The following is a 123,486-nucleotide window of genomic DNA, read 5'->3' on the forward strand; positions in this document are numbered from 1 at the left end:
CTCCATTTGGATGAGTAGCGGGGGAAGGGAATTCATTCGGCTGGACGTTTGGAAATGTTTCCCAAACAGAATTCTCAGTCTTGTGTAAAGGTTTTTCATACATGTAAAGGTCTTTCAAGCCACTAGAGGTATTATTTAGTTCAGAGTTGCCTGGAATTAGGCATGTTAGTTCTGCATGTTTTTAACTTGCTCTTTAAAATGAGGCTGGAGAAGAAGAAAAATGCATCATTGCCATTGTCTCTGAGAGCCTTAAAATGGACTCCGGTTAAGTGTAGCAGCTTGGGGATGGACATGGCAGCAGGGAATGGTCTAAGATTCCACTCTTCTGCTGGTTAAATTGGGCCTGGAACCACCACAGAAATTCCATCCACTGCTTTGAGAACAACAGTCCCCAGCCCAGGCTTTCTACCAGGCAGTGGACTGCTGCCTTTCCTTGTTGAGCCAACTTCTCAAACTTGGCTGGCTTCCCAGATGAGAAGCCAAGATTTCTGCTGATGGTCCACAGCCAAGTTCACTTACAATCCTCTAACCGAAGACTTGTCCATTTGAGTCCTTTCAGGGCTCAGTGAATGGGAAGGGGGTAGTGCATTGTGGGGATGATTTTGGTGTTAGATTATACTTAGCTCCACCCTTCTAGTGCAGGCGTGAGTGAAACCAAGTCCAACTTGATTCTAGCCATTTGAGATTTGCAGGGCTCTCCCAGAAAGAAAACAGACAATTAGAATTTTATTTGTATCAACAAGAGGGATTGTGGGTAACTGGTGTCACTGCTTGTGTGCACAGCTCTTAAGCTGGGAGGAGGGCCAGGAATCAGGGTGATTTAGTAGACAGGAGTATCTTGGGCTGCTGCTGGATACCAAAGCTGGGCGATTATTTTGCACGTAAATAAACCATCCTAGGGAGTGTGTAGCAAACACAGGAGAGACAGATATGTGCCAAATGCCATCTCTCAGCCCTCTAAGTCTTTAGTCTAAGACCCAGCCAACTTACCTATGTATCAACAGATGACTAGAGGGAATGGTAAGTTAGAAAAGGACTAGGTACTTAAACACGTTTAATTCTTTCAGGCTCTTCGTACTGCTGATAGAAGGAACCTGCACTTTTCCTGCTCTAATGCTGTATGATACCTTCCTCTAGCCTCAGGTTATCTGATCATTCCCTCAGTTTCCCTGTAAATTCCACATATCCCTGGAGTTCGGCAGACACACATTTTTACAGAGAATCCAGGCATAAGATTAGGAGAGCTTTAGAAGTGTTCCAGGCATCTGCCCTGAAAATGAGTGCTATGCCATGGAGAATCATGGCTGTGATGGGAACCATGTTTCCAGTTCAGCAGAGCTACAGGTGAGGTGTTGTGCTCGAGAGACCAGGAAGTGACTAAAATTACCACAGCTGCTCACAGCCTCTTCCTCTGTAATGACTCAGACTCTTAGGATTAGATACTAGAATTTCAAGTCCTTTCATTCCTATAACTCTTGTCTCTATAGACTTTTGTCCGAACATCTTGTCTAGTATAAAGATTCATTTGAGGCATTCTTGTGCTAAGCCAAGTTATTTACTCCTGTAAAAATTCCTGGTGCTGTGTCTGGGTAGATTAAAGCTACCTGAACTTCCTCTGTACAGACTTCCTCTTTAGGTTAGCCCAGTGCAACCTTGTGTATTGGGGGTAAATTCTCAGAGTATAGTATTTCCCATAATTCCCGGAGTGCAGATGTGAAGTTCGTGCTTTAGGTTAAGTGAGCGTTTGTGCTTCATTGGAGGGACCGCCCCTTTAATGGGGACCTGCCAAAGCTCTCTTGCAGTGTTCTCCAGCACTGTCACTTCCACCCGAAGCCAGTGTATTTTGCCACTGATTACTTGGCATCTCTGTCCCTCTCCAGCTGATTGTTCTTTGTGATTCTAAGCAGGACTGGATAAGGAGTTTGGTCTTTGGGGATTTAGATACCGCCAAATAAGCATGATGCGCCACAGGTGCCTGAGGAGGTGTATTGAGAATATGTGAGTGTCAGAGGTTTACTGTCTGAGGACCGCCTTTCTGGCAGCCTGTGTGAGGGAAGCCCTTGGCTGAATATCACCTTAGATGCACTTTAAAAAGTAGGAGCTCAGAATGCAGTTGGCGTCTATATCAGCTCTGTCATAATGATCGCAGATTCATGCATCTGGGTTTTCTAGAGGTTTTAGTTTCTATTGTATGATTTGGCAAGAAGGTCTTAAAACTAGTACCTCTTAGCGAGCTGGAGACCAGAGCAGACTCATGGTGATGGATGGTTTCACATGGAAAGAAACAGTGCACCAGTGACCTAACTCCTTTCCTGGGTACCCACCGTGGGGAATCTCTTACAGTGGGGGTGATCACATCTTATGAAGGGGCCCACTGGCAGCTTTTCCCTGGTCACCTCCCAGCCATGGACTGGCGGCTGTTGTGTCACATAAGTAAGTTGTGGGAGAAAACTGATGCTGCAGGAGAGCCACACCTTGTCCCCATGAATAACTTTTATTTTACTTATGCATGAACTGGATGCATCGAGCTACTTTGGATGTTCCTGTCGAAAGCCTTGCTCACCCCTTTCTCCCCCTTTAGCAGAGCCTAATTCTGGAGACTCCTAACTGCCCACTTCGACAAATCCTTCCCAGTCCAGTCACCTGGGACAGCGCTGACAGCATATACTTCCAGGCTGTACCCATTCACCTGTACCAAGCAGAAGGACTGACATCACTAATGTGCTCTTTCTCCCATTCTTCCAGGCTGACAAACGGGCTCATCATAATGCACTGGAACGAAAACGTAGGGACCACATCAAAGACAGCTTTCACAGTTTGCGGGACTCGGTCCCATCACTCCAAGGAGAGAAGGTGAGTTTATTGAGAAAGCTGATTAGCTTAGCCACCACTAACTTGGAACTCACTGTGGGGCTTAGCAGGGCATTCACCTTTCTGGAAAGAAATGGAGTCAGCGATATTTGGGTGACACGGTTTCCTTAATCTTTGATTCTTCAGAGAGTCATCACACATCTTACCTACTGTAGTTCATCCTTAGCAAACGATGTCAGATGTAATGGTGCTGCTTGTTAAGACATCAGTAGGAGCTCTCTTTTAAAATTAGTATTATGTATAATAAATTACTCATTCAAGAAATTATAACTATAGAGTGTAATATAGAGAGTAGCATATAGTAGTTTGGGATAATGCTAAGGATTCCAGAGGTCAGTGATTCTCTGGACCTCCGTGAGAATTCATTTTATATGGTTCGAAGTGAGTACTTATTTTAAATGAAACTTCCCAGGAATGTATGTGAACCAATCTGGACGCCAGTGATCTCCTAGTCCAACAGTTATTATTTCAAAGGCATATAAAGAGCATTTTTAATGTGGGACTTGAGTAAAGAGACGTGTTCATACGAAATGGAAGAAAAAATAACTACTCTTCTTCCACCATCCCCCTACCCCACTGGTGGCCTTCCAGAAACTGTTTTCCCTGGAGAGGTAGGCACCAGCTGTTTCTACATTTGCAAAACAAAGTCCGAAGCTTTGAGTAAAAAGTCTGTGGGTTAGGGTCACTCCTTGGAATTTGGAGAAAATATGTGTTTGCACAGTTTGTTCCATCCTTGACACACAATATAACTGGCTGCTCTCTGCAGCTATTCAGTGTATAAGTGGCAAACTTGGAAGAAGACCTGTGTGTTTTTGGTTTTTGGTTCAATAATGCAGTGTTAAAGAAGCAACCGAAAAAAAAAGCAACCGTTTTAAGAAAAATTTTTGCTTTCAGGTGGGCTTTGAATGGCTTTCCAGATTTAGCTCTGTGGTAGGAGTCCTGGTTTTGTTTGGTTATCCAGAATTAAACTTGGGACCATTATGGTTTCATTTTATTTATACTGCCAGTCTGGTAAGCCACTTGCTTTATATGTTATCTAAGGTGTGGCTGTGTGGCTATAAAGGATGGGGTAGGTCTGACCTTTATGCGAAACATAAAATAGGCCATGTAAATGCCTAGCATTGCAAAACCAGAATTTGCCCTAGGTTAGGCCTACTTAGTGTGCACTTGGCTTAATGGCCTTGGACCAACGTGCTTACCTGGAATAACAACATTCCTGGATACAACACTGTTAAGCACCACAGGAAATCTTTATGATGGGGGGAGAGGCTCACACTTTAGTCAGAGTACACATGTACAAAGGATTATCTCTTGTGTTTGTCTGAACTATTGACAGTAGGTGCTTATTCATACGCCATGGTATCAATTAAAATGGCTTTGGTGAAGTAAATGGACAAGAGCTACCTTTTTCTAAGTCTCACATCTAATCAGGAGTGGCGCCGGGGCAGCGTATCCCAAGAAACGGCCTGTGGATCACCCCCATCAGAATCACTACTGAATCTGTCTTTCTGGAGGCAGGCCTAGAGATATGTATTTATAACCTGCAGTCAGGTGATTCTTAGGCTTTCTTAAGTTCAAGAACACTTTGAGAGAGGTCAGTCTTAAGAGCTCAACTATACCTTTTTCTTTATCCAGTCTATTTTACATTGTCATAGCATTCTTCCTTAAGTCCTTAAAATCACATTACCCTAAATCCTGTTGTCTCCTTTCTTCAAGGAAGATGACAGTTTGAATTTGGTAACCTTACAAACCAAACAGTTGTCATTCTTTGTGGCCTATTCGTTTGTTCACTTACTCCATTCAGCAGATACTTACTGGGGGTCTGCTACATACCAGTCATTGTCCTAGATATTAGGAATACGGCAGTGAACAAAGTAGACAAAAGCAGAAGCTCTTAGTGTGGTGAGGAAAAGATAGAAAATGAACTAATAATTATATATATATAGTATGTCAGATAAGTGCTATGGAGAAAAACAGGGAAGGAAGGGTTGCAGTTTTCATTAGGGCAGACAAAAAAACACACTGGCAAGGCAACATCTGAGCAAAGACTTGAAGGAAGTGAAGGAAAGAACCATGCATCTATCTGGTGATTAGCATTCCAGGCCAGGGAAGGCGAGTGGAATAGTCCAGGGGCAGGAACCTGGGAACATTCCTGGGCCTGTCAAGGAGACAGAGGCCAGAGTGGCTGTAGCAGAGTGAGTGAAGGGACCATAGCATGAGATGAGGTCAGAGAAGTCGCACGACTAGGGGAAAGGAGTGGTCGAGGGGCCAGGTTTCTTCTAGCTGATCAAAGCCCCAGTGGAAGTTAACCAGGTGCCTTTCTGATTTCAGAATGCTTTTGTGTGTTCCAGTGCAAATGTTCATGTTGAGCGTGAATAAAGGAAGTAAGTGGCTGTTAGCTCTGGTTGAACCCCAACCCCTTCCCACTAAGTTCCACAATCTTCATTATTTTCCTTCCCTGCCAACACTGTTTCACAGATGCTGCAGTGAGTCTAACAGAATACTTTGGTCTCTCAGACTTCCTAGTTCTCCCTAAATGTTGCAGTTCTTTTTAAAGTGGTATTTGAACCAAAGGGAATTGAGTAATTCTTGATTTGGATTGCAGTAATTAAGGTTCTGACATTATGTAAATAATCATGAAATGATCATTTTGCCCTGTGAGTTTTGGGTGTGCTTAGATCAGTTTCTTGAAGCAAAGGCCCCCAGTCTCCTTTGACTTGTTCACCTTTATGTTCCAGGTGACTTCTCACTTAGTATTTGGATTATCTGTCCTATGTGTTCTAATAAGCCTTTTGTTTTTTAAAGAGAAACTAATACTGATTGAATTGGATCCTAACCAAGAATGGGGGGTACTTGTACTAAAACAACAACAACAAAAAAAAAACCCTTTAAACGTGAGACTCAAACTCTATTTATCCTTTGTTCCCTATATTTCTACTATAAAATGGTCACCTTTTGCTTAAGTAAAAAATTCAGTATTAACTAATATCTGTATTGCAATGTAAAATGAAATCTGCACACCAGTTCTCTGAGGTGAGTACTACACTATTATAATTGGACAATTACTACTGCTAGGGCTCCTGCCATCCTTAATGTATCAGAGATGAGGAAACAGGCTCAAGATCAGTCTATAGCTGGACAGGGACTAGAACTCAGGACTGCTGGTTGCCAAGTTCAATCTTTCTACCACACCATAGGGGTAAACAATTTAAGGATATTTTAAAGAAATCTTGCTTCAATTCTTATATCTTGTCTTTATATTGGGAGCTTCCCCTGGATAGGGTCAGTAATCTTGGCAGTATGTCATACTAGGGTTGCTACTAAAATATTGTCCCCTGAAGTAGCATATGTAGACAACACCAAAGTGCAGAGTTAAGGGTCACTGAAAGTTTATAAATTTGTCTGAGTCCACGTAGCTGTTCTGAGAAATAGATCATTATAGTTGGCAGTCCAGCTGGGTTTTGCCATAGGTCACATTGTTCACAAGTAGTCTCTTGAACTCTTGTTGCCTGAGCCTTTTGTTTCCCATAGTTTTTCCGCTGGACGTGGAGCCCACAGGAAAGATGGTCAACCAGAGTAAGGGCAGGAACGTCTGTGGTCCCACTTTTCAAAGGAAGACATTAGTGTTCTTGAACAGAATTATTCCTTGTTTTGAGGGTCCTTGGTTGGGTGCTAGGGAGTGTTGCCCAGTGGCTTGCTGGCACTGAGCTCATGCTGTTATGTGGGGGGCAAACGTGGTGGCGAGCCCATCAGTCTGCCTTTGCGTGGGGCTGGAATTCTGTGCCCACCCCCGGTGAGTTAGCCCCAGCACCTGCACCAGAGTGACTGTATCCAATCACAATGTCTCCTTAGCATGGCTGACTTTAGTGAAAGAAGGTTCTGTTTCAGTCGTGCCATATGTAGCTGAACAGTGGTGTATAGTAATTTTTCATCTTCTAGGTCTCTTCCTAAATGCTTATTTATCATACTTAATTGCTCTCTCAGGCAGTTGTGCTCTGAATTTCTCCTTTCTTGATAGAGCTATGTTATGTTAAAAAGAGATTATAACCTAAGATGAAAATAAAGAAGAAAAGTGTTTCTTCTAGTCAGCAAGTAAGAGTTCTTATAGTCAGTGAGTCAGTCCCTTTGTTTTAGGTGAGACTATGAAGGCACTGCCTCTGCCGGCTGCTGTCACAGACTCCGGCTCGTGGTAGGTTCCCAGAAAGGAGCTGAGGAGTGAGAGTGCCAGAGGAAACGGTGGGCTTGCTCAGCTCTGACGAAAACCGCCACAGCCCACATGGTTGTGCTCACGTTTTTATATGTGAGCACCGCAGAGATTTAAGAGGTTTAATGCATGGTGTCTACTCTTGAGGATCTTGCTCTCTTTTTGGGGGAGAGGATTATACCTAACAATTAACAATAATAAGATAACATGCTGAGCATCAAGTAAGAGGTTAAAACACTGAGCTAATTTGTTTCATCTTCGTTAAAGCCCAGTGTCCTTAACAGGTAGATGTTGAAACCAAATAGCCCCTTATACCAGGGGACATAGTAGTTCTTACTGCTGAAGGTCAGTCTCCCTGTTAAACTCACTCAGCACTGTGACCCGGGCTTATCCCAGGTGTAACTGTATACATATTTGTGTGGTTACTTGATGACTGTCTACCCGTCTCCCATACTACACTGTAGTAAGTACTGAAGGCAGGGAGAATATCTTTGGTCATATTTCTTCCCTTGGTGCCTGGCACACAGTAGGGAGCAGAGCGAATGTTTATTGACTGAAGGAAGGAAGCCCTCTCTCCACCTGGCCTTGTTACACTGGGAGGAGCTCACTCTAGTGGACACCCTTTAAGGCAGGCAGTTCATTCAGCAGCAGTGTTTCTGCATCATATCTGGGCTGCTAAAGGGGTTGTCTTTTAAATGAAATGTAAACTACAGCCCTACCCATTTCACCTTATTATTCAACAGGGTTATTACCTGGCCAGACTCCAACTTGGGCAGTTCTTTTATTCTTAAATTTTCTACATCTTAAGTTGTTGTCCATAGTTGTCCAGGTCTCCCTTAAGCTCCAGGCTCAGCAACTGTAAATGTACTGATTCATTGAATTCTTTGTTTAACTGTATTTTTGCACTGCCAGAGCCTCCAAGGGCTTTTCAGTGCCCATCAAGGTAAGGACTGGCATTCCATGTTCTCTGAATAAGGTACCCAACTTGTCCTCCTGCTTTTTCTGCTCCTTCCCTTACTGTGAAGCAGTGTACACCCTCCTCTGTTTCCCCAGGAATGTCATCTTCAGGTTTATCTTAGTTCTTTCCTTCCACCAAGGTCTCAACTCCAGCTTCACCACCCAGATGACATTGGGGTTTCACAATGAAGAGACCCACTTACAAGGGCTCCCCAGCTCCCCATGTTTCCTGCCCATGTGCCTTCCTGTGTTTCTCCCCAATGAGGCCTCCCCTGCCAGTCAGTCTCCACCTGCCCATTTTCAAGGGCTGTATCAAATGCCTCAGCACCCTGAGAACACTGGATTATCACTCTCCCTGACACCCCACTGGCCCTTTATGGGGCCTCTCCTGTGTCTTCCTTTTTTCTGTGACAGTTCTTATCACCTAACTGAAGGGTGCACTCCTTGAGGGCAGAAGCTTTGTCCATCCTTCTGGAAGTCTCTGCACTACAGAGTAGGGGAGGGCTCACTCCCATAGAGAGATTTGAAAGAAGAGGAATTGGTTACTGGGCCTTCCCTCCAGCATTTCTCTTTTCTTTCCCCTCTAACAAAATTGCAGAAACTTTGGAAAAATGGGAAGAAGAAAAACAGTACTTCCATTCCTCTAACACAACTACAACCTTTCCTTTATTCTAAGACAAGTGCTGTCCAGTGGAATTTTAATGTGAGCCACAAATAGCAGGTAAAATTAATTTTAATGATATATTTTATTTAACCTAATATACAGAAGTAAGTATGACTTCCATATATAATCAGTATAGTAAAAATTACTAGTGGGATATTTTATATTATTTTCTTGCGCTGTTTTGATAATCCAGTGTGTGTTTTATACTTACAGCACATCTCAATTCAGACTAGTTACATTTCTTTTTTTTAATTAATTTTTATTGGAGTATAGTTGCTTCACAATGTTGTGTTAGCTTCTACCACACAGCAAAACAAATCAGCCATACACATACATATATCCCCTCCCTTTTGGATTTCCCACCCATTTAGGATACCACAGTGCATTACAGACTAGTCACATTTCAGTACTTATTAGCCACCTGTGGCTGGTGGCTATTGTGCTGGACAGTGCGGTTCAAAGATGCACTCTCCCCACCCCACACCCCATTTTAACATGACTGAAATTGGGTGCCATCTTAAAGTGGATGTTAAACAAAGCTCGCCCCTTTTTTTTCCCTCCCCCGGCAAAGGCTGCTCTTAAATCCATGTGTTTACTGATGGAGTCTAGGAGACAAAAGAATAATGGTGTTATCTATCTGTGTATCCCCTCTGGTCTCTTCATACACATGCTTTTCATGGGTAAAGGCTATAGTTTGATGCTTTCACATAACGTGCCCTTTCCCCAAGTGATAGAGTGTTCATATTTAGCCATTAGGCGTGTTTCTTTTAACCATTCAGGTTACCTCCAGTCTTTTAACTTTATAAATAATGTAGTGATGACATCTTGGTGCATGTAGCTGTTTCTATAAAACAGATTCCCAGAAGTTGGATTGCTGGGTCTAGTGGTAAGAACATCTGATTTTTTGCTGTATGTTGCCAAAATGCTTTCCAGGAGGATTGTTTTCATGTCTTCTTTCTTTTCTTTCTTTCTCAAGCAAATTCTAAAGATTAGTCTTTTGGTATTGCTTTGAGAGTAGCAATTTTACCACCACTGGAATTTTTTTTGGAGGGGGTGACTAATAGGCAAAAGGTAGTAATTAATTTTGTATTTTGTTTATTGCCTGTGAGATTATATCCTTTTCCGCATGTTTATTTACTAGTTGTATTTCTTCTTTGAGGAAACCCTGTGCTCCCGTCCCTTGTGGTCAGAGTTTGATGGGGAAATGTCACACCTTCATTTCAGACTACCAAGGGCTCAAGATAAAAGAATACAGAGTTTGAAACATGATTTGTGTTGACCCTTAAACAAATGTCTGGCTCCCAGCTTTAATCCCTTAATGGGGCATGATAGCTTTGCCTTCCCCTAGTAATCAAGAAAATGGTCCTTTGGGCTTGGAAGGGCCAGGAGCAAGAAGCCTTTGAGGGGCCACATGGCTGTGCTGGCTCTGAGCCCACAGCCTTCCAGCCTCCCTTGTTGGCATTGATGGTGGTTCCATTTTGGAATGAACTACTTTAATACAGACCCGAATTTATTGTGCTTTGATATTTGTTTCCAGAACATGGCTTATTCAACTGAAAATGTACACCAGCTTTGCCATAGGCCTCCCTTTACCTTACTATGCATAGAATTTTGTGCAGGTTTCAGAAAATAATGGTTTTATTTTCTTTAAAATAACAAAACATGTCAACTGGTGAGTCAGGCAGTAGTTCTTTTTTCATTCCCCAGGATGTGGCGTTTTGGTTCTTGGCAGAACCAGGGCAGCCTGGTAGGATCTGATTTTGACAGGAGGAAAAAATGATAAATACAGCAAAGATGACTGTTTCTCAGGTCAGCATTAGGACCCTAGGGAAGAGCAACGGTGTTCCTAATGTTAACAAGCCAGTATGACTCTTCTTTTCCTCACCTCTCCCCACCTGCTTTCTAAACAACTTGGATTTTTGTCTAAACAAAGATTTACAGCTCCGGAAATGTGTGGGACTCTTGCCCTATATGAAAAATTTTGAGAACCACTACCTTAAATGGGATTTAATGACCTTGGATGTCATCCTAAGTGTCAGTGTTAACTACTTCAAGAATCATTTGGGGCCTTTAGGTGCTAATTAGAATCAGATTCTTGGGTTTGGGGCCTTGCGTGAAATAGGTAGTTGATGCTTGCTGCAGCACACCAGGTGAGTACACTCTGTTCCCAAACAGAGTTCTGTTCAAGTGGGTGCCTCTGGAGGCTGGGGTGGCCCTTTCCTCCATCTCCTTGCTGCTCTGGGCAGGGATGCAAACAGGCCAGCAACTGCGTATGCGCAGGAGAGGTGGCACAGGAACCGCTGGGTCCCTCTGCCACGCTGGGTCTTCTCCGCTGTCCATTTCGGGTTTCCCCTTCTTAGGTAATGAAGCCAGAGCAGTGCGGGGGGCCAGCGTTTCCCCTGGCCCAGGCCGAGGTTCAGTCAGTTCTTTCAAGCTAACTTGCATCTTCTGGCTTTTCTTCTGTATTTGCTTCTTCTCTGCTAGGGGTCACTTTGAGTTTCACCTGCCTTTAAAAGAAAAAGAAAAACAGTCTTCCTTCAATGCTGCTGTTACTACACGCTACTTTTTTTCAATTTCTTATTTTTTCAGCCTCATTCTTAAAACCAGTCTTCATCTTTGCTTCACCTTCAACTCACTCCTGCACCCATTACCTGTGTGAAGATGATTTACCTAAAATCACTCCTTCAAGGAAATCACCCTCAACAGGCTCTTCATTGACATCCTTATAGACAAATTGGGTGACTTTCATAGGCCTTTTCTTCCTGCTCAGACTCTCCAAATTCCATTGATCTTCTTCATTAGTTCCACAGCCGCCTCTCTGGTCCCAAAATAGGGTGTCCTGGAGGCCTGGGTTCAAATCTTGACTCACTGTTACCCACTGGTTATGTAATATCAGGCAAGTTACAGCTCTGTGCCTCAGTTTCCTCATTTATAAAATAGGGGAAATAACACATCAGAATATTGTATGAGGGTGCCTGGCATTTAGTAAGTACTCAGCTGCTGCCATTATCATCATCATTTGTATCGCTGTGTGCAGCCGTGGCTCTGGAACGCGATTGGGCAAGGGCGTCCAATGTCCTTTTGCGTGGCTCCCAGAGGGAAAGAGAAGCCTGACTACCGCTGTGCGATAAACTACTACCCAGAAGGCCCAATGCCTTTTCAGTGCCCTTGGCCATGGGCCATCCTGTGTCCAAACCATTAAAGAGATATGTTTCTGCTTAGAAAGGCAGAATGAGAATTGGTACCTTCTAATTGTAAAAACTAGCAGGAAAGAAATTATTCAGGTCCTTACTGGGTACCCAAAGGCAACAGTCAGTCTGTGGACATGTTGACCTACCAAGTGTCATCTGCTCAGGGACACTCACACGAAGATTGCTGACTTAGCCAACTGGGCACGGTTTAGAAAACAGAAACCAAAAGCCCAGGGCCACTCCATAGTCCAGGCTATAAAGCCCAGGGTTCTTGCTGGCTTTATGTCTGCTGTTCACAGTATAAACTCATAAAGGAAAGGGCCTGCCCACACCTTAACCCTGTGGCAGGTCACATGATCTTGCATGGTTTGTAAAACTGGAAGAGGGGATTTTAGTTGAGTCTAGCATTTTCTACCTTCAACCTTTTGCTTTCTCTTCCCTGGACTAGATGCACATGTAAATTTGGGGGAATTCTGTATTTCATACTTTAAATTTTTTCTTGTGGGACTTCTTGTTGAGTACCCTGGAGGGGGCAAAATAAAGTTAATTGAACCATGCTTTTGGACTTAGTAAGTGAGGGTCAGGGATACCCCAAGTGGCCTAGGTGCTTCTACTTAGGCACGGGGGTGTGTGGAGGAAGGGCGGTGCTTATTAGCTTTCTGGGGGCCTCGTGCTGGGTTTATTCCAATCTAGCCTTCTATGGAGACCTCTTGATCCCAAGACACTGTTTTCTGAGCATCTATGAATTTTATCTTTATCCAAAAACTGCCTTGAGGTGGAAAAACTTCCATCTCTCGTGGCATCTTTCTCTTTGGTTTGTTGTGCTGTGCTTACTTCTCCCTTTTCACTTCGTGGTTTCACGTATAAATATGTGAAGAAGAAACTGGAAGCGCTCAGGCTGCTACTCAGTGTGGTCATTTGTTAAAAATTATCTCTGAACATTTGCAAGCGCCACCAGGGAAGTCCGCAAGTGCTCTCTTGTTCAGAGATTTTGCTTTTTTCCCTTGTGCCAGATGCAAATGAGGAGTTAAATAAGGGTTAATGTTGCTTTCTGGGAACAACAGTTAGTTGAAAAAATAGACAAATATAAAGAGAGACTGGGATGTAAATATGCATAACAATTAGATCAGTGATGGAGTGCATAGAATTTAGAAGGCTAGGTGGGATCTGAGAGAACTTCTTATCAGATAAGGAGTAGCCACCGAGAGAAATACTGTGTCTGCAGTCACAGAGCCCATTAAAGACAGGACCTAGGAGGTACCCGTCTCCTGGATTCCTAAACTCTTCTCCCCACTCTGCCACCTATCCCACAATACTTGTTTTTAATCCCATCTCTAGTGTCCAGAGAGGCAGGGTATTTTAATTAGTCCCTTCTAAATATGTGCCCACCTTTTTTTTTTTTTTTTTTTTTCATTTTATCACTTAGTAATTAACCCTAATAAGTCCCCTTTGGCAGAAATGGGAAACAGCTTCTGAAGCGACCTTGTAGCCAGAGTTGCAAGCCCCCGTTGGTAGGTGCTCTCATTCATTTCTACATAAGCTGACTTACTCCACTAAAGAAATAGGCCTGGTCCTGTCCCCACTCTCATGCCCTTGCTTGTGCTATTCTCCCTGCCCAGAGCAACCTTTCCCACAGATTCCACCTCAGTCTAACCCAGGGTTCACTGGTTCAGATAGGAGCCTGTGTGTGCAGAGCCGAGGCTAATGCTTGGCACTCAGAAGGTGATCACCCCAGCCAGAAGCCATCTTTCCCATGGCCTTTCTAATCTGTACTACTCAAGTTACACTTGTTGGTACTGCCCTGTGATTTGTCTGTATATAAATACATTTATCTCCTCAACTAGATAGTAAGTTAGCTTCTGGGCAAAAGAAGCCATGACTAATACATTTTGTTTCCCCACAGTGTCTGCTCCGTGCCTTGCATGTAATTAGCACCAGACAAAAACGGTTGAATATGAACAATTTCCCTTTGAGGAGGTTGCCTTAAGGATGCTATAAGAGGAAAGCCTGGAAACTCTAGTACTTGTGAGAACTGGTGAATAAACCCAGGCCTTCCAAACCTCTCTGATACCCAGCCCTGCTGAAGTCTATGAGTTGAGATTGTCAGAATATACTACAGGTGGATTTAGTTTCGCTCGCCTGAGTGTGGCTGTTTTCTTTGCCACTTAAGAAGCTTTGCTGCAGTTCAGGTGCCTGAGGTGCCTCACCACCATACTTCGGCTACTAGACTACCCTGCCTTGAGCTTCAGTTCTTTTGGCTTTGTACCATTCCACCAGTTCAGCTTGTTGGCTGCCTGGCCATGAGTAACTCTGGCCATGTTTGCAACCTGGAGGGAATCTTCCAGGTACTTTTGACCTCCAGGGGCCGAGTAACCTGACATCCATTTTATTAGCTCATTAACTTGTTCCTCTGACAGGGCAGTGCCTAGGCTACCCACAGCCATGTTAAAGGTGTCGTGGCTTCCTGAAATGGCCCAATCTCACGCCCTTCCTGTGTTGACATCAAGCTCTGACAGCTTTCACAAAATTCTCTTTAGCCAGTTAGGCTGAAATCATGACAAAGCAGCATGGCTCAGTTGGAACTAGTTAACAACGGTCTGAAAGCTTGTCTGAAATCTAGGACCTTGATGAACAACATTGTACCCATTCCCATCCTGAGCCACCTCCAGCTGAGATCTTGATCTTGTCTTTCTGGACCAGCTGCCTGTAGCCAGGCCCTAGCAGAGAGTGAATGGCCCAAGGTCTCAGTTAAGTAGCATTTTAATGTTTTCAGAATAGCCTGGCTGAAGACATGAAAGCAACCTAAAGAACCAGAGCGGGTGGGCAGGGTACAAGTTCAGGAGTGAGTTGGACCTGCGTTTGAATCCAGGCTCTACACTCTTTTATTTTGAATAAACCAGTAAACTTCTCTGAGCCTTGGGTTCCTGGTGGAGCTACCTCTCTCAGAGAGAGCCAGTGAGGTAAGCTATGTAAAGCAGCTGGTGCCTTGACTGGTATGAACAAGATTCCCGATAGCACTTACGCTGTTTCCTCAGCCTTGTGCCCCCTGACCCTCCTGCTTCCATTCCCTCATGCCGTCTTTGCTGAAAGGCATGGTTTCTTCACTGCGTGGACTAGGTCTTTATTTTGTCCCCTTTGCTTTTTCTCATATTGCAACAGGCATCCCGGGCCCAAATCCTAGACAAAGCCACAGAGTATATCCAGTATATGCGAAGGAAAAACCACACACACCAGCAAGATATTGATGACCTCAAGCGGCAGAATGCTCTTCTGGAGCAGCAAGGTGAGCAGCAGAGCTTGTGGGGCATCTGGCCCTGCTGTGCTCCAGCCAGGTCAGGGCTTCGCACCCAGGCCTGCTGAGTCAGAACCAGTTACGGAGTGTGTGCTCCTAAGCAGCTGTGGCCCTGCTTCTTGGGCCTGAGTAGTCGAGTGTAGAGCCATCCTGAGGAAGGCCCTGAGCCCTCGGTGAGGGAACAGTGGAGTATAGGGGTTAGACACTGGAGACTTTTTTCTGACCTGCTCTCTCTCCCCTTCTTGGGGCTCAGGTGCTCTGCTTGTCGTAGGGGTCACACCTGGCATCAGGTGTCTCAAAAGAGCTGTGAGGTCCTTGAATTGGAGTGTGCTGTGTAAGCGCCACAGAGACTCCAGGTGTTCAGGGACAGTGAGCGCTCCCCGTTGTCAACGGTAGTCCAATCAGGGCAGCCTATGGGCCAGGCCCATGCTGTTCTCCAATGCTCACATCCGCCTTTTCCTACAACCACAGGGGAAAGCGAGAGCTGATCAAGTTCTTTGTTCCTGGGGAATTCACTTCTCTTCCTCCCTCATGGAAGATGCAAGTAAAAGGAAATGCAAGTAACCACCTGGGTTAGAACACCTCAAATAAACTAAACTAAAATAAATGGGCTGACCTTCCAGGCTCAAGATGAGCTGAAACGAGGGCTGGGCAGTGGGAGGCGGCAGCGGGTTGGTCACCGGGCCGAGCAGCCTGCATGTAGGGGCCGTGTGTCGGAAAGCCCAGGTATTCTGTGTGTATTGGTGACTTGCTTCCAAGTGTCCAGCTTGTCTTTCCAAGTGGATCTTGTACATGAGAGCTAAGCCAAAACTTTTCTTTGGCTGATACATCTTCTGTCATCCTTTCCTGTTGATGTGTGGCCTTCACACCCTTGTGGAGCCTGGCGTTGCCAGGCCAGCTTCGCTGTTACTGCACCGCTGGGTCCCACAGGGAGCTCGTGCTCCTGTCTCTGTACTGGGCTTCCACAGCAGGACAGTGACATCACAAGCCTTCTCTTTAGGGTTGGGTGGCATTGCAGAGTGGCTGGCCGCATCCACTGAGCGCTCAGCTCTGGCTGGGAAAGGCAGAGGGAAACGAAGTGTGCAGGTGGAACAGCCACCAGAAGGGAGTTACTTATGAGCCACCCTGAGCCTCGGGGGCCAGCAAGCCCTTCGGAAGAACAGGCTGGACCCTGACCTGAGACTCGGTTACTCCCCAAGTCTCCAGAAGGCTATAACCCGCTCGCTTGGTTGCCTTTCAGTCCGTGCACTGGAGAAGGCGAGGTCGAGTGCCCAACTGCAGACCAACTACCCCTCCTCAGACAACAGCCTCTACACCAACGCCAAGGGCAGCACCATCTCTGCCTTCGATGGGGGCTCAGACTCCAGCTCGGAGTCGGAGCCCGAAGAGCCCCAAAGCAGGAAGAAGCTCCGGATGGAGGCCAGCTAAGCTCCACGGGGCAGGCCAGCAATAAAAACTGTCTGTCTCCTCCATCGTCTTACCCTCTTTTCAGTTCATCTTTAAAACCCTCAGAACCATTTAAGAGACTCTTTTTTTCTTTTTTTTTTTTTTTTTTAATTTTATTTTTACGTAGAAGCTCTTGGACAACAGCTCTCGTTCTCCTTCCCCATTTCCACTATTTTTTTTTTTTTAACGTTTCCCTTCAGGGATTCCCTGTCCCCACCAGGAATATTCAAACCAAAACACCCCAACTTGGCAGCTTTTTCTGTGGAGGACAGACGGCCGGCCAGACCTCTGAGCACATGGTGTCCTGACCACCCACCAGCTCCTCCAGCCCTGCCGGGCTCATGTGCCCCGGGGACTCCTGCCCCTCCCAGGCCTCTCCTCCCGGGCCACCCTCACCTCTGTTTGATAGACTTTGTGAATCTGTGGACTGCTCTACTTTAAGAAGATGACCAGTTTGGAATAATCAGAATTATTCCCCCTTCTTTTTAAGGATTTTTTTTTTTTTCCCCTAAAAGGCTATTTATCGCTCCTGTTGAAAGACCAGAGATCCTTGAAGAAGTTTGTGGTATAAAAGGAAGTGGGGACAGATTTGCAGCGCAGAGTCTTTGGCCTGTTTCACTCCTGCTTCTCTCAGCCAGCCTTAGGGAGGGCCGCGTGACACTCGTGTGGTTTGTTGGGGGACAGCAGCAGTGAGGCGGTAGCCACCAGGGGGTGGGAGGGGGTGGGACGAGGAGGGAGGGTAGGGTGGGGTAGAGGTTTTGTATTGAGGGCCAGTGATGATGTTTTGATATTTATTTCCTGCTACTGAAATTTGAATCTGAGTGAATTGTCCCTATTTCTGATGATGTCAGTATTGCAAAACGACAGATTCATAAAGTAATGATCAAATCTTCCTTTCTTTCCGTGTGTATTTCTAAGAAATAGAGCCAACTGATTTTCTATGTAAATACCAAGAGCGGTTCACCTCATACTAAACCCACACCCCAGTGCAGACCCCTCCCCACCCTCGTCCCTCTCCCCTTCCAGCTGTCCTGGAACCTGTCCCCATTATGTGATCCAGCCCTGGTTCTGGCTGCGGTCCGCAGATCCCAGTGAAGGGTTTTGTGTGTTTAGGCCTCATTTCTTTGTCTTTTTCCTACTCTGTTCCTGGCATTTGCTGATTTCTAGTGTATACTCTGTAGTCTCAGTCCGTGTTTGATTCCATTCCATGGAGATAAAAAGTATGTTGTACATACTGCTGAAGAATTGTCTTGCAAGTTAAGGCTTCCCCTTTACTATAAGACTATAAATAAAAACTTATTTTATCCTTCTTGGTGGTGGTGTCTTCTTGCCCCGGCAGAGGCCAAGATATCTTGGTAGAGGGAAGCACCCCCTGGAGGCCGCTGGGCCTGTGTGGGAGCCTGAGAGAGGAGCCTACAGGCTGGGAGTGACCGTAAGACAGAGTGGTTCCCTTTGTGCTCTAAGGGCTCAGTGCAGCCTGGGCAGGGGAAGGTAGCTAACCCGTTGGTGGTGACTTCGCTCATTGGATAGAAGCTTTTAAGGCTCCAACAGGGATGGAGTTACCCAGGGCAACATTTCTGGATCCAGTTCCTGCTAAATAAATGACCCTTGGGGAATTGGTAGCCCAGAGCTGTGAGTTTGGGTTTCTCCTGGTAACGAAACGTCCAGTCCAGGGGTGGCTGGTATGCTCTAGGACTTTTCAGTTTCTAGAGAGTTCCGACATGGTAATAGGAGGCAGCAGTGCTGCCACGGGCTGGAAGTCAAGGAGGCTTCAACAGCATCCAGTTAGCTCTACTTGGGCTAGGGACCAACACCGGCCTGAACTCATTTGACCTTGAAAGAAAGGATTTATGGCCAGAAAACAGCTCAGCTTTGGTTTTCCTGTCTGGCTGACAGGAAATACTGCTGTTCCTAGTCCAAGGGAGGGAGAGAAGTCAAGTCAGTTCTTTGATTTGTCACTCTTTAGAGTGGTGGTGCTGGGGCTTCTGTCAATTGGATGTCAAATCCATGGTATCTCGTTTTGGTTAATGGGAGTTGACAGGTGGTGGTGGATCATGTTTCCATAAGAGGCATTTTTTAAAATATTTTATTGAAGTATAATTGACTTACAATGTGTTAATTTCTGCTGTACAGCAAGGTGACTCAGTTTTATATATATTTATATATATATATATATATTCTTTTTCGTATTTATAAGAGGCATTTTGTAGCGTGATCAACCCCCAAGGAAAACAAGGATGCTGGGAGAGAGCAGCATCCCATTTATTGAAGTTATTCTTTTTAAGATGGAAAGAGACACGAATAAGGGGGAAAAAATGGGAATGAGAGGTCAGGTGATTTCCTAAGCCTTCGAAGTTAGTATGATTTCCTCCCCTTTCATTGCGCTTTACTACATCCCTTCGTATATCTGGACTTATTTGTAGATTCCATATTACACACAGGTGGCTTGGTCAGGCTGGGCATCAGAACCAAGCTGCAGCTGCGGCCGTGTTGGTCAGGAGGTGGAGTGTGAAGCAAACAGTCGAGCCAGCCCTGGGGTAGGGGACGTCCCCGAGAGCCAGTCCCTGGCTCCAGGATATTGGCTGGACAAGGGGTTGAGTTTTAGCCTTCTCAAAATTTCAATAAACCAGTTGGAAGAAAAGGGCCACAACAGGATAGCCGATTCACCTGGGAAAATCCAAACCACCTGACTGACAAGTGGTGGAGAGGAGGCGGTGCCACTGGGAGCAGCTGCCTGGAAAGGAGAACCAGGTAAGAGCAGCCGGGCTGGAGGTTGTGCTTGCTGAAGGGGACAGATGAAAGCCACAGCTGAGTTCCTTCCGGTTCGCGTGTCTAGGAAGCCAGTGTATGTCCTCCATGTCACCAAAGTTGGACCACGGTTCACTCAGTGAGGTTATTCTTGGTCGCTGGTTCTCGGCACTGCGCTCTGGACTGCCCTGGTGAGTTGCTTGGTCCTGTGAAAAGCCACCTCTTTCTCTTGCAGAGGTGAGCTTGATATTTTCTTTCCTTTACAGTTGCCCCAAGGTCAAGGGTATTAATGGCCCAGTTTTTTAAATTCTTGATACGCTAATCCCATCTGTAGAGTAGCTACCACTTCAGCAAAGAACTACCTCAGCTTATCAACTCGGAAAGGTTTAAAAAACAAGACTAGAGTAGATGAGAGCCCTGAACTAGGACTGAAGAGAGCCACATTCGATTTCTAATAATAGAGCGTAGTGGATTATGCTTGGGCTCTGAAGTCAGGTTGCCTGAGTTCAAAATTCTGGCTCTGTCAGTAGCTGGTAATCTCGGGCGAGTTGCTTCTCTCAGCCTCAGTGTCCTCGTCTATAAAATGAGGATAATAGTAGCTTTAACCACATGATGTGTCTGTGAAGACTAAAGGAAATAATGCTTCTAATGCACTTGACCTCAGGACGAAGGGAGCACTCAGGTGCCGACTGTCGTCATCTACGTAGAGCATGTGACCAGGGCTGAATCTGCAAGACGGAAAAATCCGGCTCCTGCGGCCGTCTCCAGACTGCGTGAGGGTGGACTTCCGGGTATCTCACAAATGCTTCCCACCCCTGAGGTGTGCCCTCCCTGTACAAGGCAGAGTGAATAAAGAGATAGCAGGGGACCCCAGAACTGGAGTGACACACGCCAGGGTTCAAAACCGGAGAATGCACCTTAGATCTGTCGTCAGCCGGAGAGAGACTGTGTCATCCCCTCCCTCTGCTACTCAGTGGCATCTCTAAACTTCGGGCACTTGGTGCTCTGCCTGGCAGAATTGTTCAGAAGCCCCCATGGTGTTGTTACTTAAAGTGGATCCTTGGCCATGCCCTGGGGGTGCTTGTTAAAAGGATTCCTGGGCTCCAGCTCTGACCTGCAGCATACCTCGGCCCACCAGCCAGAGTTGGGCTGTTTAACAAGCTCTCCCAGGTGGTTCTCATGCACTCAGGTTTGACTCCCAACAGCAAAGTAACCCAGGGAACAAAAGGAAACTCTTGGGGAAAGTGAGTCACAGCTGAATTAGCCAGGTGGGTCTGAGACCGGGCTCTTTAAGGCTGCACTCGGGGAAAGGGGGCGGAGAGGGGCTTGTTAAACAGTCCTATTAATAGGACTGCCTTGATGGTGTTTCCCTTCTCCCCGTGGGTTTCCAACACTAGTGAGGGCTGCCCTGCCACCTGTTTTTGAAGCCCTAAGCAAGGGTGATATCATGGGGCAGCACCCATTTTTATGCCACACACTGGCTGTCCTCTGTCACCAGGCAGGTTTATGAGCCAGCCAGAGCAAGGCTATCTCTCAGGCCTGTTTGCCAGGCTCTGTTCTGGACAGCCTGCGGGAACATGAAACTAGAGCTTTTCTTTGCTCAAAACAGTTTCTCTAGCCTGAGGATGAAACCCAGGTAGGGAAGAGGAGTTAACCAGCCTCTACATTTGGATGCACAGCGGAAAAACCATGGTAGGAACTAGGACCCTTCTGAAGCACTGCTGAATCATGAACGGGCAAAGACAGTGTCCTTCACTTGTGGGGTTCGATAGTTTGGGGTTTACTAAGGCACGGGCTCAATTAATACATCCCCACACTTGCCGTGAGAAGGGGATAAACAAAAATATTTTCTAGTTCATTTCTCAGGTAGAGAATCCAATTGGCCAAATAATCATTCCCGGACTGGGTTTGAGAAGCAGGCTTAGCTGTACGCAGGACTGATGGCATCAGGCCCCTGCTCGAGTTCTGGAGGCTCTCCCAGCAGACATCATTACCCAGCTGGTAAGTGTTGTCCTTGCGCCGTTAGGGTCAAGGGGGGGACAGGGAGCCCGAAAGCTTCAGAACCAGTGCCTGGGTGGTTTAGGTCACAGGCTCTGAGCCCACCTATCTGGACTGGCTCTGGGTGACACTGCTGTGGTTTCCTGAGGCATGAGGACAGCAGTAGCACAAGGTGCCATTGTGAGGTGTGAAGGCATAAGTTGGAAAGCCTGGCACTTTGGAAGGACTCACATGTTAACAATTCTTAGGTCTATCCGCCGGCATGGGTCCTGGCCACGCAAACGTTTGAGTTTTGTTGAAATATGGAGTGAATAAACCCTATCCTCAGTGTGTTCAAATCCTCACAAGAAGGGGTAGTAAATATATGTTGAATACCAAAGGGTGTGGTAACAAACAGGCTTTGCTTGGCTTCTGAAGGGATTCCAGCAAGACGTAATCTGTTACCATCTGAAAATATCTCAACTTAGGAAATGGAATACATGGAGTCATCAACGGCTCGGAGGTGGCAGGGACAGATCTGGGGCTAAAGGACAGTGGCCAGTGGCTTTGGACCAAAAGGCCACAGCAAGGCCAGCCAGCTGAGAGGAGGAATGCCACATCCGTAGCAGGCTAGTGGGAGACTTCAGGTACAGGAACTCTGGTTCAAATGACTTGACTGTTTCCCAACCAGGTAGTGAATCCAGGGCCCACTCCTTTGCAGAGAGCTGCCGTGAACGGTTTGGCAGGCCTTTCCATCTGGGAGCTCCCATGAGGCCAGGTGTGGTCTTCGTGCTTGCTACTGCACCCCAAGCACAGTGCCTGGCCTGTCACAGGCACCACACACAGACACACGCGTGTGTGTATGTTCATCTCTGAGCACTGTTAGGTCAGTCCTGAGGTTGCCTCTGCGTGAGTTCAATCCATGGGTATTTGACCGGCACGTATTCTCAGCCCAGCCCTGTCCAGGCACTGGGGGGATTCAGGGCGCCTGATGAAGCCTAGGCCCTGCCGCCAAGAAGCTTAGAGGAGTTGGAGACCAGATTCATGCACGTGGCACGAGTGTGCATGTCCAGGCTACAACGCCAGAGGAGTTCAGAGGCTGGGGCCCTTGACGAGAGAGGGCTGGCAGGTGGGAGGGGCAGGGAACAGGCCCAGGTCATTGCTTCTCAAGCTCTTGCTGCACTCTTCTTCCTACCCGAGCAGAACCAGCCCCGGGCTCCCGGTGCAGCCGGAAGAGAAGCTGGGTGGAGGCTATGGGTGAAAGGAAGGTGGGCCAGAGCCTCCCCCCTGCACGGGCTGGCTAGCCATTCACATCCCACCACGTAGACTGGCCACCGTGGGATCCAGGCCCAAGGCAGCCACTGCTCTCGAGACGGAGGGGAGGGACTCGAGGGGTGGAGCCCAGTGAAGCATTCACCTTCCTTGGGAGCATGGTGTAGGTCTCCAGGGTACCCATGTCATCATCCCCTCATCATCCCCCTCACAGAGGGGCCACTGCAGGGCACTCACCACACTCCTGCCAGGCACTGGTCAGCACGCCTGGGCAGCAGAGTCCCTGCAGCCCCAGGGTGCACCCCGCCTTCCCCTTGAGAGAGCTGTGCCACTGAGTCTGCTCTGACTCTGGTAGCTGAAGTCCCAGGCTCCTGTCACCTGCTTTGTCTCATTGGCCCAGGCCATCACAGGTACAGCAGATGGCAACATGAAGTCCCACATCCAAGAGAACAAAAATGTTGGGCTTCCCTGGTGGCGCAGTGGTTGAGAGTCCGCCTGCCAATGCAGGGGACACGGGTTTGTGCCCCGGTCCGGGAAGATCCCACATGCCGCAGAGCGGCTGGGCCCGTGAGCCATGGCCGCTGAGCCTGTGCGTCCAGAGCCTGTGCTCCGCAACGGGAGAGGCCACAACAGTGAGAGGCCTGCGTACCGCAAAAAAAAAAAAAAAGAGAGAGAACAAAAATGCAATACCTTTTATTATGGAAAGAATTTAATGTGACCAAAGGTTGTGAGAGTAGAATACTAAACCCTAATGTAGGGACTTCCCTGGTGGCGCAGTGGTTCAGAATCCGCCTGCCAATGCAGGGGACACGGGTTCGAGCCCTGGTCCGGGGAGATCCCACACGCCACGGAGCAACTAAGCCCATGCACCACAACTACTGAGCCTGCGCTCTAAAGCCCGTGGGCCACAACTACTGAGCCCACGTGCCACAACTACTGAAGCCCATGCACCTCGAGCCCATGTTCCGCAACAAGCCACTGCAATGAGAAGCCTGTGCACCACAACAAAAGAGTAGCCCCCCGCTCGCCGCAACTAGAGAAAGCCCACACTCAGCAACGAAGACCCAACATTGCTGCCCAAAAAAAAACCCTAATGTACCCATTACCCCATGTCAATGATTACCAACATGCAATACTTCTTGAAAGAAAAGGGATAGAAAATGCATTATTATTAAATGTAAGAAAGTGTGGGTATAGCAAAGGGACACGGAGCCAACTGAAAGAGCTCCTGATGGCCAAAGCTGGAACAATCTGAGCAGTAAAATAAACATAGTATTGGAACACTGATACATAACCCAAGTATAAAATAAATATTCATGAGTGCATACTGATATAAATGATTGAATAAATGGAGCATAGACAAACCTCCCAAACAAAAGAATTCCAAATAATTTATGTAGCTACTCTACCCTCAAGGATGTGGGGCATAACTCCCCATCCCTTAAGTGTGGGCTGTGCACACGGACTTCCTTCTAAAGGGAACAGCAGGGGAAGGGGAAGAAAGAGGAACCTTATGGTGGGAAAACCTGACAAGCCTCAGCCAGGTGGCCAGGGTTAACAGCATTAGTGATGAGTCATGTTGATAGCATGTACCATTGATAGGATGTGATCAGAGGGCCCGTGACCTCTGTGGTGTTCCTCCCCCCAAACTCAGTCTAATCAGGAAAAATGGACACAAATCCCAGTTGGTGGACATTCTGCAAAATACTTAACGAGTCCTCAAAACTGTCAAGGTCATTCAAAGCAAGGAAAGTCTAAGGATGTCACAGCCAAGAGCAGCCTAAGGAGACATAATGACTATATGTAATGAGGTATCTTGGATGGGATCCTGGGGCAGAGAAAGGACGTCAGGTAAAAACTAAGGATTCTGAACAAAGTATGGACTTTAGTTAATATATCAATATTGGCCAGTAGTTAGAATGAATGTATCATATTTATATGAGATGCTAACAAGAAGGGGAACTGACTCAGGGGTATATGGGAACTCAGCGAAAGCTTGTTTTTTAAAATGCATTATTGTCGTCGTTATTTTTCCACATCTGTGTTTCTGCAGGGGGCAGAGAAAGCTTCCCATCAAGTTGGGCTGGTGACGAGCACTCTGCCCGCCTGCCTGGCTTTCTTCTTGGATGTGCCGGAGAAGTAGGAGGGAGGAACATCAGCCGCCTGGCCCCGTCCTCTGAACCTCCTGCACCAGCTGGTAAAAAGCAGAGGCAAGGAGGTTGTTGCGAGGAAGTGAAAGAGGATGTCCAGGAACCAGTCAGGCATGCCGGGCTGGAGTGGAGACGGCTGGCTGTGGTCAGCTCCCGGGAAGACTGCCTCCCCGGCGCCTCGCTTGTGACTCACGCAGCATCACGCTCTGCACGGGGGCGTTGCTCTATGCCAGGGACCTGACAGACAGTGGGCAGCGGGTTAGAAGGGTGAGGTGAGCCTGCACCTGCTGTTCGCTGTCACCATCCTTGTCCTGGTGGCAGATGGGAGCAGGCATTCAGGGCCTCGGTCGTCCACCCCTGGAGCTAACTCGTGCATGTTCAGCTACTGCTCCCCACCCCCGAGGCCGCCCATTTCAGAGACCTGGGGTGGTGGAAGCACGTGGGCTTTGGAGGCAGCAGATCTGGGTTCAGGTTCGGACTTCACTACTTGATAGCTAGGAAACCTTGGGTGAGTCACTTAAGCTCTCTGACCTGTTTCTCCAGTTGTAAAATGCAGACACACACCTGCCTCACCCACCTCATGAGGTTGAGTCAAGGATCAAATGAGGAGAGACCGTGACCAGGAGGCTCTCTCAGGGGTTGTTTGGATGGAGGTGACAAGGACGATCAGCATTCTTCAGGCAGCAGGTAAGGAGTCCATGGCTCTGGGGCTCATCCGGAATAGAGTTTTCTATGTATCAGGATGCTTTGGGTTGCAAGAAATAGTAAATCCAACTCAAACTGGCTTACACAGCTGAAAAATGCAGGGGCAGATCCAGGCTGCAGGCGTCACGTGACAGGGTTCTGGCCGTGTTTCTCGGTGTCTCAGGGAGTCTGTGTGGACTGGCTTCCTTCTAGGTAGGAAAATGGTGGTTGGAGTCCCAGGCCACACATTCCACCATCCCTAATAGGAGAGAACTGCTTTTCCCCTGTCATCAAATGTCCAGGGCTTCTCTCTCTTTGGTCTATTTTAGGCCACATCCTTGGCTCTGAATCAATCACTGAGGCTAGGACAAACCATGCTGATTGGCTTAGGCCTGGGTTATTATTAAACCTGAACAAATTACTCAAGCAGAGAGATGGATTAAAATGACTGGTTTAGGCCAATCAGGGCCCAGCCTGGAGATAGGAGGGGGGACACACCCACACAAGCCTTTTGGCTGCCACAGCTGGGGAGGGGAGGAATGGATGCCACAGTGTCCACGACAGGTTTCTAGAATCCACCATTGGAGAGAACGTGGTGATTTTGCCTCTCTAGCATCCATCTCCCCCTTTTGACTACAACCCTAATTTGCACTGGGGCTTCATTCCTTCCCCATTTTTGGACTATGTGCTTCCGATGGAGCCCATTTCCCACTCATGGATGAAGCATTTGATCAGTCAGTGCACTGTAATCTCCTGGCCACAGGATTGCGTCTCAGAAAGGCACTTGGCGTGATCAGAGTCAGTGAAACGCAATGATACTCACTGGGAAGAAAGCACCAGCTGCTCTTGTCTGCTCAACTTGACCCTGAGGGATGTAAGGTCTGGAGCTATTGCTACTGCCATTGTAGAACCACATGGAGGGAGCCTGAGACTGCAGCCGATACAGAAAGCTGGAAAGAAAGCCACCGAAGCCACTCAGAAAGCCAAGCTAATTCCTGGACGATTCAGTTTATGAATCAACACATCTCCTCTTTGCTTTAAGCCTGTTCGGGTCAGGTTTTCTGTCAGTTGCAACAATTCCTTAAATCATACAGTTCTCCTTCCCGTTCAAGGGCAGTGAATGCCCTGAGCGGTGCATGTGGGTGGCTAAAATGTTTGGGCCAAACTTTACCAAGTACATTTTGTCATTTAACACTAATATTATGTACCTGGAAAGCATCCCAGCCATGAAAAGATGCAGAAGAATGCTAAATGAATATGGATGGGATTTAGTCTAGATCAGGGTAGGCAAACTACAGCCCATGGACCAAATCTGGCCCACCGTGTTTTCATAAAGTTTTATTGGAGCATAGCCATGCTTTGTCTGCAGCTGTTTTGTACTACAGTGGTAAAGCAGAGTTGAGTAGTTGCTTGCAAAGCCTAAAATATTTAGTAATTTGGCCCTTTACAGAGAAAGTTTGCTGCCCTCTGGTGCAAATCGTGGAAGAACAAAATCTTAGCAAAATACTTCCTCAAAATGAATACCTGCGTCCCCAAATGAAAGCAACACTGAACAGCCCTCCATCATAGACCTCCGTATCCTTGTATTAACATCAAGCCCTATTATCAGCGTTAGGAGAGCAGACTTTCATTGTACCGAACTTATTCCAGACGGTGAACGAGACATCCTATGTCTTTGTTAAGATTTGGTCTCTGCAGTGGCTGTATCTTAGTAGCCCTGGCCACAGAGGGTCTAGGAAGCCTGCAGGCCTAAGAACAGTCATTTCCCACCCCAGCCATTACCCTTTCCTCTGACTTGGGACGCTGAAGCTACTGGCTATTTCCTGCACGTAGCCCAGTGACCCTCTTCCATAAGGAGGTGGGATCAATGTAAACATGGTGGGAAGAAGAGACAAGTTCTTTTGCTTTCATAATGGAATGTCAGCATTGTTATCTGTACATCTCTGACTTCTGATGCCAATGGATTCCACTTCTACCAACAACGTAGTGCACTCAAGAAGCTCCATGTTTAGTTCCCGGCTATCAAGCTCCTGCCAGAAGCACAGCATAATTAATAGCAGTGAAATAGCCAGGGTCACGTAAGCAGCCACCCTGCCGGGGGTTTCTAAACTCCATCCCTCTGCTAAGTTAAATCACCAGGAGGCAACATACCAAAATACAAGGCTAGTCCTCCATGGTAGGACATCGTGGAAGTGTTATTTAATATTACGGCCTCTGCTTTTGTGTGAGGTCTTCCTGAGGAGTGGCTTCATCAAGGACACTCCTGCATTGTCACAACACAGTGGCCAGAATCTAACTAGTGGCTTCTAACTCAGAAACGATACCACGAACAGAGGGCAGTTTAGGAATATTGTTGACTGGTATTTTTATCTCAGGCAAGTCCACGCTGGCTTATCCACGAGGTCCCCCTTCTGCTCACCATAGGGTCTGGAAGGCTTCCCAACTTACACAGCATTCAAGGTGGGTCTAAGATAGTTCCAAGGGGGACGTTGGGGCCCATCTGGATATAGAGATCTGTAGTCGGCTTGTATTTCTTTATTGATAGGGGAAATATTTATTTGGGGCAACCTACCTTGAATGCTATGTAAGTGCCTCCGACTTAAGGATCCACATGATAAATCTGAGAATCTACCTGCAGGACCCACTTTGAATGCTCTTTAAGTTGGGAAACCCTCCAGACCCGAATGGGAGCAGAGAGAAGTCTCATGGATATGCCAGTGTAAACTCCCCTACCCTTTGGGGCCCACCTCAAATCCTCCCTCCTTGGTATAAAGCCAGTTCAGACTGAAGCAATCCCTTCTGTCTCTTAACCACACCAATTATCACTGCAATTAATCTCGTAATACCTTGAGGCTAGTGGTGGCAGAGGGTCTGGCTTTTTGTTGTAGCGATGGGAAGGGTGCATTTCAGTATGTTGCTTTGTCGCCTGAACTTTTGTTATCCCAGCAAAAAACAGCATGGGGGCAGGAATTACATTCCACGCTCCACCTCTGAGGGTACCCTCTCCTTTCAGGGGCAGGCCACAGAGCACCCGCCTTCTTGGCTTCTCCCTGGGAGAGGGTCTCTGCCCAGATGAGGAACGCCAGGTGACACAGGATTCCAACCCGTCCCTGTGACAGCCGCCCAGCCCCACCTGCTGCTGAGTGCCTGCGTGAGGGCTCTGGAGCGCAGTCCCTGCTCGTAGCCAGGTGGAGGAGACAGACTCCCAGACCCTGAAACCGTGTGTGGAGTGCTGGGACAAACTGAAGTACTCCGGCGCGCTTTCCCCCTCCTTGTCCTCGACTGGAGAAGGGGTGAGGGAGGAAGGCGAGTCAGACCTCTTCGTAACTACCGACTTGCCCGGCCTGCAGTCGCACGCGGGAGGAGACTGGCGACCCACGAGCAAGCTGCAGAACTCCGAACGCTGGGCACTCGGAAGGAATTCTCTTGGTACCAGTCACAAATGACAGACATCATAGAAAAGGTTATTCTTTTACTATTTCAAGGAGGTAATACACAGCCCAATACACCAAAGCGCTAGGGAATTGGAGGCAGCAGATGGCCAGAGTTTTTGCGAAGAGCCTTATGCCGCATCTCCAGGCCCCATCTGCCCACGGCCCATGGCTGCTTGTGGAAAGGCCAGACCGGCGACTTGGAGCCTGCTGTGACCATAGCAGTGGACAAGTGAGCCAACTCCTCAAGACCCCACTGACTGAGAAAGGGTTCTTCTGTGAGGGCAGCAGAGGCCCTGCCAGGCTAAACAGCAGGCAGCGCTCAGCCCTGCCCCGGCCAGGTTTACGTGGCTACTGCCTCAGCAGCACCCCGCTTATCTAGCGCTTGGCTTTATTTCTCTGAGCCTGGAGTGCGCAGGATGTGAATAAATCCTGAGTCAGAAATTACGGTGAAAGTCTTTCTTAGTAGTGTTAATAATTGAGGTGAGAAAAGACAACACCGTCTTTGAGGAGGGTGGGCTGGGAGTCGGTGGAAGACAGATGGAAACAGACTGGCCACAGGCTGAAGGTGCCGCCTTGCGGTCCTCAGAGGGCCTTTTCAGGGCACCTGGGGGGGTGGGCTGAGTGGGGTGGGGTGGGGCGGCGCTCTGGGGCTGCTTCCTCTGGCACAGAGTTGAACTAGAGGTTCATTTTCCACTCATAATTGGCTTTCCGGGTCTAAGTCACCACAAGTGGGGCTGAAGCAAATCCTGCCCATGCACCTGCCCAACCCGGCCTTGGAGATGTGTGGTCAGTGCCCAGTGTGGCCAGGGAGGGACTCACACCTCCCGAGACCTTTCTCCTCCCACCCCAGCTCCTTCCCCTTACAAGTAACCAGGCTGGGAGGTGAGCGCCTCGGGCACCTCTGAGTGAAGTGCCACCATGTTTTCTTCCTGGAGAATTCATTTTGGTGGGACCCAAAGCCCCTGCCTAGGCATGGAGCAGACTTATTTCCACCCACGGAGGCCACCTTCCTGGTGACTTAACGGTGGCACAAAGAGGAATCGCAGCAGCAACTCCAGATGCCGCAACACTCATAAACATCATTCACTTCGATGCGACGGTCGCACTGGAGAGCTGCACTGTTTTCCAACCAACCCTGGCCAGGCCAGAGCGGGTTCAGATGCCTCGTGGCTGAAGATTTTTGGTTGGACAGGAGTGGAAAGAATTTTTTAAAAACCACACCACTGTGTTCTCTAAACACAGAGCCATCAGTTTTGTTGTGTTTAACAAGAAAGGACAGAGAACCAAGCTTCACAGCGGCCAAGGCTTGTGCAGCATGGAATGCAGTTATGTATCGAAATGTATAAACCTTGGTCTGACTGGGGAGGTGGGTGAACACAGAGCTGCGGGACACCATGTCCTCTAGTCAGTGGCAGGCTCTGCTGTTGCCTCATCCTGCTGCTCCTCGAAGCCTGGAACTGGCTTTTGCAGAAAGTGCATGGTGGCCTGGATCACCTTATCTGGTCCAATATTGTACACAGGGTGAGTGGGCTGCTGCAGAGAGAAGAACAGATGCCAATTAATCACCCCAGTGGTCCCTGGAAATGTGCACAGCCTCTGCCCATTAAATGCACTTGTAAAAATGTAACATAAGGAATCATCAGAGATGCACTAGGATCTCACAAGGCCCTAATGTTCAACAACAGGGTATTGGTAAAAACATGTTACAGTATGTGGGACACAAAGGAACATTATAGGGCCACTAAAAAACATGCTTTCAAATATTTTATGATATTGGCAAATACTTACATTAAGGTGAGGAAAACAGTATGCGTGATATTATTCCAAACTTACTTTTTAAAGTGTTGATAGATGTGATTTATATAAATAGGCAAAAAATGGACATATGCCAAAACAGGAACCATGACATGACTGTTTTAAATTTTCTTATTTATACTTTTATATATATTCCAATTATTAAAACAATGAACATGCATCTATATTTATAATCAAGAAAATGTTACACTTAAGTAAAGGTGTCAGGCCATATATAAATATAAATTATTTTATATTATCCCACTGCACCACAGAAACCCAAAATAAACTTTGGTCTCAGACAGGGCACAATCCTAGGCCAGTATTCAGGACTCTTCCACCCTAGGACAATGAAGAAGGGGACATAATTGCAAGAGATTTAAAAAATTTTAAGAAAATACTATGAGCAACTTCATGCGAAAACATAAAAATTCAGATAAACTGAATAGTTTTATAGAACAATACAAATTTTCAAAATTGCTCAAGAAGAAATTCTTTAAAACCTATATGAATAAGTTAAATCAATAACAATTGTTTTTTGTGCTACCACCATTCCCCCCAAAAAATACCAGGCCTACATGGTTTCTCAAGCAAGTGTTAGCTTACAAGATAATCTCTAACTTATACAAACTTTTCCAAAGAAAAAGTAGAGTAGGAAGACATCTGTCTAATTTTATGAGGTTATATTATCCTGAAACACAAACTGGAAAAGAATACAATAAAACAAAATTTTCGATCAGTCTTTCTCATGAACACACATGCAAAAAATCCTAAATAAAAATACGAGCCAAAAATACCAGCAGAGTGAATCCAGCAGGTGTTAGAATAGCACATACACCCCCCCACACTCTGTTATCACCAAGCAGGGCTTATCCCGTAACGTCAAGGTCACATCAGAATATGTATTAACAAAACACAACATCAGATTAAAGGAGAAAAGCCAGATGAGGAAAAAGCAGTCAGTAAAATTTAACAATAGATTATGACTGAAATAAAACAAAAAAACAACCCAGTAGACCAGGAACAGAGGGGAACATCCTTAACCTGATATGAAATGTTTACCAGAACCTCACAGTGAGCATCCTCCTTAATGATGGAATTATAGAAACCTTCCCATTACAATCAGAACACTTTCTATTACCACCTCCAGTCAACACTCCTTGGGGGTTTTAGCCAACATTACAAGGCAAGAAAAGAAAGAAAATTCTTGGGTTTCCCTGGTGGCGCAGTGGTTGAGAGTCTGCCTGCCGATGCAGGGGACACGGGTTCGTGCCCGGTCCGGGAAGATCCCACATGCCGCGGAGCGGCTGGGCCCGTGATCCATGGCCGCTGAGCCTGCGCGTCCGGAGCCTGTGCTCCGCAACGGGAGAGGCCACAACAGTGAGAGGCCTGCATACCGCAAAAAACAAACAAACAAAAAAACATCTGAAAACATACAAAACAACTCTCTATATAGTTCATGGATACATACCGCAAAAAAAAAAAAAAGAAAAAAGAAGGAAAGAAAATTCTTAAGAATCAGGAAGGAAAAAGCAAAACTCCTTACTTGAAGATGACATTACATTCTAAATAAGAAATCCAAGAGATTCTATAGACAAACTTTTACAACTATCAAGAGAATTCAGAGGGAATTCCCTGGCGGTCCAGTGGTTAGGACTCCACACTTCCACTGCAGGGGGCCGGGTTCAATCCCTGGTCAGGGAACTAAGATCCCACAAGCTATGTGGAGCAGCCAAAAAAAAAAAAAGAATTCAGCAAGGCTGCTGGGTGCAAAGTTAAACTATAATTATCAATAGCATTTCTATACATTAGTAACAACAAATTACAAAATAAAATGGAAAAAAATATTCCAGTCACAATAGACACAAAAACTATAAATTTCTTAGACATAAGTCTAACAGACGATGTCCTAGTCCTTTATGGAGAAAATGATAAAAGACCATTAAAAGGAATGTAAAAATTCTGAAGAATTGTGTTTATAAATGGGAAGCCTGAATGTTAAAGTCAGTTCCCTCCCATTAACCTTACATTCAATGTAATTCTAATAAAAATTCCACTAGTTTTTTTTGTGTGTGTTACTTGATAAGCTGATCCTAAAATGCACAGGAAATCCTAAAATGCAGAAGGCAAAGAATATCCAAAGCAGTTTTGAAGAAAAAGAATGAGGTGGGTAGGTGAGACTTACTTACCTGCATTTAAGATTTGCTTAAGACAGCAAAGATAACAGACCAATGGAACAGTGTGTCCAGAAACAGTCACCTCATATACAGAAACTTGAGTATGTGACACATGTGATACACATCAATAGGAAAGGTTGTAAACGTCAATAAATGGTGCTGGTCAATTGGTTAACCAAAATGGGAAAAAGATAAAATTATATCCCACCTTCACTATAGACGGAAATCAATTCCAAGAGAATTAAAAAATTACATGGGATAAGCAAAACTTTAAATTGTTTAGAAGAAAATATATTTATGACCTCAGGGTAGGAAAAGATTTCTTAAGGGTAGGAAAAGATTTAAGTAATGCAACCCCCCCCCCAAAAAAAACCCTCAAAAACAAAGGCAAATAAAATTATTCACTTTAGAATTAAAATCTTCTATTCAACAAAAACACTAAAAACAAAGTGAAAAGACAAGTCACAAACTGGAAGAGATTCACCACACACACACCACTGACAAAGGATTAGTATCAAGAACACACAAAGAACTCCTACTACATAAGAAAAGAGCAAACAAAATTACAAATCAATACGAAACTGAGCAAAGCTCCTGAGCCAGGAGCTGGCTGGCAATTCACAGAAGACATAACACAAATGGCCAACAAACGTTTGAAAAGATGCTCAGCCTCACCAGTAATCAGGGAAATGCAGAACAAAACTGAGACACCATTTCACATCTGTCAAGTTGGCAAAAAGGAAAAGTCTGACTATGGAGCAACTCATCTTGGTGCCATGTGAGCGTTAAATAACCCAAGCACATAGGGGCGAGGTTCAGGGCCATCTGGTGAGGATGAAGGTGTATCTCTCTCAGAAACTGTAACTCGAGAATGTTCACTGCAACACCTTGTGTAATAGCACAATCTGAAACCATCTCAGTGTTAACCAACAGGAGACTAGAAAATTAAACTGGGGTACACTTAGGCAAGGGAATACCGTACAGGAGTGAAGATGACACTTAGACAAGGGGATACTGTACAGGAGTGAAGACGACACTTAGGCAAGGGGATACCGCACGGGAGTGAAGATGACACTTAGACAAGGGGATGCCGTACAGGAGTGAAGATGACACTTAGACAAGGGGATGCCGTACAGGAGTGAAGATGACACTTAGACAAGGGGATGCCGTACAGGAGTGAAGATGACACTTAGGCAAGGGGATGCCGTACAGGAGTGAAGATGACACTTAGGCAAGGGGATACCGTACAGGAGTGAAGATGACACTTAGGCAAGGGGATGCCGTACAGGAGTGAAGATGACACTTAGACAAGGGGATGCCGTACAGGAGTGAAGATGACACTTAGGCAAGGGGATACTGTACAGGAGTGAAGATGACACTTAGACAAGGGGATGCCGTACAGGAGTGAAGATGAATAAACTAGAGCAACACATATGAAGACGACTAAGCCTCAAAAGGGTAATGGTCGGTGAGAAAGTGATGCAGAATAAATGGTGGGGTAGATACTGTTATAAAACATTTGAGGGCTTCCCTGGTGGCGCAGTGGTTGAGAGTCTGCTTGCCGATGCAGGGGACACGGGTTCGTGCCCCGGTCCGGGAAGATCCCACATGCCGCGGAGCAGCTGGGCCCGTGAGCCATGGCCGCTGAGCCTGCGCATCCGGAGCCTGTGCTCCGCAACGGGAGAGGCCACAACAGTGAGAGGCCCGCGTACCGCAAAAAGCAAACAAACAAAAAAAACATCTGAAAACATACAAAACAACTCTCTATATAGTTCGTGGATACATACCTATGTAGTAATAGCACAAAAATATTTGCAGGCATGATAAATGTCATTTAGGATGGGGTTACGCTGAGGAAGGAGGGAGGGAAAAGAACGGAAGAGGGTTGCATAGGAGGCAAATACTTGGAACAGCTGAAGGGTTGTTACTTGGATTTTCTCAATTACTAGTGAGGCTGAGCATCTTTTCATCCACCTACTGGCCACTTGTGTTTCTTCTCTTGGAATATTTCATGACAATCTGCACAGGCCCCATCATCTGACAGCCGCAGACAATCTCAGCCGGAGTTGAGTCTCAGGATCGTGACTAGGCTCACAAGCATCTCCTGCGGCCAGGCTGGCCTGGGACTGGATGCAGTGGTGAACAGCTCGCCCGCACGGGGCTGACAGTTTTTGAGGGAAGCAGATAAAACCCAGTTAAACACACACATGACAAATCGTGCTGGTGCTATGAAGGGCACAAACCAGGCCCTGGCAGAGTGTTTTGGGTCATCTCATATACAGAAGGTGGTCTGAGAGGGCTTCTCCGGAGGGATGGCCGCAAGCTGAGAGCTCCAGAAGACAGTCAGCCACATGGGGAGGGCTGCTGGCTACAGATGCAGAAACTCGCTACATCTGAGCCAGCTTCCTGGGAGATGGGAACTAATGACAAGTGGTCTGGGTCCTAGGCTGTGGGACAAAGGCACAAACCCTCTGTCACAGGTTGGACCCTCGCCTGGAACCTCGAGTTTGCCAGCCAGACGCTCATGAACAGAGAACGAGCTGCAGACAGAGGGTGGGGACGGGGAGTTCACCAGCCTGTCCATGTCCTCATGCAGCCGGTTCTGCAGGCCAAGAGTGGGTGCTCTGCTCTCCTGCCAGCCCCATCCTGGGGGCCCCGTGGAGAAGCAGTGGTAAGCCCCCCATCCCACCTTACCAGGGCGTTTTCAGGCACACCCAGGACCACATCGTGCAACATGGCTCCACTGCCGAAGTGCTGGGCTATGGACAGGCCGCTCAGGCAGTAGCAGGTGTGGTAGAAGTCCCGGGACCTGGAAGGATGGGGCGACTCTTAGCAGGTGTCCTCTGCTCCCCACCGGCCCCAGCACAGCCTCTGACAAGGCCACCGCACAGACGAAGAGGCCCGGGGAGCACTCACGCATCCCATCCCACCCTCCACGAACCTCGAAGCCTGGCTTCCCCCAGCAGCATTTTTCAGAGCCCCATCCTTCCGCCCTGCTTGATAGCAGGAACTGTAACCTTACAGTCAGTCCTGTCAGCTGTCTTCCGGAAAGGGCTCTCCAGGGTAGTGCTGGCTAAATTAATATAGTTAAAAAAAAAAAATCCCACAAAATTTCTAGGAATGGGCCAAATTCTTCCTGATAAATTGCTGGGGACTGGCCTTCAGCTGGACCAGGATGCAGAGGTAGCAGGGTGTGTGTGTGCTGGGGGAGTGGGGAGTGAGCAGCAAAGGCAACAGGACTTGACTGGTTTCCCTTTTGGCACCTAAAGGTATTGAATCTACTCGGTAATAGTCGCCTTGATTATAATCTCTGTTTATGACACTCAGGAGTTTTAAAATCCTGTATCCTCTTCTATTTAAATCAGTTTGGTTAAATAAGAGGAGGGGCTTCCCTGGTGGCGCAGTGGTTAAGAATCTGCCTGCCAATGCAGGGGACATGGGTTTGAGCCCTGGTCCAGGAAGATCCTATATGCCGCGGAGCAACTAAGCCTGCGCGCCACATCTACTGAGCCTGTGCTCTAGAGCCTGTGAGCCACAACTACTGAGCCTGTGCTCTAGAGCCCACGAGCCACAACTACTGAGCCTGTGCTCTAGAGCCTGCGAGCCACAACTACTGAGCCTGCATGCCACAAGTACTGAGCCTGTGCTCTAGAGCCCACGAGCCACAAGCACTGAGCCTGTGCTCTAGAGCCCACGAGCCACAACTACTGAGCCTGCGTGACACAACTACTGAGCCTGTGCTCTAGAGCCCACGAGCCACAACTACTGAGCCTGTGTGCCGCAACTACCGAGCCTGTGCTCTAGAGCCCGTGAGCCACAGCTACTGAGCCCGTGAGCCACAACTACTGAGCCTGTACTCTAGAGCCCGTGAGCCACAACTACTGAAGCCCACGCACCTAGAGCCTGTGCTCCGCAACAAGAGACGCCACCACACCACAACGAAGAGTAGCCCCCTCTCCACAATTAGAGAAAGCCTGCGCTCAGCAACGAAGATCTAACGCAGCCAAAGATAAATAAATAAAATAAATAAATTTATAAAAAAATAAATAAAAATAAAAAAGAGGAAAGAAAAACTACCAACACAGCAATCTGTTTACCTAACTGGCGAGGGGGTGCAAGTAAGCTGGGTAAAAAGGAGAGCACTGGAGGGGCCAGGATGGATGGATGGCACTGGATGGGGGTGCTCCCAGCTGGGCTGCTTCCTCCCATGCCACACGTGCACTAAACAGCAACAAGGAAAGGCCCACCCCGTCTGGCTCTGAGTAGGCCTGAGGTGCTCACCCCTCTCTCCCCGCCCCGTCCCTCCCTCCCCAGAGGCAAGGCACTCACTTGCCAGGTTTATCCAGAAGCCCCCCGGTGGGGCACTGGCAGCACATAAGAATGTACTCCTGCAGGGCCTGCTGATGAAACATCCAGCGGCTCATGCTGAGGGCAGGGTCACCTAGAGAAGACAAAGGATCAGTGTGGGCTGGAGCCTAGGAGAAGTCCAGCAAAGGATCGATGACTTCTTTGTATTTTAGGATCCATTAGGAACTGTCAGGGTTTCCCTCTAGTCTCCTTGGACTAATCTTGAAAACTACATTCTTGGGACACTCGATTTCTTCACCCAAGTCCCGAGACACGTCCCTTCTCCTGAACCTTGAAGAGTCAAAGAGCAGCAGGTCAGAGCAGCACTTGGCTTTACTTGAAGTGTCCCCTTACCCTGGATGACCACCCTAAACCACATCCCTTGCAGGCACGGACAAACTGTTTAGCTCAGCTTACCAGACTGCCCTCTGCTACTGCTCCTGACCTGGTTCACAATTCCTTTCCCTGGGCTTCTTAAGACATTTCCTCCAGTGCATCTCTGAAACTTGTTACCCAGACTCTAATTAGCCAAGAGAACTCTAATGGGGTGATAACGTCTGTTTCTTCTACTGATACTTGTCTTAGCCTGGACTCAGTCTATCTCTAAAGGGACTTCTCCAACTAGCGTTTTGGCTCAAAAAATTTCCCTAAGAAGCATTCTAATAGCCACCCTCCTGCATCATATAATATGATAGCCCAAGCAGAAATGGACAATTCTGGTGATAATATTAAAGTACTGCCAATCAGCAGTCAGAGACTCCTGTGGACCAGTCGGTTATCAAGGGTGGAGGAGGGACAAATAATCAATAGATAGATGTGCACGGAAACATTTATGTGGGAATACACACATAGAATGTGCATTAAGTCTCTGGTTAATTTTATACTTTGATACCTGGGCTACAAAGGTAGCAAACAATCTGTAAATGACAACCGAAAGCTAATTTTTGTGTTTCTATGCATTTTTCTATACAGGTATGATAATTTTGTATCTTACGTTTTTCATTTAACTCTACAGGCATACATTTTTCTGTTCGGCTACATAATCTTCATAACCATCATTCTAAAGAGCCATACAGCATTTCATTAAGTGGACACATAAGGTAATAGCATCAATATAGGCTCTGGATCCAAACTCTCATATATATGAGCAGAGAATCTTCTGTGGGAAAAATTCATCAAAGTTTATAGCAAATGTGGTATATAAAGAGAATATGTAGGCAAAAGAGTTAATTTTGGAATATTTATATACATAGAATACTATAGAAAATAATCATTTTTAATTTCTTAAGTGAGAGATGGGAGGAGAGATGGGTGCAGTTGGAAAGCGATCGCCGTCTCCTGGGTTGAGCACTGGATGAGGTGCACGGTCAGCTGATGTTTGGGGGCCACGTGCAAAAACCACTCATCTTCAACACCCGAGTCCCGCCCTGCCCCTGAGATGCTCACACTAGAAGAGGCACATGGGAACTGAGCCCAAGGAAGGAGGAGCACTTTCAGGTCCCCCCTCTCATGCTCAGCCTGGCACACAGGCTTACTGAAGGAAGTGCTCACACAATTTTAATTACTTTCCTCTTTGCTCTTTCTCCACCTGTGAGCACAGTCGACTCTGTAGGAGATACATACATATATGATGGGACTTCACTCTATCTTGCTTCCAAGGTTGTTTCCAGTTCCTTGCAATCATAAAAAATGCCGCAATAAACATCTTTGTGAATCTTCTCTATGTCTAGGATTATTTTCTTCAAGTAGATTCACAGGAGTGGAATGATTCAGTTAAAGGGAATAAACATTTTTAAGGCTTTTAATAGATACTGATAAACTGCTTTAAGACTTTATATAGCTACCAGCAAAATTTAAGATTTTCCTGTACTACTTCTAGCACTGGTTACTTTGAAAAAAAAGTTCTCAGCAATTAAAATGTTAAAAAGAAACAGTACCTGATCATTTGTTTTGCTGTGCATGCCTTTAGTTACTAATTAGGGTGAACTGTTCCCGTAACTTTCGCTTACTAGTTCTATTTCCTTTTGAGAGTGTCTGTCCTTTTGTCTTCTGAGATCCAAGAGTCAATTTTATTAATCTAGCTTTTTACTATATTTACTCTTTATCTGTATCATATGGTATACCTATTTCTCCCTTTTGGCTCTACTTTTTTGGTTATATGGGGGTTTTTTTAATTGCATAAATATAGTTTACACATATGCTGTAATCACAGTGTTGATTTTTTCCTTTGTGATTTCTTCTTTTAAGAAGCACATTTAGTGGGTACAGGGGTTTGGGCGGGCGGTGATGAAAACTCTAAAATTGATTATCGTGATGGTTGCACAACTCTGAATACACTAAAAACTACTAACTGCACACTTTAAATGGGTAAATTGTTCAGTATGTGAATTACATCTCAACAAAGCTGTTATTTTTAAAAGCATATTTACCAAACTTTAGGGTAACTGCAGGTAACTTTAGGGTAACTGCATTAAACATCTGTACAAAATATACCTTTACTTCATATCCTATAAGAAATAAAAGACTGTTACCTTAAGGTAAATGATAACTTATGGCTAGAACTGGAATCTGAAAAGAAAATGCTATGTTTATTGTTAAAAAGATTACAGAGTGTTTCAGTTACCCCCTACATTATTGAAGTCTAAAGGCTCAAAGTTCATAAACTCGACAAGGAACTTCCTGAGATCTTGAATTTGCACATCAACACACATAATTACGGTGAGATGAAGGGAGATATGATTACAGGCTGATAACTGTGCACTGGAGTCGGCCTTTTAAATCCTTTACATCTCTCCCTTAAAATACAGATCCCCATTATAATGTCATTTTGCATTTCAAAGGTTCCTTTTATCTGAGAAATCAAAAGTTTTTCAAACAGTAACTGACAGATACAGCCACATGTAGCTCAATTTCACAGGTGGACAAATAAAGCCTGGGGTGCATCCCAAAGAACATGGCAGCAACTAGTAACTATCAATCCAAACAGAAACTCACAGGCCTGCTGCTATCCTACTGCTCCACAAAAACAAACTGACTCACTAATTTAGTCAGCATTTGATATTTTAAAGATATTAATAGCAATTTGTTCTTGTACTCAAATACTGTCTTCTATACGTAAGGCAGCCACCGCATGGACTACGGAAGAGATAGGGATTGGCCTGGGTTCACGTGCTACAGTGTGCCGGTCCCATGTCATCTTATCAGTATGATCATCATCATCACCTTTTAAAAATGTATTTGTTCACTTACTAAAATAAAAGTAGTAACACACATGATAAAAAAAAAAAAGAAAAAAAAAGCTGCCTACAGTACAATAGGAGAAGTACATTTCTCTCCCTCCATCTCCTACCCCTCTCCCAAAGGTAGCCGTTGTTAAAGGGGAGTTGTGTATACTTCCAGGAAAGCTGGGTGGATGCCAGCCTGTGTGCACACAGACAGACTGTTCTCGGCCTGGCCTGGCCTTTGACACTTTCCGTTGTGTCCTGGAGAGCTTTCCACGTGAGCCCATTGTAATGCAGCTACTGTATGAAGAGATCATAATTTATTTAACTGTTAGCCTTTTGGTGGGCAGTTGGGTTGTTTGCTATTGAAACGCCACTTCAACACACATCCTTTGCAATGTCTGTGCAGGTAAATTCCTGCCAGTGTCCTCACTGGGTTTAAATAATTTAAATTGATGTCTCCAAACTACCCTCCAAAAAATGATGCACCTACTTACACCCCTCTAACAGTGAAAAGTGCCTGTTTTCCCACACTTTCCCCAACATAGGGTATCAAATTTTCTAATCTCTGCTAATCTGACAGTAAAAACAAATAGGGTCCCACTGTTTTTATTTGCATTTCTTTAACTATCACCTTTTCGTCTGATTAATGGCCATCTACAGATGGCAGGGCTCTGATACCATGATAGGTGGCAATCAGGTATTATAAAGCAAGTCACCTACCCATGCTGTACTTTGTTTCCTCACCTGTAAAATGGGAATAATGAAAGAACCTGTTTCTTTTTCTTTTTCTTTTTTTTGGCCATGCAGCTTGCCGTATGTCAGTTCCCTGACCAGGGATTGAACCTGGGCCACAGCAGTGAAACCCCGGAATCCCAACTACTAGGCCACCAGGGAATTCCCGGATAGTATTTGTTTCATAGGGCTGTTTGGAAGATCAAATGAGAAAATACATGTATAATACTCAGTTCTGCCCCTGGCTTGCGGCGAGCACGTGGTAAGTCTCAGTAGTTGTAGCAGCTGTAGTACAAGTAGCAGTGTAGTAGAATCCTCTGCCTGTTTTTCAGTTGGGTTGTTCATGTTTCTTACTGCTTGGTATGACTTTCTCAAATGAAATTAAGCTCTTCATCATTTATCCAAATATTTTCCCCACCTGGCTACTAGTTTTGTCTATAGAATTTCTCTTTTGTAAAATAACTTTTGTTGTTTTCCTTTATGTAAGAAAGATATATTATTGTAGAAAAATTAGAAAATAGAAATAAAAAAGAAAGAAAACAAACATCACCTGTCATTTCACAACCCAGATACCTTCCATTAATTTTTTGGAGTCAACTCTTCACTGAAAATGGAATTACATACATACTGCTTTGAAACCTAACTGATCACAGTACATTGTGAATATCATTCTACGTCGCATCTCCTTTTGACTCTCAACGTCAGCATTTTGCCCACCACTCAAAACACTCCCGTCTTCCGGAGCCCTGCCTAGTCCAGGTCCACTGTTTGCTGAGACGTGAGCTTTGGGCCTAACATGGGCCTCCTTCCAGGCAGTGAAAAAAGCTGGAAGCACCAAGATTCACAGGCAACTAACTTTTCCCACAGGCAGAGCTTTGAATGTGACTAGTCCTCCAGAACTTGCACTATGATAAACAAAATGTGAACCAGGGCCCCCCTGAAGACTTTGGCAGGTAGCCCTCCTGTTACGCTCTCACTAGATTTTCCTGGCAGCTGCAGAATGACTGCATCTTAATCCTGCCAGGGACAGGTTTGTGAAAGGCTGACGGTGTGACCCAGAGGCTTGACCTCACCAGTTCCAAATAAAGAGATCACTAAAACCCCAAGTTATTTCTGTTTTGAAACGCCGGACTCTCGGGGGACTTCTGACTTCCCTACTATAGTGTTCAGCCAGAGACTGTGCAGGTTCCACAGTCAGGGGACGTATCTCAGCTGAGACATATCTTAGCACCCTGAAACTGAAAGCCCAGGGGCTCCAGGCCAAGGATTCTCAGGACAGACCGCGACGGGGAGGATAGAGCGATGGGGAGACAGGACAGAGGCTCTGCTGAGTTCAATTCGGTACCCAAAGTGGCCACAACTTAAATGAAATTAAGAAATGAAAGAAAGGGGCTCAGAAAAAGACAGCCAAACAAGAAGAAAACGTGTGTGGGGCAGGGCGGGGGATGGGGGCAGTAGAAAAGAATCTCATCTTCTACATTTGAGCAATGAATAACCCAACTACTAAGTCCAAAGAAAAGCTTCCCTCTGGGCCAAGGGATCTCATTCCAAGACCAGATCTGCGCCCAGCAGGGCCTCCAGACCTCCCCTCTCCCACTGGTTTCCTCACCCTGTTCTCACATAAAATAAATGAAAAAGATGATTCCGGAGGCAGCCAGTGGCCTGAGATGTCGCGAGGTAAAGGGACGGCTCCCAGAAGTTTGCTCTCTATCTCACTGCTTGGATCTGCACTCCCACCTGAGATTCCATAGAGATGAACCCAGGTCTCTCCGCTCCAGTGGTGCGGGGCAGGGGGGACACACCCGCATCCAGGATTCTTCAATGAATCTAAAATACAACACTTCTAATGGCGGCAACCACGCAGACAGCCAGGCATGGTGGGTCTTTGCTCCAGGGTTTCTGGTTCTCTGCCCGCTTACGCAACTGCCTTTCTGTCACTGCTGGGACCACGTGCATAGTGTGGGTTTTCAGTTCTGACGTGACACACAGAGAGTTCTGCTCCAGAAACTGCAGCTTCACGTGGAGTTGAGGTGGTGGTCACCGTGGCGCCAGGCACCTGCCTCCCCCTAGCCACAGCCAGAGTGAAGCAGCAGTGGCTCCTAAACCAACGGGACGGAATCCTAGCCTGAGGCGGGAAGGTCCACACTGGGCACCTCAAAATCCAGGACAGACAGCCTATTTCAACCCTCTAACAGAGCGCCCTGGCCTCCGACTCGGTCAGCAGCTGAGGGGAGTCACCCAATCCTGCGTACAGCCCCTGGGCTCACCTTGGGCGTGCAGTGCACGGTGGAGCAGAGGCAGGAGCCCCGCCTGCCAGAAGGAGTAGCAGCCGTCCACCAGCTTGTTGCAGCGGCCCTGAAATCCACCTTCAAACCGCATCTGCCGGCTTGTCACCCATTGCTGAGCGTGAGACAGAGAAGGGAGAGGCAGCTGTAGGTTAAAAGAGACCCGAAATCCAGCAAGCCCAGATCCCCAGAGGCCAATCTGGGAGGGAGGGGTCCCATCTCTTGGCTTCCTGGCACCCGAGTTCTGGTGCTTTGGCCTCGGACTTCCTCACCCTCACTGCCACAGACTACAGTGCAACATCGTCTAACCCTCTGAGGCGACCAGCACGAACCTCCGCTCAGGGCCTAACAGACGACTAACCACCTTTTCCCGGGTTCCAAGTGGGTTCTGGTGCTGAGAGAACAAGTGCGCCAAATTGGCCTGAAAGGAAACCTGCAAGCATCTCTTTTTTTTTTTTTTGCGGTACACGGGCCTCTAACTGTCGTGGTCTCTCCCGTTGCGGAGCACAGGCTCCGGACGCGCAGGCCCAGCGGCCATGGCTCACGGGTCCAGCCGCTCCGCGGCACGTGGGATCCTCCCGGACCGGGGCACAAATCCGTGTCCCCTGCCTCAGCAGGCGGACTCTCAACCACTGCGCCACCAGGGAAGCCCAAACATCTCTTAATAAATAAGGTGTAACTAGGAAGTTTAAGGCCAGACCACCAGTGGCTCATTTCTATTCACCTTTCCTGCTCGGGGAAGTTTATTAAAAGCAGATAAATGGAATTTTGTGCTACAAGTCATCAGCTGATCTCAAACTACTCTTGACTTTTACTTGGCACCTGAGGAAATTCATCGAAGATTTCTTAGCATGGCCCTTGTCCCTCGCAGGACTGGGGGCAGAAGCCGTTAGCCCTGGTGAACGAGGATGGCTCTGTGTGGTCTAGCCTCTGCTATCCCAGGAGAAACTGGCTGGCTGACAGAAGAAAAGAGTTTACTTTGAACCTGTAAGATGGCTCTTGGTGTCACTCGGTGGTCACACATGATACATACTTATCTCCAAGTTTTCTAAACACACTCTACTATGAATATGGAGATAGTGAAGGGTTTGGCCTCGAGGAATGAGTAGAACCAACTAGCCGAGCAGATAATACCTCCACTTCCCTCCCAGCCCCCCCAGGCAGTTCCAGCCACCTGCCAGCGACTCACGGAGCAGCCTCACCAAACTGAAAGGTACAGAGTACGGTATTTCCCCTGTACCTACGTTCTTACTAGACTGAGTTCCTGAAAGGAGTCACTAAGGACCCTCTTCAGAAGGAGTCCAGCCCTCCTTTAATTAATAATTGTACACTTTAGATTATATCCCTGTTCAAAGTAACACCCACCCATAGAGAGTCACAATCCAAAATTCTTAAAAAGACACAGAAAAACTGCACTGCAGGTGCAGGCACTAACATATCCCCAGTCAGTCTTAAATGAACCAGCGCTTTAGGATTGATGCCATTCGATGAAAGCAGGCGAAGCCTTACTCAAGAAAACAGGCACTGCAGTAGGGAGTCCATCCTTCACTTTTACTTACCCCACAGATGCAGTGTTTCTAACCTAGACTAATTATTTTTTTCCAGTGCCTAAGTCCATGGATTTATTCTGTTTCCCTTGCCTATATGAATTCATCAAATCCTTCAAGTATGGGTCCTAGTTCTCCCAGAGCAAACAGAGGGGAGGGAGTAGTTTGGATAAGAAGGTCGCACCTACTATGTACCAGGCTGTTTATACCTGTTCTCTCCTTTGACCTTCAAAGAACTGTTACTTCTACCTTACAGAGGAAAAAAATGGAAGTTAAAGGAGATTAGACCATTTTCCCAAGGTCATGTGGCTGTGAAGTGGCACGGACAGGGTTCAGATCCAGAACACTGCTACTGTAACCGAGGTATCTGCTTATTCCTTATTTCTGCCTGGGAAATGGAGCTTTTATGTTTCACGCCTTGTTGGTGATCGGTTTTCAAAATGGCTGATAAACTCGAAGTCTGCGCACAAAGTTGGCCATTTTGGCATAAACCTTCAAGGCTGTAAGAACCTTCAGGAAGAGTATGCTATAGGAGGCTTCCTAAAGGTGAGGACCAAATGCTGCTGGTCATATCTTACAGAGTATAATAGAAACTGTCTTGGAAGCTCAAGATGGGTCTCACAATGGTTCCTATGATGGGAACCTGACATCTGAACTTGGGGAGAGGACATGAGTATCAGTTGCAGCTGGTTTGCTCTGAGGTCATGGTGAGGGAATAAATGCTTCCCCAAAGATAGCTCCTTCGTGGCTCTGTGTGTGTGTGTTTATGTACTAGGCCTCCAATGATGATTTAGCTATAATCTAACAAGTCCCTGAAGCTGACTGTGCTCTGAGTTCATGCTGAATATTGGGCAGGAGCTTGGAGTTGAGACGGAAATGCCTGGGCCACCTGCTCTGTGCATGACCCGGCTGTGCCTATAGCTCATGTCGAGGTGGTTACTAAACGTTCGCTCGGCTTCAAAATGCCTCAAAACTCTTCTCATAACTTCTTCTCCCAGGAGAATCTTTCCAAGGCACATGATAACCTCTAATTTTAAGAGGCTGAAGCTATACTTCTCTTTGAAGTAGGAGGAAGGTACTCTGGCCCATACCAGATGTCTGGGGGAGTCAAGAAGCCTCTGGAATTGGCCTAACACACTGTACAGAAAGTTCAGAGCAGGAAGATGGAAAGGCAGGAAGGAGGGGACTGAAACCGGGCACAGATGTCTGGGGGAGTCAAGAAGCCTCTGGAATTGGCCTAACGCACTGTACAGAAAGTTCAGAGCAGGAAGATGGAAAGGCAGGAAGGAGGGGACTGAAACCGGGCACAGATGTTCATCCCTTGCACTTTCCTGGTACAGTGCTGAGCACTCCAACAACTGCGTCTGAAGCTTCGTTACGGGACTGTTAGCTCACAGCTCCAGGCAGGAACTGTCAGCCCTTCCCACAGCCAACCGTCCCTTAAGCCGGCACGCCTGAGCAGTCACATCTCAGGGGCCTGGGGCCTGAGAGGAAGACGGATCACCAAGTACTTACTAATAAGCTCTTCAAGTTCAAGAAGCGTTCCTTCTTGAGGATGACCAGTGCGGCCAGGCCACAGAAAGTATAGCCACCGTGGGCTTCCATCCCTGGCACCCCGCCAATTCCACCTTCCCAATTCTGACATCTGGAAGGAGATTGAGAAAAGCAGACTGAGTGTCAACCAATGAGCACAAGTGCAGGACCACCCTGGATGGCAAAGGATGAGTTTGCTTAGTTTAATGCAACTATATTCAATAGCTGTAACTATACTCAGTATCTTGTAATAAACTATAATGGAAAAGAATATGAAAAAGAATATATATATATAAAACTGAATCACTTTGTTTTACACCAGAAACTAACACAACATTATAAATCAACTATACTTCTATTAAGAAAATGAACAACATTGCAACTATGAATGGAAAGATGCTAATTAACTTTTAGAAATGCCTTTTCCTCAAAAGAAAAAAGGAAACTCAGACATAGTCTACTAATGTAACAAACATAGTACCTCAAATCACTACTTTTTGGAAAAAGTTATAAAATCATATGTATAGTGTGATAACCGTCAGGTTAAAATAAAATTGAAAAATAATTGCTAATTCTGGTTATCTTTCAGTACAGGTCTATTGCTGATATTTTTCCTCTTTATTTTTCTGTATTTTCAAAAAGTTTCTATAGTGAAAATACATACCTTTATAACCATTCAAAGTAAACTTATTTTTTTTAATTACAATTTCCTACATTTTCAAATTACTTTATTATCATAGTAATTATTTGGGATTAGACTATATATTTAAGAGTGTATTTTCTAGTCATAAAAACATGAGTAATCTTTGGCTTAGCAATATAGGGTCATTTCTAGGAATTAATCTTATAAAGTAAGTAAGAAATGTGTTCAAAAGTCAGATTGTAAGAATGTTTACTGTATTCCCATTTATAACAGTGAAATATCAGAAACAACTCAGAAGCTCAACAGTAAGGGACTCGTTATATAAATTATGGTATATCCGTATAACAGAACACTACAGTCATTTAAAATAATGCTACAGAAGTATACTTAAAAATGTTCCAAATACATTACATGAAAAAGTTATAAAATGATAATATACTGCATAATTTTTCTGGAATTCTGGAAACATATACAGCAAATGAGCAGTTAGTGGTGGATTACAAGCAGTTAGATTTTCTTTTTGCTTGTTTATAATAAACATGTTTTATCTGTGAAATAAGAGATTTTCCTTTCAGCATATTTTCATATAACAGAACTTTACTTCCAATGATCAACAGGTATGTACATAGAGTCACACTCCCTACAGGTGTGTCTGCCTCGCAAATCCTGACAGGCGCACAGGTGGATGAGCACTTAATCCAACTTCTGGGTAGAAGAGAAAGGAACCTGTAACACCTCCTGTCTTCCAGGTACCTCTCGTTAAAGGAGAGGCCTTGGGAACTCAGAGGCCCTTTTCAGAGAGGCCCAAGGCCCAGGGAGATCACAGCAGAGTGCATAGTCAAGAGCTGGCTACCATCCCCTGAACAGATTCTTCAGCATCCTCTATCCCCTAACCCCACCACCACCCAAAGACACACAATCCAAGTTTTCTTTCCAGTGCATTTGGCTTCATGGAGCACAGGAACAGCTCAAGTTTGAAAGGTCTGATGAATGAAGAACATGCAAAGGACCTCTGAATTTTTTTTTCTTAACTTATCTTTAAAAATGTTTTTTGAGTTAAAAAAAAAATAAAACAGTATAAAAGAATAAACAATAAAAAGTTACAACTCCTGCTGAGCCTGGCCTCCTAGTTCCTCTCACCAGCTGAGTTTCTATGTCTCAGTCCCTCTTTCTCTCCACACATACACGCATGCACACACACACAATATACATTTATTTACATATTACACTTTCCATCCCTGTTTTTACATGCATGAGAGCAATTTAGTAAAATTCTTTGGGAGTATCTTCTAGTTAAATATAACTGATTGAACACAAGAGTTCAGTAAAATGAAAGTAAAGGAATTTTAAAAAAGGATAAACCCACAAGGGTAAAGAGAATAGGAGAGGATATGAATACAGACAGGAGATAACAAAATTGTGAAAGCTGGAAAAGGAGAGAGGTAAGACGTAACTGACTTAACAGAACCGACAAACCTACACCAGCCCTGGGAGGAAAGGAGGGAAGAAGAAATAGAAAGCAAGGTGATATGTTCCGATGACAAGCCGGGGGACACAAGGTACCCCTAAAGTGGGATGAGTTTGAACCAAGTTGACTGGTGGTAAATTTATAAGAGAATCAGCTACACCTCCAGGTACCCAGCAGAAGATGGGAGGTTTCAGGGGCTGAATGAAGAGGAACTGAATTCCAGGATTTCCAGCACAGCTGAGAGCAGGTGGAGGCCCTGTACTGAGCAGGGGGATTAAGCGAGTCTAAGATCTGAGCACAAGCACCCTCAACCCCTTTCCCTGTTAGTATTTCACAAAGCTGGCCGCTAACTTCATACCCCAACCAGGAATCTGGAAGATTCTTCCCTAGGGAAATGGATAAGCCTAAGGGAAAAACCCTACAGATATTGATATATGAGAATTCCCCCATGAATGGCTGCATCCCAGCCCACCGTGGCACACACAGTTTTTTTAGCACCTGACACTTAAATATGAACACCAGACATTTGAGCAAAGTCTCTTACGTGAAAGAGACTTTTATGTAAAACATGAAACAAAAATAAGACAAATAAACAAAAATAAATTGGAGGAAATAATGTAGGGAGCAGAAGTAAACTTTAAGTTATATCTTTAGATAAAATATTATATACAAAATAAAAACACTGCAAGGACAAATATCCCTGATACAAGAACAGAAGAGAATATAAAAAGGAAGTATTCTTTATAAATGGAGATTAAAAGTTAAAACAGAACTGCAGAAATAAAAACTCAACAGAGGGATTAGAAGATAAACAGTAAGGGAATCTCTTAGAAAGCTCAAGAGATGAAAGATAGGCAAAAAATTTTTGAAAAATTAGAAGACCAATTCCACTTATTGGATGTTATAAAAAGAGCAAACAAAGAAAATGGAGGGGAAGAAGTTATCAAAGAAATAATAAAATTTCTTGGAAGTAAAGCACATGCAATTCTAGATTGAAGATAACTGCTGAGTGCCCAGCACAATGAATGCAAAAAGAAATCCAGGGCTTCCCTGGTGGCGCAGTGGTTGAGAGTCCGCCTGCCGATGCAGGGGACATGAGCTCGTGCCCCGGTCCGGGAAGATCCCACATACCGCGGAGCGGCTGGGCCCGTGAGCCATGGCCGCTGAGCCTGCGCGTCCAGAGCCTGTGCTCCGCAGCAGGAGAGGCCACAGCAGTGGGAAGCCCACGTACTGCAAAAAAAAAAAAAAAAAAAAAAGAAATCCATATCATGGTTCATCATCATGAATTTTTCAAACAGCAAGAATAAGAGAAACAAAACAAAAGCAACAATGGATTGGGAATACAGTAGATTGGGAGGCAGTAAAGCACAGTGGTTACCCTAACAGGTTTTGGTCACTTAATTTCTTTGTATTTTAGCTTAATGTCATATTCAATATCCCATCATTTGCTATATAGGGAAACTATGGCATGGAGAAGTTAATTTGTCCAAGGCACAAAGCTAATAAATGACAAAACTGGGCTTCAAACCCAGGCAGTCAGAATTTCACATCTAGTTAAGGGCCTAACAAACCAATCCTGCAAATAACTATATAATCTGGACAAAACACACGAAAACAACTTCCTGAGGGCTCAGCAAACTGAAAAAAGCTGGGGATTTGAAAGTTGGAGCAGTCCGTCCCTCCCCTCCCCCACCCAATTTTTTTCTTCCTGATTTGCCCTGAGGATGGCTACAGTCACCTAACAGTGGCAGCAGCAGGTGAGGGGAAGGCAGCTGAAGCTAACAGAAGGCCCACCATATTTCTGGCAAGAAGAACCAGGCTGACAGTAATTGAGGAGGAATCCCAGAAAGAGGAGAGCCAGAGAAGGAAAACCCAAATTCCATGTTTAAACTTTGCTTAAAATTTTACCTGACCCTGAATCACACATGCATTGAGCAAACTGAAAGCAGCTTCTGACCAAGAACTGATCCAAGACCTGAGCCCCTGCCCACTGCAGGTGTGTCTAACCAAGTTGATTGCCTGCTAAAGGAAAAATACCAACACTCTTTAAAGCAATCTAACAGAATCCAATCTCTGCAATATAACATCACAATGTCCAGGGTACAGTCCGAATATTACTTGACATAGACACTCAGGCAAGTGAGACATGTCAACTCCAAGACAGCCAGATGTTGAAATGACCAGGCAAGAATTTTAAAGTAGATATTATAATTTTATATTTACCTTAGTGAAGAAAAATACACTTGTAATGAATGAAAAGACGGGAAATCTCAACTGAGAAAAACAGAAAGTATAAAAAAGAACCAAACCCAGGTAGTCCAGAGCAAAAGGCTACATACTCTCAATCTTTAAACTATTGCTCTCTTACTATTATTACATACCAAATCCTCAGTAAATGCTGGTTACCATTATTATCAGCCTTTCTAACAATGACACTGGTAGCCAGAAGATAATGGAGCAGTGCTTAAAAATTCTGAAGGAATACAATTGATCCAGCTTCCAATTTAGAAGTCTCTAACCAAATAAACATAAATCAAGTGGGAGACTAGAATAAAAATACATGAAAATCTTTAAAACGTACCGCCGAAGTTCTCTTATTGGGGATCTGTTGGAATACGATATGTGATTCATTAAAATGAGTGAGTAAACCAGGAAAAAGGAGGATGGGGCTTTAACAAAGCAGAGAAGTGAAGTGAATTTCCTGCTGAAAGGAAGCTGCTGGATGCCTGCTGTGCAGCAAGCTGAGAGCAATCTGTCCAGTCTGAAGCAGGAGGGCAGAGGCCCCAGGAGGGATAACTCAAAACGCACGTGCACACGCACATACACACACACACACACACACACACACACACACACACACACACACACACACAAAGAGAACTGATACATTACCTGAAGTGTTTAACTGTATTGAGAATAATTTTATAGCTCTGGCGGAAAATTCGGGAATTAAGAGGTAATAATTAATTCCAGGAAAGTAAAAGTCATACAAAAAAGTAAATATGGGGCTTCCCTGGTGGCGCAGTGGTTGAGAGTCCGCCTGCCGATGCAGGGGACACGGGTTCGTGCCGTGGTCCGGGAAGATCCCACATGCCGCGGAGCGGCTGGGCCCGTGAGCCATGACCGCTGAGCCTGCGCGTCCAGAGCCTGTGCTCCGCAACGGGAGAGGCCGCAGCAGTGAGAGGCCCACATACAGCAAAAAAAAAAAAAAAAAAAGTAAATATGATCATAGTATCTCATTTGGTTTAGCTGAAAATTGTATTTTCATAGTAGTAAGTACTACTTTGATAAAAATTTAAATGTAAAAAAATAAAATACAGCTTGGATATAATTCCTCAATAATATATATAAATCTACTATACCTTTTCTTAAAATTATGAAATAATTTGAAGGATCCACAAAAGTATAGCAAATAATATATAGAACATACATGTACCTAACACCTAGCTTTGATTTAGCCATATGCATTTCAGGGTTTTTTATTTTAAACAAACAATTACAGATACAACTGAAGTCTCCTGAGGAGAAGTACAGACCTCCCTTAATCTCATTTTCTTTACTTTCTCACCCGAAGTAAGCACCATCCTGAATTTGGTGTTTATCCTTCCCAGCATGTTTCTATATTACTACATGTGATTCTTCCCATAAACAGTATAGAATTGTTTTGCATGTTTTCAAATTTTAAGCAAATGTGATCTGCATGTTTTCTTTAACATCCTTTTTTTTCCTCAACAGTGTTTTTGAGATTCACCCGTATTGATACATGTAGCTCTAGTTCATTCACTTTAATTGCTATATTATATTTCAATATGACTACACCACAACTCACCTATCCATCTTGCGCTTGTGAACATTTAATCTGTTTCCAGCGTTTTACTATTATAAACAAGTCCTATGTTTGTCTCTCTCATGCATGTGGTGTGAGTTTCTGGAGAAGTGGAATTTTGGGGTCATCAGCAAGGGTATCTTTGAGATATTTCCAAATTGCTCTCCAAACTGGCTGAACTCCATTTAGACTCTGACCAATACTGTTTACGCAAGGTTTTGATCCTTGCCAATCACATTAAAGAAAGTTTGGAAGAAAAGAAAACTTTTAAAGTATTTTTGAAATGCACAATCCTTCAACCCAGACATCTCTTGTAATTTTATATTCCCTTCTCTGGTCCTTCTGCACTTTATTTTTCAGAAGTCTTGACCGCCTGCTGTCTAAGAGGCAGGACAAATCCCAGCTTCTCTCACCTTGCGATCCATTCTGCAGTGCCCTCAAACAGGTCTGGAGTGATGATGTTGGTCAGAGAAGCTACTGACGCGGCACAGTATGCACTTCTGGAAGGACAGAAATAGAGGGGGAAGTGTTAAGCTTTAAGGAGGAGCTTGAACAAGGCTCACTGAACTTTTTGGACGGATTGCTCTCTGCCTCATAAGCTGTAATCACTGCCTGGCCTCACTCCAAGCCCATGGTTGGTCCTCCTGGGTCTCCAACCAGGAGCTCTGACATTCTATTTCAACAGAGTTGCTCATGGCACAGCCTCAGTGAAAGAACATGACATTCTATTCTCCCTACCTCCACATGGTCAAATCTACACCAGATGAAATAACAGCCATAACAATTCCTGTCGACAGTGAATTCAGCTCTTCTTTCAAAGACCTACAACGGCTCCCAAAACTCCATGCTGTCATTCAGGTATTTCTGATGTGCTCATTCAGTTGTCAGTACTGTTTTTAGATCCAGGACTTGTCTGTTTACGGCATGGACAAGTTAAAGGTTAACTGTATCTTTTCCAAACAGACACAACTCCAAAGCAGGCCGCCAGACCACACTGGCTGCTTAGACCAGGCAAGAGGGACTGAAATGTATGAGCCCACTCAGATCCATTCCTTAGGCTTCTAGAGCAAGAAAAGGGTTTTGATTTCAAGCATCCCACCAGTACACACACACACATACACACACACTCTTTAAAGGGAAAAGAAAGAACATGTCTTTTTCTTTTCCCCCCCATGTTATCCTACATGATTTGGAATAATTCTTGCCATTCCATTCTGCCAGCCCTAATTCTTCTCAGGACACCTTTTATTTCAGCTGATCCCTATATTATGGAACACGTCTACAAACTGTCTTTTCTTCCCTTCCAGGGTCTTTTCAAACATCCGACATCTCAGCTCTGTTTTATGTTGAAGACAAAACCAGTTTGTTCTAATTCTGTTTACAGATCCTTTTTCTAAGGGCTCCTAAGTAATATAAAAGGGAGGAGAGAGAAGGGTCCAGCTTCCGTATTGTTCAGTATGGACATAACACTAAGCCAAGTGTACTGGGGCTTTCCAGTGAGCCACAGGCATTCTTCTCCTCCCAGCATTTTTATCAGCCTGCTCACGCCGGCCAAAGGCACAGCAGAGGCTGAGTTATACCAGCAGGCATCAGAAGCATAAAGAATCCTTTCTGCCAAATGTTACTATCTAGCATAAGCTAAATTCAAAAGCCTGACCTAACTGCTCTCAGGTCTCAAGCCTCTCAAAGGGCTTCAGAGGTATTTGCTCTTGAATCCGAACATAACCTCTGAGGTAGGGAGGCGGCGAACACAGGGCGGTCGCCTCATAAATGGAAGAACTGAGACCTGCTGCCAGATCTCACACGTAGACCGGGAGCGAACAAAACACACCTTTTTCGAGCATCTTCTTCCTCTCTCCCTCTATCCAGTCATCACATCTCTCAGATTTGTCCACTACTCTCCATCCTCTCTGCTGTTACCCAAATCCAAGTCACCATTAACCTGGGTCAGTCTCCCTCTAGCCCTGAAACCAGAGCATTTTCACTAAAACACTACAATCTGTTCACTGTAACTACAGAACTTCTAATAAAATACAAATCAGATTGTGTCACTCCCTACTTAAAACTTGTCAGTGGCTTCCCACTACCCTTAAAATAAACTCCAGCCTTCTCAAGGAGGCTTCGGGGCCCCTCGGGCTATTCCCAGCCTGGCTGTCCAGCTTCATTTCTCCCCCTGCCCACCAGGCCTCTGCACTTCAGCCACACTGAACTTCTCCTTTCCTGAACACATTCTATGCTCTGTCGCCAAAACTTTTGCAAATGCTGGGTCCCTATCTCCCCACTACCCGCCCAGAATGCTTCCGGTTATATAACCTAGATTAGGAGGTCAGGAGTACATAACTGCTCCTTTTTTAAGAACTGAGAAAAAAATGGTGCTTGCTATGAGTTCATTGCAACTGGATTAGTGGCAGTCCACAGGAGCTGTGAATGCCGGAATAAGCTCATCTCAGAAACTGGAAGGAGTTGTGACAGACCTGAAAGATCAAGAGACCAGTTCTGCCTAACCCAGAATGAGACAAGCTAGCCTCCAGATGCCAAACTGTCCCCATCAACTGCTGCTTCTCTTCAGGTCAATCCACTCAACAGCACTCAGGAGTAACTGCTGATGCTTCCAGGCAAAGACAATTAAAGGAAGACAAAGTGAAACATGATGGAACTGGGGCACTAGAAACCACACAAAGCAGGGAAACTGCATGAGACCTGCTAGGTTTCATCCATCATTCGCATCTTTAATCCTCTGTAAATGAAAAGCATGGCTCGAATGGCAGAACATTACCAGAGGAGCTCAGGTAGAGGAAGAATATGGCTACAGTGCTCTTCAGTGAAACAAACATTTTTTATGTCTAGCAGATATGAATAAGAAAACAGAAGGAGAGAAAGACAGAGAAGATGAAAAAGCAGAGGGCTATGTACCAGATGAATGAACAAGATAAAACCCCAGAAAAACAACTAAATGAAATGGAGATAGGCAATCTTCCAGAAAAAGAATTCAGAATAATGATAGTGAAGATGATCCAGGACCTCGGAAAAAGAACGGAGGCAAAGGTCGAGAAAGATGCAAGAAATGTTTAACAAAGACCTAGAAGAATTAAAGAACAAACAAACAGAGATAAACAATACAATAACTGAAATGAAAACTACACTAGAAGGAATCAATAGCAGAATAACTGAGGCAGAAGAACGGATAAGTGACCTGGAAGACAGAATGGTGGAATTCACTGCTGGGGAACAGAATAAAGAAAAAAGAATGAAAAGAAATGAAGACAGCCCAAGAGACCTCTGGGACAACATTAAACGCAACAACATTCACATTATAGGGGTCCCAGAAGGAGAAGAGAGAAAGGACCCGAGAAAATATTTGAAGAGATTATAGTTGAAAACTTCCCTAACATGGGAAAGAAAATAGCCACCCAAGTGCAGGAAGTGCAGAGAGTCCCATACAGGATAAACGCAAGAAGAAACACGCCAAGACACATAGTAATCAAATTGGTAAAAATTAAAGACAAAGAAAAATTACTGAGAGTAGCAAGGGAAAAACGACAAATAACATACAAGGGAATGCCCATAAGGTTAACAGCTGATTTCTCAGCAGAAACTCTACAAGCCAGAAAGGAGTGGCATGATATACTTGAAGTGATGAAAAGGAAGAACCTACAACAAAGATTACTCTACCCAGCAAGGATCTCATTCAGATTCGATGAAGAAATCAAAAGCTTTACAGACAAGCAAAAGCTAAGAGAATTCCGCACCACCAAACCAGCTCTACAACAAATGCTAAAGGAACTTCTCTAAGTGGGAAACACAAGAGAAGAAAAGGACCTACAAAAACAAACCGAAAACAATTAAGAAAATGGTCATAGGAACATACATATTGATAATTACCTTAAACGTGAATGGATTAAATGCTCCAACCAAAAGACACAGGCTTGCTGAATGGATACAAAAACAAGACCCAAATATATGCTGTCTACAAGAGACCCACTTCAGACCTAGGGACACATACAGACTGAAAGTACGGGTATGGAAAAAGATATTCCATGCAAATGTCATGTGAAATCAAAAGAAAGCTGGAGTAGCAATACTTATATCAGATAAAATAAACTTTAAAATAAAGAATGTTACAAGAGACAAGGAAGGACACTACATAATGATCAAGGGATCAATCCAAGAAGAAGATATAACAATTATAAATATATATGCACCCGACATAGGTGCACCTCAATACATAAGGCAACTGCTAACAGCTATAAAAGAGGAAATTGACAGTAACACAATAACAGTGGGGGACTTTAACACCTCACTTACACCAATGGACAGATCATCCAAAATGAAAATAAATAAGGAAACACAAGCTTTAAATGACACAATACACTAGATAGATTTAATTGATATTTATAGGACATTCCATCCAAAACCAGCAGATTACACTTTCTTCTCAAGTGTGCACGGAACATTCTCCAGGATAGATCACATCTTGGGTCACAAATCAAGCGTCAGTAAATTTAAGAAAATTGAAATCATATCAAGCGTCTTTTCTGACCACAACGCTATGAGATTAGAAATCAATTACAGGGAAAAAAACGTAAAAAACACAAACACATGGAGGCTAAACAGGACGTTATTAAATAACCAAGAGATCACTGGAGAAATCAAAGAGGAAATCAAAAAATACCTAGAGACAAATGACAATCAAAACACGACAATCCGGGCTTCCCTGGTGGCACAGTGGTTGAGAATCTGCCTGCTGAGGCAGGGGACACGGGTTCGTGCCCCGGTCCAGGAAGATCCCACATGCCACGGAGCGGCTGGGTCCGTGAGCCACGGCTGCTGAGCCTGCGCATCCGGAGCCTGTGCTCCGCAACGGGAGAGGACACAACAGTGAGAGGCCCACGTACCACAAAAAAAAAAAAAAAAGAAAATAACGACAATCCAAAACCTATGGGATGCAGCAAAAGCAGTTCTAAGAGGGAAGTTTATAGCTATACAAGCCTACCCCAAGAAACAAGAAAAATCTCAAATAAACAATCTAACATTACACCTAAAGGAGCTAGAGAAAGAAGAACAAACAAAACGCAAAGTTAGCAGAAGGAAAGAAATCATAAAGACCAGAGCAGAAATAAATGAAATAGAAACAAAGAAAACAATAGCAAAGATCAATAAAACTAAAAGCTGGTTCTTTGAGAAGATAAACAAAATTGATAAACCATTAGTCAGACTCATCAAGAGGGAGAGGACTCAAATCAATAAAATTAGAAATGAAAAAGGAGAAGTTACAACAGACACTGCAGAAATACAAAGCATCATAAGAGACTACTACAAGCAGCATTATGCCAATAAAACAGACAACCTGGAAGAAATGGACAAATTCTTAGAAAGGTATAACCTTCCAACACTGAACCAGGAAGAAATAGAAAATATGAACAGACCAATCGCAAGTAATGAAATTGAAACTATGATTTAAAATCTTCCAACAAACGAAAGTCCAGGACCAGATGGCTTTACAGGTAAAATCTATCAAACATTTAGAGAAGAGCTAACACCCATCCTTCTCAAACTCTTCCAAAAAATTGCAGAGGAAGGAAAACTCCCAAATTCATTCTATGAGGCCACCATCACCCTGATACCAAAAGCAGACAAAGATACTACAAAAAAGAAAATTACAGACCAATATCACTGATAAATATAGATGCAAAAATCCTCAACAAAATACTAGCAAACAGAATCCAACAACACATTAAAAGGAATCATACATCATGGTCAAGTGGGATTTATCACAGAGATGCAAGGATTCTTCAATATATGCAAATCAATCAATGTGATACACCATATTAACAAATTGAAGAATAAAAACCATATGATCATCTCAATAGATGCAGAAAAAGTTTCTGACAAAATTCAACACCCATTTATGAAAAAAACTCTCCGGAAAGTGGGCATAAAGGGAACCTACTTAAACATAATAAAGGCCATATATGACAAACCCACAGCAAACATCCTTCTCAATGGTGAAAAAGTGAAAGCATTTCCTCTAAGATCAGGAACAAGACAAGGATGTCCACTCCCACCACTATTATTCAACATAGTTTTGGAAGTCCTAGTCATGGCAATCAGAGAAGAAAAAAGAAATAAAAGGAATACAAATTGGAAAAGAAGTAAAACTGTCACTGTTTGCAGATGACATGATACTTATACATAGAGAATCCTAAACATGCCACCAGAAAACTACTAGAGCTAATCAATGGATTTGGTAAAGTTGCAGGATACAAAATTAATGCACAGAAATCTCTTGCATTCCTATACACTAATGATGAAAAATCTGAAAGAGAAATTAAGGAATCACTCCCTTTTACCATTGCCACATAAAGAATAAAATACCTAGGAATAAACCTACCTAGGGAGACAAAAGACCTGTAATGTAGAAAACTGTAAGACACTGATGAAAGAAATTAAAGATGATACCAACAGATGGAGAGATATACCATGTTCTTGGATTAGAAGAATCAATATTGTGAAAATGACTATACTACCCAAAGCAATCTACAGATTCAATGCAACCCCTATCAAATTACCAATGGCATTTTTTACAGAACTAGAACAAAAAATCTTAAAATTTGTATGGAGACACAAAAGACCCCGAATAGCCAAAGCAGTCTTGAGGGAAAAAAATGGAGCTGGAGGAATCAGACTCCCTGACTCCAGACTATACTACAAAGCTACAGTAATCAAGACAACAAAAACAGAAATATAGATCAATGGAACAGGACAGAAAGCCCAGAGATAAACCCACGCACCTATGGTCAACTCATCTATGACAAAGGAGGCAAGGATATAGAATGGAGAAAAGACAGCTTCTTCAATAAGTGGTGCTGGGAAAACTGGACAGCTACATGTAAAAGAATGAAATTAGAACACTCCCTAACACCATACACAAAAATAAACTCAAAATGGGTTAGAGGCCTAAATGTAAGACCGGGCACTATAAAACTCTTAGAGGAAAACATAGGAAGAATGTTTGACATAAATCACAGCAAAATATTTTTTGATCCACCTCCTAGAGTAATGGAAATAAAAACAAAAATAAACAAATGGGACCTAATGAAACTTAAAAGCTTTTGCACAGCAAAGGAAACCATAAACAAGATGGAAAGACAACCCTCAGAATGGGAGAAAATATTTGCTAATGAATCAACAGACAAAGGATTAATCTCCAAAATATATAAACAGCTCATGCAGCTCAATATTAAAATAACAAACAACCTAATCGAAAAATGGGCAGAAGACCTAAATAGACATTTCTCCAATGAAGACATACAGGTGGCCAAGAAGCACATGAAAAGCTGCTCAACATCACTACTTATTAGAGAAATGCAAATCAAAACTACAGTGAGGTATCACCTCACATCAGTTAGAATGGGCATCATCAGAAAATCTATAAACAACAAATGCTGGAGAGGGTGTGGAGAAAAGGGAACCCTCTTGCACTGTTGGTGGGAATGTAAATTGATACAGCCACCTTGGAGAACAGTACGGAGGTTCCTTAAAGAACTAAAAATAGAATTACCATATGACCCAGGAATCCCACTACTGGGCATATATCCAGAGAAAACCATAATTCAAAAAGACACATGCAGGCTTCCCTGGTGGCGCAGTGGTTAAGAATCCTCCTGCCAATGCAGGGGACACGGGTTCGAGCCCTGGTCTGGGAAAATCCCACATGCCATGGAGCAACTAAGCCCGTGCGCCACAACTACTGAACCTGAGCTCTAGAGCCCGTAGGCCACAACTAATGAGCCCACGTGCCACAACTACTGAAGCCTGCGCGCCTAGAGCCCATGCTCCGCAACAAGAGAAGCCACAACAATGAGAAGCCTGTGCACAGCAACTAAGAGTAGCCCCCGCTCACTGCAACTAAAGCCCACACACATCAACGAAGACCCAACACAGCCAAAAATAAATAAATTAATTAATTTATTAAAAAAAGACACATGCACCTCAATGTTCATTGAAGCACTATTTACAATAGCCAGGTCATGGAAGCAACCTAAAAGCAACCTAAATACCCATCAACAGACAAATGGATAAAGAAGATGTGGTACATATATAGAATGGAATATTACTCAGCCATAAAAAGGAACGAAATTGGGTCATGTGTAGAGACGTGGATGCATCTAGAGACTGTCATACAGAGTGAAGTAAGTCAGAAAAGAGAAAAACAAATATCGTATATTAACGCATATATGTGGAACCTAGAAAATGGTACAGATGAACCAGTTTGCAGAGCAGAAATTAAGACACAGATGTAGAGAACAAACGTATGGACACCAAGAGGGGAAAGCGGCAGAGGGGTGGTGGTGGTGGTGTGATGAATTGGGCGATTGGGATTGACATGTATACACTGATCTGTATAAAATGGATAACTAATAAAAATTAATAAATACAAAATAAACATACACAGGTTATTTGTGAGTAAAAAAACAAACAAACAAAAAACCAATTATTGGGTCTCTTTGAACTCCAGAATTCAATGGACACCTCTTGCAGAAAAAAAAAAGAAAACAGAAGGAAACCGGCGCCAGAACGAAAAAGTTAGAGAGTAATCATATCTGAAAAAGGTATGTGATAAAATGCCAAAGCAATCTCTCCAGGGTTTCTTTGCTTTCACCTATAATCTCAGGAAACTTTAAAAAGCTAAATTTGGAGTACTTGTAGAACAGGATGAAAATGTAGTGACCAAGAGGGGGGAAAACAGGGCTTCTCTGGTGGCACAGTGGTTGAGAGTCTGCCTGCCGATGCAGGAGACATGGGTTCGTGCCCCGGTCCGGGAAGATCCCACATGCCGCGGAGCGGCTGGGCCCGTGAGCCATGGCCGCTGAGCCTGCGCGTCCGGAGCCTGTGCTCCGCAACGGGAGAGGCCACAACGGTGAGAGGCCCACGTACGGCAAAAAAAAAAAAACAACAAAACAAGAAGGGGAAAACATTTTTTAACTTTTTTCTTTAGATGTCAACACAATACTGTTTTCCTCAATAGTTATATTGGCTTCACTGGCATACACAGTGTAAAAACAAGACCACAGGCCCAAAAGGGAGTCCCTTGTGCTAAACTCCACATTGCCAAACCGGGACCTCATTATGGTTTCTGCCCTCCCAGAAATGGAATCTTAAACCTGTCAATCAGGAATCACCTGACCAGCACCGGTGAGGGAATCTGCCTGGTGGACATAGCCAACCCGCTTTTTTGCCTGGTTTAACTTCCTTGTCCCTGCTCCCTTCTACCCATAAAAGTTTCTCATTTTGTACAGCTCCTCAGGGCTCCTTTCTGTGCACTAGATGGGATGCTGCCTCATTCAAATCAATCTTTGCTCAAATAAATTCACAGAATTGCTAATAGGCCTCCATTTATCTTTTAACAACAGATACCGGGATACTGTGATATAAGAAGAAATATGTATTTGGTCTTCTCCTCAGCACAGAGCTCATAAAACCCGTGGAATATCCTGACTGATGGGCGATAGGAGAGTCTTGTTATTCATAAAATGCGCCCTTCGACCACACCTGAGTTTATGCTAATGAGGTGACTCCTGGAGGATGGGGGCTGGTTACCAGAGGCACCAACCATGGGATTCGAGGGTTGGAACTTTCAGGCCCACTCTCCAGAAGACTGAGTTAATCACCCAGTGGCCGATGAGTTCATCAATCATGCCTACATAGTGGAGCCTCCATAAAAACCCTAGATGAAGGAGTCTGGGGAGCTTCTGGGCTGTGGACGCACCCCTGTGCCTGCTGGGAGGGTGGCACATCCCAACGTCATGGGGACATAAGTCCCTACGCTTGGACATTTCCAGCCCTCACCCTATATACCCCTTCATGTGGCTGTTCATTTGTATCCTTTATGACATCCTTTATAATAAACTAGTTAAACAGTAAAAAATTCTCCTGAGTATTCTGAGCTCTCCTAGCAAATTACTGAAATGAGAAGGGGGTCGTAGGAACCCCTGGTTTGTAGCCAAGTCAGGCAGAAGTGTGGGTACCCACTACTTGTGACCACTGTCTGAGATGGGGGCAGTCTTGTGGGACTGAGCCCTTAACCTGTGATGTCTGTGCTAACTCTGGGTAGTTAGGGTCAGAACTGTTTAATACGAGGAAAAAACACCCTGACATTTCGTGTCAGAAGCATTGGGAGTAGAGAGACAGTTCTCCAGGTACCTAGGTTTCCAGATACCTAGGCTACTTGCAGACCGAAGAATATCCTTCACTGAAGGTCTTTGCAGCCTGGTTACCTACTTTTATCTGCAACGTGTTTTGTGCTCCACAACTTTCATGTTTTTTTCTTCCCCTATACTTTCAAACCAATAGTTAAGCCAGAATATTAATCAACTTGTGTAGAGGAAAATATAAATAGGCAATAAGATGGCTTTGATATAGAAAGCTCATAAAAAATGTATTTATCAGACTAAAGAATAATAATCTGGTATAAAATCTCAATGATCCACACTGCCTTTGAGTACTGACTAATTCAGTGAATTCCCTATATGCTTCATAGGCAACCTCCTGCCAGGTGAGTAAACTACTTGCTAGGTACTTGTAATTCTTGAGAAAAATGATCATTTTGAGCCAGCTGGTTCCATCAGTTCATGCAACTGTTTGTCATACACCCTACTGGCCCCTATGGGTTTCTGCACCACCCAAAGCAATTCTCACACAGTTGTTAAACATTCTCAGGATTTCATCAAATTCATTCAGAAAATGTCTCCCATTCCCATGCCACAGAGATGAAAGATTATATCACAGTATACAGTTACATCTTACAGTATATCCTTTCATACCAAACAAATGTATTTTTCATTTTTAAAACAAAAGCATTTGATTTTATTTCTGTGTTACTCATATTTTGGCATTTACATAAAAGAAGTCAAGTGACAGTGACCCCTGAGGACATCTGTATCGTATTTGCAGTGATTATGAACTGTGTCACTGACACTTTACTCTGCATGTCATTCGCTGAGACAAGGCAGCAGCTTCCCAGTGTTGTTCCCCGGGCTTGGCATCTCTGATGGAAGATAAACCCGAGAATCTGCTGACGCAGCTGCCTGAGAAAAACCCCACTCACCTCACGTCCACCTCACCTCCAACGTGCATGAGAAAAGAGCCATCGGGTTGCTTCAGCGAGTACAAATACTGGAGAAGCTTCTCTCTGAGAAATGAACAGGAGAGAGGCAGGAGATGGCGATGGTCAGTGCACTGTCAGCAGGCGGGAGCCCAGCTGGGTGTCCAGTCCTGCTGGCTTTGACTGTACCTGTTAATGACATCATAGGCCTCTTCGGTGCCAATGATGCACAGCGCGTTGACTGCTGCGTACGTGGGCGCAAGGTGTGGGTACTGGCCAGGGCCCCCTCCAAAGCCACCTTCTGGGCTTTGACACAGCTCCAGGAACTGACACACACTAGGTACACAGCCAAAGGGAAAGACAAGGTCAGACAGCATTCATTTCAAAACACCAAATTCCACCAGTCCATGCCTTTCCAAGCCTCCGCCTTCCTCAAAAGGGAAGAAACCTCCCCTCCCCACCTAGTGAATATATACTGGATACAGTCAACACCTGTAAAGGGCCTAATTCTCTAATGATAGCCTGATTCTCTGCTATCATCAGCTTTGTGTGCCCTCCTTTCTGAGTTTTGTATTTAAGCATTTGCCTAGTCGTGAAGCAAGGAACATAAGGCCGGGCAGTTCTTAGAACTGGGAGTAAGTCTTATGCTTCTTGACCCAATCTTTCCCATACCTTTCTCTCAATTTGCCACCCTGGATCTATGGAACCAGCCCGTTCTCCTTGCCTCTAGGGTACCTCCCAGGCTTCGAATTTTGCCTAAATCATGGTGATACTCAACTGCTGGTCTAGAGCCATCACCTAGGCCTACCAGGAATATTTAAAGAGATGCCTTCTCACCCCCACTGCCGTGTAAGCCCCAGCGGGCTACTGATTTTTACTCCGCTCACCAACAAGAAACAAGCTTCCAATGGAGTCTGCATCCATGGTTAGGAGAATAAGAAAGAGGTGAGCTTCTGCTTGCTCAGCTCACTGTGGCAAACTTAAGCACTGCTGACTCCTATCACAGGAATGCATCCCAGGCCGTAGGCTTTTGGAGAGTTTCTCACAGGCTCCAGCTCCTTCACTGAGGGAAACTGTTTATTGAGGGTTGGCCTCCAAGCCCTTGCTCGCAAGCATGGCATCAGTCTGCCCAGAAGTTATCTTCTTGCTTTAAGTGAAACCAAGAGAGCCCCTCTGTGTCTAAGGCCCTCTAAAGTTCATCGGAAAGGGGTGCCCCCGGAGAGCCCTGGTTCTCGAGCTGTTTCCGCACAACGTAGCAGGATCACAGCTTCCTACTAGGACAAGTCCTCAGTTAAGAGAACCAGCTGCAAATCTGTGTCCTTCTAGTGCGCAGACAGCCTTCTTTTCCTGGGCTCTTTTGTCTCATTTTTTCTTATATACTGCTGCCAGAGAGGTCACACAGAGTCTACTTAAATCTCCACTAAAACACAAGCTGATTGCGCCTTTCCCACGTCGTATTTGATGACTTTTGATTTCAGACCTGCCATTATCTGGGCAGGGACAGCCACAGAAAAGCTGCTGACTTCCTAGTAAAGCCCTGAAGTCATCACAGGTTAAAAGCAATCCACACTCACTTCACATTCCACCCACAATTTCACTGTAGGAAACACAAGGATTGAAACTGAAGTTGATAATCAGAGAAGGAAGACAGTTCTGTGACATGTTTTTAATAGCGATTAATTTTTGCAGAGAAAAATGAGTTTTTTACTAACATGTTTCCCAAACCCTCATCAATTCTTATCCTATTTCCCAGAAACAAATAGCTAATAAACTCCTGGTCTAACAAACGTTGGCTGCATTAGCATACAAAAAGTTTCCTGATCACAAAAATTAAGTTTTTTGACTGACATAAAACTTAACAGCACATTTTTAAAAAGAAAAAGGAAAATTCTCATCTAGTTATCCATTCCCTTCCCCAGCTCCCATGACAGACTTACGGCAAATGCAATACTCCTGACCCTGTAGCCTAAAGTCTGGAATGGGCTGGGATCTGAATGTACCAGAGACACCATTAAATCACCCCTCCACACCAACTGCCCCCAGCTGACAGGCTGCATCTGACTGACTGAGGGCTATGTGGGGAACAGGGGTTGGGCTCTTCTTGAGTCTGAGACACTTCCGTACTATAGAACATTCTGATCCAGAGTCTTTCCAACTTGTACCTTAAGGAACTGGCAAACTGACAGTGAAGCTACCAGCTGTCGTGAGCAGAACTCCTAGCAATTCTGAAAAGCAAAATGTGAATGATACTTCTAACGGTCCAAAGGGGAAGAAAAACTTGTCTTAGAGACCAGAAATTCACCAACTAATTTTAAAAATCACACGCGGGAAACACTGAGCAAACACCAAGAGTGGCACACTTTGTGAAAAACAAGTATTCATAAATCACTCATTTAGTCATATGACTGAAAGATCTAGTAGATCAATTTTCTTTCAAGTCAGCAAGGCATTTCATTCTCGCTTAAATGACGACTTCCAACAAAGTGGGAAACTATCTTCCAGATCAGGAATTTAAAAACCCCAAATGTGGAGATCAGAATCACTGGAGGGCTAGTAAAGAACACAGACCCAGACCTGCTGAAGCAAGAAAGAGCTGGGCCTCTGTATTTTTACCAAATTCCCAGGTGATGTGGATACACACGAAGTTTGAATACCACAAGTCTTTGCTGTATAATTAGAATCACTTTGGGGATGTTTAAAAAAAAAAAAAAAAAACCCAGCCCAGGCCACACCTAATACCAATTAAATCAGAGTCGCTGAGGGTGGGCCCAAGCGGCAATAGTTTTAAAAATTCCCCATGTGACTCCAATGTACAGCCAAGTATCAGTGCTTCTCAAACTCGAGTGGGCCGTGGAAGTCACCTGAGGATCTTGTCAAACTGCAGATCTAATTCCGTAGAACTAAAGCGACCCGAGATTCTGCATGTCTAGCAAGCTCCCAGGTGATGGCAATGCTGCTGGTCTGAGGACCACATTTTGGGTAGCAATGGGATACAGCTGCACTGTCCAATAGGTAGCCACCAGCCACATGAGGCTTTTTTAAATTTCAATTTAAATTAATTAAATTTAAAATTAAGCTCCTCAGTCACACAAGCCACATTGCAACTGCTCAACAGCTACATGTGGCTAGTGGCTGCAACATAGAATATTTCCATGACCTTGTTAAGTTCTATTGGACACCACTGCTTTATCATCCAGCTATTAAAAAGTATGTAAAACTGTAAGAGGATTAAGTTCAAAGCAAGATTATCGATGATTTACTTGGACTTTTAGGGGATGGTTGAGGACTGCCTTAAAGTGGTTGATTCTGGACATCACTGTCACCCGTGTGGATGGAGGACTCAAAAGCATGCATAGTATATAAGCAAATAATACAAAACGAGCAGGGAAACCCTCCAAGGAGTGAAAGTCCAGAATAATATAAACCAAATCAGAAGCCAATAAGAATAAAACAAGTGAAACAGGTGTAAGTAGCAAGTAATATACTTAGAGATGGCAGGAGTAGGGGATAAAGAATATAAAGCATATAAGAAATAACTAGGAACACAGCAGAAAAAGGACCAGGGGTTAGGGTCCGTGACTTGTAAACAATACAGAAAATGCTTTTTCAAAGCATCATAAACACAAAACTATATCTGGCTCAAGCCTCCATTTTCCAACTCAAAGGAATTTCAGAATAGACTTGTAAAAATGGCTAAGTATAAAAGTGATTAAAAGGCTTACCATTAAAAAAAAAAAAAAAAAAAAAAAAAGGCTTACCATTAGAGAAAACCACAGTGTGGAAGCTGCTCAGCAAAATACCTCAAGAATACAAAGGGTAATTATGCAAACTTTCTAGTAAAGAAACAAAAATTGGGGCTTCCCTGGTGGCGCAGTGGTTGAGAGTCTGCCTGCCGATGCAGGGGACACGGGTTCGTGCCCCGGTCCGGGAAGATCCCACATGCCGCGGAGTGGCTGGGCCCGTGAGCCATGGCCGCTGAGCCTGCGCGTCCGGAGCCTGTGCTCCGCAACGGGAGAGGCCACAGCAGTGAGAGGTCCGCGTACCGCAAAAAAAGAAACAAAAATTGAAGCTAATCCGCAGCAAGAAGAATTTAGGTTAGATTTAAGAAAAACTTCAGCACCAGACAGGTTACCACTGATAGACTTAAGGCCTAGAATAAGTTAGAAAGATGATAGCTTTGGAAATAGGCACAGTCATCCTTGAACAGATAACTTAGGAGCAGATGCAAAGACAGGATGGATGACTTGACATCAGGCTAAGACATCTATGCTAAGTCTTCCGATTTTCATACTGTAAGACAGCTTCAGCTGATAGAAGGGAGAGGAAAACTTCCCTGGCAGAAGAGAGCACTGAACAGGGGAAAGACAGGCAGGCTCTCCTGTTGATTCCAGGAGGCCAGTGTCTCCCTGGGGAGGACGACAGGTTCTCTGATTTCATCAAGAGGCGATGCCTGGTGTGCTGCTGTTGTGGAAGTGTGGTCAAGTCTAAAGTTGGTTATTTTAGAGCAGGGGTTCTCCACCGTGGCACTACTGACATTCTGGACTGGATAATTCTTGGTTGTGGGGACTGTCCTGTGGAGGATGTTTAGCAGCTTCCCCAATCTCCACCTACTAGCAGCACCTGGCCAAAAAATACCCAGAAGACAAATGACCATGTAAAGTATCTTCATTGAAAGATAAGGAAACAAATTAAATTTAAAAGGAAAAATATTTCAGGAGCTATCCAGGGGACAAGCAACTAATAACCTTTCAAAAGGGAAATAATAAAACACTGACACATGAAAATTTAAATTTAATCTTTAGAAAAACTTTACAAGTGGAAAAGTCCTAAAACAATTTTTAAGTTAAAGATACTTTTCAGATCTTACAAAAGCTAAAAGACCTAACAGTACAGTAGTTTCCCTGTGGTTTTCATTTTACTCTGTGTGTTTCATTAACGTAGCATTCAATAACAACGCATGGGATTCTCATTAAAAGATGCTTCCTTTAGTTCCAAAATCATTAACAAAGCAAACGCACTTAGCATGGTTCCAAAATATTAATTTATTTTAGGTAAACACATGCATAAATTTGTGGATACAATCTCTTAAGAGAGTCACACTGAATTCCTACCTAAGAATATATTATTCTTGAAAGGTCCGATACCAGCAGTAAAAGCCTGGCCTCGCTGGCTTTGGTCAGCAGTCACAGTAGCTGACAAAAGTGGTTTTGTCCACTAGAGGGAACTCAGCTTGTCATATTGTTCCCAGAACAAACAGAAGTACAACAGTGAACAAAACAGGAAAGAGAGAGAAACTTGCGTGTGTGTGTGTGTGAGTGTGTGTGTGTGTGTGTGTGTGTGAGTGTGTGTGTGAGTGTGTGTGTGAGTGAGTGTGTGTGAGTGTGAGTGTGTGTGTGTGAGTGTGAGTGTGTGTGTGAGTGTGTGAGTGTGTGAGTGTGAGTGTGAGTGTGAGTGTGAGTGTGCTGCACACTAGGCTGAGGAGGGGGAAGAGAGGACAGCAGAAAAATAACTAAACTCTAGAGCTAAACTCAACCTCTAGGTCACCTTAATATTTGTATAAAGAAGAGGGAAACAAAAAAAACCTAATCACATTTTCAAAGCATTTCTTTTCCCTGTGCAAAATAAATAAAAAGGCAACATCCAAAATCAGGTAGTCTTTTTAAAAACAAATCTCCATATTTTTATAGAAGCATTAAGATTTCTCTTTCTTACTAAAAATAGATTATTCCCTTATAAGCCAGAGCTACTAGGCTCTGTTCATTACAAATATTATCTGCACCTAGAATTAACTGCCTGCTAGGCACAGAACAAAGTACATTATTGGGAAGTCAAAGTAATTCTTTAAAAGTCTATTAAACCAATGCTCAGAAGAACCATAGGTAAAGCTTTTAAGTTGGCTGTGAAACAGAAAATTTTGGTCATTAACTATCAAGTGGTTCTTGCAATGAGGACAAATCACCATTTTTTTTTTAACATCTTCATTGAAGTATAATTGCTTTACAACGGTGTGTTACTTTCTGCTTTATAACAAAGTGAATCAATTATACATATACATATGTTCCCATATCTCTTCCCTCTTGTGTATCTCTCCATCCCACCCTCCCTATCCCACCCCTCCAGGCGGTCACAAAGCACCAAGCTGATCTCCCTGTGCTATGTGGCTGCTTCCCACTAGCTATCTACCTTACGTTTGGTAGTGTATATATGTCCATGCCACTCTCTCGCTTTGTCACAGCTTACCCTTCCCCCTCCCCATATCCTCAAGTCCATTCTCTAGTAGGTCTGTGTCTTTATTCCTGTCTTACCCCTAGGTTCTTCATGACATTGTTTTTTCTTAAATTCCATATATATGTGTTAGCATGCGGTATTTGTCTTTCTCTTTCTGACTTACTTCACTCTGTATGACAGACTTTAAGTCCATCCACCTCATTAAAAATAGCTCAATTTCGTTTCTTTTTATGGCTGAGTAATATTCCATTGTATATATGTGCCACATCTTCTTTATCCATTCATCCGATGATGGACACTTAGGTTGTTTCCATCTCTGGGCTATTGTAAATAGAGCTGCAATGAACATTGTGGTACATGACTCTTTTTGAATTATGGTTTTCTCAGAGTATATGCCCAGTAGTGGGACTGCTGGGTCATATGGTAGTTCTATTTGTAGTATTTTAAGGAACCTCCATACTGTTCTCTATAGTGGCTGTACCAATTCACATTCCCACCAGCAGTGCAAGAGTGTTCCCTTTTCTCCACACTCTCTCCAGCATTTATTGTTTCTAGATTTTTGGATGATGGCCATTCTGACTGGTGTGAGATGATACCTCCTTGTACTTTTGATTTGCATTTCTCTAATGATTAATGATGTTGAGCATTCTTTCATGTGTTTGTTGGCAGTCTGTATATCTTCTTTGGAGAAATGTCTATTTAGGTCTTCTGCTCATTTTTGGATTGGGTTGTTTGTTTTTTTGTTATTGAGCTGCATGAGCTGCTTATAAATTTTGGAGATTAATCCTTTGTCAGTTGTTTCATTTGCAAATATTTTCTCCCATTCTGAGGGTTGTCTTTTGGTCTTGTTTACGGTTTCATTTACTGTGCAAAAGCTTTTAAGTTTCATTACGTCCCTTTTGTTTTTATTTCCATTTCTCTAGGAAGTGGGTCAAAAAGGAACTTCCTGTGATTTATGTAATAGTGTTCTGCCTATGTTTTCCTCTAACAGTTTGATAGTTTCTGGCCTTACATTTAGGTCTTTAATCCATTTTGAGCTTATTTTTGCGTATGGTGCTAGGGAGTGATCTAATCTCATACTTTTACATGTACCTGTTCAGTTTCCCCAGCACCACTTATTGAAGAGGCTGTCCTTTCTCCACTGTACATTCCTGCCTCCTTTATCAAAGATAAGGTGACCATATGTGCGTGGGTTTATCTCTGGGCTTTCTATCCTGTTCTATTGATCTATCTTTCTGGTTTTGTGCCAGTACCATACTGTCCTGATTACTGTAGCTTTGTAGTATGGTCGGAAGTCAGGGAGCCTGATTCCTCAAGCTCCATTTTTCACTCTCAAGATTGCTTTGGCTATCTGGGGTCTTTTGTGTTTCCATACAAATTGTGGAATTTTTTGTTCTAGTTCTGTGAAAAATGCCAGTGGTAGTTTGATAGGGATTGCATTGAATCTATAGATTGCTTTGGGTAGTAGAGCCGTTTTCACAATTTTGATTCTTCCAATCCAAGAACATGGTATATCTCTCCGTCTATTTGTATCATCTTTAATTTCTTTTATCAGTGTCTTATAATTTTCTGCATACAGGTCTTTTGTCTCCTTAGGTAGGTTTATTCCTAGATATTTCATTCTTTTGTTGCAATGGTAAATGGGAGTGTTTTCTTGATTTCACTTTCATTTTTCATCATTAGTGTATAGGAACGCAAGAGATTTCTGTGCATTAATTTTGTAATCTGCTACTTTAACAAATTCATTGATTAGCTCTAGTAGTTTTCTGGTAGCATCTATAGGATTCTCTATGTGTAGTATCATGTTATCTGCAAAGAGTGACAGCTTTACTTCTTCTTTTCCGATTTGGATTCCTTTTATTTCCTTTTCTTCTCTGATTGCTGTGGCTATAACCTTGGGCAACCTTGTCTTGTTCCTGATCTTAGTGGAAATGCTTTCACTTTTTCACCATTGAGGACGATGTTGGCTGTGGGTTTGTCATATATGGCCTTTATTATGTTGAGGAAAGTTCCCTCTATGCCTACTTTCTGCAGGGTTTTTATCATAAATGGGTGTTGAATTTTGTCGAAAGCTTTCTCTGCATCTATTGAGATGATCATATGGTTTTTCTCCTTCAATTTGTTAATATGGTGTATCATGTTGATTGATATTGAAGAATCCTTGCATTCCTGGAATAAACCCCACTTGATCATGATGTATGATCCTTTTAATGTGCTGCTGGATTCTGTTTGCTAGTATTTTGTTGAGGATTTTTGCATCTATGTTCATCAGTGATATTGGCCTGTAGTTTTCTTTCTTTGTGACATCCTTGTCTGGTTTTGGTATCAGGGTGATGGTGGCCTCATACAATGAGTTTGGGAGTGTTCCTACCTCTACTATATTTTGGAAGAGTTTGAGAAGGATAGGTGTTAGCTCTTCTCTAAATGTTTGATAGAATTTGCCTGTGAAGCCATCTGGTCCTGGGCTTTTGTTTTTCGGAAGATTTTTAATCACAGTTTCAATTTCAGTGCTTGTGATTAGTCTGTTCATATTTTCTATTTCTTCTTGATTCAGGCTTGGCAGGTTGTGCATTTCTAAGAATTTGTCCATTTCTTCCAGGTTGTCCATTTTATTGGCATAGAGTTGCTTGTAGTAATCTCTCATGATCTTCTGTATTTCTGCAGTGTCAGTTATTACTTCTCCTTTTTCATTTCTAATTCTATTGATTTGAGTCTTCTCCCTTTTTTTCTTGATGAGTCTGGCTAATGGTTTATCAATTTTGTTTATCTTCTCAAAGAACCAGCTTTTAGTTTTATTGATCTTTGCTATCTTTTCCTTCATTTCTTTTTCATTTATTTCTGATCTGATTTTTATGATTTCTTTCCTTCTGCTAACTTTGGGGTTTTTTTTTTTCTTTTTTCTCTAATTGCTTTAGGTGCAAGGTTAGGTTGTTTATTCGAGATGTTTCCTGTTTCTTAAGGTAGGATTGAATTGCTATAAACTTCCCTCTTAGAACTGCTTTTGCTGCATCCCATAAGTTTTGGGTTGTCGTGTCTCCATTGTCATTTGTTTCTAGGTATTTTTTTATTTCCTCTTTGATTTCTTCAGTGATCACTTCGTTATTAAGTAGTGTATTGTTTAGCCTCCATGTGTTTGTATTTTTTACAGATCTTTTCCTGTAATTGATATCTAGTCTCATAGCGTTGCGGTCGGAAAAGATATTTGATACAATTTGAATTTTCTTATATTTACCAAGGCTTGATTTGTGACCCAAGATATGATCTATCCTGGAGAATGTTCCATGAGCACTTGAGAAGAAAGTGTATTCTGTTGTTTTTGGATGGAATGTCCTATAAATATCAATTAAGTCCATCTTGTTTAATGTATCATTTAAAGCTTGTGTTTCCTTATTTATTTTCATTTTGGATGATCTGCCCATTGGTGAAAGTGGGGTGTTAAAGTCCCCTACTATGAATGTGTTACTGTCAATTTCCCCTTTTATGGCTGTTAGTATTTGCCTTATGTATCGACGTGCTCCTATGTTGGGTGCATAAATATTTACAATTGTTATATCTTCTTTTTGGATTGATCCCTTGATCATTATGTAGTGTCCTTCTTTGACTCTTCTAATAGTCTTTATTTTAAAGTCTATTTTGTCTGATATGAGAATTGCTACTCCAGTTTTGTTCTGGTTTCCATTTGCATGGAATATCTTTTTCTATCCCCTTACTTTCAGTCTGTATGTGTCTCTAGGTCTGAAGTGGGTCTCTTGTAGACAGCATATATATGGGTCTTGTTTTTGTATCCATTCAGCCAATCTGTGTCTTTTGGTGGGAGCATTTAGTCCATTTACATTTAAGGTAATTATCGATATGTATGTTCCTATTCACATTTTCTTAGTTGTTTTGGGTTTGTTATTGTAGGTCTTTTCCTTCTCTTGTGTTTCTTGCCTAGAGAAGTTCCTTTAGCATTTGTTGTAAAGCTGGTTTGGTGGTGCTGAACTCTCTCAGCTTTTGCTTGTCTGTAAAGGTTTTAATTTCTCCATCAAATCTGAATGAGATCCTTGCTGGGTAGAGTAATATTGGTTGCAGGTTTTTCTCCTTCATCACTTTAAATATGTCCTGCCAGTCCCTTGTGGCTTGCAGAGTTTCTGCTGAAAGATCAGCTGTTAACCTTATGGGGATTCCCTTGTGTGTTATTTGTTGTTTTTCCCTTGCTTCTTTTTTTTTCCTTGCTTCTTTTAATATGTTTTCTTTGTATTTAATTTTTGACAGTTTGATTAATATGTGTCTTGGCATATATCTCCTTGGACTTATCCTGTATGGGACTCTCTATGTTTTCTGGACTTGATTAACTATTTCCTTTTCCATATTAGGGAAGTTTTCAACTATAATCTCTTCAAATATTTTCTCAGTCCCTTTCTTTTTCTCTTCTTCTTCTGGAACCCCTATAATTCGAATGTTGGTGTGTTTAATGTCCCAGAGTTCTCTGAGACTGTCCTTGGTTCTTTTCATTCTTTTTTCTTTATTCTGCTCTGCAGTAGTTATTTCCACTATTTTATCTTCCAGGTCACTTATCCATTCTTCTGCCTCAGTTATTCTGCTATTGATCCCATCTAGAGTATTTTTAATTTCATTTATTGTGTTGCTCATCATTGTTTCATCTTTAGTTCTTCTAGGTCCTTGTTAAATGTTTCTTAGTATTCTTACAAAATACTAGACAAATAGTATTTTGTCTATACTATTTCCAAGATTTTGGATCATCTTTACTATCATTATTCTGAATTCTTTTTCAGGTAGACTGCCTTTTTCCTCTTCATTTGTTAGGTCTGGTGGGTTTTATCTTGCTCCTTCATCTGCTGTATGTTTTTCTGTCTTCTCATTTTGCTTATCTTACTGTGTTTGGGATCTCCTTTTTGCTGGCTGCAGGTTCGTAGTTCCCATTGTTTCTGGTGTCTGTCCCCAATGGCTAAGGTTGGTTCAGTGGGTTGTGTAGGCTTCCTGGTGGAGGGGACTAGTGCCTGTGTTCTGGTGGATGAGGCTGGATCTTGTCTTTCTGGTGGGCTGGTCCACGTCTGGTGGTGTGTTTTGGGGTGTCTGTGGACTTATTATGATTTTAGGCAGCCTCTCTGCTAATGGGTGGGGTTGTGTTCCTGTCTTGCTAGTTGTTTGGCATAGGCTGTCCAGCACTGTAGCTTGCTGGTCGTTGAGTGAAGCTGGGTGTTGGAGTTGAGATGGAGATCTCTGGGAGATTTTTGCCATTTGATATTACGTGGAGCTGGGAGGTCTCTTGTGGACCAGTGTCCTGAAGTTGGCTCTCCCACCTCAGAGGCATAGCACTGACTCCTGGCTGCAGCACCAAGAGCCTTTCATCCACACGGCTCAGAATAAAAGGGAGAAAAGGTAGAAAGAAAGAAAGAAAGAAAGGAAGGAAGGAAGGAAGAAAGGAGGGAGGGAGGGAGGGAGGAAGGAAGGAGAGAAGGAAGAAAAGAAAGAAAGAAGATAAAATATAATAAAATAAAGTAAGATTAAATAAAATAAAGTTATTAAAATAAAAAATATTAAGAAAAAAAATTTTTTTAAAGAAAAAAAAAAACGGATGGATAGAACCCTAGGACAAATGGTGGAAGCAAAGCTATACAGACAAAATCTCACACAGAAGCATACACATAAACACTCACAAAAAGAAAAGGGGAAAAAATAATAAATCTTTTTCTCAAAGTCCACCTCCTCAATTTGGGATGATTAGTTGTCTATTCAGGTATTCCACAGATGCAGGGAACATCAAGTTGATTGTGGAGCTTTAATCCGCTGCTTCTGAGGCTGCTGGGAGGGATTTCCCTTTCTCTTCTTTGTTCTCACAGCTCCCGGGGCTCAGCTTTGGAATGGGCCCCGCCTCTGCATGTAGGTCGCCGTAGGGTGTCTGTTCTTCGCTCAGACAGGACGGGGTTAAAGGAGCCGTTGATTCGGGGGCTCTGGCTCACTCAGGCCGGGGGGAGAGAGGGGGACGGAGTGCGGGGCGGGCCTGCGGCGGCAGAGGCCGGCGTGACATTGCACCAGCCTGAGGCGCGCCGTGCGTTCTTCCGGGGGAGTTGTCCCTGGATCCCGGGACCCTGGCAGTGGCGGGCTGCACAGGCTCCCCGGAAGGGGGGTGTGGATAGTGACCTGTGCTCGCACACAGGCTTCTTGGTGGTGGCAGCAGCAGCCTTAGCGTCTCATGCCTGTCCCTGGGGTCCACGCTTTTACCCGCGGCTTGCGCCCATCTCTGGAGCTCCTTCAAGCAGTGCTGTTAATCCCCCCTCGTCGCGTACCAGGAAACAAAGAGGGAAAAAAAGTCTCTTGCCTCTTCGGCAGGTCCAGACTTTTCCCCAGACTCCCTCCCGGCTAGCCGTGGCGCACTAACACCCTGCAGGCTGTGTTCAAACAAGCCTCTCGGGCTGGTGAGTGCCGGTCGGCACCAATCCTCTGTGCGGGAATCTCTCCACTTTGCCCTCCGCACCCCTGTTGCTGTGCTCTTCTCCGTGGCTCCGAAGCTTTCCCCCTCTGCCACCCGCAGTCTCCGCCCGTGAAGGGGCTTCCTAGTGTGTGGAAACCTTTCCTCCTTCACAGCTCCCTCCCACTGGGGCAGGTCCCATCCCTATCCTTTTGTCTCTGTTTATTCTTTTTTCTTTTGCCCTACCCAGGTACGTGGGGACTTTCTTGCCTTTTGGGAGGTCTGAGGTCTTCTGCCAGCGTTCAGTAGGTGTTCTGTAGGAGTTGTTCCACGTGTAGATGTATTTCTGGTGTATCTGTGGGGAGGAAGGTGATCTCCGCGTCTTACTCTTCCACCATCTTCCTCTCCTCTCCTCCAAATCAGCTTTTTAGTTTTAAAACATTCTTTTAATTACAAAACAATAGTTTCATTGTAGAAATTTTAGAAAATGCAAATCAGCTTAAAAAAGAAAAGAAAAAAAATCACCTTCAACCCCACCATCTGCACAAATAACTACTACCATATGTGTATATATCCTTGTTTTTTTCTATGCATAGAACCACCTTTATTTTTAATCTATAAAAAATGAATCTTTATCTTTTCTCATTTAAATATCTTTCTATATAAATACATACATTTTTATATACAAATATACACATTTATATATATATAAATTTTTAATTGAGGTATAATTGACATGTAACATTATATTAGGTTCAGATGATTTGACATTATGATTTGATATCTGTATATACTGGGAAATGATCACCACAATAAGTCTATTTAACACCTGTTAACTTTTAAATTTTTACGTGGCTGCATAGTATTTCATTGTATGTATCATGACATAGATACTTTACCTAAACTTTACACTTATAGCACCCCTGACTGTTGACATTTAGGTTGCCTCTGATCGTTCAGTGTGAAAAGCCCTCTAAGGGGGTCCTCTCTTCCTATCTGATGTTGCCACAAAAGCTGCTCTGACACTTATTCCCTCAGAAAAGCCTTACATATAAAATACCAAGTATACAACCTGGACAAAACTCAAAATCGATGCTGACCCGAGTTTTTCCACGTCAGGAAGCCCCTTATCACCATCTTCCCACTTCAGACCAGTTTACGTCCACCTCTAGGGGGCATCCTTCCTGCTCCAAACCACTGCTCCTTTAGGGGGTATCTGCACTTCACTCACAAAATCCTCCCATGTCTTTTGTCTTCTGTCACATACGACTTTCCCATTCCCATTCCCCCAGCGTGCATCCTGATTGTGTATGTGGAGGATGGGGGGAACTTCCCAAACAATCCACAACCCCCAACTGGTATTTCAAAAACACACAGGCCTTTATTTTGACAATTAAATTCCTGTTACTGCAGAAACTGTGTCCAACTCTACATCCAGAGCTAGAAGCAACTAGGCTTGCAGCAGCTCTGTGATGTGGAAGACAATGCATATTTTTCCTCTCCCTCTGAAAGCATCATACACATCACAAGGGTTAATGGCCTAATTCTTTATTATCTTCCCTATCCACATTCATCACAAGACACCCTGCCCAGGAAGGCAAGAATGAGAGGTTATTGTTAAGACGGAATGAATGAGACAATGTGTGGCTCTGTTCTTCTGACCTGACAGTGTGACCCAGGCAGGGGGACTGCGGCCAGGGAGGGGTATGTGCTGGCCTCCACGCATCCCGGCACAGCTGCCCCTGTGTGCTGCGGGCAAACGAACCTGGCTCAGGGGCCTCCCTCTGACTCTCTCCCTCCGGAGCAGCAGCAGGAGAGATGAGGTCGAGGTGCTGCTGAGGGGATGCGATCTCTCTCAGTGAGAACTGGAGCATTAGATCCAATTCCTGGCGGCTCTCTGCTACCTCAGGTACCCCTCAGACTAGAGGGACGATCGGTTTCTTCTTTAAAATACAAACTATGATGAGCGTCTAAGGATGAGAAGCCACACTGAGGACACCATGTGCACCAGCACTTTGGGAAGGATCCTAGTTGCTTAGATCTTTAACCATAAATCAGAAGCTTAGGAAAACGATGTCATGACCTTTGTACGCCAAGACGGTAACACATCCACTGCCATCAAGAGCCATATTGTCCCTCCCAGGCATTGGTGAGGAGGGACTTCTATGGAGGTGTTTACGGAAAGCAGAGGCATTTTTGTCCATTGGGTTGCCACGTGTTTCCCCACAGAAGCTATTCAGTTGCATACTGTACTTTCTGGCAAAATCATATTTCTCCAGAGTTGATGATGAAGACTTTTCTCAAAGACCAGAGCAAGAGCCAAAAGAAAAGGCCACAGAAGAAACAGAATCCTTATCTTGGGAGTTCAAAGTCTTATTCTACCCATGAGCATACAATGGGCTTCTGAAGTGGAAGAGTTTCAGGAAGTTACTGGAGGTCAAGGGAAGGGCAACGGTTTCTTTGTAGTGCTCTGTGTTTTTCATTCAAAATAAATAAAACAGACACAAAACAAAAAGAACCCCAAAGTCAAAATACAATTTCAGAGAACACCCCAGGTTCCCCAAAGCCAGACTCACTCTGTCGCCACCATCTGGGGAATGGGCTCATCTAGGAGTTCCAAGCTGTGCAGGATCCAGTAGCAGAGCCATGGGCGGCTGGCATCCAGGCACTGCAAAAGGAACAGGGCAGAAAACACACCCCTTATTCAGAATCATTCCAAGACCCTGCTGAAAAGGCAGCAGGGTCTCCAACTGTTCAGTGTGAAAAGGGAGACATCTGCCTCCCTCCTGGCAGCCTGGCAAGGAGGAGGAGGACAACCTCTGAACAGTGAATGAAGGACACTTTGCCTGGTGGCTTTAGCCAGGAGCTGAAATGACCATATGTGAGAAAAGGACAATGGGACAAAGGTGTTTAACTTGAACCCAATGGGTCCTTCCCTGACAGACATCCAAAGAAGCCGAGCAGAGGACTTCTCACATGCCAGAAAGTTAAGTGCTACTATTTTCTCAGTGCAGACCCAAGAAGATACACAACCTCAGGATGGGATTACCTGGAGTAACTCATCCAGTAAGTATCTCCTCATGCCAAGCTCTGGGGGCACAGTAATGAGTAAAATTCAGTTCCTACTCTTAAGATACTTTGTTTAGGATGTGTGTGGTTTTCTGTAGAGGAAGAGGGCAATTAGAAAGACATGTAAGTACAAGTGTCTTTCTGAAACAAGGCAGAACAAAACTAATGCATACATATACCCGGATAAACGCTATAATGGGCACATGGAAGAAACTGACTACCTCTGCCTGGGGAGCTGGGAAAGGTTTCCAAAGGTGACATGTGAGCAGGTCTTGATCCTAACTCAAGCCATAAATATTCAAGCATTCAAGGCTAGGCGGGCAGGCAGTATTACTGCCCCAGTTTTACAAATCCAAAGTGTATATATGAGATCCAGAGAGATGAACTTTTTCCAGATTACAGAGAGTAAACGTCAGAGATAAGATAAGACTGCCGGTTTCTAGACTCTCAGTCCAGTGCTCTTTCCATTGTCCCAAACTGCCCTCTTCATAAATGTGCACATAAATGTGCTAGCTCCCCACCTGGGGCAGCTGGTGTGGTGACAGAAGACACTGCTATGGGTTTCAGTGCCAGCTGCTCCTCTCACTAGCTATGTGCCTTTGAGCAAATACTTAATCTTGCTATGCCTATTTCCTTATCTATGAAGAAATAAAGACTTACCTACCCCCTGGAGTAGCTGTGAGGATTAAATGAGACAATGAACAGCAAGCTTTTAGCAGACCCTTCAGTGAATTGTTAGCTGTCACAGTATTAATTGTATCAGGGTTGCCTGGACCCTAATCACTGAGGATTGAATACTGAAAGTCCACAGGCCAAACGTAACCCCGGGATGCATCCTGCTTGTTCCCTGTAGTGTTTTGTTTGTTTAATTAGAATTGGTTGTAACATTTACATGTTGAGAGATCCACAGAGAAATCTGAATTTCTGGCTTCATTTGAAAAAACAAGAAGAGATCTGGCAACCCTGGGTCTGCACTGCTGTTTGGCAGCAACTGGCAGGAACAGAGTAAAAGCATGGGTCCTCTGCTTTGCCTCAGTTCCACCCCACGCACCATCCCCCAACCAAGCCCACATCTCTCGTTTATGCTACCCGCTTGGGTCTATTCGTCCAAATTCCTGCTGTAAATAATCAAATGTAGAACCCCCAAATAAAAGCAAATTCAAAGCAGAGCTGCTCTATGTAAAGTGGGGCAGGGAAACTGGTGGCCTCTGGTTCACATTCACCCTCTGGCTGCTACTCACCCCTATTCCCAACACCCCTCCCCTCCACCTCCGCTGGCCTCCCCTGAGCCCCTCTCTGGACCCCTAGGGCTCTAAGGAATATTGATTTAAGGTCCACTCCACGTTTGGGCATTTTTACAGTGTTAAACCGCAGGGACTTATATACTGGTCCTTTGGCCAGTAGAGAAATTAGATCAGCTTACAGGGCCAAGGGGTGGGGATGAACAGGTATCTAGACCACCTTTTAGCGGTCAAGGGGTGTCTAGAAGAACACCATGTGAACCCCCCTCAGCCACGATAGGGGTGAAAGCCCCACCCCATCTGGGGCCTCCACCAGCTCTAAGGGAGGACGAGACTAGAGATCGGGTTCTGTCCTTTCGGAAGTAGGAGTCCCGGCTCTGTGGGGCAGAGCTGCTGCGGACCCGGTTCTCACCAGAGCCACACGGGACGGTGAGTGAATCTACGACAGGGCAAGCCCGTAGTGTCTTTTACATCCAAACAGTAAAAAAGGAGAAAGATCTGACTGATAATTTGATAGAGAAAGCTCCTGGGCAAGGTGTTTACCTCGTAGGCATCTGTCAGCTGTCGGAGGCCTCTCTTCAGATAATGGAAGTGCTTCTCCCTCTGCAAAATAAGCCTGGAAAGATAAAGAGCTTTGTAAACCTACTCTAACAGCCTCGGCTTCCCCCACTACAGAACACACGCACACACTCACTCACACCTTCTGGTCATCCCCCCACAGTCAATGAGCAGAAAACAGCAACTTCTTTAGCTCCCCGGGGCGGCTAAACCAGAGAAAAGAGCCCAGCCTCTGAACGTCCCTAACGTGCCTGGGGCAGGGCTTCCCTGGTGGCGCAGTGGTAAAGAATCCGCCTTCCAATACAGGGGACACGGGTTCGAGCCCTGGTCAGGAGCTAGGATCCCACATGCCACGGGGCAACTAAGCACGCGCGCCACAACTACCGAGCTCGCGCGCCTCAATGAGAGAGAGCCTGCGTGCTGCCAACTGTGGAGCCCACGCCCTCTGGACCCCAACACAGAGCCCGTGCGCTGCAACAAAAGATCCTGCATGCCTCAACGAAGATCCGGCATGCCGCAACAAACACACGGCGCAGCCAAAAATAAATAAATAAATAAATAAATAAAATGTTAAAAAAATTAAAAATCAGGGCTTCCCTGGTGGCGCAGTGGTTGAGAGTCCGCCTGCCGATGCAGGGGACACGGGTTCGTGCCCCGGTCCGGGAAGATCCCACATGCCACGGAGCGGCTGGGCCCGTGAGCCATGGCCGCTGAGCCTACGCATCTGGAGCCAGTGCTCCGCAATGGGAGAGGCCACAACAGTGAGAGGCCCGCGTACCGCAAAAAAAATAAATAAATAAAAAATTCGTGCAGACAAAAAATAAATAAAATGTTAAAAACAAACTCTCCTTCGTGGCCGGTAGCTTTGGGCTAGAAATGCCACTGTGAGCACACTTAGCCAGGCGGTAACAAACCACCCAGAAAGTTCCTCCAGGGTCTAGCTGAGAACAGATACCTTGCGGCTCCCCATCCTGTAAGCAATTTAAATCTGAGCCTCGCCACTTCCCTGATTTGGTTAGCCTCTGTCGTTCTGGTCATTTCTTCTGGGGTCACTTCTCTGAAGTCTGTGGTTTGAACTCTGCCTACCCGTCACTCATCTGTCTAGTATTCCCTCCCCGAAATTCCACCTCCCACGTGCTGACCCACAGCCCTGGCCTCAGGATCATGTCTGTATTCTGCAGCCAGTCGCTCTCCTTGGCCCTGATGTCAGCAACACTGGCTCTAAGATGTACTGTGCTGGCCATGGCCACCTGCACAGGCAGGCAGAGGACAGGGGCTGCACTTCTCGCTGGGTCTGACAGAAGGGGTCTCTGTGATTACGGAAGGAAAGAAAAAAGTAAAGAATTTAAGATATTCACTGTGCTTGCTGATTCCAGAAATAAAGTGAAAGAAGAGCCAGTCTCTTTCCTAGGTATTCAATTCAACAACTGTTTATTGAAATCCCACTGTACTGTGTCGAGAAGACGTAGTCTTTACTCCAAAAAGTCTAATTCAGTACTGGAAGTGAGATAAGGACATAAGCGGTTACAATATGAGGAAACCTGGGTAGGTTTCATAAAGGGAAAACAGATAAAATACTAGAAGCTCTAAAGGGTTTGGGGGAGGGCATCTCATTCAGAAAACAACGATCAGGGAAGGTTGTGTGAACAGGTGGAATTTGAGGTAGGGGCCCTGGAAGAAGGAGAATATTGTAACAGGCAGAGGAAGTGAGGAGTTGGTGGGAGGACAGTTTAGCCAAGAAGGAACAAAAACAAAAGGAACCGACCAGGGCCGTCCAAAAGAACTTCCAGTGATGATGGAAGTGTCTTTGTCTGTGCTGTCCAATAGGTAGCCACGAGCCACATGTGCATACTGAGCACTTGAAATGTGGCTAGTGTGACTGAATTTTAAACTTTATTTAATTTTAATTAATTTACGTTTAAACAGGTACAAGTGGCTAATGGCTACTATACCATGCAGACAGGGATAAAGTGTGCAGAGGGAGTGCAGGTCGGAGATTTGGCCTGGCTATTAGGAATGAAAGAGGAATGGTCAAGAGGCCCTTTTCACAGGGATCTGGGATGCCAGCTGAGGAATTTAACTCAATTTAATACGCAAAGGGAATTTGCAACAACATGGATGGAACTTGAGGACATTATGCTACGTGAAATAAGTCAGATAGAAAAAGATAAATACTGGACAATCTCACTCATATGTGGCACTCTAGGGCTTCCACCAAAAAAAAAAACAAACAAAAGCCCTGAGCTTGTGGATACAGAAAACAGATTGGTGGTTGCCTGACGTGAGAAGTGAAGGCGGAGGGCAGTGAAATGGGTGAAGGGGGTCAACCTCCAGTTATAAAATAAATAAGTCATGAAAATGTAATGTACAGCACAGTGATATGGTTAATAATACTGTACTGCCTATTTAAAAGTAGCTAGGAGAGTGGGTCTCAAAAGTTCTCAACACAAGAAAAAGAATTTATAACTATATATGGTGCTGAATGTTAACTGGACTTACTGTGGTGACCATTTTGCAATACATACAAATATTGAACCATTGCGTTGCACACCTGAAATGAATATAATGTTATGTCAGTTATACCTCAATTTAAAAAAATAGGCAAAGGAAAACCCTGAGGGTTTTCAGCTGAGAAAAAATGACCAGAACTATGCTTTAGAAAAATTACCTGACCACAGTAGGTATTCAATCTGTGTTTACAAACTGTACTGATGAAAGCAGTAAGTGGGGAGAGAGATGAGGTGGGAAGACAGGGTAAGATGCTATTAAGAGTCAACCAGGTGGGAAGAACTTAGAGTTCTGAGGGCTCCACCTAGCACGGTGCCCAAGACAAGCTGACTGTGGACAGGTGGACGCTAAAGCACTGGAAATGTATTCAGGTGGGGATGTCAGTCACATCGCTGGAAACACATGTGAGACTCTGGAGAGGGATCCAGGTGACACAGATGAACTGGGAATCATTTATCTGCAAGCAGGTGACAGGTGAAGCTGCAGGAGTAGAGGACAGAGCAGAGAGAAAAGTTTGAAGGCAGAACTGAGGGAAGACCCATCTTTAAGGACTTGGAGGACCAGGAGCCAGAGGAGAGAAGTAAAGAGCAGTACACAAGCAGAGGAAGGACAAAGGCAGTGTCGCCTCACAGGCAGAGCAGGAGGAGAGAATTTCATGGAGGTTTTTTTTTTTTTGCGGTACGCGGGCCTCTCACTGTTGTGGCCTCTCCCATTGCGGAGCACAGGCTCCGGACGCGCAGGCTCAGTGGCCATGGCTCATGGGCCCAGCCGCTCCGCGGCGTGTGGGATCTTCCCTGACCGGGGCACGAACCCGCGTCCCCTGCATCGGCAGGCGGACTCTCAACCACTGCGCCACCAGGGAAGCCCTCACGGAGGTTTTTAACAGTGGCAAACAGTGCAGTAAGAGTGAGGAAAAAGAGGACAAACTATAAAGTGGCTGGTGACCTTCAAGAGAGTTCAGGGAGTGAAGAGAGCAGATTCCAGATCATAAAGAAGAGATGGCCAGACTCAATTTCTCTTTCAAGGAGGTCCAGGGGTCAGGGCTCAGTGAGCACAGGGACAGGTGGGCTTTAAGCACTGGAGGTGTATTCAGGTGAGGGCGTCAGGAGGAGAGGTGAGTCTGAAAATAATGAATGAGTCTACATTCTCAGAGACAGAAACAATGGGAGAGTGTGAAGTTAGACAAACAGAGGACTCTGAAGTGGGGAAGAGGGAAACCAAGGAAACGTGGGACGGCCTCAGTTTTCTCAGGAATTAGGAGGCAAGACCTGGGAGAGTGTGCGTTGCCCATAAGGGGGAATATGTTAGGAAATCTACACAAGATGAATGAAGGACGATAAACCGGAGTGAAGGCCCAGCTGAAGCTGAGGAGTATAAACTTTTGATGAAGCCATTCAGAAGGCACTGTTGTATGATTTTTTTTCTTGGCAATCTTGCTAGGACCCTTTAGCAGAAGCAGTGACAGGGGTACTGTGGTTAGGGCTCGTAAGACGGGAAGAGCAGAAAGGTAGAGGTGTGAGGGAGCGGAATGAGATCAGCGGACAGCTGACGAGAGCACACCGCGCGGCCCAGCCCTGGCTGGGCAGGCTGAGTGTGGCCAGCATAGGTGTGATGGACGAGAAAAACCAGGAGGGCGCAGGAGACCGTTAACAGGGCAGGCAGGGACCCACTCAAGAAGTGAGAGGAGGCTGAGAAACCCAATCCAAGGTGAGGGCAAGCACAGAATTTGGAGGCAGAACTCCTGACTTCTAACTATGAAAGGATCAGGTCACAGAGGGTTTTCTACAGGTCAGTTCTTTTCAGTCTGAAAAACAGTCAGAGGAATTTGAATATGCCAAATACCCTGGGATGCTAGGCCACAGAGGAGAGAAGGGAAAATACTCTGTTCCAATAACGAGAACACTTTCCATCTCATTTATAATGTTGGGCAAGACAGCATTAAAGGTTTCTTGCGAATAAAATTTTGTGATCCTAAGTGAAATGCTGGGGAAAGGGACCAGGTACTGACTGGAATTCCCTGTTGGGTCTGCCTGCCTACTGCATACCCTATAACCCCGTGAAGGGAGTGCGCATCTAGCTTCAGCACCTGGGCCCAGCACAGAGCAGGCTCTCAACATTTACTGTCGAATGAACAAGAGAAAGAATAGAGGAATGGTAGCGTCAGTTTCTGACTAGCCCAAAGAGACTTCTCCCTGGGTACGTGTCCTGTCAATTAAAAAGAATGACAAACCTCAAAGGGAAAGTTAAAATGCGAGCAAGCAGAGAGGACAAGGAGGGGTTGGTTAGATTGCAGATGGCATCCACTCTGGCTCAGGGGTGCTTCCCATCAGTCTCTCGTGTGGTCACACATGCCACACTGCAGGAGACCTGTCAGCCAGGGGTTAAACTTCCCTGGAGGACTCGGTATTTCTAGAGAGCTGAATTAAGCCACAAACAAATCCTTCCCCTTATTGTGGGGAAAAGGAAAAACCAACCCTGGAGAATGAACCCTTTCCCTTGTCTTCTCACTCCTCTCATTTGACAAGGGGCTTGTCCGTCCTAGGAAATGAAAGACCTCAGAGGCAAAGGCTTTTCTATGTGTAGGGAGGAAGAGACTCTGCTACTCCTCAGGACCCTGAAGTGACAAGAAGCTACCTGAAGCCTCACCTGACCAGAAACATCTAACTGAAAGAAGCTTCAGGCACCTTTTCTGCAGCTCTGAGTTGGTCCCTAGAGGTGGGACCTGAGGCAGCCCAAAGGGGGCTCCCCAATAGCTCTCCTCCCACCCCGAGCCTCACTCACAGATAGCCAGGCCCTGGGAGCCCTGCTAAGAGGGAACTAGTGAATTCCTTTAGCTGGCTTCATCTGAAGACCAACTTTAGCCACAAGCAGGGGAAGAGAAATTTCTTTCCGTGACTTTTTCCACAAGGGAAACTGTCCTTTCACTTTCATCCACTTAATCATAAACACACGTACACATGCATGCAAGCACATACACAAAAGTGCTAATATGTAAATGTTATTCTAAAATCTCGGGAAATGTTTCTTTGTTTATCTAGAGCTTCAAGGGCCACAACGCTGACTGAATTTTAACTTCTTCTTTGAGGTTTATGATTCTTTTAAATTGAAGGGACATATATCCAGTTTCTTTTGGTCAGCCAGAGACTGTACTAAGAGCCTTACTGTTATGGACTAAATTGTGTCTCCCCCATCCCCAAATTTCATATGTTGAAGCCCTAACCCCCAGTGTGACTGCATTTGAAGATAGGACCTTTAAAGAGGTATTTAAGGTTAAATGGGACCTGGTGATCCTATAAAAGGAGTAAGTGACACTGGGGAGGAGTCCACACAGAGAAAAGGCCATGTGAACACACAGTGAGAAGGCAGCCTCTGCAAACTAAGGAGAGAGATCTCAGGAGAAACCAACCCTGCCAACACCCTGATCTTGGAATTCCAGCCTCCCAAACTGTAAGAAAACAAATTTCTGTTGTTTAAGCCATCCCATCAGTGGTATTTGATTATAGCAGCCCTAGCAAACCAATACTCTTACCATTCTTTTATTCTAAAGTCACCTCTAGATCTAAAACTCTTTTCTGTGTAGGGCGTTAGAAAAGAAAAGCTAGAGCTCTTTCCCTTTCCTTTCTGAGTAATTCAGCCCCAAAGCCATTCAATCAGGTGGAGCAGAACAAGCCAGGCTCTGCGCAGGAGTGGGGTGGCAGGGCACACGGCAGGGCACGCGGCAGGGCACGAGTGCTCAACTGGTTGAGGAGGGCATCTGTGTGGCTGCGGAGAGAGGGGTGGGAGATTGGGACACACAGGAATGACCAAATAAATGCATATATTTAGGATACTGGCAGCCTGGTTCCACTGCTGGAGAAGTAACTTAGAAATACTTGTGTACCGTGCAGCATGTACAGTACAGTCCCATGCCCTCACCAAGCTCCAGTCACACTGCCTTGGGTGCACTCTGCTCTTTTCAGTCTCAGAGCTGTAGCTCATGTTTTCCCTCTGCCTGGAAAAGTCCCACCACCTCCTAAACTGGCCAATTCCTACTCACCCCCCAGGTCTCAGCCTAAGAGTCACTTTCTCTGAGAGGCCTCTGCTACAGACTTAATGTCTACATCCCTCCAAAACTCTTATGTTGAAATCCTAATTCTCAGTGTGATGGTATTAGGAGGTGGGGACCTCTCTGCATGGTGATTAGGTGGTCAGGGTAGAGTTCTCATGAAGGGATTAGTGCTCTTATAAAAGAGACCCCAGGGCTTCCCTGGTGGCGCAGTGGTTGAGAATCTGCCTGCTAATGCAGGGGACACGGGTTCGAGCCCTGGTCTGGGAAGATCCCACATGCTGCGGAGCAACTAGGCCCGTGAGCCACAAATACTGAGCCTGCGTGTCTGGAGCCTGTGCTCCACAACAGGAGAGGCCACGATAGTGAGAGGCCCGCGCACCGCGATGAAGAGTCGCCCCCGCTTGCCGCAACTAGAGAAAGCCCTCGCACAGAAATGAAGACCCAACACAGCCAAAAATAATAAATAAATAAATAAATATATAAAATTTAAAAAAAAAAAAAAAAAAAAAAAGAGACCCCAGAGAGCTTCTTCCACCAGGTGAGAATACAGTGAGAAGATGCCATCTATGAACCAGAGGTGCGGGTCCTCGCCAGACACCAGATCTGCTGGTGCCTTGATCTTGGACTTCCCAGGCTCCAGAACTGTGAGAAATAAACGTTAAGTCACCCAATCTACAGGAAGTTGTTACAGCAGCCCGAATAGACTGAGACACCTTCCCTAATTTACATCCAACCTAATTTACACCCTCCCTGTTACTCTCTCTCGGAGCGCCACGTTCCCTTCTTAAGACAGTTACCTCCGGGCTTCCCTGGTGGCACAGTGGTTGAGAATCCGCCTGCCAATGCAGAGGACACGGGTTTGAGCCCTGGTCCGGGAAGATCCCACATGCTGCAGAGCAACTAAGTCCGTGTGCCACAACTACTGAGCCTGAGCTCTAGAGCCCGCGAGCCCCAACTACTGAAGCCCGCGCACCTAGAGCCCGTGTTCTGCAACAGGAGAAGTCACCCCAGTGAGAAGCCCGTGCACTGCAACGAAGAGTAGCCCCCGCTCGCGTCAACTAGGGAGAAGCAACGAAGACCCAACGCAGCCAAAAATAAATAAATAAAAGAAATTTATATTTTAAAGAAAGAGACAGTCACCCCCTTGGTAACTATGTTCTTTGAATTCATTGGTTTAATAACTACCTTCCCCATGAGACTGAGAGCCCAGCAGGAGCAGAACCTGGGTCAGCCTTGCTCACCCTGTTCCCAGAGTCCAGCAGTGCCTGAGCCCCTAGATACCGTTGCCAAATGGGTGAAGGAATGAATGACTTTAAATGAACACAGCAAACTGAATGACAGCAAACACACTCCCTCCCCCTAAACGTGGACCATCCCTGAGACTCATGCCTTTGTTTGTGACAGATGAGAGAACAGGGATTCAGTCCATTGTTGGCTGCTGGGAGGGTTTTAAACCCACTAAAGCCAGGGGCTTCTCCAGTCAAAAAGTAAGCCTCTGGCACATAAGCAATAAGTCACTTGAGAGAGAGTGGGAGGGAAGATGAACTTACTTGTATGAACCTTGGAAAGAACAACAGTATGAAGGTACACATCTTTTAACTGCTCAGGATTTGGAAAATGCTAAAGTATCATCGCATAGCGAAATGGCAGAAAACATGGAAGCTGAGCAGGTGCCCGTATGGAAACTGCTTTGAGAGCTTAACTCAGAGCATTTTGGCTTTAGAGCAACTGCCAACACTTAACCTTTAGTGCTCTATTAGCATTATCAATATTTCCCCCTTACAAGGAGCACCAGGCTACTTTATCCCAATAAAAAAACAATTTTTTGTTTGTTTGTTTTTTGGCCATGCTGTACAGCTTGAGGGATCTCAGTTCCCAGACCAGGAACTGAACCTGGGTTACAGCAGCGAAAGCCCGGAATCCTAACCACTAGGTCACCAGGGAACCCCCTGACAATTTAAAAATTTTATGTGACTGTGTGTGTGTGTGTGTGTGTGTGTGTGTGTGTGGTTTATGCATTTCAGGTGTCTTACTAAAGCTAATATAATACATGGAAAAGGGTAAATTCATAAGCATGTGAAACTGTGAGAACGACTAACCACAGGGAAAGAAAAATTAACTTTTATGGGAAAGCAGGATACTGATAAACAAAACTGTTCAAAGCATGGTCCAAAAGCTCCTTGGGAGGGACCACCTCACTCCAGGAGAGAATGCATGTTTCACAGTCTGAGAGTGAGGAAAATCATTTCTGGGATGGGGAATAAACTGTAGAATGTAACAACATTCAGCTTCAGCCTTGAATTTCAGCCCAATCTTCTATTTGGCAGTGGCTCTGAAAGGCTGAATACATGGAGGCCCCGCTCAGCATCGTTCCTGGCATCCCTGGACCTGGGCATGGTCAATGATCCTGGGAGTGTGTGTGATTCTGCCACATCTGATCAGCAGCATGACCTCAGAAACACAAACAAGCCATGTCACCTAGATTAATTGCTCTATCTGAATATTCACTTTAGCTAACAAGGAAGTTTCATTCCTGCAATATAATACTAGACTTTTAAAATTTGACTACTAAAATGTTAAATATTGTAATTGTAATTTAAAATGCTGATAAATTTTCATATTTATTCTTAAACCCCAGAAGTTCATTCTATGGTGAAGATGTTTGGCTCCAGCCTTATGTTGATAAGTTGATTTACATTCTCAGCCACTTGGCCACAGTGTGTAATATCTCTAATATTAATTAGCATGCCGTGACATAAGATGCTAATTAGCATCCTTTAAAACACTCATTTTCATAGGCAACAATGACAAAATGGGAAATGTCAGATTCCTGACATAAACCCAGAGCCCTGGTATATTCTATTTCCACAAAGGATACAAACCCAACAGAAACATTTTTGTTTTCCACCCACACCTGACCTAAGACCTATGAATCAGGGGATTTTACTCCTTTACTGTCCTCTACCACCACTCCCAAAACACAGCTTCTTCCCAGATTATAACCTCCTATTCTCCCTCCCCTCTCAGTAAGAATAAAAGGAAAGTCCAAGGGCTCTATTCTGATGGTGGGTGAAAAAGGAACGTCAAATGATCAAAGATCCCTTTGGAAATACAGAGGATATGTGTCCACAGAGCTGGAGACAGGGCACAGTGACTCAGAGCACAATCAGGTGAGTCATCGTGATGCAACTCTAACCACAAACCCCTCCTGAAGCCACCATGCCCCTCACCATCACCAAGTACTACCACCTCTGGGGAAACAGCCTGTACTGGGCAGAGAGCTCCTTCTCCCCAAGCTGTTTACACAAATGGTGTCATTTGCTAAGCTCCAACTGTGGCTCACGACAAAAGCAATAATTCATTTATTGAGGTCTGGGCTACGAGTTAAAGTAGAAATTTAGGTTAGCAGTTTGGAAGAAGACTCCTCTGGTTAGTTGATGCTTTCCTTTTCTGCTCTAGGGAAGAAAGATGAAGAGAACTTTTCCACCTGTCTTTCCATTTTTCCAACTGTTTTCTGCCTTGGCTAATCAGAATATTTTAACTAAATTTCTTCTCATGGAAATAAAGGCAAAATGGAATGGTGCCCAAAAAAAGACACAAAGTTAACTCAGGCTAGAAATATCTGTAATACTCCAGTAAGCAGAAGTACCCAGAGACTGACTTGCCAGGAGTTAGTGTGTTAGGAGGCCTCAGGAAATTGGGAGACATGACAAAGGAGGTCAGGCTGGACCTCAGACCCTTCAGCTTCCCATCCAGAGAGAATCAGCCAGCGGCCCAACTAGACTACGTCCAGAGACTGTCAAGGAAAAGTGCTATAACATTAAGATAAAACAATGACCAAACACAATTTGGACTATTGATCAGGAAAGATAACACAGGACAGTTTCAGAGAAGCAATCTATGATTAGAAGAGAAATGCTAATAAATGAAATAACCTTATGAAATCCTAGTGTGATACATTACAAAACTGGGGGAAAAAAAGAGAAAATGAAGGTTCAAATCAATAAGTTTCTGCTTATAACCCTCCTTTTGGAATTTCTGACATCAAAGAGCTCAGAAGGCTTCAACTTACTAAGCACCAAGGAAAACAAAAGGCATTCTATCTCTCACTTGAAATGTCGCCCTCGGGAATCTGCTGCAGTCACCAGTAAAGGCCAGGCTGGGAGAAGCTCAAACTTCTCACATTTTCCCAGTCAAGTCATAATACACATCAAAGGAAGCCATCCTTTGCCATCCCCCTGGACTCTACATCTGTTTCAAAGTGTTATATGAAAAGCTTGAGAGTTCTGAACACCAGCACAGCAGGTCAGAACTAAGCTTCAAGATCATGAACTTCCTCTCTCCACCTTCAGAGCTCAGAGTTCAGGCCCTGAGGGCATCCCCATGTAACACCTGATGGCTCAGTTCAAGTGAGCGGCTCCTCTAGACAGTATTCTAATAGTGGCAGGAGCTGGGGTCAGGAGCATCTCCAGGGAGCCTCACATCAGACTCATCCCCTGAGGTTGGACAAGCTCAAGGAGGAAAGAAGAAAGGCTCCCATGGGAGATGGTATTTCCCGGATCCCCTCAAACACTTAACCACAGCTTACCTTGGTACAAGGTGGTTGAACTTGTAAGAACTGAAGACCTCTTGGATCTTTTCTTCTACTTTTGCCTGGTAAGGATGCAGGAGATGGGAGAGAGAAAACAAATACAGATGAGACCTTTATCAACTTTATGTTCCTACTGCCACAAATGCCTACCGGCTAGAGTTCCTTGGAGTGACTTTGTACCTCTCAGCATAACAAGACTGCATTCAGGGGCTCTGCAGGATGACAGGCTTGGGACAAGGACAGAGAGAGAAAGAATGTCCTGTACCACATTAGCATCACAACCGACTTCTCCAGAAAACTAATCCATGATATCCAAACTAATGGCGATTCTGGAGTTTGGCACCCTGTCACCAGTTACTCAGGGAGCAGGTGAAGATGGACCCCTTTTGCTTGAAAGACCTGTTCTTGCCTGCTCTATGAAGTTGTTTAGGTGTTCGTTAACCGGCCATTCTCAAATACGCAATTAATTTCTGCCAAGGGTCCTACTTCTTATTGTCAGATTTAATGGTTTAAATATAGATTGAACAGTATTAAAATCCCCAAAGGGATTTACAAGAACATCAATCATGGAAACACCAAAGAAATAGCACATCTGGTCATTGGACCTGTGTCACACACCAGATTCCACAGTCCCATAAAACAAAGGATCTCGGAAAGTTAGGTCACAAAAGGAATGAGATGACCTGTCTCCTCTGAAGATACACCATGATGTGGTCACACAGCACAGCTTCTGTAAGGAAAGGGTACGGCCGTGCAGGAGGGGGCTGGTCAACGGGATACAGGGTTTCACCTTCACGGCCATCCCTGCTTTGTGGTGAGGCAAGTCCTTGCTGAGATTTCAAGATATATAATAATGTCCTCTCTGGGAAATATCAAAAATGCATTAGTTTTTTCTGAAACACCTGAGTTAGAGCTTCCAGTCCTTTTGACAAGCTTCCAAAAATCACGATGAGGGGAGCAGTGATGTGAGTCAGCTAAAATGGCAGCCCATCTAAAATTCATTTATATTTGGTTTTAGGATATGCTTTGGTATTTGCCTTTGAACATGAGTTTCAGGGATTAGCTGGCCAAGAATTTATAATACTTCAAAAAACAGACTGAAGTCACTGTGAGAATTCGACTCAGAAGAAGTAAGAACGTTCTCCCAGACCCCTCACGATGCTTTCTCCATGCCAGACACTGATGTGGGACTAATACAAAGCACCAGCCTAAATGAAACACAGACTGCATTTTTCAGTCGTGCCTTCCTTGGCTATACGTTGAAAAGGATAAAAAAAAAAAAAAATACAAGAAACATATGTCAGGAAGATCATGAAATAAAAATATTTGCCTACCAGGTTTGGACACACAGTTTTTCTGGGCAGGAGCGCGCTGTTTCCCCCTTTGCCTGCCAAAGCAGTAAAGCTATTCTTTCTACTTCACCCGAAACTCTATCTCCAAGATTCGATTCAGCCCCAGTGCACAGAGGTCGAGTTTTCGGCATCACTATGAGTGGAACTGCTGGATCATTATGATAACTTTATGTTTAATCATTTGAGGAACTGCCAGACTGTTTTCCAGAGCAGTGGTACCATTTTATATTCCCATCAGCAGTATATGAGAGCTCCAATTTCTTCTTCACATCCTCAGCAACACATTATTATCTATGTTTCTGATCATAGCCATCCTAGTGTGTGTCAAGTAGTATCTCACTAGTTGTTTTTCTTAAATAAATTATTTATTTATTTTTGGCTGCGTTGGGTCTTCGTTGCTGCGTGTGGGCTTCTCCCTAGTTGCAGCGAGCAGGGGCTACTCTTCATTGCGGTGCACGGGTTTCTCACTGTGGTGGCTTCTCTTGTTGTGGAACATGGGCTCTAGGTGTGTGGGCTTCAGTAGTTGCAGCACGTGGGCTCAGTAGTTGTGGCTCGCGGGCTCCAGAGTGCAGGCTCAGTAGTTGTGGCACACGGGTTTAGCTGCTCCGTGGCATGTGGGATTTTCCCAGACCAGGGCTCGAACCTGTGTCCCCTGCATTGGCAGGTGGATTCTTAACCACTGAGCCACCAGGGAAGCCCTCACTATAGTTTTGATTGCCTTTCCCTGATGACTAATGATGTTGAGCATCTTTTTACAGGCTTATTGGCCATTTGTAGATATTCTTCGGAGAAATGTCTATTCAGGTTTTTGTTCATTTTTTAAAGTGGGTTGTCTTTTTATTAATGAATTGTAATAAGTCCTTATATATTCTATCAACAGATACAAGTTCCTTGTCATATTCCCATTCTGTGAGTTGTCTTTAGGAACTAGTGTATTTTTTAATAGAAAAAGATCACTTCAGAGCACAAAGTATGATTTTTAGAGTACAACTTTTAAAATAATACTAGCAATAAGCCTGTATCTTTTTTGACAAATAGTAATGGATTAATATAGAAATTTAAAACTAGTCATCTGAGGATAAGAAAATGAAAGTAATCCCCAAAATATGCGACATCCTCTTTTGCCTCTCCTTCTCCAAATACAGTCTGCTAGTGTGATATAAATCGTAGTAATTTTGTCACTGGGAGGATGTAAGCATTCTTTGAATGTTCTAATTTGCATAGTGGAAGGAAAGGAAGAAAGCTAGCTGTATACAAAAGAGTTAACACAGCAGGCCTGAGACTACTATCCTTAGAAAGGCCTACTTGAAAGGTAGACCCTGGCTGGAGTCTGGGAGCCTGGATCTCAGGAGGGCTCTCACCATTCCCAGAACTGATAAGAGAGGCTCACTGATCCTAAACTGTATAAACAACGTGGTTTATGGTGAACAGCTATCTTCCTTCTGGGAGTCTGGAATTATGCTAGAAAGAGGGTGCCTATGTGACTAGCCCCAGTAAAAACCATGAGCACCCAGTCTCTAATGAGCTTCCCTGGTAGCTCTGCATGTGTGGTCACAATTCAATGCTGGAGAAATTAAACACGTCCCCTGTGACTCCACTGGGAGAGAACTCCTGGAAGCTTGTGCCTCGCTTCCTGCAAACTTCACCCCATGAGCCTCTTCCCTTGGCTGATTTTGTTCTGTAGCCTGTTGTTATAATAAATCATAACCATGAGTACAGCTATATGCTGAGTTCTCTGAATCTTTGTGTAAGCAGATAAGGTAGAGGGCCCCCGGAGAAAGAAAACCAGTCATGGCTTTCTTGACATAAGAGAGGCCATTTGGGCCTAAGCCATTCTGGGATCTAAGCCTGGCCACAATGCTTGCCCTTTAATAGGTCTTAGAAATCAATGATCTTAAGAGAAGAAAGAATGTAGACGCTGACTGTTATCAAGCAAGAGAAATAACAATAGCAAAGATAATATATTAGTTATAAAGACTCCCAGTTCTCTTTCAATGGTAAAGAGTAGCCTGAAGCCTCAACCACCAGATGTACTGGAACCTAAGGGCTGATGATGTTGGCCTTTTCTGAACTTCTGACTTCAATCAACTAAAGCTTGGACTCTGTTGACCACCCAAGCCCCATCATGAATATGCATGTGCCCTTAGCTTAAAACTTCCCCAATTTTGCTGTTGGGAGAGACACTGCTTTGGGAAAGACCCCCAGTGTTCTCCTTACTTGCTGCAAGTAATAAATCCTTCCTTCTCCCCATCTTTGGCTCCGTTGTGTCTTTTGGCTCAACACGCACCAAGAGGCAAACCAGTTTTCAGGTAACACTAGTAGTGAATCAGTGAACCTAGGAGTGGTCTTGGGGACCTCCAAAACATGAGGAGAATTAAAAATTTAGCCTTTGGGACAGAATTAAGAGAAGCAGTCACAAAAACTGCATAATGTCTATGAAGCAAGATCTATAGTTAAATTCCTTTTTAAAATTTTATCGAAATTCTCACTTTAAATATAGGAGAACTGGGGGTAACTATTAAAAAACAAAGTTACCTAAGTCATGAAGAACTCTAACACTACACAGCTCTCAAATCAGAATTAGGAAGGGAGGGAGGGAGGGAGGGAGGGAGGGAGGGAGGGAGGGAGGGAGGGAGGAAGGAAGGAAGGAAGAAAGGAAGGAAGGAAGGAAGGAAGGAAGGAAGGAGGGAGGGAGGGATTGGCTTCAACATAGGGATGCTAAAGCATGTCTGCTTTCCCTGGCCTTTCATTTTATCTTGAATTTCCATGTTTCCTTTCCATCCCGAAGGAAGGGACTCTTCTATTTTAGTTAATTTCTCTTTTCTGCATGAGAGCTCCCACAGGCAAGGCAGCTATCAACTGAGTACAATACAAAGGGTTCTTAACAGCCCTACAATAGCAGATAATTTTCTCTTGCATAAACAGCACAAAGCCCATAGGTTCATTTCCCTTGAGCACAAAGCACACAGTTTGTGACCATGTTAATGAAAGTGATATGGCTCTCTTGGGAAGAGGATGACATCCTAAAGCATCTGTTAGGTTTCAGAAACATTGCTACATGAAATGTTATAAGAAATGCCATCAGGACTAGTAACCAAAAAATTCAGTCCCAAGGGATTAGCTCTTCAAAAATTTTAAACAGCCTGAAATAAAGGACCCTTGATTGGCTCCTGATTCAAAACACACACCAAAAAGATATAAAAAGAATCTTGAGACAATTGGGGAAATTTAGAAATAAATTGGAGGGAATTCCCTGGTGGTGCAGTGGTTAGGACTCCGTGCTTTCACTGCCGAGGGCCAGAGTTCAATCCCTGGTCAGGGAACTAAGATATCACAAGCCACATGGCTTGGCCAAAAACAAAACAAAACAAAAAAATAAATAAATAAAACATAGAAAATAAAAATAAATTGGATATTAGATGATATAATACAATTACTTTTAATTTTCTTAGGTGTGATATTATAGCCCTGATGTAGAAGAACATTATTCTTAAGAGACGCATGCTTTATTATTTAGGGGTAAAGTGTCATAATATCTTCATCTTACTTTCAAAGATTCGGGGAAAAAAAACCAGTCATATACATATATACACGTGTACATACACACACATATAAACATACACACACACACACACACACACCCCCAAAGGAAAAGTTGTGTCCATCATTGTGAAACAGGAGGGAAGGGGGCAGGGCACTATCCATGAAAGAATGACATAGCCGGAGGACATGACATAAACTGATTAGAACCAAATGGGTCCAAGATGGCAGACAAGTTAACTTCCACTAGACCTTGAGTCTCAGTATACACTCATTGTAACACATCAGGAAGCTAAATGACACACCCACAGGCACCAAGACAGTTCGAAGACTGACCATAAGGATCAAAAAGTGGGCGGTGGGGCTTCCTTTGTGGCGCAGTGGTTGAGAATCTGTCTGCTAATGCAGGGGACACGGGTTCGAGGTCTGGGAGGATCCCACATGCCACGGAGCAACTTGTCCCGTGAGCCACAACTACTGAGCCTGTGCGTCTGGAGCCTGTGCTCCGCAACAAGAGAGGCCGCGATAGTGAGAGGCCCGCGCACCGCGATGAAGAGTGGCCCTCGCTTGCCACAACTAGAGAAAGCCCTCGCACAGAAAAGAAGATGCAACACAGCAAAAATAAATTAATTAATTAATAAACTCCTACCCCCAACATCTTCTTTAAAAAAAAAAAGTGGGCGGTGGCCCAATTCCTGGAAATCCCCGCCCCTTCCCAAAAGAGCTGAAATACTCCTGCCACTCATTAGCCTATGAAATTACCCAACCCTATAAAAACTGACAACCCCTTACCCTGGTGCCTTTCTCACCTTCTGAGATGGTCCACACTCTGTCTGTGGAGTGTGTTTCTCTCTAAATAAATCTACTTCTTTTTTTTTTTTTTTTTTTTTATTTATTTATTTATTACGTTTTGGCTGCGTTGGGTCTTTGTTGCTGTGCCCGGGGCTTTCTCTAGTTGTGATAAGCAGGGGGCTACTCTTTGTTACGGTGTGCAGGCTTCTCATTGTGGTAGCTTCTCTTTGTCGCGGAGCACAGGCTCTAGGCACGCGGGCTGCAGTATTTGTGGCACGCGGGCTCTGTAGCTGTGGCTCGTGGGCCCTAGAGCGCAGGCTCAGTAGTTGTGGCACACAGGCTTAGTTGCTCCATGGCATATGGGATCCTCCCGGACCAGGGATTGAACCTGTGTCTCCTACATTGGCAGGTGGATCCTTAACCACTGCACCACCAGGGAAGTCCCTAAAGCCACTTCTTATCTATCACTTTTGTCTCTCACTGAATTCTTTCTGCGATGAGACATCAAGAACCTGAGCTTCATTAAGTCCTAAAACCAGGTGTGTGATCTCAGTTGGAAGACTGTAGGTTTTGGCCAGGTTCAAGTTCCAGCCTCGTGGGTTCAAGTCCCAGTCAGGTTTTTGGCAGGGTTCGAGTCCCGCCACGTGGGTTCAAGGCCCAATCTGAGGTGCATGGTTTCAGCTGGTAACCACGAAGGGATGGTGATAAGGTAAGAATGCTGAGAGTTAGGTTTTGGTCCTAAAGAGGCCCTTGTGATGCTGCGAGCCAGGTATACTGGGGAGGACGCTCTGCCAATGTCTGCTCATTTTTGACCAGTAGGTCAATCCTGTTGCTTGTGCACATGCAACAGCAGATCCAGGACAGAATTGTTAATCTCTATACTCATCTCCCTGACTGAGGTTTCTCTCCTACATTCTTGTTCATTCCTACTCCATTTCTTTCTTTCTTCCATTAACCCCAGAAAACCTGTGTGACCACCAAGGTGTACTTTTTATTGCTTTTACTCCCCTCCCTCTGACCCTTACAAGTGCTGACCCTTTTTTTTTTTTTTTTTTGCGGTACGCGGGACTCTCACTGTTGTGGCCTCTCCCGCTGCGGAGCACAGGCTCCGGATGCGCAGGCTCAGCGGCCATGGCCCACGGCCCCAGCCGCTCCGCGGCATGTGGTATCTTCCCGGATCAGGGCACGAACCCGTGTCCCCTGCATCGGCAGGCGGACTCCCAACCACTGCGCCACCAGGGAAGCCCCATAAGTGCTGACCCTTTATTTCCAATTTATAGCTAGACCAACTCCCACTCATTATCAACACCATTGGGGATGTCTTCAATGCTGTTTCTTTGTAACAACTTTTTGGGCACTAACACCTCGCTGGGAGACTACCCTGGAAGGGACAGCATCTAAAATCATAAGTGCAAATCTTCACCAAATTGCACGTGGATTTTACTTAAGAGTGGAGTTTTGGACAGCTCAGGAGCTTGTCTAAAATGGGTCAGGCTGCATTAATCCCAACCAATACCCCTCTGGGCCATATACTCTGGGATTGGGAAAGATCTGGACAACAGGAATTAAGCGGAAAAAACTTAGTAGGTTATGTAATCAGGTTTGGCCGCAATATGAGTTAGGAAATTTAAAATTGAGTGAAGTACCCTGTGTTCCAATTTCCATGGCCTTGTATCTAGGCAATGGAACCCAAAAGGAATTTAGGGCATGTGTAGCTTGGAGGGATAACTCTAGGAAGTACACTGAGTACATTTTAACTGACCCACCCTACAGGGCCATGGATCCCGAAGGAACGTGGTTCCCTTCTCCCCCGAGGTACAGGCCCTTTTGGCTATGCATTTCATAGCCCAGTCTGACCCAGACATCAGGAGCAAAATTCAGAAAACAACTGCTGGTCCTCAGACTCTGATGAACAATTTGTTCCAATTGGCTTATTTGGTTTTCGGTAATTGGGATATGGTCAAAAAGGCTGAACGCACCCAGAGAAATATGCAAAAGGCCCAGATGACGGCAGTGGCTTTGTCCACTCAGAGAACACCAAAGGGGAAGTTGGCTTTTCTGGGCCAACCTGGCCCTGGCAGACCACAAGGTCCATGGGTAGCCATACAAGGCCAGTGTACCCTGTGTGGATACAACGGACTGGAGGGAGGATTGTGATCAATGTGCCCTTTGCAAACAGCCCGGGCATTGGAAGAGGGAATGCCCCATAGGCCAGAGAGCGACGGGGGTGGGGGGGGCCCTCAGTCATTGATGGTTTTGCAATCAGAAGACTGAAGGGGCCCAAGGCCGAAAGTGGCTCTGCCTAGAGATACCATCTACATAACTAATGTAGAGCCTTGGGTGGATTGATGTGGTGGGCCACATGACAGAATTTCTTAAAGACACTGGTGCAACCTTGGTCTTAACCCAGAGGATTAGAAACCTTAGCAGTCATAAGGAATGAAATGCCCACGGTCACGAGAGCCCCTCCACAAGACCACCAGAGACAAGAGTCAAAGCCAAACGGCAAGGGTCATTTATTGCAGGTTCGAACCTGGACCTCCACGCACTCGTTGCCGGTGACGCTAAGAGGTCCCGATGGAGTTTAGTACAGCTCTTTTATAGACAGGTACAAACAAGCTCGCGACCTTCAGGGGTGGGGAGTACTGATTGGCTAACTTTTAAACAAAGACACTAGTCACTGATTGGTTAACTTTTAAACAAAGACACTAGTCACCGTCTGATTGGTTGGATGGTTGCAAAAGGGGGTTCAGCAAGCATAGTTACAGAAGCGAGAGCGGCTGGTTAAGTTTCGGTTTCCTGAGGCTTTGTTTTTCAATTAGGAATACTTAAGATGGGGCCATAGTTACAAACAGTACAAACAGGAAGATCGATGCAATCCTAGCAGCGCTATGGCCTAATGGCAGGGCATCAATTCAGTCCTATTTCTACCAAAGTAGAACATAGCCCTTCAGGAATACATAATGGGGTTGTTAGGGAAGAGACAGGGGCACACCTTCCTGGAACCCCTTTTGTGCAAGATCAACGGCCAGCTGTTTTTACATTCCTTCCTGTTTGTGCCTGACTGTCCCATCCCTTTAATGGGAAGAGATCTATTAACTAAGTTAGGGGTCACTCTGTTTCTTGAGGGGCAAGGGAACCACCCTCATCACCAAATGGTTCTAACAAAAAGCAAAAAGGAACAGATAATCTGAAGCTCAAATAGAAGACTTAGTAGACCCTGGAATGTGGACTATCGAGGTTCTGGGCTTGGCCAAAGGTATCCAGCCAGTGGTTATTAAGTAAAAAGGGTTATATAGTGTCTAAATATAAGACACAAATTTCTTAAACCTAGGGAAGATCCTCAAAAATGTTTGTAAATAGATTACCAAAACAGGAGGCCACTGGTCTGACTAAACTAACCATAGCTGATATTCAGAGCCTGACAGAAATTTTGGAAGAGGCCTTCTCCCCTAAGCTAAATGAGGAAAAGTAAAACTTTCCAACCTAAATGAATGGGTATGTCAGTCCTTCAATATCATTGAGGTAACCACCCAATTCTTTGAGAAAGAAAACAAGACTGCCCTTGTTTTACAAATGTAGTCTTTACAGGACCGGAGGTGTGGCTCCAAAAATAATCCAAAACCCACCAATCCTTTTACCACTCCCCAAACCTTCCCTATTTATCTTAAGAGACTTGTAAGTGTTAAACAAAGGGGAAACAGTCATCCTAGGTGGAACTTGCCAGTATCTTTGAGATGCAAATGTCCTATCTGGTCTTCTCAGGAACCCTTATCTCTGCCACCTTTTTAAACACAAATTTTAAAAAAGAGGGTAAAATAATTTAGAACTTGACTTGTCAAGGATAAATAGAAATCCTAAGTGTCTTTTCTGTAAACACTAGTAAAAAGGGTTTAACCATCTACATAAGGTGACCTTGATTTATTCCATCTGCCAGAAGCCCAATTTGAATCCAACCCCTTGTAACTGATAGGTTTTATGTTGTATCTGACTCAGGACTGAAATTTTGGAATGGGAACTGTGAGGCCTGTGTGTTTGTTTGTGTGTTCATATGTATCTATATGTGTGTTGTAGGCGTGTGATATTGCCAAAAATGAATTCGTAAAAGAGCTCTACTTAACTGGCTTAAAAAAAATTCAGTGCTTATATAAATACTCAGAAATAGAAAATAATCTGGCCAGAATGCATTTCAGGTTCATGTCATCTGAAAAATATTCAGTACTAAACTGATATCTGGTATTGAAGGTGGCTTAAGCTTGTTGGTTTGATTAACACAGACCTGTTAGAGTCATCAATGATCAATGTCAAGTATAATCCTTCTGTTGTACCTAGGTTTATTAGAGGTCAAATAAGACCTTTTTCTGTTACAACTTTGTCAACAAGTAACTCAATGTGAAAAAAACTTTTAAGAAAAGTTAGATATGTGTTTTTAGTAAAAGAAGGTGTGAAGAATGAAGAATACTGAAGTTATACATGATCAGGATTTTCTAAGACTGGATTAAATTTAGTTGGGTAAATGGATTTTGCTGGGAATGGGCTGGGACAAGACTGGATTTGGTATGTTTCTTTGCCTTTTAAGTGATCTGTATTTGTTTTTGAGATCTCCTGTAACTTTAGTTAGGGAATAAGTATTGTCTCACAGTGACCTATGATCTTATTTGACCAAGTGTTTTGAAACTTTTTGACAAGCTTCCCAAATGTCAAATTTTAATTGTTTCTTTTGATTTCCAGCTAACTTTGGGGTACTTTAGAGGGCCCCTGAGGTATCTTAGAGAGAACTATTTAACTAGGATTATTTCGTATGTTAAGTTAAATGTAATCATTCGTAACTCTGGCTGTTATAACCACATTTCTTTATCGATTACACTGTTACCAGATGTTTAACCATGCCTTTTAAGCCTTTTGTCATTTACTGATATTTTTGTACTCTGATGCTGTTACAAAAAATGCTTCATCATCAAGGAGATTCACAGAAAGGCCTTGGAAGCAGTTACAACAGTTCCACACCAAGATGATGGCTATGCGAGGACTCCAGCCCATACTGACTTAGAACAAGGAGCTGTATTGCCCCTGGGGCCCCTAGATCAGGTATCCAGAGATTTTTACTCCCTGACAGGCAGGGTGAAGCAGTTACAGAAGACGGACCATCACCCTTCTGCTTCCCATAAGAATATGGGATAGGGGCTTCCCTGGTGGTGCAGTGGTTGAGAGTCCGCCTGCCAATGCAGGGGACACAGGTTCGTGCCCCGGTCCGGGAGGATCCCACATGCCGCGGAGCGGCTGGGCCCGTGAGCCATGGCTGCTGAGCCTGCGCGTCTGGCGCCTGTGCTCCGCAACGGGAGAGGCCACAGCAGTGAGAGGCCCACGTACCGCAAAAAAAAAAAAAGAATATGGGATAAAATCTCTGAGGGGGAAATGAAACAGGAGGGAAGGAGGCAAGGCACTACCCTTGAAAGAATGACATAGCCGGAGGACATGACATAAACTGATTAGAACCAAATGGGTCCAAGATGGCAGACAAGTCAACTTCCACTAGACCTTGAGTCTCAGTATACACTCATTGTAACACATCAGGAAGCTAAATGACACACCCACAGGCACCAAGACAGTTCTAAGACTGACCATAAGGATCAAAAAATGGGCGGGGGCTTCCCTGGTGGTGCAGTGGTTAAGAATCCGCCTGCCAATGCAGGGGGCAGGGGTTCGAGCCCTGGTCCGGGAAGATCCCACATGCCGCGGAGCAACTAGACCCGTGCGCCACAGTTACTGAGCCTGTGAGCCGCAACTACTAAAGCCCGTGCACCTAGAGCCTGTGCTCCGCAACAAGAGAAGCCACCGCAATGAGAAGCCCACGCACCACAACGAAGAGTAGCCCCGCTGCACCAAGATAACGCGGCCAACTATAAATAAATTTTTTAAAAATTAAAAAAAAAAAGTGGGCGGTGGCCCAACTCCTGGAAATCCCCGCCCCTTCCCCAAATAGCTGAAATACCCCTCCCACTCATCAGCCTATGAAATTACCCACCCCTATAAAAACTGACAACCCCTTACCCTGGTGCCACTCTGGCCTTCTGAGATGGCCCACACTCTGTGGAGTGTGGTTCTCTCTAAATAAATCCACTTCTTATCTATCACTTTGTCTCTCCCTGAATTCTTTCTGCATTGAGACATCAAGAACCTGAGCTTCATTAAGTTCTGAAACCAGGTGTGTGATCTCAGTTGGAAGACTGGGGTTTTGGCCAGGTTCAAGTCCCAGCCTCGTGGGCTCAAGTCCCAATCCGAGTTTTGGCTGGGTTTGAGTCCCAATCTGACTTGCATGGTTTCAACTGGGTTATCTCCACCTTTGTCCTTTTTTTGGGGGGGGGGAGGGGGGGCGGGGAGGGCGGGGGGGCCAAGCTGCACGGCATGTGAGATCTTAGTTCCCCTGACCAGGGATGGAACCCATGTTCCCTGTGGTGGAAGCGAGAAGTCTTTAACCACTGGACCGCCAGGGAAGTCCCTCCACTTTTGTCCTTGACAAGACTATCTCACAATTCTGTAGAGGTAGAATTTGAAGAAAACTGATAGTAATGCAAACAATTTCTGTCCACAGAAATACAAATTGTATCTAGTAAAATGGAAGTACTTGTAAATGCAAGTAATAATGAATATTGCCCAGTTTTGCATCCATTTGCAAATTTAGTTCAGCCTCCCTATCTGACTTTAAAGGTGGTATGTTGAGTTCCTGTCTGAACTAGTTGTAATATCTTACTGGGTTCATGAGTCAAATAAAATCTTGGACATGTGTTCATTTTATATTTGTGTGAGTCTTGATTTTATCTTCTTTTAAAATTTATCCTTGAACAGTTTATATGGGGGGGGATTAGGTGGAGGACAAACAGATACTGTCAATTTTTCTGTATATTTGACATTGTTTGTAATAAAAAGTTGGAGGAACCAAGATTCCATCACAACTACGTTATCTAGGCATAAGAAAGATTTTTGAAAAGTCAAATACATCCGCACACACACCCACCAGTACTTTATATGTATAGTAGCTAAATAAATGTTTAAACCAATTAGAGAGTGTTTCTGTCCATTTAAAAGCAAATACTCTACAGTGTGACACCAGCAGAGACTTTCCTTGACCAAACTTTAGTCAGGCTCCTCTGAATCCTCCTCCCAACTACGCCTTGACTTTTATACTTCTGTGTCCATCATTGTATCACCTATTTTTAGCAAGAATCCTGCTAAGTTGGTTTAGCCAGAATCCCCAACCCCACTATCTGATCAGGTTCCTCATCCTCCACCATCCCCCAGTGATGTCTGACCACACTGGCCTGCCTTCACAAGGAATCCTTTTAAGTCAGTTTAGCCAGATTCCCCACCTACCTTTGATGATTCCTCTTACTAATTTACCATCCACCAATCTCCCCACCTTGCTCCTTGGCTATAAATTCCCACCTTTCCTTGCTGTTTTCAGACTTGAGCCCAATCTCTCTCCCCTACTGCAAAACCCCATCATAGCAGTCCTCCTTGAACAAAGTCTTCCTTTAACAACTGTCATGAATAATTTTTTCTTTAACAATACCTCTCCACACCCACCAGCAGAATGACTGAAGTTGAAAAGAGGGAAAACACCAAATGTTGGCAAGGATGTAGAGGAACCAGAGCCCTCACACATTGCTGATGAGAATGTAACATGTCTGATCACTCTGGAAAAGGCCAGCAGTTTCGTTTAAAACTAAACATACACCTACCCTGTGATCCAACAATTCCATCTGTAGGTTTTTACCCATGAAAACACATGATCATAAAAAGACTTCTACAAGAATGTTTATAGCAGCATTATTCATTATATCCAAAATCTGGCAACAGCTCGGTTGTCCATCAATAGGAGAATGGATTAAAAAACCAGCAACAGCAACCATTAGATCAAGTAGCTCAGAGGCAGTTTACCTGCAACCAAGCTGATCTTGTTAAATATGTAAACTCTCAGGTCATAGACGTATAGAATCAGAAACTACTGGGATGGGGCCCACCCAGAGGATTCTTTTTAACAAGTCCTCCAGAGGATTCTGATGCATGCTGATGTTTGATAGATCAAAGGTATTTCTTTTTTAAGTAGTGGTAATAGTCACTGTATTTCAGCTCAGAGGCTGATGCTTGAGTATGACGTCAAACAGGACTTTCTTTTTTTTTTTTCGTTACATGGGCCTCTCACTGTTGTGGCCTCTCCCGTTGCGGAGCACAGGCTCCGGACGCGCGGGCCCAACGGCCATGACTCACAGACCCAGCCGCTCCGCGGCATGTGGGATCTTCCCGGACCGGGGCACGAACCCGCGTCCCCTGCATCGGCAGGCGGACTCTCAACCACTGCACCACCAGGGAAGCCCAGGACTTTCTTAACTTATAATTATTGCTGGTTTTTTTTTAACCTGCTCACCACACTTTTCTTCTTCTTAATTAGCAAAGGATAAACGAAGGTGAGAAGGTAAAACATTCCTCTGAACAAATATCCTAATACTTTGAGTACAAAATTCAGAGGGAGGTCAGAGTTGACCTAGTCTCCTTAACCAGCTGGCATTCCTCTCTATCAAGGCTGAGATCCCTTATGAACCATGGGTTCTCAACCCTGGCTGCATATTAGAATTACCTGAGGAGCTTAAAAAATACTGATGCCTGGGTCCCACCCTCAAAGGTTCTGTTTTAATTGGTCTAGGGTACAACCCGGGGTGGTGGGCAAGACCAAAAGCTCCCCAGGTGATTCTAATGGTCAGCCAGGTTTGAGACCCACTGCCCTCACTGCCAATTCCCTTAAAAAAAAAACCTTGTTTTAACATCAGATGTTCCAGAAGTAACGAAGGAAAACTAAGTTTAAATCATAAACCAAAATGAACACTAGAAAAAAGTTCCCAATGGCCTACAGATCCACAGGCTATGTTATCAGCAGTAACCTGCATCATTCAAAGGACAGGTGCTTATCATCACTGTGCTATAATATTCAATAATCCTCCTCTAACAGCTTTTTTCATTAAAGAATTCCTAAAAGCCCATGCATATATGAAAACTTGGTTTAAGGCAGAGATGGGAAAATCCAATATCAAAGGAAAAGACATGGACAGTAAGTGTTGCTAGTGTAAAAATTACTTCCTATCTCTCACCCTAAAAATAAATAAATGAATTCCAGGTTGATTAAATTTGAACATGAAAAACTTGAGTCAAGTCATTAAAACAGCATATAGGAGAATATCTTTATATTCTTGGGATAAAGATTTCTTCAAAAAGCCCAAACTATAAGGAAAAAGACAAAGAAGAACATAAATATAAGCAAGGTTAAAGGCAAACAAGAGCCTAGGGGAAGATATTTGGAACATATGTAAAAGATACTATTTTTCCCAAATTAAGACCGCTGACCACCAACAATATCAGGTCTTACAGAGGATGTGGACAAAACAGATCTCCAGTACACCACTGACTAGTGCTTAAATTACTAGAGTCACTATGGAGGGCAACATGGTAGCAGGTAATAACACTGAAAAGGCACAGACCCTACAACCCAGCAATTCTAACTCTCCAGTGGAGACATACCTAGAAAACCCTTGCTTGCCCTCCCAAGCCTCTTTATAACATAACTTAGTCCTAACAGTACATCTCTCACTTTTCCAGTCATGAGGCACTTGATCACTTAGGATATGGCGAAAGGGGAACACAAGAGTTCAAAGGTAAGTCTACTAGTTTGTCAGAAGTTTACCCCTGCTTCTGACGGGGCACAGGCTAGGTGTTGCTACGTACAGAATGGTTTTACGTTTGCCGAAGTAAGATTATACATATTGAGGAGTCCTAGAATATGCCATCCCAAAATATGCTTCATTGGCATATGGATTATTTTGAGCTAAAGGCCATTGATAACCAGGAGGTGAAGGAAAAGCTCTAAAAACAGGGCATTAAGTTTCCTTTTGCAAAGATGTCTCCCTCTCCACACCAGGAAGTGGAGAACTCCTAACAACTCTTATCTATGGAGAAGGCACGGACTTAAATCTGAATAACAAACCTTACTAAACAACTCTTGTTTACCATACTTTTCCTGGACTTAGGGGAAACATAAGTTGTCTCCCTAACCCAGAAGCCCCAAACGCTTTTCTTTGTTTTAGCCTAAAATGGCATATAAACTCAAGTTCTAACTACCCCTTTGGGTGACTCATCGATAGGTCTCCCATGTGTACACAACAATGCACATGTTAATAAATTTCTGTTTATTTTTCTCTTGTTAATCTGTCTTTGGTCAGTCTAATTTACAGGGCCCCAGCTAGAGAACCTAAGCTGGATAGAGGAAAAGGTTTTTTCCTCCCCTACTATATATATATGTGGATGCATATGCACATGTATCTTTAAATAATATAAACTAATAAATATATATTTGTGTTGTGTATAGTCTGTGTACATGCTATAAACTACTATGTATATTACTTTGTGGTTTTCAACGATGGAGAGATTATGTGAGAATCTAGGGGTCAGAGATGAAGTGACTGCACCCACGTCCCCAAGACTTAGGTGCCATGGCAACATAGATGCAGATCTAACCATCTGCCTGCATTCTTGACAGCTCTGTTTAAAACATAGCTCCTGGAATTCTTCTAGAAATCCAATCGGAAGCACAGAATAATATCCATTCATAGCTGAGTGGTAAAAAACAACAAATGCATTTAGAATTTTCTCTTTCACAGCTTCTATCTAAAGCAAATCTCACGATGCACCAACTTTCGTACCATAGACCTTCCCTTCTCCCTACATCTCCCCCTCTCTCCCAGAGGAGGACCCTTCCAGAAAGCAGATTTGCTGCCCGAGACTCATGCTAATGCTGAAGATGTGGTAAAAGGATCATTAATAGATTAACTATAAGAAAAGGATTCTTCCTAAAAAAAAATTATCCCTCAGAAAAAACAAGTCACCTTATAAGAAATCCTTACAAAGTAACTCTTGCTGTGGGGAGTTCTTTCAATTCCTTATTTTGAATACAAAGTATGAGTTGGGGTTGACACATCATCCTGAAACAACCTCAGTCAAGGTCTGGTGTTGGCTGCCCACAGAAGTCAGCTGATGGTATCAATGAAAGGTGACAAATTAAACACAGATTTAATTCCTGGGGATATGAACTCACACTTGCACGTGCAAACTGCCACTGTAAACCCTTTTAAAGATCACTTTAAAAGTTAATAAAGTGTTTAAGTTGCGATGATCAAAGATATGCACCAACTGGACACACTGTAAAAGAATTAGAATTGTAATTTGTGATAAAATATTCAATATCTTCCCCACATTTAAAAGGGATGGATCTCAAAAAACTCAAAGTGTGGTCTGCAAAAACATATTCACTGATCCAAAGTATAGCTCCAGTGATGATAAAAACACAAAGGTCAAAGATGGATGTGAAGAGTTTGAAGACAAATGTTTTATGAATTTATGAGGAGGAGAAAGAACAATATTTCTAAATTAGTGTGATTTTATAAAGTATGTGATTTTAAATAGGCACAGGTACCTAAATTTAAAATGCAAATCGTGTAAACAAGCCTTTGGTTTGTTTACCTACATACCTAATAGTATGTGTATTCTCGAGTTGACCAAAAAACACTTTAGGGGACTTTTTAATAGGGAAAATGGGGAAATTTTGATATTTGCACTTTCTAATAGTTGGGCAACATGGTATATGCTGAATTTCAATAAGATAAAATTGATTCACATAGCTAGCCTACTGACCACTTAACAAGCAGAGCTCTGGTCCCATCTATCAGAAGCATAAAAATCTAGTTAGTGTGACTATATTTAGGGACTTGCTCCTCCTCTGTTTAATAATCTTTCAGATACTAGAACTTGAAACAAGTCAACAGCAGGAGTTCGGGATTCACTCCTGGATCCCTAATGTTCCCTCCTTCAGGATCTGCAGTGGTGCAACGCCCGTCACTTGCAGCCAGCTCTTTAGCCTGGCTCTCCATCCTGTCCCCACCCGCCACCAGCACTCACTCGTCATCAGGTCAGCCCCACCCATCCAGCTGACCTAATTCCCTACCACAGCCAACCTGGTCTTTCCCTCGTAACGGCTCCTCCCACTGGCATGGCTGCCGCCCCAACTCCATCCTTTACAGCCTAACCCGAGTCCCACATCCTCCATGAAGTTGTCCTGACCGCCTCACCCCACAACAGATCGGCTTCCACTCCCTGAAATCCTCATGCAATGCAGTCATAATTTAGCACTTCATTACATGCTCTGCTGAGTCATTCTGTGATTGCTTCCGGCATATTCTTCTTTTTTTTTTTCCCCCTAAGAGAAAAGAATTTTGACTGAGACAAATAATTCTTCTAGATTCCCCTCAGAGTTGACTGGCACTTGACTGAATGTCGTCTAATGACATCATGCCGTTTCAAATGGAGAATATTTCTGCCCCTGTTCAAGGGCAGTCTAAAGGGAAAACAAAAGTAGTACCTTCAGTAACAACTGTTGTTGGCAAACCTGCTACCTCTGAGATCGTACCAGTATTACCCTACCGGCCTGAATCACAGAGCATTTGCAATGGGGTGACTGCAGGTGGCACAAAAAAGGAAGACAATCGCTAATAATACAACCACATCTTGCTTTCTGGAGTCATAAAAGGTTCTCCGAGCATCAAATTCATCAGCTTGTCAAGAAATAAAACAGCCTGTCACAACAGAGACCTTCAAAAGATACCCAGAATCTCACCACTGCTCATTACCTCTACTACCACAGCCCTGAGCGAAGCTGCCATCACGTGTCACCTGCAGTTCTGCAACAGCCACTAACTGGTTTCCCTGCACCCACGCTGGCCTCCTCACAATCTACTCTCAACAGCGACCTAAATGAGCCTGCTGAAATGCTCAACAGATTGTGTCAAAACCCTTCAATCATAGATCAGTCTGACTCCTGGGAGGAAACAGATGGCATATTCAAAGTGGGTGATTTGAGGAGAGTTCATATCATAACACAGGGGCTAGCAACACAAGGGTACTTCATCCCCTTCTAGACCTGAAATGTGAAGAGAAGGGGTAGAGAGGGAGACAGAGAGCTCCACGGAGAAGGCACCTAATTGGAGATGTGACCTTAAGTCTAGAGACACTCCAGCCCACACAATCCTGCGGGAAGGGAATATATACGCCAATCTCATCCTTCTCCCTCACTCTCATCCCCTATCAATACTCCCCATGGCCAAATGCAAACAGAAGGCAGAAAGCAAGGTTGCCTGTCAGTGCAGGTCCACCTCCTGGGGCACATCTACAGAGCAGGGTAGAAAAGGGTAGAGTGAATCTGGGGAGGTAAATGGAAGCTATTCAGCCAAATGTCTTCCCATCTCCATCAGTGTATCTGAAAGTACGAGATCCAACCTTATCTCCTGTTCTGTTTGCTAACCTCTCTACTCAGTAGCTCTCCACTCACCAGGCACACCCCGCCTCAGGTCCTTTGTACTTGCCGCCTTCTCTGCCCAGAATGCTTTTCCCCCAGATACACACATGGCTTGTCCCCTCACCTACTTCAGCTCTCAGCTAAAACGTTACATCAGCAGAGGTTTCCTTTACCACCTTATATAAAAACCTCCCTTGCTCCTATCCCACCCATGCCTGGCACATCTATCTCCCTTATCTTGCTTTATTTTTCTCCACAGCACTTCTCTCTAACATTAGATAGACAGATGGATGGATAGATATTTTTTTCTCCTTTTTAATTGACTGCCTCTCTGGCCTAGAACAAAAGTTTCATAAAGGCGTCCACTTGGCCTCTTTTGTTCACTCCCTTATACCCAGTGTCTAGAACAGTGCCTGGCACAAAGAAGGCACTCACGTATTTGTTGCATGAATGAAAATGAATGAATGGAACAGAAGAACCCATAGCTAAGGACTCTTTCCACTGTTCAGAGGTTTCACTCCTACTATCAAATCATTGTTAAGCAAATAAATAGGCTCCTGATAATCAGACAGGAAGCAGGTGACAAGCATTTTTTATTGGCAATGGCACAAAATTGAGTGCTGTCAGTAAACCCCTAAGAACAAATGGAATCTTCAGTCAGAACCAAAGGAATGACAGCAGTGTCTTCAGTAAACAACTCCTAGCAAGGTTGTTTCTTCTTATGACTATATGATCATTAACCTACCAACCTAGTCCTTCTATAAGACTCAGTCTTCTCCTCTGTAAAATGTGTAAGGATTGAATGATACAATGTATGGAGAGCATTTATTGTGTATGGAACCCAATAAATGGACACTATAATGATTATTAAAACATTGAGGAAGCCATGAGAATGAGATACCACGTTATCTTCCTATGATCTGGAACTGTTTATCCTAGACTTTGAAAACGTGAGCTGGAATAATGACACGGAAAAGAAGTATAAGATGCTTTGCTATCCACCACACAGTTGGGCCTAGATCTGAAAGACATCCTACAGTACCAGTGCTCCATATCAGAACCTAGTTTCCACACCTGGCCCAGACTTTGGCCAACCCTTTTGCAGGCCAGTACCTTGTTGCATCCATTTCTGCATCGCTCATTATATCTAAGCACTTAGAACATAAGTGCTGCTTTTTCCCTCATAGGAACTAAGCAGGGCATGTGACTGAAAAAATAGTGTAAGCAAAAGAGAAAGAGCAGATCAGTAAAGCTCCTGGTGATGCTCCTGTTTTTGACTTACCCCTCTAACCATGGAAGTCTCTGTTCTGGTCCGCAAATTAGACCAAATTCTGATTCCCTTTTCTCCACTAACATTTTATCTATCCATAGCCTCATCTGCTGGGTCAATTCAGTTAACTATGCAAAAGGTGACCCCATAGTCTTAGGTCAGATAAAAAGAAAAAGGCTTGACCCGAATCCACTCAACAATCCATCACTTAGGAATACTGCAAAGATCCTGTAGTAGCTTTTTCATTGATGGGAGATTTCTTTGCAATTTTTTGCAGAAGATTTCTGTAGAAGGACACACTGGTGGGCTATCTAACCTGGGAAGCTAGATTCAAAAGGTAAGTTTCCTTTCTACCCTAAAACCCATGAAACTTAAATCTCCAGTTAAAATATTCCCTCTGCTACTATGTGTATACGTGTGTATTCAAGCCCTTGCTTTTGTTATTTTAGTCATAAATATACAATATAATAATTATCATTACTAATTTTTGCCAAAACTGAGGCTTCCAATCTCAGGCATGAAAATCAAAGCAGGTCCCTCCAAGATTAAGCCTAGGGATTGATCTTACTAAGAGATCTTATTTTAGTAGGCAGCCTGATGCTTACTTGTTAGTGCTAAAAAAAGATCATTCTGATCACTTCTCCTAGTGACAGATGGGTAACCATTTCCACAATAACTAACTTGGGACCAATTCCAATTGAGGAACGAGAAGAAAAACAAAACTATAATTCACTACTCATTCCACAAACACGTTTCAAAGTGATAGGTCCCATCTACTTCGAGGCCTCAGTGAATGGCAAGTAGTACAAAATTCACACTCTTATTACAGCACTTCCCAAACTGTGCTGTTTTCCTCTCCGTCTTCCCCAACCAGGCTGTGCCATGCTCCTGATCAGGGGCTGTTTTATTTCTTTGCATTTCCATTGTTCGACATTGTGACCAACACCCTGCTGGTGCTCAAATGATTGAATGGCTACTAAAATGTCCCGCCACGAGGCAGGCGTCAAACCTGGCACTGTGGGTCATAAATTAAACATCATGGAATGGCATGACCGCAGTCTGGCCACTTCTTTTCCCCTCTATGTCCCAAAACTATAATGCAGGGTGGGGAAAGTGCATTATCCATACGAGAACCTCCCGATGTCTGGCAAAATGGAGTGGGCTGTCCGACCCACCCGGGCTGCTTCAGTCCTGCAGGCACAGAACAAGATTCCCTCCGCTCCCTAAGGCAGAGGGGGCCCAGGTACTGTCCTCTCCCTCCAACCTTGACAACGACCCCTCCCCAACCGGCCCCACAAGCATTCCACTCTCCAGCCCAAGCCTGGGCGCCGGGAGCGTCCCAGAGGTGGGGGGGCGCCGCGGAGCACTGTGGGAGCTGTAGTTCCCGGGTGGGTTCCGCACCCCGGCGGCCCTGAGGACCAGACTCCCGCTCCCAGAAGCCCCCGCGCGGGCGCCTCGCCCAGTCAAGCCTGCTCACCTGTTCCGTGGACGTGACTGTTTCTACCGAGTCGTCCTGCAACCGCTCCCGCGAATGCTCGGGCCTCAGACTGTACAGCGGCTCTGACCAGACAGGGGAGGAAGATGGAGGGCAACAGTAGGTGAAGGAACTCGGAGAAGCCATGCTCTGGAAAGCAGCAGGCGGTGTATAGGACTCAGCTTCGTCAAAGAACAGCGCGCCTTGAAACTCTAACGGGCTAAGGCGCTACGGAGAGCGGGTAGAGTCAAAAGATTTTGAACGCGAATCGCTCCTGCCGCCTACACAACCTCAGGGAGTGAGTTGCTGGAATGCTGCCGCCCCCCATTGGGCAGAGGCGCTGCTGCAAGAGGCTCAGTTTCGTGGCGCGCAAGGAAAGGATGTGTACATCTGAATTTCATTTCCCACACACACACCTTTTCAACGTTCTGCTCATTCTCACTTACTTATGTCAGCAGTTCACAGTTTCGGGTGCCCAAGAACCCAACAAGGGTAACTTTTAAAAAGGCATTTCTGACAGCTCTCCTGATTGCCTCAGTCACACGATTATGAACAGAATTATTGCACACCTTTGGGTACATGACAACCGCCCAAGAGAAACCAGCAGCTTCTCCACAAAGGAATTGCCACCTCAGTAGTCAGTGATGGAGGGAAGTGGCACTGCAATTCTCTCCTATCAATTTGGGGGTTACAGTACAGTAGCAGGAACTAAAACTCAGTAGAAGGGACAAGTGTAAGTGAAACAACCAAGAAAGTATTCACTCATTTATTCAGCAATTTTTTTTATAGAGCACCTACTACATGTCGGGCACCCGTGCTGGGCCTCAAGAATACAAAAGTGAACAAAACAAACAACGTCCCCCCGCCCCCTTGAGAACCTTACAGCCTAATGGAATTGATAGAATTAAGTGAACGAACACTAAAAAATCTGTGAACACTAGTGATGAATTATATGAAGAAAAATAATAGGGTCTGTGGGAGAAAGTAAACGAGGAGGGGACTAATTAGATTGGGTGGTCTGGCCAAGCCTCTCTGAGTAAGTGACATGTAAGCCGAGACCTGAAGGATGACAAGGAGACATCTGTGTTAACAACATGGGGAAGCGCCTCATGAGGGAAGGGCCAGCAAGCTTGACAGAACACCCCATAAATATACTCATGTGTGTTTGTATTCATTCTGATGTTTAATCTGAAGGTGTTCTGAATGAAAGAAATTCCTATTGAGTGGAGTTAATCATCATATATGCCTCCATTAAATGTTCAAGTAGTGATTTTAGGAAAACCCTGCTACCTTTGGACAAGCAATAGAAGAGGACCTCTTTCAGGGCCCACAACAAAAAGACTGCACCAAAATTATAACACCAAGAGCTTAAACCATTTAGAGTGGGGGTGAGGGTTTTGGGGGTGGGAGGAGATAAGATAATAACAGACTTTCCAGATAGACACAAACCCAACTTCCTGCTCGGAGCATTTTACTCTGTTCCCACTAAATTCCAAACCACATGTCCAGGACCCAGGGGACCGTGGTGCCATCCTTCACAACAAGCCATTCCCCTGTTCTCAGACTCCAGTGTCTGGAGGATGAGGCTGGGATGGCCTACGGGCCTCAGGTAGGTAAACACTATCGCCCTGTCCATTTTAGAGATACCGTTGCTGAGTTAAGTCCTGGAGGTTCCGGAATATTTCTAAATCTGGGAATAAGTAGGTGTGTGGGTTAGGGTCACCGATATGGCTGTACAACGTGAAATAGTCTCATTATTATTTCCTCTGCATTGGCATCTTATTGTCTTTGCCTTAGTTCTATTTTGGAAAAAATGATCTGTTAAGGTCTGGGTCATATCTAAGGATTCTGCCTTCTTTGTAAAGTGTTGCCTTGCCAGCTAGAAATTTAAATTGAATTACTGAAAGAGTAGCTGGAACAGTTTTGTAACAGATTATTACATCTGTTACTGGTGCACCTAAAGCAATTGCCAATTGTATTCAGGAAATAGAATTCTATTTCTGAAACGCAATCTCCTACACGGTGGGATCTGAACCATGTTAATGGAGCCGTGGCAAGAGTCTCCTGCAGGATAGTGTCTGTTCATGTGCTGGGCACTGAACTAAGTGCTGAGGAGAGAGTGGTGAACAAGACACACACATTCTCAGCCCTTATGGGTCTCGTGATTTACCAGAAGAAACAGACGTTAAACGATCATTACAGAATTGACTGTTTTATTGCAGTTGAGGGAAATGGCATGAGGGAGAAAGAAGCACAGCACACTGTGAGATTGCATAGCAGGGGAGACTGAAGGTAGTCTGGAAGATCATGAGGAAATGCGTTAACCCACCCAGGTTGAGAGAACATACCAGGCAGAGGAAACCCAATGACAACAAAATCAAGTGAAACAAGGAATGGAAAATATGAGGAATTTATACTCTTCGGAGCATCAAAAAGAATTTTCAGCCTTGGATCAGCGGCGGCCCACCAGTTGTCCTTCCTCTGAGTTTAATAAAATGACTCATTCAAGAAGCAGAATGTACATAAATACTGGCGGTATGGTGGAGAATGATGTATTTACAAGAGAAAGTCTTAGCAATGATAATTAATTAATAGTCACTCCAGCTTGGACCGCAGATGGTTTGGGTTTATTTTACCCAGTGTATGATATTTTTCTAAATTAAACTGTGAACTGTAATTGTTTTTTTAAAAAATAATATAAAATGTGCATAGTGTTATTTTGCACTTCTATCTAGAGCAAGAAAATAAGAAAAAAAAGTAAAGGTCTAAATGAACCACTAGAGGGCACTTCTGACCCTAGAGTAGCTTCTAGAGTAAGCTTTAGAACCACTCTCACTGCATTACTCACACAAGTCCATATGTCAGCAAGGATTGTTTCCTTTAATATCTTGCAAATCTATGTAATAATACATATTTTGGAGAGTTTGGAAAATGGAAAGAACTCATCCATTATCCTGCTAGGTAATTAATTTTTCTCCCCCACAATTACTTCTCTCCCTGCATCTGTGGTCTCCTACTTTGCCTTCCCAGTCCCTGTCCCTCCTGTCTCCTGGATACAAGTGTTACCCAGCTCTTACCTAGGGCCAATCCCTCCCTCCCCCTCGTGCCCATTCTCCCTTGACTCTCTTAAGACATCAAATTGTTCCTGTACTTGATCATGCCCATCACCCACAAACAGGCTACTTCTCCACTCATGGAGAAAAAAAAGACATTTTTTTTTTTTTTTTTTTTCCCGGTACGCGGGCCTCTCACTGCTGTGGCCTCTCCCATTGCGGAGCAACAGGCTCCGGACGCGCAGACTCAGCAGCCATGGCTCACGGGCCCAGCCGCTCCGCTGGGATGTGGGATCTTCCCGGACCGGGGCACGAACCCGTGTCCCCTGCATCGGCAGGCGGACTCTCAACCACTGCGCCAGCAGGGAAGCCCAAAAAAGACATTTTTAACCCTCTTAATTCCACTCCTTCTTCAGCTACCTCCCCATTTCCCATTCCCTCTCTACCAGTCGCTCCAATTCCTCTCCTCCCACTCTCTTGAACCCATTCCAAACTGGCTTCCCCATTGGCTCGTGTCAAGTCCCCGTTAAACTTCTAATTGCTAAATCCAAGGGCCAGTCTCAGCCTTTGTCTCATCTTCCTACCTGACCTCCTAGCAGCATGTGACGGGGTTGATCATTCCCTTCCCCTTGAAATACCTTCTTCTTGTAGTGTCTGGCACCGGCCTTTGCTATTTCCTCATCTCCCTCACGCTGTAACTTTGGAGTCCCTCAGGGTTCTCTGTCTACAATCACTCACCTGTAGCTCAGGCAGTCCCAGTATTTCAAATACCACCAGTAGATTGAAAACCCCCTCATTTATATCTCCAAACTGGATCTCTCCTCTGAACTCGAGTTCATCTCTCATATCCTATTTGCATTTCCACTTAGATATCTAATACAATCAGTCCCCTACATACGAAGGAGTTCCGTTCTGAGTGTGTGTTTGTTAAGTCCAACAAAGTTAGCCTAGGTACCCACCTAACACAATCGGCTATATAGTACTATACTGTAAAAGGTTTAAATACTTTTCACACAAATAATACATAAAAAAAAACAAACACAAAAAATAAAGAAAACACTTTTAATCTTACGGTACAGTACCTTGAAAAGTACAGCGGTACAGCACAACAGTTGGCATGCAGGGCCTGGCATCGAGTGAACAGGCAGGAAGAGTTACTGACTGGAGGAGGGAGAGGAGGTGGAAGATGGTAGAGCTGAAGGATCGTCAGCAATAGGAGATGGAGGGCAAGCTGCACGTGGCAATGTACACCAGACACGTGAACTAATACGTGATTGGACATGCGAATGCACGTTCGCATCTTTCAAAGTTCACAACTTGAAGGTTCGTATGTAGGGGTCTTAGTGTGGTAAGTGTGTCCACAACAGAGCTGCTGGTATCTCTTCCAAACCCATGCCCTCAGCCTTCCCCCCTCAGTTAACTCCATCCTCCCACTTTCCTCCAAATACCTTGGAGCCATCCTTGATGGCTCTCTTCCACTCTCTCATAAATCTTGGTGAAAATACATCCAGAATTTAACCCCTGCTTACCAATTCCACTGCTGAGGTCCTGGTCCGCGCCACCACCATCTGTCACTTGGATTCTCACACTCATCTCTTAACTATGTTCCCTGTTTCCACTCTTGTCCTCCTATAGCCTAATACAAAGTCAAAAGCCAGACTGAACTTCTTCAATATAAGCAAATGAACCCCTCACTTGAAGCCCTCTTGTCATCTCAGAGTCAACCGCAAGGTCCTTACCCTGGCCTAGAAGGCCCCATGACCTGGTCTTTTCTCCTTGCACTTGCCAGCTTGTTCACTCTGTCCACCACACTGGCCTCCGGCTGTCCCGTGTCTACCCTAGGCATGTGCCAGCCTCCCAGCGGTCATGCTTGCTGTCCCCTCCCCAGCAATGCTCTGCCCGTCCCCCATGTAGACAGGGCCTGCCCTCTCATTTCTTGAAGTCTTTACTCAGATTTTAATACTCTGTCCCACTCCCCTGCTTTCTTTTTCTCCGCAGCACTTACCACCAGCTGACAGACTTTACACCTTATGTATTTATTTTGTTTACTGCCTGTCTTCTTCCCACTAGACTGTAAGCTCTCAGGGAAGGCTGTATTTTGTGTTGTTCGTCACTTATTCTCTGGCACATAATAGGCACAGAAGAAGTTAAATGACTCAGATGACTTCCAGTCGCTGTAATAAACATTTGAGTGCTTGTTTGTGTAACACACTGTAGAAGACGATGACAATGAACATAATACTAGCCTTACCCTTCAGGAACTTACTAGCTAATAAATACAGAAACTGTTTACATATAAGTACAGTAAACACACAAAATATAAGTATAAAATAATAAATAGAGATAGACATAAAATAAGACATAATACACACACACAATGTAGTGGGAGAAAATAGGAAAGGAATAATGAAGATGGCTTTTTTTTTTTTTTTTTTTTTTTGGCAGCACTGTGCGGCTTGTGGGATCTTACTTCCCTGACCAGGGATCGAACCCGGGCCGCCTGCAGTGGAAGCCCGGAGTCCTAACCACTGGACTGCCAGGGAATTCCCAAAGATGGTCTTTTAATATATAACACTTGTGTTTAGTAATAGTTTCAATAGAGTAAATATTCTCTGGTAAAGATTTTTAAATAATTACATTAGAATGTGGAAATTGTGAAATTCTATTCTCATTCTTATCTCCTGTAGCACACACAATGTGCACAAGTACTGAATTATTTTGCTGTGCACCTGAAGCCAATAGAATGTTATACGTCAATTATACTTCAATAAAAAAAGGAAGGAAGGAAGGGAGGGCGGGAGGAGGGGACCTTCCTGTTCACAGCATCCTACCTCTTGCTTACTTCAATAAATGATTATTACAGTCACTGTTCCATGTCAGCCCACCTCCCTCCTCCTTGTTCTCTCTAACCTCTGTCTGGTCTCTATTCCATCCTAGATTTTCCATCTGTATCAGCAATGTCACCCCAGCAGATGCCTGCACCTACTACTCTGTGAAATTTCAGAAGGGGAGCCCTGAGGGAAAAAAAGTTTCAAATCACTCCAAAAAGAACAGCTTTCTGAACAACGATTTTATGGCACAGAGAACAACTATGAGCTTCTCAGAAAGCAATGTATCATCAATTACACATACCTGCATTCTTTTACTGTGTCAAATATTGATATAAAATTAATCATTATATATTACTAATCATTACATAGATTCTACTACTGAAAACCTGTACAAAAGTATTGCCTTTTAATCCTGCTTGGGGTTTACTGTGGTGAAAACTATTTTACCGGCACATACAAAATTGAAGCCGATTAAAAAGCATTGTTCACATTGAGAAATCGGAGAAATGATTTTTTAATTTATTTATTTGTTTTTATTTTTGGCTGTGTTGGGTCTTCATTGCTGTGCGCGGGCTTTCTCTAGTTGTGGCGAGCGGGGGCAACTCTTCGCTGCGATGAGTGGGCTTCCCATTGAGGTGGCTTCTCTTGCTGCGGAGCACGGGATCTAGGCACATGGCCTTCAGTAGTTGTGGCTCACGGGCTCTAGAGCGCAGGCTCCATAGTTGCGGCACATGGGCTTAGTTGTTCCGCGGCACGTGGGATCTTCCCAGGCCAGGGATCAAACCCATGTCCCCTGCATTGGCAGGCGGGTTCTTAACCACTGCGCCACCAGGGAAGCCCAGGAGAAATGATTTTTAAAACTGTTGAGAGGCAATGCTAGACGTGTACACTCCAGAGCCAACCAGTGACCCTCAACCTAGTCTGTGCCTTTAAAAATACAGATTCTCCTGGGTGTCAGTGCAGGCCTTACCCAATCAGAATCTCTGGGGCTGGATCCCAGGCACGTGTATTTTTTAAAGCTGTGATGCTGATACACAGTCAGGGTTGGAAGCCACCCCAGCCTTCTTTTTATGTGGCAGGAATGCTGGCTGTTCACTAGAGGTCTGATCCCTTTCCAGAGGGGGCATTGCAGCTGGGAAGTGACAGCCCATCAGTCCCCCTTGCATGTAGGCAGGGCCTTCTGACTGAGTTCTGGCCAATGTAACGTGAGCAAAAGTGATGTCCACCATATGCAGGCCTGGCCCTCTGCAACCTCCTACTCACCCTCTATTTCCTCTCTTCCCCTCCCTCTCAGCAGGCGGTTGATGCCTAGGGCAGCCCTCCCTAGGCTGTTGAAATTGAGATTTTTAACTTTTTAGGCCCTCCCTAGAAAGTTAAAAGTTTCAATTAACCTAGAGATCTTCAGTGTTTTACTCCACTGGACAAGTGGTAAAATAGATTCAAAATGATTTTCTGGACAAATATTTCAACATCTTCCAGATGTGTATTATTACCACTCTTTCCAAACAGTATTTTTGAAGTTTGCTAACTTATCACCACAGGGTCAACTCTCCCCACCCCTGCTGAGTGTCCCACAGTTTCATCTTCCCTACCCCAGTGTCACAGAGCCCCTCCTTCCCTGCTGTCTACAAGGCAACCTCAGAGCGGGTATAGGTGTATATGCACTTGGCTCAAAAGCTTGCCCTCTCCCCTCTTTCCTCGTCATTTCAGAGTCTCTTCCTTTATTTATCAGAGATAGAAAAGAAAAAGGATGTGAATGGAAGACAATACTGTATTGAGATAATCAGGGTGTGCGGGGTTCCATCTGTTTCTTCCAATCCTGAGATAAGGAAGAAATCCTTCTGCTAGGTGAGCACAGTACTTACAGTCACCCAGAGTTGGAAACCCGAATGTGAGTCTGGAAGAAGCATAGCGTTTTGCTAATGAGGAGTCCCACGGTCCAACTCTGTTGAGTCTTGGCAGTGGGCTGCCTGTTGGAGCATTTCTCCAGTTAATTTAGCTGTTGTTACAGCAGATCCCACAGTGGTGCCCTGGCTGGCTGTTTAAACAGGGAGCATGCCCAGTGTGCCTAGGCTGTGGGTGGCAGGGAGCAGGGCAGGCACTTGTCTCCCTGGTAAAAGAATCAGTATAACATACTTGAGAGACTGATTCTTGGAGCCTTCTTGTGGGAGAGACATCCAGCAACCATTCCTCGGACGGCTCCCAGCTCTACTAAAGACTGCTCCGGTCCAAGCTGACCTCCACTGGGGAGGATGCCAAAAGGTCCCACTGAGTGAGTAAGGTAAGGGGACAAAATTAAGTATTTCCTTTACAAAGACGCTGGTTAAAGCAAACTTTGTTGTTTCCACTAGTTTATGTAGTTCTTTTGCTAACATTGTCCCCAAATCTCAGCTTCTCCAGGGGCACGTGCACACACACACACAGGAAAGGAAAGAGAGAATATCTCTCTATGATGGCTTTGAAAGTAGCCAAGCCAGGATGAAAAAACTAGAAGCTTGGGTCTCTAGACTATTCCGTTTTTGCTTTTGTTTTGGTTTTTTAAGCAATGTAAGCTACTGGATTTGAAGTCTAGTATGATGAAGTCTCTTCCATTTTTTATAAGTCTGAGCACTCATTTCCCCGGATTTGTTCAGGAAACCGCACTCCCTTTCCTGTCTTACCTAGGGAAAGTCATTTCCTTTAAAGCGAAGTTCCTTCTTGGACTAGGAACTTACCTCAGGTTGCATCTTCTTTGCTGTTCCCCTGACAGAAGCAAGCAGAGAGCCACTAATGGTCCCAGTAAGGAGGCCTGTGGAGAGTATTGACCATTACAGTGCCGATCGATGGTAAAGCAGCTGCAGTGCCCAAAGGGGGGCGGGCTGAGCTGAACCTGCACCCTGGCCAGCTGTGTATGGTGCTGTGGATGAAAATCACAGCAGGATGGCGGGAGTCCCTTGAAAACACCCCTGACCATCTGTGGGAAATACTTACCACCCACATATGCATAGGGAAATCACTGCAGGGTGATTTCTGTCCCTCAGCACTTAATGAGTACTGGGGTTCAGTAACATGCTCAAGGCTGCACAGCTGGTGAGTGGAGGAGCTGGGACTGGAACCCAAGTGGGCCCGACTCCAGAGCCTGCGGCATGCACCTGAATCCCAGTGTAAAGTCGTGAAGGGAAACACACCTGGAAATCTTAGTGGAATCCACAGGATTGGTTTCCTTGGCTTTTAATGCCATCAAAGTAACTATCAGGTTCAGGATTTTTCCCTCTTTATTATAAATGTATACACTTTGCCTGAAATATAGCTCTTCAAGCAAAGTGAATGGACTTACTGCTTTCCTTGACCTACTACTGAAAAATGCATTCTCCATCCAATACTCAGCCTGAAAACAAACACACACACTTTTTCATCACTTTTTAAAGATTTAATGAGCTAGACTTGTTCTCCCTTAAAACTTATTCTCAGGAATAGGCAATTTTCTAGACCCCAGAGAGCATTTATTTGCCTCTCTCTTGTGCTAACACATTCAGTGATAGTAAATTAGGTCTTGAAAGAGGCCCATTCATTGTTT

General features: G+C 44.5%; 2 protein-coding genes across 5 annotated transcripts in view; one reads left to right on the top strand and one right to left on the bottom strand.

The window, feature by feature from the left end:
* MAX (MYC associated factor X) overlaps window positions 1-16,607 on the top strand; it is a 22,053-nt gene extending 5,446 nt beyond the window's left edge. For 2 of the 4 annotated variants that reach the window (XM_065871827.1, XM_065871828.1), the window contains 3 exons: window positions 2,746-2,853; window positions 15,047-15,170; window positions 16,420-16,607. In XM_065871827.1, the coding sequence (XP_065727899.1) occupies window positions 2,746-2,853; window positions 15,047-15,170; window positions 16,420-16,607 (420 nt within the window). Of the gene's footprint in view, window positions 1-2,745; window positions 2,854-15,039; window positions 15,171-15,650; window positions 15,736-16,419 lie in introns of those variants that run through there. The other 2 variants (XM_065871826.1, XM_065871829.1) reach the window with 2 other exon arrangements.
* A 13,684-nt stretch (window positions 16,608-30,291) lies between these two features.
* On the bottom strand, window positions 30,292-114,193 carry FNTB (farnesyltransferase, CAAX box, subunit beta). Its single transcript, XM_065871234.1, has 12 exons — window positions 114,050-114,193; window positions 92,223-92,287; window positions 81,064-81,136; window positions 78,787-78,878; window positions 63,760-63,906; window positions 63,574-63,657; window positions 52,880-52,966; window positions 46,512-46,641; window positions 43,432-43,564; window positions 37,191-37,302; window positions 35,556-35,670; window positions 30,292-30,423 (listed from the first exon to the last, which is right to left on the bottom strand). Exons 1-12 carry the CDS (start codon window positions 114,191-114,193, stop codon window positions 30,292-30,294), a joined length of 1,314 nt encoding a protein of 437 aa, XP_065727306.1.
* Between the last annotated feature and the right edge of the window lie 9,293 nt (window positions 114,194-123,486).

The sequence above is a fragment of the Phocoena phocoena genome, chromosome 2, assembly GCF_963924675.1.
Source record: "Phocoena phocoena chromosome 2, mPhoPho1.1, whole genome shotgun sequence".
In the NCBI taxonomy this organism is placed as follows: domain Eukaryota; kingdom Metazoa; phylum Chordata; class Mammalia; order Artiodactyla; family Phocoenidae; genus Phocoena; species Phocoena phocoena.

Coding starts and splice junctions, on each gene's coding strand:
- FNTB (XM_065871234.1), bottom strand. CDS start 114,193: ATGGCTTCTCCGAGTTCCTTCACCTACTGTTGCCCTCCATCTTCCTCC. Junction 46,642..52,879: donor ACTGCAGAATGGATCGCAAG/GTGAGAGAAGCT, acceptor ATCTCCTTCCAG/ATGTCAGAATTGGGAAGGTG. Junction 30,424..35,555: donor GTGTGCCTGAAAACGCCCTG/GTAAGGTGGGAT, acceptor TTCTCTCTGCAG/CAGCCCACTCACCCTGTGTA.